At 50.2% G+C, this 139,859-nt stretch overlaps 5 protein-coding genes and 1 non-coding gene across 13 annotated transcripts; 3 read left to right on the top strand and 3 right to left on the bottom strand.

Moving 5' to 3' along the window:
* Positions 1-31,347: 31,347 nt before the first annotated feature.
* CD6 (CD6 molecule) lies at positions 31,348-80,448 on the bottom strand. 3 transcript variants are annotated; one of them, XM_032151832.1, is made up of 13 exons: positions 80,216-80,448; positions 45,466-45,534; positions 44,205-44,549; positions 43,270-43,581; positions 42,254-42,556; positions 40,998-41,063; positions 38,238-38,378; positions 37,792-37,887; positions 35,873-35,995; positions 34,176-34,247; positions 33,713-33,967; positions 33,334-33,438; positions 31,348-32,470 (listed from the first exon to the last, which is right to left on the bottom strand). In XM_032151832.1, the coding sequence occupies exons 1-13, from the start codon at positions 80,262-80,264 to the stop codon at positions 32,406-32,408; spliced, it is 2,001 nt and encodes a 666-aa protein (XP_032007723.1). In that variant the 5' UTR covers positions 80,265-80,448; the 3' UTR covers positions 31,348-32,405. The 3 variants fall into 3 exon arrangements, with proteins under 3 accessions (XP_032007723.1, XP_032007725.1, XP_032007724.1); XM_032151834.1 differs by lacking the exons at positions 33,334-33,438; positions 35,873-35,995; XM_032151833.1 differs by lacking the exons at positions 33,334-33,438; positions 37,792-37,887.
* On the top strand, positions 66,910-67,016 carry LOC116469991 (U6 spliceosomal RNA). Its single transcript, XR_004248437.1, has one exon. It is a non-coding gene; the product is annotated as a U6 spliceosomal RNA (small nuclear RNA).
* A 19,806-nt stretch (positions 80,449-100,254) lies between the features above and the next one.
* Positions 100,255-115,385, top strand: SLC15A3 (solute carrier family 15 member 3). The gene is made up of 8 exons (XM_032153001.1): positions 100,255-101,440; positions 105,654-105,943; positions 108,628-108,775; positions 110,321-110,431; positions 111,191-111,359; positions 112,837-112,995; positions 114,445-114,600; positions 115,096-115,385. Exons 1-8 carry the CDS (start codon positions 100,883-100,885, stop codon positions 115,248-115,250), a joined length of 1,746 nt encoding a protein of 581 aa, XP_032008892.1. The 5' UTR covers positions 100,255-100,882; the 3' UTR covers positions 115,251-115,385.
* On the bottom strand, positions 115,310-127,998 carry TMEM132A (transmembrane protein 132A). 2 transcript variants are annotated; one of them, XM_032152999.2, is made up of 11 exons: positions 127,723-127,998; positions 125,068-125,282; positions 124,628-124,846; positions 123,527-123,858; positions 121,825-121,974; positions 120,605-120,803; positions 120,362-120,505; positions 118,724-118,926; positions 117,702-117,978; positions 117,023-117,214; positions 115,310-116,602 (listed from the first exon to the last, which is right to left on the bottom strand). In XM_032152999.2, the coding sequence occupies exons 1-11, from the start codon at positions 127,820-127,822 to the stop codon at positions 115,562-115,564; spliced, it is 3,072 nt and encodes a 1,023-aa protein (XP_032008890.1). In that variant the 5' UTR covers positions 127,823-127,998; the 3' UTR covers positions 115,310-115,561. The 2 variants fall into 2 exon arrangements, with proteins under 2 accessions (XP_032008890.1, XP_032008891.1); XM_032153000.2 differs by having other exon boundaries at positions 120,605-120,800.
* Positions 127,999-129,008: 1,010 nt separating this feature from the next.
* TMEM109 (transmembrane protein 109) lies at positions 129,009-138,839 on the bottom strand. Of its 2 annotated transcripts, none has more exons than XM_032153002.2 (4): positions 138,173-138,303; positions 132,530-132,774; positions 131,477-131,579; positions 129,009-130,680 (listed from the first exon to the last, which is right to left on the bottom strand). In XM_032153002.2, exons 2-4 carry the CDS (start codon positions 132,764-132,766, stop codon positions 130,289-130,291), a joined length of 732 nt encoding a protein of 243 aa, XP_032008893.1. In that variant the 5' UTR covers positions 132,767-132,774; positions 138,173-138,303; the 3' UTR covers positions 129,009-130,288. The 2 variants fall into 2 exon arrangements, with proteins under 2 accessions (XP_032008893.1, XP_032008894.1); XM_032153003.2 differs by lacking the exon at positions 138,173-138,303 and adding an exon at positions 138,746-138,839 and having other exon boundaries at positions 129,014-130,680.
* Positions 137,775-139,277, top strand: LOC131383485 (uncharacterized). Of its 4 annotated transcripts, none has more exons than XM_058438760.1 (2): positions 137,775-138,547; positions 139,029-139,277. In XM_058438760.1, exons 1-2 carry the CDS (start codon positions 137,799-137,801, stop codon positions 139,126-139,128), a joined length of 849 nt encoding a protein of 282 aa, XP_058294743.1. In that variant the 5' UTR covers positions 137,775-137,798; the 3' UTR covers positions 139,129-139,277. The 4 variants fall into 4 exon arrangements, 3 of the variants coding, with proteins under 3 accessions (XP_058294743.1, XP_058294742.1, XP_058294744.1); XM_058438759.1 differs by having other exon boundaries at positions 139,025-139,277; XM_058438761.1 differs by having other exon boundaries at positions 138,966-139,277.
* Positions 139,278-139,859: the final 582 nt, after the last annotated feature.

Genomic DNA, 139,859 nt, shown 5'->3' with positions numbered 1-139,859 from the left:
TTTCTTTTTTTTTTTTTTGCTCAGGCTGGTCTCAAACTCCTAGCTTCAAGGGATCCTCCTGCCTTGGCCTATATATTTTAATTTGTAATTTATAACTTTACATTTTTAATGTATAAAATGTTAAATATGTCATATTTAAATATATTATAATTCTATTTTATAAAATATCGGTTACTGATATTTCTGTACTAAAATGACAGTTTATATTTAAGTAGTTACCACCCAGTGGGCACTGACCGCATGCCAGGTGTGTAGACAGCCCTTGCTGTGTCTTAGAGTCCTCACAGCAACCTTGTGAGGCAGATCCTCATCTTCTCCCCATTTCACAGATGAGGAAACAAGGCTGAGGAAGGTTCAATGATTGCCCAAGTTTGCATGGCTCGGAGGTGAAGTAGCCAGGGTCTTTGCACCTCCAGGCCCCTGCTCTCTGTGCTGTTCTATCAGCTCACACTTCCTCGTGTCTGTGCAGAAGGGGGTAGGAGGCTAGAAGAAAAGGTGCCTCAGTGGGAACTTCATTTTCTCAGGGGTAGGTAGGTTATTTATGAGTGATTAAAGTTTTTCTTTAGACGTTTGTGGATTTTCTAAAATGTCACATACGACTATGTAGGAGAGATAAAATAACAGCAACAACAATGACTTTTCCTCTACCCTCTTAGGTTCAGTGACTTGGGCCTGAGAATCAAACTGATAAAAGACGATTGAACAGGAGAAAATATTTCACATGCAAGTGAGGGTTTCACAGGCAAGAACTGAAAACCCAAAGAAGGGGTTATATACCATTTTAACAAAAGGCAGTAAATCTTGGAGAAGCAACTAGACTAAGAAAAAAGGAGATTATGACTTCTAAGGGCAGTAAATTGTTGGAAGGTATATGGGGGGAACTAATGGAAGGTTAGGGTTATTTAATAAGGGTTATTTAGTAAGATTTGTTATGCAAACTCAAGCTGCCTAATAAAAGTGGTCCACATCACCTGTGATTAAGAGTTGTCCTCCTCTTCTTGGTATGAGAAGGAGATACCTTCACAAATGGAATTTTATGTTACTTTTACAAAGAAAACTTCTTTCTTTTTTTTAGACAAGGTCTCACTCCATCGCCCAGGCTGGAGTGCAGGGTGTGACCACAGCTCACTCAGCCTCCACCTCTCCACCTCCTAGGCTCAAACCATCCTCCCACCTCAACCTCTTGAGTAGCTGGGACCACAGGCGTGCACCATCAGGCTCGGCTAATTTTTTTAACTTTTTGTATAGATGGGGTCTCCCTGTGTTGCCTGGGCTAGTCTTGAACTCCTAGACTTAAGTGATCCTCTTGCCTCAGCCTCCCAAAGTGCTGGGATTACAGGCATAAGTCACAGATCCCTGCTTTCAGAAAGGGGGAGGGCAGAGAGCTTATTGATTTCAGCCCAAATTAGTCTTTATGCCAAGGTGGCATATTTGGGGATAGCATACTCCAATCTCCTTTCATTGTATATTACATTTAAACCAGGAAAAAAATGTGATTACATTTCTTGTTTTAAATGTCCTAACTTTAAAGACACAATTTAAAGGGGATAGGGTTGTGCGCTTAAAATGTCCACCGTGAACTTATCTGTTGGGGAGAAAACCCATATGCCATCGAAATCATAACTAAGGAAAGGACTGAAAAGCCACTCAGATTAAACAGCCATTAAAAATGACAGACTTTGGGGAGCAGGGGTTGATGGAGCAGCCCAGAAAAGATGGGTGAGCTGGCACAAGACACAACCCTGTGAGGCCACAGGAAAAACGGGAAGGGGAAGGAAATGAGGGGGGGAACAGAGTCACTTGGAGCCAGAGCAGAGGGAGCCAGGGCCAGGACACAGTGGTTTGTGGCAGACAAAGAGTGGGGCTGTAGGCTGTGGACTTCTGTGGTGGACGTTGTTTCATTCGTGCCATTTTAAAATGAGGAGGAGCCAAGGGGGAAATAATCAATCAATTCATTTACTTTAACAAGGAAAACAGGCCTGGTGCAGTGGCTCACACCTGTAATCCCAGCACTTTGGGAGGCCGAGGCAGGCAGATTGCTTGAGCCCCGGAGTTTGAGATCAGCCTGGGCAACATGACAAAACCCCATTTATATATAAAAAAAAAAAATACAAAAAACAGCCAGGTATGGTGGTGCGTGCCTGTACTTCCAGCTCCTCGGGAAGCTGAGGTGAGAGCATCACCTTAACTCAGGAGGCAGAGGTTGTAGTGAGCCATGATCACACCACTAGACTCCAGCCTGGGAGACAGAGTGATGCCCTGTTTCAAAATTAAATTAAATTAAATTAAATTTTAAAAAGGAAAACAAAGAAAAGCAAACTAAACTTATGATGTGCCACCCAAATCATTGTTTCATTACAAAATAAGAAAAGTGTTTGAAGATTGCTGGCCCCATTCTAAGCACTTTTCATGCCTTAGCTCATGTAGACTCACAACAACCCAGTGAGATGAGGAAACTGAAACACAGAGCAGGGAAATAAACAACTACTTAGTAATATGAGCTGGGCACCGTGATTACCTACATTCCACTGGATAAGAAATTGACAGGAGACGAGGTAACTAGAGAGGTAACTTACTCAAGGTCGTGGGGTACAAGCGCAGCAAATGTTGAGACACATTGTATGGAGGGGCGTTTCTTTTGAACTGTTGTTTTGTGATGCTGGGCTGGGTGTTGGAGTTTATCCTAATTTGAACCAACATGCTGCAGCGTGGGGAATTTACCATCACTTCTTGCCTAAGGTCAGGTCTTAATAACAGCTTTGGCTAAACTTTAGTTAAAAAAGAAATGCTGTGTGTTACCCAAGCAGGTAGCTTTCTGTGATCTCATTTGATACCGGGCTGGTGTTTCAAGAACAGGCATCCACGTGGCTTTAGCTGAGGGCAGCCCAGGAGGGTGGGGTGGGGGGACAGGGCAGGATTGGAAGCAGTTACCTGCTGAACTGTGCTGAGCTAGCAATAGGTGGAAACAGAGTGGAGGCCTGAATGGATGGGTCAGGAAGGCTTCCTGGAGGAGGCAGGGTTCACAGCAGCACCAGAGTGGATGGACCAGGAGGGAGGGTGGGCCAGGCAGCAAGGTGATGAGCACCGAAGCTTAATGACCAGAAGGAAGGTGATGATTGTGCAGTTTGGTGCAGACGTGCACTTGATGCCAACTTCTTGCCTGTGCTTTGCAGCAGTGTGGGGGCTTTAGGTGGTAGAGGGCGTTTTGGGTTTTGGTTTTAAATTCAGGCTTCCTTTCAGTCACCTTGGAACCTGAGAGGCTACTAATTCAGAGTTTTGGATCCATAGGAGATAGCCCTTGAAGGGTGATTTTGAATTACTGACTTTGTCACTTTTACCTGGTGGGCAGGGAAGAGATCAGATCTGTTTTGATGGGTAAGAACAAAAGGTGAGGTGGTTGAAGAAGATGTGTAAAGGGCCCATGGTGCACTTTGTTCTGAAATTGCAGTGACTGGGGGTGACTCGGATCAGCCCATCAAAGTGACTCCCCCTCCTCGGGTGGCCCAATCATCAAAGGTGGGGGAAAGGGCTGGGAGCTAGGGGGCCAGTGTTTTGTCCCGTCTCTGACTTGTAACATTTATTTCCCTTCCCATTCACCATGAGTATGAGGCAACAGTACACAAAACGGAGCAGGATGAAAAATAACCCAGAGAACTCTGGGTGATGGGAAAGTATCGATGAAAAGATGAATTGATGAGAAAGTTATCCACATGATGCATCATATCAAAAGGTCTGTTCATGTTATAGGTGGTAGGACACTGGTTTGATTCTGAGCTTCCTGGTGGCCAAAGCAAAGAGGCAAACTCAGAGGCTTGAAGACCCTCTCTACTGTCTCAAAAGACATTCTCATCATCTCTATGAGCAACAAACAGCAAGTTTCATCATGCTCTTTCCTACAAAATCCCTCAATTCCTGAAGGTCTGCCTCAAAGCACAAGTCAGTAAAAGCAGCTCTTCAGGGCCAAAGCAAGTGAATGCTTATGAAAGATATAAGCTGCTAGGTGCGTGTACTGTTGTAGTGAGGATTTATGCATCAGAGGACTGGCTTTTCTAAACCTGCTTTCTAGAGTCAGAGGCACTTTTTAAAGCTGGAATTCTCAACAAGGGTTTTCCCTAACTGCCTTCAGAAACTGGCCAATCTTCAGAAGTGAAGCGATGTACAAAAGTGAAGTGTGCCTGGCACATAGTAGGTGCCCAGTTAAGGTTTGTTGTTGCTGTGGTTGGATAAAGCCAGTCTGCCTGGTTGAATCTCACTCTCATGCTTGCTATGCAACATCAAAAGCTCTTTGCTGGGAAGAGGCCCATTAGGAGCATTTGTCAGGGGCGTGATGCTGATAGCAGGTGGATTATTGAGAGATTTGCTGCAGAGCAAACACGGAGCTCAAGGTATCCTAATATGTATGTATGTTTGAGGTTCAAGGAAAAGCGCAGGTGAAGAAAACAGGCAGAACTCTGAGAGCAGTCTATAGAAAAAGAGAACTCGACCACTGGGATAAAGGCAGATGGCTGCACAGTTGTGCTTCTTTGAACGCTACTGGCCTGACTGAAGACAGAGCTGCATTCCAGCGTGGTTGTAGCCCAAGTTGGCATCAGAAGCCACCTTCCAGTCACCCTGCAGATCAGGAAATATGTACTGTTGAAGTCTGGTGGTAATTCGAGGGCTTCCACAGTATCATTTTAGAGAGGATCACTATTCTTAGCTGTGCAGATTGCTCTAAATTACATTGAGCACTTCATATTCTTGAGAAACCAGCTGCCACTGCAGGAAATCAGAGAATACTACAGCTGGAGGCACCTCAGGAATCGCCATGTCCTTGTCTTACAAAGGACGAAACTGATGCTTTGACCTGAATAGTGAATTCACAGTAGAATATTAACACTACAGCAGAGGCTGACCCCCGCAGTCCAGATAATTTATTGGTATGTTAATGACTAAGTGAAGTGTTGCAAACAACTTCGAGGTGCATCAATAGAGCATTGGTTAAATGAATAATGGTACGTCCATATGACAAGATGTATGGGTGGAAATATTTTAACATGGACCATTAAAAAAGAATGAGGTCGATGGACTTTTATTGCTGTGAAAGGATGTCCATGACATATTGATGAGGAAAAGAAGCAATTTGCAAATAACATGCATGTGTCTCTGCATGTGTGTCTACATATAGGTATATGTATTTATAGAGATGGTTATCTCCAGGTGGTAGGATTTCAGATTATTTTTCCCTTCTTTAGAGATTTCGTGCAGTGTTTAGCCTTTTTTTTTTCTTTTTTCCTTTCTATGAGTGTGGATTTGTTATATTAAAAAGTTATATTAATTTTTTTTTTTGAGATGGAGTCTCGCTCTGTAGCCCAGGCTGGAGTGCAGTGGTGCCATCTCGGCTCACTGCAAGCTCTGCCTCCTGGGTTCACACCATTCTCCTGCCTCAGCCTCCCGAGTAACTGGGACTTACAGGCGCCCGCCACCGTGCCTGGCTAACTTTTTTTTTGTGTGTGTGTATTTTTAGTAGAGACAGGGTTTCACCGTGTTAGTCAGGATGGTCTCAATCTCCTGACCTCGTGATCCGCCTGCCTCAGCCTCCCAAAGTGCTGGGATTACAGGCGTGAGCCACCGCACCTGGCCTATATTAATTTTTAAACATATTAATTGCTCATTTAAAATAGGTTTCAAAAAAAATTATCAAGGAAATACATGTTTATGGCACAAAACTTGGAAAACTATTTTAAAAACTAGAAAGAAAAAAAGAATCCCATCCAAATCTACCATCCAGAGCATCGTGGGCAGCCCTAGGTTTGTTTGCTGTACATCTTGCTGGGATTTTATAAGAAGAATCACTTCTGAAAACTGTGTGAAATTCTCTTAGATCTATATACCGGCATGCACCAGATGGGTTTCCTAGATGTTAGACATCTCATTCTAGTTTTTCCTTATATAGTAGAGGGCATCTTTGTGCGTATATGCTTGTCCACACTGTTTTCTTGGCGGTTTCTAGATGTGGGTCTCCGGGTCAAAAGCGCAGGCATTGTTAAAGCCCTCGGTACCCATTTTCCAGTTGCTTTTAAAAGCAATCTCTCAATTTACATTCCAGCCTGAAGCGCAAGAGAGTGCCTATTTGACCCTGATCTCATGGACGTGATGACTGTCTTTTAAAAATACTTACTAATTAATGAATCATCTTTGAGCACGCCTGGCAAGCTGGAGTCTGTTGCAGAGCTCTGGGGTGCTATGGGCATCATATCATATTGGCTTCCTGACCTTGGCATTCCTTCCAACTGACTCCAGCAAAGATCCCAGGGACATGAGGGACAGAGGCCCCAAGTATCGTAACTTATAGGTTGAAGGCAGTTCTCCCTAAACCCAAATGGTATTTGTATGTGTGTGGTGGGGGGATTTAAGTAATTTTAAGGTTTACCTAAAGGATAAGTTGGAGACAATTACTGAGAATTTTTTGAAAAATGGGAGTGATGAAACAGAGTTTGCCCTTCCAGATAATAAGATTTAAGTATTTTATAAAAATAGAATGAGAAGATAATATAGGCCAAAGTTTATCTGATTTAAGAATGAGGGAAAGACTTACCAGACATAGAATATAAAGGAGCTACAGAAGAAAAATAGAAATAGCATTTTAAATTCTATGTCAAATAAAGAAACAGCATGAGCAAAATTTTAAGCTATTTATTTTGCTAAGAACACATATTTGCAACACATAGAAAAAAATGATTACTATCCCTTGTATATATTCCTTCATTTAACATTTCTTAAGTGCTTATAATGGTTGACGCACTGTTATAAATGCTGGGAATTCAAAAAATATATTAAATACTTTTATATTTCCATAAGAAAAACATAGAATCTAAAGAAAAAATAGATTAAAATGTAGGCAATTTACAAAAGGAAAGATAGAAATGGCCAATAAGCATATGAAAAAAATGCTAAGCTCCCTAATAATCATGAACATGCCAATTAGTTCAACAATGAGACATGACTTTTCACTCTAAAAGTTAAAAAATTTTAGAACGATTGAACTGAATTTTGACCAGTTGAAGGGTAAATTGGTTAAAACGTTTTGGACACAATTTGATCACAGTTGTTTAAGATTATTAATATGATATATAATTTGATCTAGAAATTCTAGCTCTCGGACTCTATCCTAAGCATTGAATTAGAGATGTGGCCAAATTTTACTGACAAAAAATGCTTATCACAGTATTACTACAGACACACACACACACACACACACACACACACACAAATAGACTCGACCAAGAGCTTTAACATTTGAGTAATAGTTTAATAAATTAAGGCACACTTATACAATGGAATAGTATGTAGATATTCAAAACTTTTTTCTAAGAATATTTAATGCCTGTTACTAGTTAAAAATATGATATGAAATGATATAAATTTTAAAATATATGTGTTCAAAAACATATCTTTTATACATGTTTTTATAATGCAATGTTATATAAAATGTTTTATAATGCAGTGCTCATACACATGTATACATATAAAGGACCGAACCCACGTAAAAAATGTCTGGAAGGATGCAGAGCAGGTTGTTAACTTTGGGGAGGAGGCTCTTATTTCAATTTTTAATTTTAAATTATTAATATTTTGTTTTTAAAATTTTGCTACGAGGGAGTACTGCTTTTGTAAATAAGGAGATATTTTAGGAAGTTAATGTGAGATAAAAAATATGATTAATATTAAATACACACGAGCACCTAGCAAAACACATAGGAGAAAATAGCATTATGATGAATAGGAACTATATTTTTCTTCTTATTTGTATTTTCTAAATCTTCTACAACAAATAAATGTAGCTTTTATAGCTGGCAAGTAAACTATCATTATAAAATGCGTAACATATTGAGATGACCCTCCTGTTCGTTTTTCCAGGCTCAGGGTGGCCCAAAATTCAGGAAACATAGGATAAACTTATTTTAAAACATTATATTTGTTATATCTCCAAATTCTGGGCTCAATATGTTTTTCTTTAACTGCTAGACACTTTTTCAGGCATAGTACCTCTACATTTGAAGCAATGGGTCCGGTTGTTAACCTGAACAAAGTGCAATAAATAATCACTATTCGACCCTTGTTTCCAGAATTTCTGGATACTCTGAAATGTGTTTGTTGCACTGGAAGTTGCAGAAAAACATATTGCACATAGTATTCAAAAATGCCCTGTGCTGTTTATCTAAACATGGTCCAAACATTTTGGAAAACAGTTTGGCAGTTTTTTAGGCAATTAAACATACACCTACCATACAACACGATAATTGCCCTCCTAGGTATTTGCCCAAGAGAAGTGAAAGCATATGTTGCTACACAGCTTGTACACAAAAGCTCACACCAGCACTGCTCGTTAACAGCCCCAAACTGGAAACCACCCCGATGTCCACTAATGGAGAAAGAGACAAATGGTGATGTATGTACATCTACATGTATATCCACATTTCTCTGCGATACAAAAGGAGCAAACCACTGCTAACACAGTGTGGACTCCCAGACCATGACTGTGAGGGAGGAAGGCAGAAAGGAGTGCACAGCGTGCAATTTCATTTTTATCGTATTCTGGAAATGACACCGGTAAGCTATAGGGACAGTGTCAGTGACAATGGCTGTGTGGGGTTGGGGCAGGGAGTGTGGTCGCATGGGGCGGGAGGCACTTGATGGGGCGAGGAGAGGTTCTATATCTTAATTTAAGTAGTTGCGTGGGTATTCGTCAAAACTCATCCAACGGTCTATTTTATTGTACGTAAATTATCTCTCATCAAAGTTGATTTTTTTTAAGCGAGCTGATTCCATGCAGGGCCAGCTACAGAATTACAAATTAAGATGGTGGCAGCAGAGTGTTAAACCTAGCTTGGGGCCCTGCACGTGAAGTTGGCCCTGATGCTGTTTCCTGACTTTTCTGATACCAGGGGTGTGTGTGTGTGTGTGTGTGTGTGTGTGTGTGTGTGTGTGTGAGAGAGAGAGAGAGAGTATTTACGTAAATGGCATCTTACTATCAATGCTGTTTTTAAATTTATTTTTTAACTCAATAATAATGTGCTGGGGTCACCTCTCCAAGCCAATAAATTGAGCTCTGCGTCATTCTCTGCAGAGCATCCCGCTGTGGGTGTGTCTAACCGACGAACCCATCTCCCTTTGATAGCCTTTGAGGATGTTTTCCATTTCTCACACTCAGCATCACTCAGCCCCATGCAGTGCAGGGCTCTCTCTGTACAGCAGCCGTTTCTGAGCCCTCTGGCAGCAGCCTGGGCCCCTCCTCCCCAGGCGCGGTCTCTGGGTGCTGCTTGGAGGTTGTTTGCCTTGAGCATTTCCCTTCCCGCCTTCTCTTTGTCTTGAGCTTTAAATAGAATGGTTAGAGCTGTAGAATGATCACTTTCTTAGCTCAGAGGCTGCTGCCACCACACCCCATCCAGGGCCCCTGGAGCCTGAGCCCTGGCACCTGAATTATGCCCTGTCACTCCAGAGGCCTGGAAGCAGTTGCAGGAGGCACAGCCAGGGCTCCTTAGGGGCCAAGAGTCCATGCCCCCAGCATTGTCATCCAACATGCCCTGCATTCCCCTCAGCCCTGCCATGCCCTGTGAAGGGCTCTGAGCCTTGGGATTTCCAGAACCTACCACAAGACAGCTTTATATCCCCATGGGCGAGGGGCACTTCTCTGTTTCAAAAGAGCCTTAACCTGTATTTTCACCATACACAGCTTCACGTTGACTTCCCATGCCCAGAACTATCTTTGGCCTGCTGGCTCTTAGGGTCTGCCCAGGCAAACTGATCGGTGCTGTCAGGGGACTTGGGGTCGCCCTCTGCTGGCCACGTGTCAGGCCATGCAGTGTTTATAGCCATCAGGGCTGTTTGAAGTGGGAGAGGGACAGTGGCCTCTAGCTTCGGTGGCCTTTGGAAAGTCTGCTGCCCCGTCCCCTTCCACTTTTGCTAAATAATGTGATCTGTGTCTTAGGTGGGCTTTATGGAGAAAACTTAACAGTCCAAAATGTCAAGGTCTTGTTTCTTTTTCTTTTTCAAAAAAAACTTTTATTTTGTTTTATTTTTGAGACAGAGTCTTACTCTGTTGCCAAAGCTGGAGTGCAGTGGCACGATCTCAGCTCACTGCAACCTCTGCCTCCCAGGTTCAGGCGATTCTCCTGCCTCAGCCTCTTGAGTAGCTGGGACTACAGGCACCCACCATCACGCTGGGCTAATTTTTATGTTTTTGGTAGAGACAGGGTTTCACCATGTTGGCCAGGCTGGTCTTGAACTCCTGGCCTCAAGTGACCTGCCCGCCTCGGCCTCCCAAAGTCTGGGATTACAGATGTGAGCCGTGAGCCGCTGGGCCCAGCCAAGGTCTTGTTCCTTTTCTTCCACAACAGGAGGCACTTCCCTCAATTTAGAAGGAATTTAGTCTGTCCTGCCAGGGCATCTGACCTGGGCTCCCCACAGCACCAGCAAATAAATCCTCGGTGAAGAGTGCACTGAGGAAGGGGAGAGGCTCCGGTGGGAGGGGGCTCTCGTGGGAGCAGTGGCAGCTTCTGTTTTATCTTGTCTGGATGGGCAGCTCTGTGTCCTCTTGGTCTGGTGGCCTCTGTGATCAGTGTAGCAATCACCATGAGAAAGGATCCTCCAGCCCCATCTGGATTGAAGGTCCCACTGTAATTGATCATCGATCTGCCAGGGAGAGGATATTACATGGTCAAAGATAAACAAAATCGGCCCTCGTTAAAGGTGGTAAACACAGATTCTATTCAGCGATAGCTTCTATAGTAGGGAAGAGGCTCTAGTGTAAGCTGAGCTCAACTTTGATTTGTGCAGAGGTAACTGGGTGATTTGTTTTTCCGTTTGTTTTTTGAGACAGAGTCTTGCTCTGTCACCCAGGCTGGAGTGCAGTGGTGCAATCACAGCTCACTGCAGCCTCAACCTCCTAGGGCCAAACAGTCCTCTTGCCTCAGCCTCCCAAGTAGCTGGGACCATAGGTGCACACCACTACACCTAGCTAATTAAAAAAAAAAATTGTAGAAATGGAAGTCTCCCTATGTTGCCAGGCTGGTCTTGAACTCCTGAGCTCAAGGGATCCTCCCACCTTGGCCTCTCAAAGTGCTGGGATTATAGGTGTGAGCCACCCCACCTGTCTTGGGTGCCCTCTGACTGGCTTCCCTTGGTGCCCTCTGTTTTTAAGGGAGAATGAGGGAGTAGAGAAGAGTGAACCAGGGCTCAAACAACGAGAGAAGTGAAAAATTACACGTCAGCATGATGAGGCCAGCTGCGTAGACTAACTGGCCTTTATCAAAGTTAGGCTCCTGCCCTCCCTCAGAGGCTGGGACAGGCCCTATCCTTGCTGATGATATCATTTCAAAGCAATGGTTCTCAAGTCTTGAGAAAGACACTTCCGGGCTGTAGGAGGCACACATAGGACCCAAATGGAGAGAGAAAGGATTTACAACTGGAAGTTTTTAAATAAATGTCCATCCTCACATGTTGGCTGGAACAAATGGTGAATTCTTTTGGCAGCCCTGAGCTTTTCCACACAGGAGTGCAAAGCGGCGGTGGGTTGTCCCAGGGGTGCGGCCTGAGGCTGCCAGAAGCTTTGCTAGAGCTTGGTTAAGTGTCTTAGAGCAGGGTTTTGATGAAGTTGTCCATGCAGAGAGCTTTTGCGGTTTCCAACACAGAGTATCTGTCTTTCTTCAGCTCTGTTCTAGGCTGGTGATCTTCAGATAGAAAAGGGTATGGGTAGTCTTAAGGGGAGTGGATTTCCAAGTCAGCTTCCTCCTGGACTTCCTTCCTCCTCACCAATGCATCCCATCAGTTTGTCTTTCCCAACTGCCTTTCTTAATTGCTTGACTTAAAATGATGCAGAGCTAACCCATCCTGGATCCTGGTGGGTATAAAAACTTCTGGGGCACCTATAAAGGGACAGTTTGAGGTGTCAGCATTGGAACCGAGACAGGTAATAAATCGTTTTGCAGGTCAGATGGCTTTTAATATTTATCTTTAACATCATTTTATTATTTTCATTATTTTTATTTATTTATTTATTTATTTTGAGACAGAATCTTGGTCTGTTGCCCAGGCTGGAGTGCAGTGACGCAATCTCGGCTCACCGCAACCTCTGCCTCCCGGGTTCAAGCGATTCTTCTGCCTCAGCCCTCCCAAGTAGCTGGGATTACAGGCACGCATCACCAAGCCCAGCTAATTTTTGTATTTTTAGTAGAGACAGTGTTTCACCATGTTGGCCAGGCTGGTCTCGAACTCCTGACCTCAGGTAATCCACCCGCTTCGGCCTTCCAAAGTGCTTGGATTACAGACGTGAGCCACCCCACCTGGCCTTCAACATCATTTTAAAAAGTAAAAAATAATTTGACTCTAGATTACATTGTGACATTTTTGTCCTCCAACTTGGACAGAGTTGAAAAAATTCACTATAACAAATTCCTTCTAGCTCCATGGACTCAGTGGTCATATCTGTAAAAATGAAAACAGGATGCTAATTCCTGTCTTGTTCTAGAAACAAATAATATCCATCTCTGGGTATGTTAACTAAGTGAGAGGGAAAAACCTAAACACCCATTCAGATACCTTTCCAATAACATTTAGCTTTCTCTGGCTAATCATCGTTTATATTGATATAATAAATAGCATCAAAATCTGTAATATCCATATTATTTTGCTTTGTGTGTGAATAATAATCATAATGACAACATAATCTAGAGGAAAATTTTGTTACAGCCTTATGATCACAGGAGATGATAAAGTTTTAGCATTTTAATTTATATACATTTTGTTTCAAAGAATCAAAGGGCATCGGGCGCAGTGGCTCATGCCTGTAATCCCAGCACTTTGGAAGGCTGAGGCAGGCGGATCACCTGAGGTCAGGAATTCGAGACCAGCCTGACCAACATGGTGAAACCCTGTCTCTACTAAAAATACAAAAAAAGTAGCCAGACGTGGTGGCTCGCGCCTGTAATCCCAGCTACTCTGGAGGCTGAGGCAGGAGAATCGCGTGAAGCTGGGAGGCAGAGTTTGCAGTGAGCCGAGATTGCGCCATTGCACTCCAGCCTGGTGGACAGAGCAAGACTGTCTAAAAAAAAAAAAAAAAAAAATCAAAGGATGATTACTGTAGGACTTCAAAGCATGAAAACATATTAGGATAAGAATATGTGAGGCTGGGTGCGATGGCTCACACCTGTAATCCCAGCACTTTGGGAGGCCGAAGCGGATCACCTGAGGTCAGGAGTTCCAGACCAGCCTGACCAACATGAAGAAACCCCATCTCTACTAATAATACAAAATTAGCTGGGCGTGGCGCATGCCTGTAATCCTAGCTACTCTGGGAGGCTGAAGCAGGAGAATCGCTTGAACCCGGGAGGCAGAGGTTGTGGTGAGCTGAGATTGTGCCGTTGCACTCCAGCCTGGGCAACAAGAGAGAAACTCTGTCTCAAAAAAAAAAAAAAAAGAAGTAAAAGAAAAAAACGATCATGTGGAAAGGGTGGAATAAGAACCCAAGGAGAAAAATGGTGTAATGGCACTAGCTGCTCAAGAGAGGCGTACTCATATATTTTTAAAATGGATGATGGTGGGTATCAACACTGTATTCCACTAGGTTTATTTAAAAGGATGACATAAGTTTTAAAATGGCAGTTTTGAAAGTATGACATTGGATATGATATATGAATCACATCCTGCTTCGTCCAAATTAATGCAAACCATTTTAGAAAACAGCCTTGAAATGTGTGAGAGCGTGCAGTGCAGCTTTCTTGAAACCATTCCACCAGACCAGAGGTAAGCTAACGATGGCCCTCGAGCCAGAGCTGGCCCGATGCCCGGTTTTGTCCTGCCCACGAGGCAAGTGTGGCTTTCACATGTTTAAATGGTTGGAAAAAAGGAAAGAGAATAATATTTTGTGACACATACAAATTATATGAAATTCAAATCTTAGCATCCATGGGTAGTTTGATGGGAACCCAGCCGCATTCATTCCTTTTTGTGCTGTCTCTGGCTGCTTTTAAGAGAGTTAATAGCAGAGTTGAGCAGTTGCAACAGAGACTGTGTGGCCAGCGAATCCTGACATATTTATTATCTGACCATTTACTGGAAGAGTTTGCCACCCACTGCCCTAGACCACAGACTTAGGAAAGGCTTCTTGTGGCTTCTGCTCTCCTCCTGACTGTGGATAAATTAGAAAAAAAAAAAATGTGCTGTTTGGACTAAGTGATCTCTGAGTTTTCTGAAAATTTAAGTCTGGGAAAGCAATTCTTACTCGGGCATTAACGGCTGATACTTCCCAGGAGTGCCTGCCTTTAAAAATGAGCCCTGAAGAGACAAGCCCTTTTAACACAAAGGGGTGAGGTGCTAACAGTAGGATATTGTGCACCTGCATGGGTTGTCAGTGGTGATTTCGAACAGGCTTTTCCCAGCATCGGTTGATGGCAGTGTTTGTGATGAACACACAAAGGTTTATACAGACCAATCTGTCCATTTACAGATATCCACCAACGTGTCCCTAGAGGCCAATTCTGGCCCATTCCAAGCCCACAAACTTCCCAGACCCCACAGAAGCCTCAGGGAAGGCCAGGCACAGAGGAACTGGAAGCAGTGCTGTGCTCAGCCAGCCTCACCCGGTGCCAAGCTTGGGGCAGGATCAGGCCAGCACGTCGGCCTTTCATGCCCTCTGTCCTCGTCTATGAAAAGCTCATCTCGGCCGGGCGCAGTGGCTCATGCCTGTAATCCCAGTACTTTGGGAGGCCGAAGCGGGTGGATCACCTGAGGTAGGGAATACGAGACCAGCCTGACCAACATGGAGAAACCCCATCTCTAGCCGGGCGTGGTGGCGCATGCCTGTAATCCCAGCTACTCGGGAGGCTGAGGCAGGAGAATCACTTGAACCCAGGAGGCGGAGGTCGCGGTGAGCCGAGATCACGCCACTTGCACTCCAGCCTGGGCGACACAGCAAGACCTTGTGTAGGCCTTGTAGGGTGCAGTGGGCAGTGCCAGGTGAGTTACAGGCCAACCAGAGACAGGCCACAACTGCAGGCCCTGGCACTCCAGATGCCTGGGAGGACACTGTGCAGCCCCCCAACCCACTCCAATGGGCTGCACAGTGTGGTCTTTGCCAGGGGGAGAGCTGGGCATTCAAGGTCTCCCCCAGCATAGTCAGCCAAGATACCAGCCGGGCTCTGCCTCCTCAAAGGCTAAGTGTCCCTGAGCTGGCTTTTGGGGAGGGAGAGGCCATGAGCAGTGGGGTAGGGGTGAGCAACTCAGTACCAACAGGATCCCAAACCCATCTGGGAGGGCAGCCTCTCCTGCCTCCAGTCCAGCTGATTATAGCTTACTGTTAAGATTTCAGGTCCAGGGTGGCCAGAATTTCCAATTTTTCAAAAGAAACCAAAAATCTGGAATTCGATATGAAATCTCCTGAGTTTCAAATGTTCGCAATTCATTCCAAAGGAAATTCTAAAACATTGAGCTGGCCTCAAAAAGCACATCCGTAGGTTAAATTGGTTCCCCAGGCTGCCAGTCCGAGACCTAAACTTTGAGCTCAAGAGGCGGGACTTGTGTCTCAGCTCTGGCACCGGCCGTGTGGCCTGTGGGCTTATGGCTGAAGCTCTGTGAGCATCAGTTTCCTCCTCTCCAAAGGAGGGTCCTGTACATCGCAGGCATACGTGGAGGCTCGGCTCTGCCTCCAGCGAGAGGATCGTAGGTGGGTGCGTGGAACAGGCCTCATGAATGTTGCTCTTTCCCTGGCTTGGAAACTTGGCAGTGATTTCTGATGACAAGAGAGGTCAAGTTGGGGCCCATTATCTGGTGGACTTGAGGCTCTGCCCACCGAGGCATTTCTCAGTTGTTCTGGAAGGTAGGGCTAGATTACGTGGGTAATGGGCCAATTGGCGACCTCATTTAGCTCTTGTAGGCTCTGCCAAAGGGCCACCTTGCAGTCCTGCCACCCACCCAAGGAAGCCTCTCAGACTGGAGGCGCGCTGTGTCCCATTGATCGAGACCCTGGGGAGGGGGTGGCTGGCGAGATGGCGCCGATAAACTTATCACACGACACTCAAGGCTGCCTTCCGGTTTTCGTGTGGGTGTCTTCCTCTTAGAAAAATCGGTTGTCCTTGAATTGATGTATGAGAGGGATCCATTCTCTCCTCCCTCCTCTAGGGGCCAAGGCCAGTGTGAGAACATCCCCGGAGAAAAGCCTGCGGCCCCTGGTGCCCAGCCCAGCCTAGGCCCGGGGGACCACAGTGTGTAGTGGCAGAGCCCAGGCCTCCGACTCCTCAGATCCGGGTGTGAGTTCTGGTTCTGCTGCTAGCCGTTTGTTGCCTAAGCTGCAGGGATAATAACAGTAACGACCACAGACGGTTGCTAGGATTCAGTGCAATGATGTATGGAAAATGCCTGGCACAGTGCAAGTGTGTGGAAGGGGAGGAAGAGGCGCCTTTGGAGTAGGAGCGGAATAAATGTTTGCAAATTGAATGAAAACAGAAACGAGAGAAGGAGTAACATTCGTTCTAAACAGATCATACAGAAATGGTTTCTTTCTGCCTTTGGAATAACATATTATGATTCCCACCGCCGTGCCCCAACGGCTTGCTTTCTAATATGTCTCGTCTTTTCAACTTACTTAATTAAAAAGTGACGTACCGAGGGAGTTTGTGGTTCAGAGCTGTCGCTCACAGCTGAGGCAAGGCTTTACACTGGAGAGTGGGGTCTCCCACCTCCACAGGCAAGGCCTGGGCTCCTACAGCCTAGGACTCACTGACCGGAGAAGGACAACCCAGGGTCGTGTCTGGGACCTTCAGAAAACCTGTGTCTGACTCAGGGCGTGATGCCTGGGTGGGGGTGGGGTAGAGGGAGCTGATGCTGGGGGCAGGGGGCCCGAGATGGTCAAGGCCGAGCTCTTTCAGTGTTCAGACTGGGGCAGAAATGAGGGATGACAGTGACATTCACTTACAACTTTGTTGTTGTTGTTATTGAGACAGGGTCTTGCTGTGTCACCCACGCTGGAGTGCAGTGATATGAACACGGCTCACTGCAGCCTCGACCTCCCAGGCTCAAGCGATCCTCCCAGCTCAGACCCCTAAGCAGCTGGGATTACAGGCATGTGCCACCATGCCAGGCTAAGTTTTATAAATTTGTTGTAGAGATGGAGTCTCTTGCTTTGTTGCCCAGGCTGGTCTCAAACTCCTGGGTTCAAGTGATGCTCCTGCCTTAGCCTCCCAAAGTGCTGGGATTACCAGCATAAGCCACCATGCCCAGCCCATTTACAACTTTTTAAAAATCTTTTGGGGACACAGATGTGCTGGTTGCAGCATAACCTATTTATAGAAACATACGTCAAAGGAACAGCAAGCCTACTTCTTAAACAAAGAGAGACAATTAACTGGAGACCCTCCTATACTGCGTAAAAGCTGTGGAATCAATTTCTTGAAGGGCGCCTATGCCTGCTGGACCTGACACGAAGCCAATCAGGGCCTCTTCATGCCATCTTTCCCCGCAACAGGGAAAAATCATGCCATAGGGAGGCAAGGCAGACAGTTTCAGGGATTTTCCCGAGAGTTTCCCAGAGCGAGTGGGCCAGATGTTTCTACTTTGCCCTAATGGTATTAGATTAATGAGGTCTAATCCTCTCGCTGGAATTGGCCCTTTATGTCTCCATGTTCCATTCATCTTTGTAGAGTAATACTTTACCAGGTGTCAAAATAACTGCACAAGCAAAGGCATCTAGGAGGGTGGGTGCAGGCAGTGGTAGCCCCAGCGCTCATTTACCTGCAGACGTGGATGGTTCAGATTCTGCATAGATGGGGACATTTAGGGGAGTTTATGTCTGAGGAACAGAACTGCAAGGGGTCTGAAAGGCACTCATGCAAAAATGGAGACCTGCTACTTGCCTTCCTCAAGCATTTATTAAGCATGTATTATGTGCCAGGCCCTCTTCTGGGTGCTGGGGATACATCAGTGACCACAGCAAGCACACATTCCTGCTTGCACAGTGCTGGCATTCCAGTCTGCCTCTCCTTCCTTGTAGTTCTCTATGGGGGATGTACATGACTTGTCATTCCATTGCATTCAGTGTTCAACAAATATTTATTGGCACTGGGATCCACCAGGCAGCTAGTGCCACGTCTTACCCACCTTTGCACCCCTAGAGATGAGCAGGGTGTCTACCCATGTAGACACTCATAAAATATTAAGTCTACTGTTTTAAAGACATTCTGCTGGATGTTGGGTTGCAGGAGTAGGGGCAGAAAGAACAAAACCAAGCCCAGGCCTTGGCTTTGAGCAGCTTATAACCTTGGGGAGAAAGCAGGAAACAAGTAAGATAGAAAAATGACATATGGAATTTAAACATTAAGGAAATGGTTGGCAAGTAATGGGAGTCAGATTCTCACTGTTGGAGTGGGAGGTTATGGATCAACAAGAAAAATCTAGAATAATCCATGTGTAATGGTTTAGATTTGGTGGCATTAGTATGAGCTCATGTTTACCTTTTTTTTTTTTTTCGAGACAGGATCTTGCTCTGTTGCCCAGGCCAGCATGCAGTAGTGTGATCATAGCTCACTGTGACCTCAAACTCTTGGGCTCCAGTGATCCTCCCACTTTGGCTCCCAAGCACCTAGAACTACAGGTCTGTGCCACCATGCCCAGTTAATTTATTTATTATTCTGTAGACAGGGGTCTTGCTATGTTGCCCAGGCTGGTCTCGAACTCCTGGGCTCAAGTGATCCTCCTCTCTTGGCCTCTCAAAGTGTTGGGATTATAGGTATGAGCCACCATGCCTGGCCCATCGTAACCATTTTTAAGTGTACTATTCAGTGGTATTAAATACATACATAATGTTGCACAACCATCACCACCCTCCATCTCCAGAACTTTCTCATCTGGCAAAACTGAAACTCTGTATTCATTAAACACGAATACCCCAAGCCTTGCTCTCCAGCCCCTGGCAACCACCCTTCTACTTTCTGTCTCTATGAATTTAATTATTCTAAGTACCTCCTATAAGTGGAGCCATATAGTATTTGTCTTTTTGGGACTGGCTTATTTCACCTAGCACGATGTCTTCAAGGTTCATCCACATTGTAGCATGTGTCAGAATTTCCTTTCTTTGTAAAGCCTGGAGCATCTTGTAGTGTCAGAAAATCAAGACGTGATCAATGGAACCCACAATGATAGGGGTCTGTGAAACTGTCACAGGAGCCCGCGGAACAAACTCCCAATGGCCAAACCTGGAATAGCTCAAGTCACAAAGTAGTACTGGACTCTAATCCAAAGTAAATATCCGTGAGCCCATACTGATATAAATAGAAGATAGAATAAATAAAGGAAAGTAGGCTGGGTGCAGTGGCTCACGCCTGTAATCCCAGCACTTTGGGAGGCCGAGGCAGGTGGATCACTTGAGCCCAGGAGTTCAAGACCAGCCTGGCCAATGTGGTGAAACCCCGTCTGTACTAAAAATATAAAAATTAGCTGGGCATGGTGGTGCGGGCCTGTAGTCCCAGCTACCAGCTGAGGCAGGACAATCACTTGAACCCAGGAGGAGGAGGTTGCAGTGAGCTGAGATGGCGCCACTGGACTCCAGCCTGGGTGACAGAGTGAGTAAATAAACGAATGAAAGTAGACAAATATGAAGAAAACTTGCAAATAATTTTTGTAGCTGCTCTGCCCTTAAAGAGGTTGGGCATAATTCCTCATTTCTTTCTTTTCTTTATTTTTTGCTTTCTCCCTCCTCCCCAACCCCCCATTCCTTAAGTGTGTGAGCCATGCATAGTGGTCTCCTTCCAGGGGGGCAGTGTGGAAAAGAGTATCTGCACAGTGGAGAAAGCTGACCAACACAGCCTCAGCCAGGCCATCAGGGCCGATGTCCACAGTGACAAGTCATGTTGATGGCAGGTCCCTTGAAATGATGTGATGAGAACAGCACTTGACTTCTGCAGTCTTTCTCCCTCAAACCTGCCACCCAAATCTAAGCATAAGAAAAACAGACAAATCGCAGTTGAGGATCATTTTACAAAACACCTGAGCAAACACTTCTCAAAACTGTCATGGTTATCAAAAACAGAGTCTGAGAAACTGTCACAACAAAAAGGAGCTTAGGGAGACATGATGATTAAATGGGATATGGTCTGTTGGGTTGGGTCCTGGAAACAAAAAGGATATTAGATAAAAACTAAAGCAATCTGGGCTGGCTGGGCACAGTGGCTCATGCCTGTAATCCCAACACTTTGGGAGGCTGAGGTGGGAGGGCTGCTAGAGCCCAGTAGTTCAAGACCAGCCTGGGCAACATAGGAAGACCCCATCTCTACAAAACATAAAAAATTAGCTGGGTGTAGTGGTGCGTGCCTGTAGTCCCACTACTTGGGAGGCTGAGGTGGGAGGAGTTCTTGAACCTGGGAAGTAGGGGCTGCAGTGAGCTATGATTGTGCCACTGCACTCCAGCCTGGGGATCAGAGCGAGACTTTGTCTCTTAAACAAAACAAAACAAAACAACCAACCAACCAGCTGGGCGCGGTGGCTCATGCCTGTAATCCCAGCACTTTGGGAGGCTGAGGCAGGCAGATCACCTGAGGTTAGGAGTTCAAGACCAGCCTGGCCAACGTGGTGAAACCCCATCTCTACTAAAAATACAAAAATTAGCCGGGCGTGGTGGTGCATGCCTGTAATCCCAGCTACTTGGGAGGCTGAGTCAGGAGAATCACTTGAAGCTGGGAAGCGGATGTTGCGGTGAGCCGAGATCGTGCCACTGCACTCCAGCCTGGGAGACAAGAGTGAAACTCCATCTCAAACAAACAAACAAACAATCAAAAAACAACAACAACCAACCAACCAAACCAAACCAAGCCAAACAAAAACCCTGAAGCAATCCCAATAATGTGTGGACTTCAGTGAATAATCATGTATCAATATGGGTTCATTAATTGTGATGAATTTACCATGCTAATGTAAGACGTTAACAATAGGAGAAACTGAGTATGGGGTGTACAAAATGACTCGGCAATTTTTCTGTAAGTCTCTAACGGTTCTAAAATAAAAAGTTAATTAAAAAAATGAAATATGCCCTAAAGAAAGATGGATAGAAAGGCTCCTTGGCGGTCAGAAGGAAGCAGAATGGGAAGCGGGTAGCAGGAAGAATCAGAATAAACACTAAATGGATGAGGGCATCAGGCTGCCCCATGAAAGGCTGTGGGCCCGGGTCCTGCCACCTCACTTCTCGCACACTGATGCTGTTCTTTTGTCTTCGCCAGCTCTGAGCCGCTACTGCTGGGTGTCTCCTCCTGGGGTACCTGCTGGCCCTGAATCACCCCTCTGGATTCCTGGGACTCCAGGAACTTCGGGATCCAGAGAAGCGAGCTCTTCCATCCCAGGACCCATGACTGCCGACGCTGTTGAGCTTCCTGAGGGCAGGGACCCTGTTTTCTCTCTTGAAGCTAGGGCTGCATGTTGGAACTGGCCCTGACAGTGTCTGTTAAACTTTCACGAAACGAATGTTCCTGAACTTGAAGCCATAGGACAGGACTCTGAAGATCACCGAATCACACCGTGAGAAAATAATGCCCTTTTCAGCTCTGCACCAGTCCTTCTCATGACAGCAAGGAGAGTGTCTCGGGTTGGTTCGAGGATGTCTTTAACTCCTCTCATCCTTGCCCGTCTCGACACAGAACCAAGAACAGGCGGGTCCTAGACTCACTCTAGTGGATGAATGTGTCCAGCAAAAGTAACAGCATTACTTTATTTTAGAATTATCTTCAATGTATACCAAGTGATACTGGTTTTCCATTTATAATGGCAATGTAGCTTCCCTTAAGTTTGTTTTAAATTTTAATTCAATTTCAGACGTACAGAAAAGTTGCAAGCATAATAGAGTTCCTGGATACCTTTCACCTGGATTCCCTTAGTGTTAGTATTTTCTCCCTCTCTCTGTCTGTCTCTCCCTCTACCTTCCCCACCAAACTACCTACCTACCTACCTACCTACACACACACACACACACACACACACACACGCACACACATACACACACACTTTTTTCTAAACTATTTAAAAGCATACTGTTCTTTCACTGCCTGTCCTGGTAATGTCCTTTATGGCAAAAGAAAACCCCAGGCTATGCCTTGCATTCAGTTGGGATCCCTCTTTTTTTTCCTTTTTTTGCGATGGAGTTTCATTCTTGTCACCCAGGCTGGAGTGCAATGGCGTGGTCTCGGCTCACTGCAACCTCCGCCTCCCGGGTTCAAGCGATTCTCCTGTCTCAGCCTCCCGAAGTGCTGGGATTACAGGCGCCCACCACCACGCCCGGCTAATTTTTGTATTTTTAGTAGAGACGAGGTTTCACCATGTTGGCCAGGCTGGTCTTGAACTCCTGACCTCAGGTGATCCACCTGCCTTGGTCTCCCAAAGTGCTGGGATTACAGGCGTGAGCCACTGCACCCGGCCTTTTTTTACCTCTAAATGTGTCAGTACTCCAGTGTGTATTTCCTAAAAGCAAGACTATTTTGTTACGTAAGTATAGTACACTTTTCAAAATCAGGGAACTAACAGTGATATAACCCTGTAATCACTAGACCTCCTTCCTGTTTCACTGCCTGTCCCTGTAATGTCCTTTATGGCAAAAGAAAACGTCAGGTCACGCCTTGCCTTCACTCGGGATGCCTCTTTGACTCTTCTCTTCTGAAACAGTTCTTGAGTCTTTGTATTCTATGACATTGGCATTTTTGAAAAGTACCTGCCAGATATTTTTAAAGATGTCTAAAGATTACTTTTTAAATAAATTTAAGTTTTAAATAAGTGAGTCCACTTAAAGAAAAACCGTCAAGTGACCCAAAGAACAAATGGTCTACAGATAAAGCAAAAACTCTGAAGATGTACATGGATTACAGTTTTGAGAAATGTTGCCTTAAATCAACTTCCTTCTGCCCCTGGGGCTTCATCCCACTGGGATGGTCAGGCCTTGGGTCACTGAGTTAAGAACAGTCAATAAAGTGATGACACAAGCCTGTCCCAGCCTATGTGCAGGGAGCTCACTCTCACGGGCAGAGTCAGGGTTCTGGGCTCTCTACCAGATACTAGTGAGTGGCTGGGAGGAAAGCATGCTTTTGGGTGGGTGCAAGGTGCATGCAAATCTCAAATGTGTCTCATGAAAGAACAGGCAGGCCGGGCGCGGTGACTCATGCCTGTAATCCCAGCAGTATGGGAGGCTGAGGTGGGAGGATCGCTTGTGCCCAGGTGTTTGAGAGTAGCCTGGGCAACATGGTGAGACCTTGTGTCAAAAGAAAGAAAAAGAGAGAGAGATAGAGAGAGAGAGAGAGGAGAGGAGGGGAGGGGAGGGGAGGGGGGAGAAAGAGAAAAAGAAAGAAAGAGAGAAAGAGAGGTAAAGGAAGAAAAGAAAGAAAGAATGGAAAGAAAGAAAGAAAGAATTAGCCAGGAGTGGTAGCATGTGACTGTAGTCCCAGGTACTTGGGAGGCTGGGGTAGGAGGATTGATTGAGCTTGGGAGGTCAAGGCTGCAGTGAGCTATGATCGTATCACTGCATTCCAGTCTGGGCAACAGAGCAAGACCCTGGCTCAGAAAAAAAAAGAAAAAGAAAGAAAGAACAAGCCATGAAATCAGGAAAGGAGAAGAGAGCTTGACAAAGCAGTAGGAAGACTTGAGTATGGGCAGAAGGGGTGAGTTTCCTGGAACAGGAAGGGAGGGAGGGGATCTTGGGGTTTTTACTGGGCACAGCTCCAGGGTTAATGCTACTGCAATCACCCCTATACTTCAGAGGGGTTCCCACAGCCAGAGGGGCTTTGACATTAGCAGGAGGACTTGGCTACTTCCAGCCCTGCATTAGCTATCCCCAGGGTAGATGGCCTGGGGACAAAAGGCTGCGGTGGGTGGCCTTGCCTGGCCCTGGACCACAGAAGGGCTCTCTTACAGGATGGGTTGTTCTCACCAGAGGGTGAGCGTGGGCATGAGCTGAGGGGGTCCTGCAGCGACAGCCATGCGTCTGGGGCTGAGCATCTCTAGCATGTACTGAGTCTCTCCTGCTGCACGCAGGATGCACCCACCTACTCTTCAGGTTGCCAAGAAGGTGGGAGGGATGCAGGCGAGGGTAGCAAACACAGAGCAGGCTGCAGGAAGTCACGGCACCGGCCACAGAAGGGGGAAAAGAGGGTGACTATCGGAGTGATGCGATGAAGGGTATTGCTGTGTCTTGGCTATGCAGAAAAGTTGAGGGGGGCTACTGACCCCAGTTATTTTAGTATCTCACCCTCAGATAAGAAACAGCCTTCACCTGCCTTGAAATCAGGGCAAAGAGTGAGGCCTGGAGGGAGGGATGGTCACCCCAGAGGGGAGGCCATGGGAAGGAAGCGGAGCCCCATGGACCCAGTGCAGGTGTTTCTAGGGAGAGCCGTGTGTGTGACCTGGAGGCCATGGAGGGGAATGTGTCTGTGAGTGTCTGGACGAGGATCATTTTATCTCCCCACTGTGTGGAAGAACGGAGAGGAGGCAGTGAGTGTGGGCCTGGTCGGGCTCAGCATAGGGAGGGGAGGCAGGAGACCCCACAGATAAAGGGACTCTTTGTGAGCAGGGGGCTTGAAGGAAAATGAATCTCAGCCACAGTTCATGGCCCTGGGGACCACTCCCTCCCCTCCCCCTCCTCCTGCACTTGGTGGGTGGCTGGGCAGGTGGGAGGAGCTGGGGGAAGGGAGCCAGGGAGGGGGCGCCTGCCCTCAGCCAGGATACGGCCGGGGTCCTCTGCGGAGAGGGTGGGGGATCCTTCCCCAGGACAGAATGTGTCATGGTCTCCCAGCCTCCCACCCACCCTCTCCCTGTCCAGCCGATCACCTTTCCATCTTCTCTCCTCTCCTCCCTCCTGCTTGCCCTGTGGTAGCTGCACTGACTGGCTGTGAACCTGGCTCCCCTGGTCCTAGCTGGGTGACCTTGAACTAGTCCCATGACTTCTCTGGGCTTCACTTTTCTCACGGGGAAGGCAACAGATGTTAGGAGACCTTAAGGCTCTGGGAGGTTTTGAGAATTAAGTGAGGCCACAGTGTAAGGGGTCCAGCAAGTGCGGGGCTCGGGGCCAGGGAAGACAAAGGCTTTGTCTGGCTGCTCCTGCCTTCCACTGTCTGCTCAGACACACCGCTCCCTCCCTCTGTCTTCCTCTTTTCCTCTCTGTCTCATGACTCTCTCCCCCCCACACCCTGCCCCCCTCCTTCGTCTCCCTTTGTTGCTATTTCGGTCCTTCCTCGATGATGTTGGGGAGAGGTGAGCCTCTTTTCATGTCAGGATGCCAGAACTCCGTCAAACTGGTAAACAGCTGAAGGATGTGGTGGGAGATGAACTTTCCACTGAGGCTTCTTTCAACCCATCCCTTCCCTGGGGCTCCCCTGCGCCTCCCCGCTCTGGAGACTCCATCCCATCCTCATGAAGCGAGGACTGCGGGGCCAGGGACGGCGGCCAAGAGAGGTCCACGCTAGGCGGCCACACGGGCTCCAGCCGCTCTGTCCGTTCACCAGAACCGTCAAGAGGGTCTTTGAGAGGGGGGAAGTGGAAACCGCAGATGCGGCGATACGGAGGGGTGGGGGATGGACAGGTGTACGTCGGAGGTGAGGTTTCCAGGGGACAAGGTTAGGGACCAGCAGGTGATGCCCTGCCAAGGGAGGAAAGCCCGTACCTGTGCTCCCTGGGAGCAGCCTCGGAGCCTCGCAGCCACATCCATGTGGGCCCTGGTGAGATAATCCTGCCAGAGCGTGCTCCTGACCTGGTCCCCTTGGGCTCTCTCAGATGTCTGGAGGATGCCAATTAATTGTGGGGCCTGACGAACTGTGTGTGGCACCAGCTGGGCATTGGGAGGCACAGAAGTGAGCCTTTGGTGTGGATTGTACCTTCACATGGAAAGGAGGAGGGCAGGGGCAGTGGCAGCCAGGGCCCGGCCACACCATGTCCAGCTGATAGCCCTGGGAAAAACTCTGAACATTCTTGAACCTGTTTCCTCAGTCATAAGATGGGGATGATGCTGGTTCTTCATGGGGCTGTTGAGAGCATAAATGAGTCAGTACCTGCAGTGTGCTCAGAACAGTGCCCGACACACAGGTTCTGTGCCCTCAGGAATCGAAGCTATCAATATCACCGTCATATTGTCATCACGGCTGGAGGCCGCTGTGTTGGAAAATCATCTCCCATGTCTGTGATCACTCTCCAAGTCCTGAATCCTTCTCCAACTCGTTCCCTCTTCTCCATCTCCCAGTGCTGACCACCCCCCAACTGGCCTCCCTTCCTCCAGGCCCCAGCCCCATCAAACCTCCCTCCGCTTCATAGTGGCAACCTTTCTAGAGCATCCATCTCATCGGATCACTTCCCTGCCTTAGAAACTGCTTGCAACTCCCAGCACTTCTAAGACAATGACAAGGGTCAAGTTACACAAGACCCTTGGAGATGCTCGCCAAGGTCTTTCCCACCTGTGCACCCCCTTTTCCCCTGGCCTTCAGGCGGCATGCACCATACTTGTACATGTTGCTACTGAGAACATCCTTCACTCGTCCATCCATCAAACTCCTACACATCCTTCAATGGCCGACTTGATTTTTCCCTCTTTTGTCATGCTTTTCCCAATAAACCCTGGCAGAGTTAGTGGCTTCTTCCTCTCTATCCACACAGCCTCTGTAGCGGTGTGGTGGAGCCCTACATGAGGCAAAAGTTATCTGCTTGGACAGCATATGGGAGAAAACTCAAATATGGGTAGCATCACTCTTCCCTTAGGAGCGTTCTCTGGGATACCAGAGAAGTAAAAAGAAGCAAGGAGCCCAAGAGGGTGCCTGGACGTTGTTTCTGGATAAGAAGGGGTAGGCAGCAAGAGGGGTTCACATCTGCTTCTTTCTACATCAGAGACACAATTGTGTTTACCTGGGGTGGGCCGGGTGGGGAGGAAGGGGCAGGGTGGAGGGGGCAAGATTTTAATGGTATGAATTCATGTTGTTGGAGTTTTAATAATGTTAAGGTATTTCCCATTTTAAAAAAAGAAAGGGCTGGGCCCGGTGGCTCGTGCCTGTAATCCCACCACTTTGGGAGGCTGAGGCAGGACGATCACTTGAGGTCAGGAGTTCAAGACCAGCCTGGTCAACATGACGAAACCCCATCTCCACTAAAAATACAAAAAAAGAATCGGGCATGGTGATGTGTGCCTGTAATCCCAGCTACTTGGGAGGCTGAGGCAGGAGAATTGCTTGAACCTGGGAGGCGGAAGTTGCAGTGAGATGAGACTGTGCCACTGCACTCCAGCCTGGGTGTCAGAGCAAGACTCCATCTCAAAAAAAAAAAAAAAAAAAAGAAAGAAAAGAAAAAAAAGAAACAAGAGAGAAAGAGAAGGAAGGCAGGAAGGAAGGAAAGAAGAAGGAAGGAAGGGATGGAGGGAGGGAGGGTAGGGAGGGAGGGAGATAAGGAGGGAAGGCGGGAGAAAGGGAGGGAGGAGGGCAGACAGGGAGGGAGGGAGGGAAAGGAAAGAACACTCCCTTAGGAAGACGCCCGTATGTGAGTCTGCCCTGCTCTGGCTCCAAACGAGATGTTTTCCTGCAGCACTAGAGCAGCTCGTTGAAATGGTGGGCTTTGTTTCAGGCCCACCATGTATGAAAAATGAATCCCCAACAGCTAAAATCTCACCCAGCGTGGCAAGGTACCCACAAGATGAACGGCTTCCAGGATCTGAGGGAACGGAGGCTCCACAGCTCCTGTCTGTCTCCTCCTAGGTGTTTGTTCAGCCAAGGGAAATGGTGGGCTGGGTTGCCCCTTGTCTTTCTTTTTGCTGCTGAGCACACACTTAAGTTCATGTGGGTTAAACATGCTCATCATGAGCCCTTGCTGTGCAAGGTGGTGTTTTCACATTGGGGCTTTGGAGTTAGGTGGAAAAGTTGTGCTACCTGCCAAGCTGTGTGGCTTTTGGTTAGTCACCTAACCTCTCTGGGCTTCAGTTGCCCTATTTACAAATTCGGGAGAATAATACCTTCTCAGAGTGCTCTCATGAGGATTGTATGAAACAACACATACCTGGCACATAGTAAATGCTACCCACCGTCATCATCACCATGGTGATGAACGGCAGTTACTGGTTTCTCTCTGCCCCAGGTCCTGTAAAGTCCCCAACGGCAAGGGCCAGGCTCCATTCCTTTCTGTGCCTCCCAGAGCTCAGCACAGAGCTGGCTCTATAAGGGCGCCTGGTAGTGATGATTCTACATTCCCGAACCCCGTATCCCAGAATGCAGCCGGTGCCTGTGTTGTTGGTGGGCAGACAGGCCAGTGTCTCCAGATTCTAGGCTGCGGCTCTGGTAATGCCCAGCCGTGTGGCTGTGGTGGCACAGGGACACTGGAAGAGCCATGATTAACACTCAGACTCTGAAGCTAGGCTGTATTTAAGTCCCAGCACTGTCATTATTTAGCTGTGTGACCTTGGCTTTTTACTTAACCTCTCTGGGCCTCAATTTTCTCACCCATGAAATGGGGTTGGTGTGAGACTTGACCGTCCCCAGCCTCATCTCCTCTCAAGCTGGACCTCCTTTGACCTCGCGAGCTGTGTAGTTTCTTGCTGTGTCTTCGCTCATGTCATTCCCTTGGCCTGGAATGCTTTTCCCTCTCCACGTCCACGGTTCACTCCTATTCATCCTCTCAACCCAGATCAGGCATCAGCTTCCCAGGAATTCCCTGTGCGTCACTCTCTGCCTGAGCTTGCAGAGCTGTCAGTCAAATTGCTGGGTGCTTCGGTTCTGAGACACAGCCCTTCCCCCCATGCCAGTGTTTCTGGAACCACTGGGTTCCCCTGCCAAGTCCATTGAGCCTCTTTGTGTTTCCTGTCCCAGATCCTTGAGGTGTATTATAACGAGGTCTCCCAGGAGTGGAGGGGAAGCCACCTGCTTGTGTTTGTGACTTCCCTGCCAGGCTGGTGCTCCTTCAGATCAGAGCCTGGCTGTCATTCATCTCAGCTTTCCCAGTCCCAGAACAAGCCTGGCCCATGTCGGCTCACTAAGGCACAGGTCCCAGGTCTGAGTCCCTGGGAGACATAGAGACAGGGGCCAGCTGGGATCAGCCCTCCTACTGTGTGTGACGCTGTGTCTCCAGACTGCCCAGGGCTGGGGTAGAGCTTCTTAATTTCTCTGAGACTGTGGGGGGCCCTCGGTGGGAGTGCTGGGGTGAGAGAGGCAGCTCCGGGGAGGTTGGAGAAATGGGGGTGACTCAGAAGGCGTTGCCATCTATCTCCCCGTGTGAGCTGGGGCGGGCACGGGGTGGGGAAGGATTGAATTGTGACTCTGTTACTAACTCTCAGTGACCTTGGACAGGTCCTTTCCCACCCTAGGTCTCAGTGTCCTCACCTGTAAAATGAGAGTGAGACAAGACGTTCTCCATGTTCCCCCAACCCTTGCCCCGTCCCGCCCCCAGCACTAACGCACTGAAGACCCCAGGCACTGCTGAGTGTCTCCTCGCTTCCCCTTTCTCCTTTTAAGGAGCGCTCTCACCTGCAGTGATTAATCTACCAATGACAGGGGCATTTACTGCCCTCACCTGCAGTGATTAATCTACCAATGACAGGGGCATTTACTGCCAACCCTGTAACCCTCACCACCACCTGTGAGTTACCCACTGCTGCCCACACATTCTACAGACCAACTTACAGCAAACAAAGGCTCAGAGATATTGAGTGGTTTGCCTGAGGCCACACAGCCAGGAGGGGTGGAGTGGGGAGTTGAACCCAGGCTTTCACAAGCCCCCTGCCGCTGAGTCCGCCCCACCTACCCCAGAAGTGGCTCCTCCCCTAGGAATCCCCCGCCACCCTGGGGAGGGTTCAGAGGGCCCCGAGGAGGGGGCCCAACACTGCCAACCACATCCTGTGACGGTTGCCCTGGGGAGCGCGGCTTTCTCTCCACCTCTGGGACAGGTGAGTGGAAAGCAGGCCCCGCCCACCCCACAGCCCCACCTCCTTCATGATCCGCCCCTCCCGGGAGGGCTCGGAGAAAACTTGAGCCCCAACCCTCACCCCTCAGGCAGAGCTGGGCACTGGCCATGGCAGCAGGGCTAAAGTCACAGCCCTGAATGGGCAGAGGACTGGAGGCAATGCCGATTCCTCTGTGCGGGTCCCCTCCAGTCCCCTCCAGCTCCACCAGCCTCATCCCCACCTCCTTCTGGGGTGGTGCAATCCTTTTCCAGGCAACTCTAAGCATAAAACTCCCTGGAATTATCCTACCTTTGAAGCTTTTAGGGGCTCAGGTGGGAACCCCTGCCGCTGAGCCCAGGGCTGCTGTGGAGCAGCCCAGGGAGGCAGTGAGGTTGAGTTCCCATAGACCCTGCCTCTGAGTCTGTCAGATTCTGTTTTCCTATCCCCAGTGTTAAAAAAAATGTTTTTGAGATAGAGTCTCACTCTCACCCGGGCTGGAGTGCAGTGATGTGATCGTTCATGGCTCACTGCAGCCTCAAATTCCTGGGCTCAAGCGACCTCCCTGCTTCAGCCTCCCAAGTAGCTGGGACTACAGGTGTGCACCACCATACTTGGATGATTTTCCATTTTTTTTCTGGTAGAGATGGGGTCTCACTATGTTGCCCAGGCTGGTCTTGAACTTCTGGGCTAAAGTGATCCTCCTGCCTTGGCCTCCCAAAATGCTGAGAGTACAGGCGTGAGCCATCGTGCCCAGCCTCCCCAGTGTTTTTTATGGTGCTGAGCCACAGTGGGCTTTCCAGTTCCCTAGCATTTCCTCCTAAACAGACAGAGTGGTCCCCACCATTGCCCCAACCTGACTTCTCCCCGACACGCACACACATACTCGCACACACATGCGCACACACACACACACACACTCTGAACATGGAACAGTTGCTATTGGTGCTTTTCCTGGACCAATGGCAGATGGCTGCTTATAGCCTGTGCCTCTGACCCTCTGCCTGTGTCTTCTCCGGACACAGCGTGTGCCCAGCTCACTCATAGGCAGCTCGGTAGTGCTGGGGCTGGGGGTTAATGTCTCCTCAACCAATGACAGGCAGAGAGGGTGGGTCAATATCCCAGCTCCCTGCCCCCTTGGTGGGACAATTCTGAGGTGTATCTCCCAGAGGTCCCCAGCACCATTGAGCCCTGGCTGCCCATAATAGTAACCTGTTCACGAACATTGTCTTCCTTCCTTCCCCCTCTTTCTTCCTCATTTTCTTACTGCTGCTCCCTGGGATTACTTCCCAAATAAAGGATTTGAGCTCAACTCTTTGTCTCATTTGTATCCAACATATGACACACACACACACACACACACACACACATGCACATACATGCCACACACACGTGCACACACACATGCAGCCTGGGTTCTGTGAGGTTTAAGAAATTGTCATTCCACGCCCTGGTTTCATTCAGCAATTCAGTTTAATCTCAGGATACTCAGAGCAAGACAACAAAGCCTGGTCTGAGCCTGTGGGCCTCTCTCTGGGGGCTGCATGGAGACGTTTGCAGCCCTGGGTACAACACTGCATATTCACGCATCCCTCCCAGGAGCATCCTCATCAATTCAAGGAGACACATGGGGACTCGGGGCCTAGTGCAGCTTCTGAGCCCCTCCCTGGAAAACATCTCTATGCTCCTGCCCCCATGGAGACTGGGCCTCTATCTCTGGGGTCTATGGTGGCGCTGGGCTTGGGCCCTCTTTGTAAACCATAGGAAGCTCAGAATAAACACCCATTGTCCAGGGACAGTCACTGCAGAACTGATCTGTGCCCCTGGCGGACTTGGAGTGTCTCTGGGGCAGGACTGGCCTTGGGCCACAGCTCCTTGGTTGGGGGTACACAGTCAACCTGTCATTGTCAGCTAGTTGTGCCCAGGAAGGCTATATTCCCTGCCCAAGTGCAGTTACTGCCCGGAGCAAAGCCTGGGACAGCTGGTGTGCTACCCCATCCCCCCAGCGCCCACCTATCAGTGACAACAGCCCAGCAGCCCCTAGCACGTGGGCCCTCCTGCAGCAGCACTGGCATGGGGGCCCAGTTCTGCCCCTCCCAGGACCTCTGGGCCCTGAAGTGTCAGAAACTCAGGGAATCAAAGCGCCAGACACTTGAGGTTTGGAAGGGGCCTCCAGAGTCATCCAGTCCAGCTCCCCAACTCCCCTCCACCAGCTGCCGAGAGGTAGCCCAGACTCTGCTTGTTCATCCCCGAGACAGAGGCCTCACACCTCTTGGAGGCAGCATCCTCCCTGGGGCTGCTATCTGGGGCTGGGGTAGGGCTGCGGCAGCAGGTTTGGCTTGATGGATGGAGACTGAGGGGTACAAGGTGTAATGTTTCCTCCCATCTCTCCAAGGGAGGCCTGTCAGCTCCATGGGGAGGTGAGCTGGGAGGCTGGGGAAGGGGAAAGGGAGTAGGTAGAGCAGGAGGCCAGAGGGTCAGAGCCACCCCAAGAGCCTCGGCTGGCCCCGGCCTAGGCTGCGCCGATGTCATCGTAGTCATCGTTGTCGGTGGAGTCAGGCTGAGGGCTGGGGGACCCTGTGGGCAGAGAGGCCCAGATTAGTGGGAGACCCAGTCATTGCCCCTGCTGCCCCACGGGACGGAGCTGAGTGGGTCTGGCTCCACATCACTATCCCTGTGGGATGCTGCATGAAGCCATCTGATCATCTTGCTTCCAGCCATGTCCCTGGCTAGAACATCAGCACTGAGGGTAGAGCCTCGTCTGTCTGGTTCAGGGCTATGGTCTCCACAATGGCACACTGCATGACATGGTGGACGACTGAATGCTGGGAGCCCCTCTGCTACCACAGTCTCCCCCAAGGGGCCAACCAGCTGCTTCTGCTTGGATGCCTCCACTCACAGGGAGCTCACTTCTTATCAAAGCAACCTGTTTGACTATTTCTCCATCCCGTCCACATCCATTTTCCCCACCTCTTCATATTCTTGTTGTGCTTGTGTTTGTTTTCTTGTAGAAAGAGGGTCTCGCTCTGACCCTGCAGGGGCACGATCCACAGTGATACGATCATAGCTCACTGCAGCCTGGATCTCCTGGGCTCACACGATCCTCCCACCTCAGCCTCCTGAGGAGCTGGGACTATAGGCGCGGGCTACTACGCTTGGCTAATATTTAGTTTTTAGTTTTGTAGAGACTGGGTCTTGCTATGTTCCCGGGGCTAGTCTTGAATTCCTAGCCTCAATTAATCCTCCTGCCTTGTGCTGGGATTACAGGCTTGAGCTACCATGCCTGGCCTTGCTTTGTTTTTTAAAGTTATTTTCCCTCTCTTCTTTTACCCTTCCTTTCTCCTTTTCCCCTTGAGCTAATGCATCCAATAGTTCCCCACTCATTTACTCCCCAGTCCCTCTCTGTCCCCCTCCCAAATCCCTTCCCCAGATATTGGCACCTGAACAGCCAAACTGCTCCTCCGAAGGGGGCTGGGGTGGTGGCTGGAAGTTCTGGTACCACTCCCCGGATGAGGTGCTGGAGCTGTCATCAGCCGAGGGCCCTGCTGGAAACCCCCAGAACCAGTCACCCTCTGCCAGCACATAACCACTTCTCAAGTTGCCAGAGCTGGGGGCCCATGTGACTCACCAGAGCCAAGTCCCTAGCTTGACAAATGACAAAGTGAAGGCCCAGAGATGGGAGATGTGTCCAAGGGCACACAGTGAATGGCTGCGGAACTGGGTAGAATCCTGACCTCAGCCGGGCTCAGGGCTCCCAGCTTTATGCCCCCTCCAGCCAGGCTGGCTATGGGATGGGGGTTTGGGGGAGGCACAGCTTACCTGAAAAGGCTGGCTGGGTGCCGGCCAGCTCCAAGTTTGGGGGCTGCTCCAGGAAGGAACTCCTCTCTGAAGGAAACACCTGGGGGTTCCATGGAGACGGCTTGCTTTTGGGACTATTGCAGTAATCCTCCCCCGAAGAGGTGCTCGACTCACTGTTGCTCCTTGGGTGACACTGAGGGCCCAGGGATGGTGGGTCTGTAATGCAGTGTCCAGGGTTGGCAGCTGGGATGTGGGAGGCATGCAACTCTTCAAGTCCTAAGGCAGGAAAGGGAGAATGGTGACGAAAGAAGCAGCGCAGCAAGAGGGCTTTAAGTCAGACTTCAGAAAGCACTTACTGCCTATAGGATTTGTGAAAGTCTGGAAAGACTCACTGAGGGAGGTTCCTGCTGGAAGGTCTCAAGGTGAGCTGAGCTACTCTCTGGAGGTGGGACTGCCATTCACACCCCTCCCCAGCCTGACTCACCTTCCTCCAAGGGTGGCATCTGGAACCTGCTCTGCTGGACCTCCTCATCTGTGACCCGATGCCGCTGGGAATCTGCAAGCAGAGGCGGCGGTGGGGAGGGGTGAAGGCTCAGCCTCATTATTTAGGAGCCTGGAGAAGGGGCTGGATTTACTGGGGCCTGGGGAGGCTGAATAGGGTGGGAGGACAACTCCAGAGGCAGAGAGGGCTTAGCATTTCCCGTCAAATTCCAGGTTCATATCCCATTCCAGCAGACCCTTCGCCTCAATCTAGCCTGGGGCCAGAAACTCTAGTGCCCTACAACCCCCCAGCCCCCAGCCCTAGCTGTCCCTCTTGCTACTTAGAAAGCTATCAAGAGTCTTGGTTCTGTCCTTGTGACCTGGCAGCTCTAGGCAGGAGACGGACAGATGTTTGCTCCTTCAAGAAGCCTTCCTGGAGTGAAACCCAGATGGTCTGGAATCACTGCATCACAGGCTCTGTGGCACCTTCACGTTTCAGAATCAGATTTATAGAGTCTTGAGGATATGAGTGTCTGGGATCTTGGAGTCAGCTCTTTTGAACCTGGTACCACTGACTTTTAATTTCAATGTTATAGCACTGTGGACTCTTAGTCTTGCATCTTATATGCCTGGGCTCAGAATCTCGGGTTCGACAGACACTTCATCCCTGTGGCTCCCAAACACTGGTCCACAGGCCAGAAGGAGTAGAATCATCTGTGTCCCACCCCCAGAAGCCCTGGGTTAGCAGGTGGGGCAGGGACGGCTGTCTGTTCCCCAATATCCATTCTGGCTTTTATCTGGACACAGCTGCCCAGGACAGAGCCTTCGTTTCCCTGCCTCTCTTGTAGCTAGTGGGTTTTCGTTCTGGGTGCTGGGTTGTGAGCGGGAATCTGTGGCCATCTCCAGCATCCCATCGTTCCCTTGCCCTTGCCTGGAATGTGGACATGGAGGTGAGCCATTCTGGACCATGTAGATGAAGGCAACATCTTAGGGACTGCAAAGCAGCAAGAAAGAAGGGGCCTGGGCCCCTGCCAACCTCTCAGGACACTGTCATTTGGAGCTTTCTGTCACACACAGCCAAACTCCCATCCTGACTGATAACATTAGGTGTGGGGAGGGGCTCAGGAATTTTTGACAAGCTCACAAGTGATTCCACAATAGGGTGTGGGACACTCTGGTCTATTCCAACCTCCCAACATTGCCCGGGACCTGCCTTCACCATTATCTTTCCTCTTCCTATCCCCAGAAGGCAAAGAAAAGAGCTGGCTATGAGGCACAAGCTGGCATGAGCGTGGAGGTAAGGAAGTGGGTGGAGCTGATGGGGTCAGACAGGGCAGGATGGGACACGGAGGGATATGGCATGCAAGAACCCCTGCCAACTGTGTCTCTCGTCCACACTCCCCCAGCTCTCACACAGAGAGCCATATTTAGATGAATGTCAAAGGCCTGGTCTTAAGACCTTACATGGCCAGAGACAAACATGGGAGAGACAGAGGTCAGAGTGGAGATGTCCTGAGACATCGAGATGACCCCAGGGTCACAAAGCACTGTGCAAACGTCAATGTAGGACCATTTACAGTCAATCCAGTGGGTAACCAGGGGGGTTCTGTCCACGTCATGCAGGGGTTACTAGGCAGTCCCCTCGGGGCCCCCTCCCTGATTCAGGCAGGTGGGCCCTCGGGAGCCCGGCCAGGCACTCACTGTAGAAGGTGGTCAGGGCCACAGGAGGCTGGGCGCTGAAGTCATAGTGCTCATAGTCTGAGTCCGAGCCAGAGTCTGAGTCCTCAGGGGGCGGGGCCTGGACCTGGATGGGCAGCATGAGAACTGGGGAGAGAACAGAGTCGAGGGCATGGCAAAGTGGTGGGCGGAAAGGCGTAGGGAGAGATGGTAGAGAGTATGAACGGCAGAGGTGAGAGGCAGAGTGGCAAGGGAGCACCAAGTAGTTCTTTTTTCTTTCTTTCTTTCTTTTCTAGGAAAGGGTCTCACTCTGTTGTCCAGGCTGGAGTACAGTGGTGCCATCACAGCTCACTGCAGCACCTCCTGGGCTCAGGTGATCCTCCCACCTCAGCCTGCCGAGTAGCTGGGACCACAGGCATGCATCATCACACCCAGCTAATTTTTGAATTTTTTGTAGAGACAGGTTTTCACCATGTTGCCCAGGCTGGTCTCAAACTCCCGGGCTCAAGCAGTCCATCCCCCTCGGCCTTCCAAAGTGCCAGGACTACAGGCATCCACCAGTGTGCCCGGCCTGGGTAGCCCATCTTGTACAAGCCACCCAGTCTGAAGTTTCTAGACTAGTTCATTTCCAATATGGAGAACTAAACATTTATTTAGCAAACGCTTAACACAGTACTTACTATATGTGAGGCACTATTCTAACACTTACAAGTATTACCTCATTTAATCCTCATGATAACTCTGTGAAGTGGTACATTATTATCCCCATTTTGCCTTGGAGGGAACTGAGGCACAGACAGGTTCTTACCTGGCCCAGAGCTGGCAGTCTGGCTCTAAACCTCTAGACTGTGCTATTCAGTGGGCAACTGCCCTGTGCTAAGCCTTGTGCTAGATGCTGTATTCACATTCTCTTCTCAGATATATGGACTCTCTGTGCAAAGGATATTTATAATATTTGGCTGAGTTTTGTATTGGTTTTTATGTCATTGAACTCTTTCCGATAAAGGTGATTGAAAATATTCATAATGCAAGGTGATTAAGCTCAAATTCCTCTGCAAGAGGTATAAATCCATATATCATAAAGGATGAATGACTGACCCTGTTTTTTTTTTTGAGATGGAGTCTTGCTGTGTCGCCCAGGCTGGAGTGCAGTGGCGTGATCTTGGCTCACTGCAACCTCTGCCTCCCAGGTTCAAGGGATTCGCCTGCCTCAGCTTCCCAAGTAGCTGGGATTACAGGTGCACGCCACCACACCCGGCTAATTTTTGCATTTTTAGTAGAGATGGGGTTTCACCAGGTTGGCCAGGCTGGTCTCCAACTCCTGACCTCAAGTGATCTGCCCACCTCAGGCTCCCAAAGTGCTGGGATTACAGGCGTGAGCCACTGTGCCCAGCCCCAATTTGTTTTTTTGTTTAGAAAATATGAACTATGAAATAAAACCACATTCTAGGAGAATCTTGATGGGGCTTCACAAGGCCAATTGGGCCAATTGGGCAATTGGGTTTCACAAGGCCAATGATGGGGCTTCACAAGGCCAACTGGGCCAACTGGGCCAATTGGGCAATTGGGCAATTGGGCCTTCACAAGGCCAATTGGGCAGGACATTGATAGGGATGATGATATCACAAGCCTACTAGTCAACTAGCAGAGCAAAGCAGAACAGAGCTTTCCTCTGAGAACCAAGATCTAAAACGCGCTTAGCCTGTATTTGTCCAGAACTCAAAACTCTAGAGTCCTAGCGTGACTGAACTGGAAGGTCATCTGCCCTTCAATGTCCAGGGACGACTTGAGCCTGCTCAAGGTCCCAGGGCCGTGAGTGGGCTGGCCCAGATCTTATCTCCAGCTGTGTATACGTCTTGGACCTAAGTGGTGCTGGCCTTCCAGAAAATGCACCCTTCTTGTCCTCCCCAGCCCTCCCACACCCAGGATGGGGGACAGCCTACCTTCTTTGGGGATGGTGATGGGGACCGGTTGATAGCTATTGCTCCCTGCTGGGATGGTGGTAGGTAGGTGCTGGTGGTTCACCATTACGGGGAGGGCTGAAGGAGGGGAGGCAGAAATTCTACAAGTCATTTTTTTGCCCTCTCCCAGTCTACCTGGTTCTGTTCTGTTCTCATTGACATACCACTCTCCTCATTCCCCCAGCACTTGCAGGCACGCACGTGCATGCACACACACACACACGCGCGCGCGCACACACATGCACAGTCTGGTCCTCCCCGCTGGTGGGTCCACACTGCTGGGCATGCTGGGAAAATCCTTTCCACCATGGGGATCTCCCCAGGGCCAGGGCCGGGTGGCCATTGCTGGACCACGCCACTGCTGCTGGGGTTCTGCCAAGGCTCACATCCCCCTGGGATGGCCGTGGCTCCCAGAACCTTGCACTTACCATATTTTCCTTTAATTCTCAAGAGGATGAAGGCTATGAAGATGAGGGAGCCAAGGAGGAGAACTCCCAGAACGATGGAGGGGATGAGGAGCATTAGCTCCCGAGATTCCTTGTTCTCTATTTTCACTGTCACAGAAGATTCTGGAAACAAGAATTCCAATTCAGGAAGAAAGAGGAATGGGCACTCACCCTTCTTCTTGCCTTTCCATTCTCTGTAAAGCTGACCTGCTTCCCTTTTTATGTTATCTTCCTCCTTGCTTCCTTTTTCCAATTTTCCCATTGCTTTTAAGTGTGTGGTGTATGTTAGGCGCTCAATAAATGCATCTTGAATGCATGAGCAATTGATTAAATGAATTACTGCCTGAAATAGAACTCTGGCCACCAGGCTGCAGAGATCTGTCTGCTAGCTCTTCAGTATTTAGTCTTTGTTCAATAGACAACTATTGAGTACCCGCTGTGTGCCTGGCCCTAGACCCTGGGGCTACACATATGACAACAGTATCGCAGGCCTTGAGGGGCTTTGTCTAGTGGAGAGATCAATAAGTAACCCAATCCAGTATGATGAGGCACCTGCTGTGATGGAGGTTTGAACAGCGACACTGGGGGCATGAGGCCCTACAAAAGGCATTTCATTCTCTGTGAGGGAAGACCAACACTGACTTCCCAGAGACAGGGACTCTGAGCCACCTCTGGGAGTGAACAGACCATCAGGAGAGCTGTGCCTGAGTCCCCCCTCCTTCCCACCAGACATCCCCTCCATGAGGACGGGAGTGGGGTCTGGGATTCAGGGTCTCCCACCTCTGCAGCCCCACTCTGGGGTGACTTCTTGCCTTCCCCCTCCCTCAGCCTCCACTCTGCTTAAAAGAATGCAAAACACAAGAATGGCTACAGGGGTCAGTGAGAAGGGTTCCTGGAGTGAGCAGACCACAGGGCTAGATGACTAGTAGTGACAGCAACGGGGAGGGAGATGAGATCATCCAGACCTCTTTGCTGGGGGCAGTGTCTGCTTCCCCCGGGAGAAAACCCTCTCCCTGTCTTCATTTTCTCCTCTCCCCTCTCTGTCTGCAAATGGGGAAATTTGGGCCAGGATGGGAGCTGGATCTGACAGCAGGAAGCCGATGTGAGAGTGAGGCTGGGTGTTGCGGCCATGGGGAGACCCGTGAATGTGGGTCCAGAGGGCCGTGGCTGAGGGAGGGGCTGATGGACCAAGGGCCAGTGTGTGGTCCCTGGATCTCTCTTTGTGCTTCACTCTTTGCGCTTCACTCTTTGCCCTTCCAGGATGGCGTGGGTCCCCACTCCAACCTCAGGAAGAGAAAGCGTGTGCAGGTTGCCTGCGGGGCCTGGCAGGAGCTTGCCCGGCAGCCTGTGCAGTTGTGCATTTCATTTCCTCTCTGTGCTGTCATCTATGGCTAGGGCCTCTGTGCCCTCTCCCCAAACCCCTGTTCACTGCTTCTAGGTGTCTAAGAGAAGATGACAGAGCTAGGAGGCAGAGCAAGGGAATCTGGGCCAGTCCTTGTGGGTATCCCAGGACTGCAAAGGGGCTCAATGCCTGAACTAAATACTCATAGCAACAGCAGACTTTCGGACAGTTCTGTCTTTGAGGCTCTGTTCTAAGTACTTTACAAAAATCAATTCACTGGAGCCTCGCAGCAATGCTAGGAGAAAGGTACTATATGCTTATCACCTCCATTTTATAATTGAGGCGTCTGAGGCTCAGAGAGGTTAAGAGTTGCCCAACAGGGCACAGCTAGCAAGAGGCACAGCTGGGAGTTGAGTCCTGGGAATCTGCTCTGATGCCAGCCAAGCTACACACAGCTGGTGGGTAGACCAAGAATGGATCTGGAATTCAGAGCCTTGGTTGTCAGTTCTGGCCAGCAATCACTAGCTGTGACTTTAGCCTCGGAGCCTCAGCTCCTTTCTTGATGTAAGGGTTATAATAAGACCTCTCCCATTTGGCTACCGACAGGATTAAAGGGTTGGGAAATAATGGCTATAAAGCACTAGGCCCAGTGTCTGGCCTGTTATGAACACAGGGCTGTGTGCCAGCATTCCTGCTACCCAGCTGGGCCAAGATCACCCTCCCCCTGCCGCCCCAACCCTGACCCTGACACCTGCTTGAGGTGGTATCAGCTCTCTCCAGCTCTTTCCTTCTTTTTTTTTTTTTTTTTTTTTTTTTTTTTGAGATGAAGTCTTGCTGTGTCGCCCAGGCTGGAGTGCAGTGGCGCAATCTTGGCTCACTGCAAGCTCCGCCTCCCAGGTTCACGCCACTCTCCTGCCTCAGCCTCTCCGAGTAGCTGGGACTACAGGCGCCCGCCACCGCACCCGGCTAATTTTTTGTATTTTTTAGTAGAGACGGGGTTTCACCGTGGTCTCGATCTCCTGACCTCGTGATCCGCCCGCCTCGGCCTCCCAAAGTGCTGAGATTACAAGCGTGAGCCACCGCGCCCGGCCTCCAGCTCTTTCCTTCTGCCCTCCAGGAGCTCACAGGAAAGTGGGGGAATGGACTTCTCTCCAGGAAGTATCAGGACTCAGTGATCTATGGGCTGACTTCGCAAGGCGGGATGTAGAAAGAGCAGAAAGTGCTGCCCAGAGAGCCCCAGGGAGGCAAGTCCATTGGTTGGAGGTGGAGGATGAGGACCAAACCATCTTCCACCCCAACACAGGTGTGCACAGGAACACACACACACACACACACACACACACACACACACACACACGTCCAAGCTTCTGAGAAACCGCGTAGTATCCAGCAACACTTACCAATAGTGACTGTCTGAACACTTGCAGGGACTTCGGGAGTGGACAGATTGTGCAAACTCCGGGAAGCTGTCAGAAAGCACCGCCCAGTCACTCGATGCATGTTACTGAGCACCTACTGTGTGCCAGGCCTTGGGTTAGAAACTGAACGGGACAGACAAGTGACCCGGAACTAGGGTTGTGCTCCCATCAGGGGCACGTGGCTAAGGAAACTTACCTCCCTCCCCTCCCCCACCCCACAGTAAGGACGAACTCATGGGTTAAATGCTGGGAAGGCTCTTTGGTTAGAATAAAGGGCTAATAGAATTATCCCTTCTTTCTGTGTAAGCTGCTACAGACCACAAATCCCTTTTCCATTCAGTTTCAGTTTGTTCTTAATCAGCCTAGGGAGATGAAGAGCTGACATTGTCTTCATTATCATAATGGGCATTCCCATTGGGCAGGTATGCTCACGAAGAAATGAGCTTAAAAGTCCCTCAGCAGATACTATCAGGTTTCCCAGCCATCCTGCGAAGTGCCTAGTATCAGCATCCACACATGGAGGTTAAGGGACTGTCGGAAGCCTCCTTGCTCGTAAATGGCAGAGCTGGAATTTGTAACCTGGTGTCTGAACGCCGTAAGAAGGCAAATATCATGTTTCTTCAGCTCTAACACTCACATTTTTTCAAACTTTAACACGTCTGAAATTGGGATCATGGCCTCAGTCATTACATTTGGTGGTTTATTTTGGCAGTGTTTGTTCTTCTTTATGGTACATAAAATAATAATGGTGTGACTTATAAACAATGCCATCTTAGATTTGGTGAGATATAGTAGAACCCAACTCATACAGTGGGTATGAGGCTTAGCTGAAATAAGAGCTACTTAGTGCTCAACAATGCCTAGCATATGATCAGGGTTCCAGAAGCTGTCGCCGATATTATTACTAGGACCTGCTAATATTATTTTTACTATCATCACTAGGCCTGGGATGGCAAATTGGTTTCAACTCTTGAGTCCATCCCAGTCAAGAGGAACCATTGCTTAGCATATAATGTCTTCATATATGATTCATCATTCTGGGGCTGAGTGGAGCATCTGAAAATACCTCGATGAATTAGCACTGTCTGCCTGGGCACCGTAAGGACAACGGTCCTTCTTATGCCATATATGCCATTGACGATCTGGTGCCTATTGTGGTCCTTGGACTGTAAGTTTTTAGGACATGGATTCAGGTAGAATTCTGGCTCAAATCTGGGGGGTGGAGTAGGATGGGGTACCTGAGCAGAGGACCCTGGCTGCCAGCGACTGGCTGCAGAGGTTGGAGTTGTTGAACCGCCAGGAGCAGTTGGAGAGGGTGGGCTCCTCCCCGTTGCATGAGTAGTACATCCTGCCGGACAAGGAGTGGGGCAGCCCCTTGGGCCTCTCCACCGCGGTTCCACAGCCCAAGGACTGGCAGAGCACCTTGGCCTCCGATGAGTACCACTCACTGTCACATACTGTGTTCCAGACCCCTCGGAAGTGTACCTCCACCTGCCCCTCGCAGCGGTCAGCGCCCCCTGTCAGGCGCCAGGACTGGTGCTCTGCAGGGAAGGGGCAGGGGACAGAGTCAGGTCAGAATCCTTTGGGCAGAAATTCCCACCAGCCCAGACCCACCAGTGCAGGCACCAATGCAGCCATTTGGTCTCCAGATCTTGTGTCTTCTCCCTCCTGTCTGTCACCTGCCCCATCTGCTCTGGCCAACCCTGCTGTGATAAGTGTGGTCTGTGGAGCAGCAGCATCGGCATTGCCTGGGATCTTGTTAGAAACGCAGACTCTGGAGCTCTGCCTCAGACCTACTGAATCAGAATCTACATTTTAACATCCCCACCTCCCCCATCTCCTGCATATCAAAGAGAGGCACTGGCTGGTCCAGAACCTTCTGGCCTCACCTAGACAGACCAACAGCCTCCTCAGAGGCCTCCCTGCCTTCAGTCTCCCCTTGCTGCTTGAATGTAGGTGACCAACTCCCACTCGGGAAGAGTCTCACTTTTAATGTCACCTCTTCCAGGAGGTGGTCAGCCTTAGCCTACAGCTCCGCATTGCCTGCTGCCTCTAGACTCCACCTGACTGCTTTTCTTGGGGACATTTACCACTTTCTCTCCTGAATTATGTTTGTCTCAGTCTCATCGCCCCTCCTGAACTGCGACCTCTCAAGGGCAGGGACCACCTCTCCGCACTAACTCCAGGCTTGGCGCCCAGTAGGCCTATGGTGAGTGTTGGTGGTGACCGGGCTTCAGCGACTCCGCCCACTGACCTGAGCACACCACGCCCGCGTCCTCTTTGTGGCCGCAGTAGTGCTGTCCTGGCAGCCCCGGGCAGTCCCACAGGTAAGCTTCGGCCCCAGAGCAGTTCACCTGGTCCCGGTGGATAGGACCGCGGCCGGGCGTGAAGTGCAAGCCGGGCAGGGCCTGGACTGCCCAGCCGCAGCCCAGTTGCCTGCACACCACGTGGGCGTCCTCCAGGTCCCAAGTGTCATCGCACACCGATCCCCACTCGCCATGCTCCAGCATCTCCACGCGGCCGGCGCAGGCGCCGCCACCGTCCACCAGGCGCAGCGCGCGGTTCTCTAGGGGTGGGAGGGGGTTGTGGACGCTGGGGCATCCGGCCAGGAAGGGAGGGTTGGGGTGATGGTTGGACTGGCCAGAGAGTTGTGAGCTTGTTGTGGACCCAGTGAGAGGGCTGTAGCCGGGTAGACAAGACTGGGAATCCTCCCAGGACTGCAGATGGGTCAGGTAGAGCCGCAGGCTGGTGGGAGGGACCAGAGACCTGGTGGGCGGGGCCTGGAGGGCAGGTTTGGGAGCCTGGGAGCCACAGCGCTAAGGGACCCTGTGAACCTGGGCATGTTTATGTATATGGAGAAAAGGGAGGAGAGACCCACAGCGGGCGGGGACGGGGAAGCGGCGGGCCCAGTAAGGGGGTTAGAGACCGGGTTAGCTTTGGGAACCCAGGGGTGGGACTAGGGACCAAGTGTAGGGGTGGAGTCTGGAGGCCAGATCCGAGGAAACGCTCAGATCTGGAAATGACTCGAGGTCGTCCTCTGGTGTGGGAACCCGGTGCGTTTGCACTGGTAGGCGGTGGGGGTGGAGGTCTGGAGGGCGAGGCTTGGGTCCGGGGGCTGGAGCCAGGGGCAGTGGCTGAAGGCCTGGGGAGTGGGGCAGGTGGGAGCCCGTGTAGGGGGTGCGCTCGTACCTGCGCAGGTGACACGGGCCCGCCTCCCGTCGCTGCGGCACCCGTGCTCCACCACCTCGCAGAGCCGCCACTCGGCGCCGCTGCACAGGAGGGCGGGCGCCCCGGCCAGAGTGGCATTAGCAGCTGCGCTGGTGTTCCCGGCTGCCGACGGCAGCTCGGGGGTCGGCGGGGCGAGCTGGGAGGCGGCCTCCGCCCCGCCGCAGCCCAGTGCTCGGCACACGGCCTCTGAGGCGCGGCTGTCCCAGAGCGACCCGCACGCAGGCTCCCAGGACGCCTCGAGCCGGACCTCCACCGTCCCGCTGCAGCTGCTGCTCCCGTTCGTCAGACGGACCTGAAGACGCTCCCCTGGAAGTGTCAGACCAGAGAGCTGAGACCGGTGGGGCCTGGGCCGGGGGTTGCCCAGGCTCTGCCACTGACTCTGTGCGTGACCTTTGACAACGCCCTGCCTGGCTCTGGGTCTCAGCTTTCCAATCTGCAAAATGGAGCCGGGCTGGCTCATCCCTGAGCCCACCTTGAGGCCTGACCCTGTGGTTCTCCTTAGAGTCAGCCGAAGGTGGGGCTCGGGAGTGACTCTAGAGGTTAAGATGGGTGACAGACAACCAGGGGTCCAGCCCCCCAGAAACCCTCCTCACTTGCTCCTGTCTCCAGGGGCACCTGTTTGTGAAAGAAAGGCAGAGTTGTGAGTTCAGGGGCCCTGGTCCAGTGGGCGCATGCTTCCCCTGAAGGCCCCTCTGCTCCTCTGAGGGTACTGTCCTAGAGGCTGTCACAGTGACTAGGGAATCTTGGAGGATTGCGAAGGGGCTGGCCATGGGGTTGATGTGGGCTCCTTCAGCTGATGGTGGTCCTCACTTCCCGAGAACCCCTTCTTTGGGAACCACCTGCCCCTTTTAGCCCAGGATTGTACCCCCAGTGCTAGCATGCAGCTTTGCATACAGTAGGTCCTTAATAAATGTCTGTTGAGTAAATCAAGGACCCTGCCTCCCCCACCAACAACTCTAGCCTGTTCTTAACAAATCCCCTTAAAATGCTCCAGACATACCTGCCCACCTGTATGTGACTTATCAGTGTCCTCTCAAAAATGGTAGTTCTACGATCTCAAAGTGAATTGATAGTGGAACTTCAGGTGATGGGTCAGGAAGAAGTGTTGTCTGAAGTCAGGAAGCCTCCCTGGTATCCTAAATGTCCATTTCCCTTCTTTATTACCCTGGGGGACCACCTACAGAACGCTGATCATGGACCCCCAGAGGGAATGTTTGCTCACCTGGCTCCCAGAGCTCACTCTCTGCACTGCTGGTGTTGAGCTGGTCAGATGGGGCTGGAGACGGATGACCTGAAATGAACCAGCAGCAGCATGGTGGGTGAGTGAGCTCAGGCCTGGAGGCCACAGAGGCACCCTGATGAGCAGGGGGCACTTCCTGGAGCCTGTGGTGGCTACATGAGGCCTTTGGAAAAGACATGGTCCTCAACTTTGGGTGCATTTGCATTTGCCTCCCTTCAAAGTAGGGAAAGTTCTCAAACATTGGCATTTCAGGATCCTCCGCTTTACCTATTCATTGCACACACATCTTCAGAAATTGGAGTAGAACAGGGAGGAAAGGCAGTGGGCATTGGGGCCAGACACACAAAGTGGCTTCGTGACCATGAATGGGTGACTTCATCTTTCTGTGCCAGTCCCAATTTTTCAGCAATGATTCTTAGGAAAATATCGTGAGACTGAAATGAGACAGACTATGAAATACTTGACATATAGAAAAAGCTCGAAAATGGGAGTGACTTAGAAAAAGAAAATTTTGTTTGTAGAATTTGTTTGAGAATTTCATATCAGACTTTAGAATAATTGGCACATCCTGGACTGGGAACCACTGGATTGCAAAGTGCTTTCAGACACTAAGAAACTAGCATTCACTAAGGTCAGGTATTTGCATATTTGCATATATTATTCCATTTACTTTCTTTCTTTCTTTCTTTTTTGAGACAGAATTTCGCTCTTGTTGCCCAGACTGGAGTGCAATGGCTTGATCTCGGCTCACCACAACCTCCGCCTCCCGGATTCAAGCAATTCTCCTGTCTCAGCCTCCTGAGTAGCTGGGATTACAGGCATGCGCCACCACGCCTGGCTAATTTTGTATTTTTAGTAGAGACGGGGTTTCTCCATGTTGGTCAGGCTGGTCTCAAACTCCCAACCTCAGGTGATCTGCCTGCCTCAGCCTCCCAAAGTGCTGGGATTACAGGCGTGAGCCACTGCATCCGGCCTATTCCATTTACTTTCAACAACACAATGGGGCAGGTGTTAGCATTCTTATTTTACAGATTAGGAAAAGGAGGCTCCAAAAGCAAAAATCAGTTGTCTCTGCCAGATAGGGTCCATTTATTCCACCAGAGCTACTATCCATTCTGCCCTGGGAGGCTGACCTGTTTGGATTTACCCCTGTCTTCCTGGGCCTCATGGCTTCTGTCAGATTCAGCCAATGGGGAGCCTTAGCAGAGATAGGCAGAAGTGAGGAGAGCGAAGATGTGACGCTTATTCCTCTGGCCCCTCCCTGTGAGGTCCCTCGGGTAGGCTGTGTCCCTCATGTGAAGGACATTGCTTATTCAAGGTGACCTCTCCTTGACTGTCTCCTACTCGGACTCACTGACCACTCCCTGGTTGTGTCTCCTTTGGCCAGAAGTTGCTCTTAGATTCTACTTACTGCATTACCCTTTGTAAACAGTTCTTCTGTAAATGAGTCCCCTTTAAATTGCTATTCTAGGTTTCCTGCTGGGACCTCGACTGATGCGTGGCCTGAGGCCACCCAGTGAGCAAGCTGCAGAGCCTGGATTTAAACTGTCTCCAAGGACTTGCCTCCCCTCTGGGCTGGGATGTTTGCGCTTGAAAAGCACAAAGGGAGGCTCTGGGGCAGGGACTGTTGTGGTTGCCTATGAACTCCTCTGCATTTCCTGGTTTCTCTTGCACTTAGGTTGGGCTGGTTGAAGCCTAGGCAGAAGACGTCTGCCCACTTTTGAGCCAAAGCAGGGAAGAGGCAGTGAGCCTTTTCCATTTACGTCTTCCCTGTTGAGGGATATTAGAGGCCCTGGGTTGCGGAGGAACTGCAAGAGGGAAGGGAATGTTGACCCAGCTTGGATTTTGTGTAAGGAGTAAGCCCTTGTCATGTTAAACCATGAAGATTTGGGGGTGTCCTTGTTGCTACAGCCTTGCCTAGCCTGGCCTGACTGATACAGTGGCTGAAGACTCGGACATGACCGCTACACATTCCTGGAGCTTCACCTGAGCAGATTCCATGGACACACCCCCTGAGCCTGAGCTTCTGCGTGTGCACGTGCACACCCTGGCAGACAGCCCTCTCCAGGAAACGGTGTGGGCCTCTCCATCATCAGGCAGAAAGTCATCAGCCCTCTAATTGCTGTCCTCGCTAACTGCCTGGCTGTCTGCCCAGCCTGAGCCCCTGGAGGGGAAATGACTCCAAATTCAGAGCACAAACTCTGTGGCTGATGTATTAGAATGTTCAGCGCAAGAATTCAGATGCCCGCAAGTTAGGATTTCAGAATCCCGGTTCCCACAGCAACGGTCCCAGTGCTCCAGCGTAGTTTTCAATGTTACTACATGGGGTGGGGGAGGGGGGATTGAACGATGGCTGCAGTGTGTATGACTGTGAGCTGTGTGCATGTGAGTGTGTGTGAGGGACTGTGTGCATATGTGATTATGACCGTGTGTGAATGTGATGTGTGTGGGGCGAGGGGGCTTTAGCTCTGCTCTGTATCATCTCTCTCTCTGGGTCTGGAAAACCACTTTCTCATGCATAAAGACAAAAATGTGTTCTCCTAGATCAGAAAACCCTAGAGGGCAGGGCCCACGGCTGGGTCAGCCCTGTGTCCCCCCACAGTGTCCAAGGCAGTGTTTGTTGATTGACTGAATGAATGAGTGAGCAGCAGCTGCCAGCTCCAAGGCAGCTGGTTGAAAGCAGATAACCTCGAGGGCTTTATTTTTGTGTCAAGCATCCTCCCATCCCCTATCCCAAGAAGGGAACTTGGCTTCTCTGTTCTCTGACTTCTGTGCTACAGGAACAAAAGCAGAAATTACCTGGAACCGTCTTTCCATTCAGGCCTCATTTCACAGAGGGCCGAATGCAAGATCAGCATTTCTGAGACATCATTATCACCTTTTTTGTTTTGAGATAGAGTCTCGCTCTGTCGCCCAGGCTGGAGTGCAGTGGCACAATCTCAGCTCACTGCAACCTCCACCTCCTGGGTTCAAGTGATTCTCGTGCCTCAGTCTCCCGAGTAGCTGGGACTACAGTCGCTCGCCACAATGCTGGCTAATTTTTGTATATTTTTGTAGAGACGGGGTTTTCCCATGTTTCCCAGGCTGGTCTCGAATTCCTGAGCTCAAGTGATCTGCCTACCTCAGCCTCCCAAATTGCTGGGTTTACAGGCGTGAGCCACCGCGCCCTGCCCATTGCTACCACTTTTGCCTGGCCCTGTGCCTCACACTTTTCTTTACATTGGTTCACTTTTTTGCTGCAATAAATTTATTTGAAAAGGAGCCTGCTATGGTTTGAATGTGTTCCAAAGTTCATGTGTTGGAAACTTAATCCCCCAATGACCTGTGCTGAGAAGTTGGATGTTTAAGAATTGATTTCGGCTGGGCATGGTGGCTCACGCCTGTAAGCCCAGCACTTTGGGAGGCCAAGGCGGGCGGATTACCTGAGGTCAGGAGTTCGAGACCTGGCCAACATGGTGAAACCCTGTCTTTACTACAAATACAAAAATTAGTCAAGTGTGGTGGCATACGCCTGTAATTCCAGCTACTCAGGAGGCTGAGGCAGGAGAATTGCTTGAGCCTGGAGGCAGAGGTTGCAGTGAGCTGAGATTGCGCCACTGCCCTCCAGCCTGTCCAACAGAGCGAGACTGTGTCTCAAAGAAAAAGAAAAGAAAAGAGTTGATTAGGTCATGAGGATTCTGCCTTCATGAACGGATTAATGCTGTTATCACAGGGGTGTGTTGGTTATTGCAGAAGTGGTTTTGTTGTAAAAGTGAGAGTTCAGCCGTCCCGCGCTCTGTCTCTCGTGCACTCTCTGGCCATGTGACGCCTTCCATTGTGTTATGACGCAGAGAGAAGGCCCTCATCAGATGTGGCCCCTAGATCTTGGGCTTCCCAGCCTGCAGAACTATAAGAAATAAATTTCTTTTTGTTTTAAATTACTCACTTTGTGGTACTTTGTTACAGCAACACAAAACAGAGTAAGAGCAAACCTTTACCCTTCCCTGTGAATTTGCTTTTTTACATCATTAAAGACACCTGAACATAAAAATGTTCACTGCAGATTTTTTTTTTTTTTTGAGACAGTGTCTCACTCTGTCACCCAGGCTGGAGTACAGTGGCGTGATCTTGGCTCACTGCAACCTCCACCTCCTGGGTTCAAGCAATTCTCCTGTCTCAGCCTCCCAAGTTGCTGGGATTACAGGCGCCCACCACCACACCCTGCTAATTTTTTTGTATTTTTGGTAGAGATGGGGTTTCTCCATGTTGGCCAGGTTGGGTCTTGAACACCTGACCTCAAGTGATCTGCCTGCCTCGGCCTCCCAAACTGCTGGGAGTACAGGCATGAGCCACCGCACCCAGTCCACTGCAGATTTTTGAATGGCAAAAAGTTAGAAACAGAGTGAATGCCCATTCACAGGGGAAACGGCTGAATCAATTACGGTCCATTTACAGGGTGGCATCTTATGCAGCCTTTATAAAGAATGAAATAGACCCAGATGGGTTGGCAGGATTTCCAAGCTGTGTTGAGTAGGAAAAGCAAGATGCAGAGAATAAAATGTAATATGATACAATTTTTCTGAAACAAGGCCAAAAAAACCCCTCTGTGAACTGGTATGATTACAGGAACATGAAGATAAGTGTGGGAGAACACACAGCAGATGATCAAAATGGAAAAATGAAAAGAGTGGGCTTCAGGGGAAGGGGCCAAGCAGGGCCAGCTCCACAGGCTGGTGGACTGTGCACAGGGCCCAGTGATTAGAAGGAACTGGCCCTTGCTTGAATCCTCTGCTGTTGCCATCTTGAAATTCCTCATAATTTGTTGAACCAAAGACCCTGCATCTCCATTTTGCACCAGGCCCTGCAAATTATGCAGCTGGTCGTGGGACACAGTCACAGCCATGGAAGATAGGGGGAGGAAAAGCAAGCAATGAAGGTAAAAGGCTGTACTTTAAAAATCATGTATGATATGATTCTATGTATGTAAAATTAGGTATGTATATTGATATGAAAAAATTAGAAGCTATTAAAACCTAAAGGGACGATGTATATGACTTGCCTAAAATAGAAGGTAATTGTAAAAACAAGCATACTAAAAATAAAGCCATGTTAGAGATGTTAAAAGACACATCATTGGCCAGGCAGGGTGGCTCACGCCTGTAATCCCAGCACTTTGGGAGGCCGAGGTGGGTGGATCACAAGGTCCGGAGTTCGAGACCAACCTGGCCAATAAGGTGAAACCCTGTCTCTACTAAAAATACAAAAGTTAGCCAGGTAGGTGCCTGTAGTTGCAGCTACTCGGGAGGCTGAGGCAGAGAATCGCTTGAACCCAGGAGGCAGAGGTTGCAGTGAGCCGAGATCACGCCACTACTACACTCTAGCCTGGGCGACAGAGCGAGACTCCGTCTCAAAAAAAAAAAAAAAAAAAGACACGTCATCATCAGACTATCTGATAGAATCAGAAGGAATGACAGAACATTGCAAAATAATAATTATTTAAACTTTTATTGCCACGTGATTCAGTGTTATTTAATGCTAAGTTTATTCACCACCTGAAATTATACTGTGTGCCCCTGAAAATCATCTCTAGTTGTGCCCCAAATTCTGGAAAGTGATGGAACAAGACAGGGAAGGGATGGAGGGGAGCGGCTGGTTTGAGACTAGGAGAAGAAGGAGGTTGGGAGTGCCGACCCCAGCCCAGGAAGCAGGCGGCTTTTTCAGGCCAGTTCCATGCAGAAGTCCCCGAGTGGGACAGGACCTCCGATGGGGTAGTCGGAAGAAGACTCCAGTGGAATGGGCTGCGGAGGAGACTGTAAGCACAGGAAGAATGAAGGCACGAAAGAGCCTCGTTGCCTGGAATCTGAGAAAACGGGACACTGAGACTCCTGTTGTGTCACCCAGGCCCCTGAGATGTCCCACGGGCATCTGAGAGGTGAGGGACTTGTGGAGAAAGGAGGCATAGACATCGAGGGAAAGCTGAGCCTCCCACTGGCCAGCCCAGTGTCAGAGCAAGCCTGGTGGGAAACTTTTAGGAACAACGAGGCACTCCCCAGAATGCCGCCCTGGCCGTGCCCAGTGACCAGTGTCAGGTCAACGCCAGCTACACCTGAGGTTACTCTCTGTCCTCCGGCACTGTCAGAGGTGCTGAGGAAAACACGGTTGCATCCTGAATGCTAGTGGAGTGGATGATGGAGAAAGAGAGGCTGTACAGAGCCAGAGGCAGGGTGGAAAGGGACGACGGAAACATGGAGGCGGAATCTACGAGTGGTGCAGCCAGGTGCATGTGTCACCTGCTAGAAGTATAGTTTTAAAAAAAAGCCCAACAGAAAGTGTTTGCAAACACAGATGCCAACAGCCTTAACAACAACAGCAAACCAAGCTCTTTCAATCCAGTAATTCCACATCTGGGAACCTATCCTAAAGAAAACTATCTCAAGTACCATACTGCCTGGAGACTAAAGTCCATGCTTTGGAACTAGATGGTTCTAGATTTCCTTTTCCATCCATTGGAGCCCCAGAATGCTGTGATGTGCTGGTTTTTTATTTTTATTTTTATTTTGCCATAGAGTCTCACTCTCCCTCTGTTGCCCAAGCTGGAGTGCAGTGGCACGATCTCGGTTCACTGCCACCTCCACCCTCCTGATTCAAGTGATTCTCCTGCCGCAGCTACTGAGTAGCTGGGGTTACAGGCGCCCGCCACTACGCCTGGCTAATTTTTTTCTTTATATTTTTAGTAGAGATGGGGTTTCACTATGTTGGCCATGCTGATCTCGAACGCCTGGCTTCAAGTGATCCGCCCACCTCAGGCTCCCAAAGTGCTGGGATTACAGGAGTGAGCCACGGAGCCCGACCCTGTGCTCTTTCTGATAGCATAATAAACACAAACAATTAAAAACCCACCAAAAAAAATTCAAATTGGAGACAACTGGATTGTCTAAAAGTGCTTGGGGGGTTGGTTAGAAAAATATAGCACATTAAAAACATTTGCCAAAAAAGAATTTACAGGGAGTATTTAATGATGTGGGGGTAAGTTTATGCCATAATGTTAAGTGGCAGAAGCAGAATACAGGGTTATGTTATAAATATGGTTGTGCTCTCCCCTTCAGTCCCTGTCCTCACCCCCCGCCAGGTTTTAAGCTTCTGAAGATTTTCCAGGACCCAGAGAGAGCCCGAGTTCAATCTCCCATTCTGTCCTCTCACTGCATCCTCAGATTTTTTTTCATGTGAGCCCAGCCACATTTAATTACATAGCTATCCTGGTCATGAACTGTTTGACATCCATCGACTCACTAGATTCTAAGCATCACCCCCATATATCCAGCACCTTGCACAGTGCCTTGCCCAGGAGAGATGCTAAAAGAATATCAATAAATTAAATATAATCTCTACTATAGGAAAAGAAAACACATGCCCACATGATATTAATAAGTTTTCCTTTCTTCTTTCCTTCCTTCCTTCTTGCTCTTTCTTTCCTTTCTTTCTATCTTGCTCTGTCACCCAGGCTGGAGTGCAGTGGTGCCACCTCAACTCACTGCAACCTCTGCCTCTCGAGTTCAAGCAATTCTCCTGCCTCGGCCTCCCAAGTAGCTGGGACTACAGGCATGTGCCACCATGCCCGCCTAATTTATATATATTAGTAGAGACTGGGTTTCACCATGTTGTCCAGGCTGGTCGTGAACTCCTGACCTCAGATGATCCGCTCGCCTTGGCCTCCCAAAGTGCTAGGATTACAGGCGTGAGCCACTGTGCCTGGCCTGCTTTCCTGTTTTCTTTCTGCCTTGTGTTGTTCTAATGTTTTCAAATGTTCTATATCAAATAAAAATTAAAGGTCCCCAAATAAATACACAGGGCTTTTTTCCCTGGGGGGACATGTGGGTTAGCTTGAAGTACTAATACAATGAGCTTTAATACTGGCTACCCAGTCACCCTGCTCCACTGAGCCTGCAGAGAGCACCTGGGCAGACAGTGTGGCCACGTCAGCTAAAGCCATACTCATTCCCAGGGAAGAATTGAAGAGCTCATGCGGCTGGCAGGTCAGGGTGTTTCTTCTCCGGAAAATGTCAGCATTGTTGGGGGCACAGTGGAGGGGTCACTGGGTTAGGCGTCAGGAGATGACGGTTGATTTCTATCATTAACTTGCTACATGACCTTGGACGAGTTCTTTCACTTTCTGGCCCCGTTTTCTCACTTGCGTAATGACAGATTGATGAGATTTTGATCTCGTCCAGTCCTTACATTCTTTGATTATAATTAGATAAAATATGTAATGAAAGGCAACATCTCTTGAGCACTTTCTGTATGCCTCATAGACGATAGCTGTTATCTGTGTGCATTACATGTACTAGCAAATCCTTACAACTACCCTGTGAGGTGCATACTATTAATATCATCATCCCAGTGTCATCACTGAGAAAACTGGGACATAGAGAGCTTAAGTAAATCACCCAAGGTCACCCAGCTGGTCAGTAATCAAAGCAAAATTTGAACCTGGACAGTCTGGCTCTAGAAATCACCCTTTTAACTACTACAGTGTACTGTTTTCAGTATGCTGTCAATATAGATGGGAAATCTGTCCTACACCGTCCGTTTATCATCACGGAAGTGGGCCCATGGTACACAAAGCACTCATCTGTATAAACGCAGGGGAGGAACATACATTTGAAGGGCTTAGAGATCACTCAGTCCCGCTCGGAGGGAAAATCGTATGGTGCTGTGCTGTCCAGTACAATAGCCACCAGCCACGTGTGGCTACTGAGCACTTGAAACAGGGTTCGTGCCAATGAGAAACTCAAAATTTCATTTTATTTAATTCAATTCATTTCTATTTAATTTACAAAACGTTTTCCCTTTAATTTTAAAGACATAATCAATTCAATCATTGGAAAACCTTTTCAAATGGCTGGAGTAAGTTAGATATGTGATTCTCTTTTTTCAGTTGTAACTAGTATGAAATCTAAATACAGATTGAAAGTTTCTGGTGAAACTTGAGTGTCCAAATTGAGACGTGCTTTAAGTGTGAAGTACAGGTTGTGTTTCAAAGACTTGGTAAGAATAAAGAATGTAAAGTATCTTATTAAGAATTTTTTTATTGATGTCATGTAGAAATGATATTTTGGATATATTCAGTTAAATCACATATATTATTAAAGTAATTTCATCTGTTTCTTTTTACGTTTTCAAAAAAATGCAGCTGCTAAAAATTTATTTATTATTTTTATTTTATTTTATTTTATTTTATTTATTTATTTTTGAGACGGAGTCTCGCTCTATCGCCCAGGCTGGAGGGCAGTGGTACGATCTTGGGCTCACTGCAACCTCCATCTCCCGGGTTCAAGCGATTCTCCTGCCTCAGTCCCCTGAGTAGCTGGGACTGTAAGCACACACCACCATGCCTGGCTACTTTTCTTATATTTTTAGTAGAGATGGGGTTTCACCATGTTGGCCAGGCTGGTCTTGAACTTCTGACCTCAGGTGATCCACCTGCTTTGGCCTCCCAAAGTGCTGGGATTACAGGCATAAGCCACCATGCCCAGCAAAAAATTTAAAATTATAAATGTGGCTCACATACTGACATCAGACAGTGCTGCATGGGGGGAAGGTACCTATGTACCTTGCAAGGCCTTGCATTCAAAGGCTTGGGCTGGAGTCCAGCTCTGTTCTTTATTAGTGAAGTGACCTTTGGCCAGTCACTTTGCCAGTCTGAACCTTAGACTGTCATCGAGGAACTGGAGTTAATAATGCTTCTCTCAGAAGGCTTTTTGTCAGCAAGTATTTTGTCAGAAATATTGCAAAATCTGAGGCCCAAGGGAAGAGTATCCCCAAGGCCCACAGGGAGGTCAGGCCCCCAGTGCAGCGCCGTGATCTCCCGGATAGCCCAGCTGCTGCTCCGGAGCACTGCCAGGACAGGGCAGGGTGTGCCCCTCTGCAAGACTGGCACCAGGCCCTTGTGACCAGTGTCCCCGAACCTTGGGAGAGGCATGCTCCCTGCTGACCTGCAGACCACTGTGCATCTTGTGTATGAAGACTGGCCTTTTGTCCCCAGCAGTGATGACAAATGCTCCGTGAACCCTGATTGGCCCACCTCCCGAGGCCCTGGCTCAGACTCCAGGTGTTCAAGTGGAGCAGGACTGGTTCAGGGAGCTATCCAGAAACACTCACCTGCCCCTCACCCAGTGGCCGGGCAGCTGGACTGGGATTCCTGGGTTGCAGGTTTGAGAAGCAGCCAGATGGACTCCTAGTTTTCTACTCCCAACCCACACTGATGGGAGCAGCTACCTATCTCGGGCATCTGGGGTCCAGAGTGCAGGGGGATAAGGGAAGGATGTTGTGATGCTTCCCACTGCTCTGATAGGGAAAGGGGAAGCCCCAAGGCACGTCGAGCACCCTTCACAAATCTGGCACAGCTCAGCAGTAATGGCTGACATTTATTCAGTATGATTTAATTATCAAAGCAAGACCACGAGATGGGGAAACTGAGGCACAGAGAGGTTTAGTAACTTGCCTAAGATTACACGGCTAGAAAATGGCCAAGCTGGGAATCGAACCCAGGCTGTCTGCTTGCAGAGACCACGTTCTTAACCACGCCACTCCCCAAGGTTGGAATCCAACATTCTGATTTCTGCTTTGGTGATCATGCCAAGGGCGAGAGGCAGGAAGTTTTGACAACCCTGGAGGCTTTCCAAATTTCTTTCTCCTCTGCAAGTGTCAACAAGCACTGAGTTTAGCAATGATAACCCACCCTTCCCCCGCAGTGGTGACACAACTCAGAACCCAAGATCCAGGAACTCACTTCCCAAAAGACCCCGACTCCAAAGATAAGCAACAACTAGGAAACCTTCCTTCTCCAGGGCAGCGGATCCTGGGTGGCTTGCGTCATCCCATAGCCCTCACAGCAGGGAAAAGATGAGACTTAATAGTCTCACCTCGCACTGCCCCCACCCCTTCCCCACTGGCTCTCAAATATGGGGCTCGCTTCAGCACTGTCTAGGGCCTGAGGATGCATCGGCCAATTGGAAGAGGAGGGCCAATGAATTTAGGGGAGGAACCTCTGAGTGAGGGTGCTGGAACTGTCCTAACTATTTTCTTTTTAGAAATGCCCTTGGTATTGTTAATGGTGAGCAATTAATAAAACAACTAGAAAGAAGGGAATGCCTGTAATTCCATTAAAATTAGAAAGATGCCGGCTGGGCCTGGTGGCTTACGTCCGTAATCCCAGCACTTTGGGAGGCTGAGGTGGGTGGACTAGCTGAGGTCAGGAGTTCGAGATCAGCCTGGCCAACATGGCGAAATCCAGTCTCTACTAAAAATACAAAAATTAGCTGGGTGTGGTGGTGCATGCCTGTAGTCCCAGCTACTCCAGAGGCTGAGGTAGGAGAATCGCTTGAACCTGGGAGGGGGAGGTTGCAGTGTGCCGAGATTGCAGCACTGCATTCTAGCCTGGGTGACAGAGCAAGACTTCATTTCAAAAAAAAAAAAGAAAAGAAAGAAAGAAAAAAAAAGACACATGCGCTGGCTCATACAAGTGATATAATTCAATTGGGAGGGGATAAATGTGTTCAACCTTTGAGGGGACTTGGACTTGGAGAGGCTGTGACACCTGGTTGGGCTGAGTTTACTTTGTCAAGAAACTGAAGCTGTCACGGGCTCAGTCACACAGTGCTGTCCTAGCCTGCAGAGGTGACTGACTGCAGTGACTAGACCAGCTTATACCCACTTGGCTCTCCAAGGCCAGGAAGGCTAGAGTGACTTCTCTCCCCTGGCAACCAAAGGAAAGTCAGCAGTTTGGTGCTTTGGTATTATTTTACACGTACACTTATCTCCCGAATACCTGTCCCAGTTCCTAGCACGTGGATCCAAGTTCAGCAAATGTTAATGAAATGGAACATAGATCGGTAATAAACTCATTTCTCAGCTTTCAGGAGAACATGGCTCATGTGCTTTCATTTTCTTGAGAAAGAGAAAGAGAGTGAGTATCATTTGGTATTATGTTACAGGATTTTGGTTTGTTTTCACACTCCCCGGTTATACCACAGCAGGGCTTGGGGACACAAATAAAACAATTTGCTCACTTGACAGAGACAGATGGAAGTAAAGGCTCAAAGAGTCCCAGCCCCAGAGGACTGCAGCCACTCAGGTCAAAGAAATTCAGCCTTTTTTTTTTTGGCAAGGGGGTTGGGGAGGGGACGAGTCTCACTCTGTTGCCCAGGCTGGACTGCAGTGGCACTATCTCGGCTTACTGCAACCTCCGCCTCCCAGGTTCAAGCAATTCTCCTGCCTCAGCCTCCTGAGTAGCTGGGACTACAGGTGCACGCCACCATGCCTGGCTAATTTTTTGTATTTTACTAGAGACGGGGTTTCACCGTGTTGCCCAGGCTGGTCGCAAACTCCTGAGCTCAAGCAATCCGCCTGCCTCGGCCTCCCAAAGTGCTGGGATTACAGGCATGAGCCACCGCGCCCGGCCAGAAATTCAGCCTTTTTACCTTTCTTTTGCCCCCATGTCACAGGACAGATGATGTTCACCTGCGTGATACCTTCCATGCATGCCCAGGTTTCATCTCCCCTCCTCTCTGTCACCAAATCCAAGGGGAAGTAAAAGACAACGCTTCCTACTCTCCTCTGTAAAAAACTTAAAGATAAGATCAACACGACTTAACAGGCTTTGAGGTATGTTCAATCGCTGGGACTCCCCCTCATCTCCCAAGAAAGTGAGAGGGCGTGAGCCATGTTCTCCTGAAAGCTGAGAAATGAGTCTGTTGCCAGCCTGCATTCAGTTCCATGAACATCTGCTGAACTTGTTGCATATGCTGGGAACTGGGGCAGCTATGATACGAGGGAGATGAGTGTGAGCGGGATGATCGAGGGAGCAGGAGATCCCAGGCACCAATTCATCTGGGTAACAGCCTCCATTCTCAGGAAATTCGTCTTTCATGACTTAGACAGGGACTCTGGGGACAGATAGAACAGTGATCTAAACCCATCTCTGCTGATCACTGGCTGTGTGACCTAGGGAAAGTCGCTGAGCCCAGCTAGGTTTCATCTTTAACCTGGCACTGGGCATGATAAATGAGCCAAACAGAAGAAGGGTGCACGGGTGGGTGATCTACGTAAAACGCGCAGGATGCGGTATATGGCAGCTGTTGCTGCTATTATCCTCCATCCTGAGGCTTTCATCCCTTTTCTCTCATTTGGCCCTTGGTAGCTATGAGATGGCAGATGGTTATTGATTCTACATTCCATCCCAGGCAGAAAGATAACTCTGACAGCTACTTAGCCTTCTTTTCTGCAGGGGGGTGATTCTGGTTCTCTGAAGGCTGCATTCTCTCCACCTCACTCCTCGCCTTTCTTGTGAACCTTATCTGAGCTGCTGCAGACTCACAACTTGGCTGCATCCTTCCCCGGCTCTGCAAACATCCAGTGTTCCTAGAGAGGAGATGTGGGCTGTAGTTGCTGTGGTAACAGGAGTTCCTCTAAAAGAAAAGGTTCCTGGGGTCCTGGCTCCAAGGCTGGCTCAGGCTCCCATGCCAGACCGTGCCTTCTTTCCAGGTACCAGGTGGTAAAATGAGAAGGTCTCATGGAGGGTTGCAAGCAGCTCAGTAAAATCCCAAGGGATAAGAGTAGGGATTTGGCTCCAAGAGAGCACAGCAGGCCAGAAACACTGGCATGTCACCAGCCCCATCTTCTTGATCCCCCGCCAGACTTTAGACCACTGAGAGGAGGAGCAGAATGGTCAGGTGCCTCTTTTATTTATTTATTTACTTTAATTTTAATTTTAATTTGTTTTAATTTTTTTATTTTTGGAGACGGAGTCTCACTCTGTCGCCGAGGCTGGAGTGTAGTGGCGCGATCTTGGTTCACTGCAACTTCTGCCTCCCAAGTTCTAGCGATTCTCTGGCCTCGATCCCCCTAATAGCTGGGATTACAGGTGCACGTCACCTTGCCGAGCTAATTTTTGTATTTTTAGTAGAGACATGTTGGCCAGGCTGGTCTTGAACTCCTGACCTCAGGTGGTCTGCTCGCCTTGGCCTCCCAAAGTGCTGGGATTACAGGTGTGAGCCATGGCGCCCGGCCCTCAGGTCTGTCTTTTAGAATTCCCGTTCAGTAGGTCTTGAGTGGGAAAAAACCACCTACCACATCATAGGCATCAGAAAGAACACTGGATTGAAATTAAACATGCCTGGGTTAGAAACCCAGCTTCCTCCTTACTATAGCGTGACCTTGGGTGAATCTCTTCATATGCCCCACTTGCCTCCCTCACCTCATAGTTATAAAAAAAAGAAAAAAGCCTTACAAGCTGGGCACAGTGGTTCACGCTTGTAATCCCAGCACTTTCAATGGCTGAGGCAGGAGGATCACTTGAGGCCAGGAGTTTGAGAACAGCCTGGGCAACATAGTGAGACCCTATCTCTACAAAACAAATTTAAAAATAAGAAATGAGGCTGGGTGCTGTGGCTCACGCTGTAATCCCAGCACTTTGGGAGGCCAAGGTGGATGGATTGCTTGAGCACAGGAATTTGACACCAGCTTAGGCAACAAGGCAAAACCTTGTCTCTACCAAAATGCAAAAAATTAGCTGGGCATGGTGGTGCGCACCTGTGGTCCCAGCTAGTCGAGAGGCTGAGGTTGGATCACTTGGGCCGAGGAGTTTGAGGCTGCAGTGAGGCAAGATGGTGCCACTGCACTCCAGCCTGGGCGACAGAGTGAGACCCTTTCTCTCTCTTTCTCTCATATATATATATATATATATATGAATAAATAAATAAATAAATTAGCTGGACACACGCTTGTAATTCTAGTTACTGAGGAGGCTGAGGCAGGAGGATCACTTGAGCCCGGGAGTTTGAAGTTGCAGTGAGCTATGATCATCACTGCACTCCAGCCTGGGCAACAGGGTGAGATTCCACCTCTAAAATGAAAACAAAATGAAACGAAAATCTCACAGGGCTAAGGAAAGATTACCAAAAAAACCCCCAATACCTGGCCCACGGCAAATGCCCAAGATCTTGTGGAATCAATGACTATACCTGCAAATACGTGAAAGATGAATATGTGTGCATATATGTATCATAGATGGAAAAAACAGATGAAAAACAACATATTCAGGATGATCATAGCCTTATGGATATAGTGCATAGAAAAATGGCTGATGAGGCCAAACGTGGGGCTCACACCTGTAATCCCAGTACTTTGGGAGGCCGAGGCGGGCGCATCACCTGAGGTGGGGAGTTCAAGACCAGCCTGACCAACATGGAGAAGCCCTGTCTCTACTAAAAATACAAAACAATTAGCCAGGCATGGTGGCGCATGCCTGCAATCCCAGCTACTCGAGAGTCTGAGGCAGGAGAATGGCTTGAACCCAGGAGGTGGAGGTTGTGGTGAGCCGAGATTGAGCCATTGCACTCCAGCCTGGGCAACAAGAGCGAAACTCTGTCTCAAAAATAAAAATAAAATAAAATAAAAAAAGAAAAAGAAAAGAAAAGAAAGAAAGAAAGAAAAGGAAATGGCTGATGATACCTCATAGATTTCAGGAGGCTCATACCTTGATCTGAAAGCTATACCCTTTTGTATAAATTATAGAAAAAATTGTTCACATGCAGATGTGTGCAGGGATATTTTCTGCAGAACTGTTTGTAACAGAAGAAAATTAGAAGTAATCTAACCATCCATCAGCTAGAAATAAACAGACTGTATTGTATCATAGGCTGGATTATTCTGTTGAAGGAATGAACTAGATGCATATCTATCCACTTGGTTAGATTTTGAAAACAAGGAGAAAAGTATAAGTTGCAGAACAATATGTCCAGTAGGGTACAATTTATATAAAATATAGTACATGTCTCAACACCATCCATTGTGTATGGAGACATTTTTTGTGTAATAGGAGTATAAAAATGTGGGAGAAAAGGGTACACACACCACACTTTGGAGTGTGTGTTCTAGGGAGGAAAGGATAAGAATTATTTCAACAGTATCTGTATGCTTTTCTTTCTTATTAATATAGATCTGAGCAAATATGGCAAAAGTGTAAAGATTTTCTAAGTCTGGGTGGTGAGGACGCATTGGGTTCATTAAAACATTCTCAGTCCAGGTGTGGTGGCTCACGCCTGTAATCCCAGCACTTTGGAAGGCCAAGGCAAGTGGATCCCTTGAGGTCAGGAGTTCAAGACCAGCGTGACCAACATGGTGAAACCCCGTGTGTACTGAAAATATAAAAATTAGCTGGGTGTGGTGGTGTGTGCCTGTAGTCCCAGCTACTCGGGAGGCTGAGGCAGGAGAATCACTTGAACCCAGGAGGAAGAGGTCGCAGTGAGCCAAGATTGCACCACTGCACTCCAGCCTGGGTGACAGAGCGAGACTCCATCTCAAAAACAAACAAACAAATAAACAAACCTCATTCTCAGTGCATTTCTGTGTGTTTGCAATATTCCTCTCTAACAAAATGTCTGGAAGATTCTACAAGAGGCTAGTAACAACAGTTATCTTTGAAGGTAGCTATTGGTAAATTTTTAAATTTTTCTTTTTTTTTTGTATTTTCTAAATTCTGTACTATTTTTACTAAATACAGTTTTAGTAAAATAAAATAAAACAAAAAAGTTTAAAATAAAAGCATATATGAAAAACCTTTGTAAATTGTCCGAGTCATATCAATGCACACTGCCAGTGATTCTCGTGCCCTTCTCTGGGTAAGAAAGCCATGGGTTTTTATAGTTTTAAATTATTGAATCTCCTTAACAATGCTCTGAAGTAAGCACTGTTATTATCACTACCGTGCAGGTGGGGAAATGTAGGATTCAAGAGACAAGGAACTTTCTGGGACAATAGAGCCCCTAAGAGGCAGAGCAGGGATTTGAACCCAGAAAGAGGGTCTCCTGGGCTCGGATAAACACCTCAGGGTGTGCTGGGAATGCTCAACAAATTCTAGTTACTCTTATTATTAATGGAAGTCCCTAGAGCTCACTTCACCTCCCCCAGCATTTCTTGAGCCATGCTGTGCTCTGCCGTGGAAAGTAAAGGTAATAGAGCCCGTGGTCCAGCCTGGAGGCCAGGTATTAAGAGCTGACTTGAATCTTGTCTCTTTGAGGTAGGTGCAGAGGCAGGAGACATGCTCGAGGAAACTGGAGGAGGGACAGGGCTGCTCTGCAAGTGGTGGGGCTGGTGAGTGAGTCCAGGAAGGTATTGCCGGGGAGGTGCCCTTTGGGCCAGGACTTGAAGGTCAAGGAGCATTTCGCTGAGGCAAGGGGAGCAGATCCACATTTCTCGAGGACTTCCTCTGTGCTGAGTGCTTTACACACATTGCCTCATGGCTACCTTGTGAGGAGATGCTGTTATGAAACCCATTTTACAGACAAAGAGGCTCAGAGAAATTAAGTTCCTAGCCCACGGTCACATAGCCTGGCATTGATAGAGCCAGAATTCAAATCCAAATTTGAATTTGTTCCCCAGATTCAGTCTTTCTACTCTTCAGGTGCCCTCAACAAGTAGCAAGAGTTAAGAAGGCATTCTAGGGAGAGGGCACAGCTCCAGCAAACTCCTGGAGGTGGGACAGAAGCTGGTGGGCCAGGCTAGACACTCAAGGTATGAAATTCAAGAATAGAATTCCCCAGAGCATGGCCCTCTGTGCAAAGGCTGGGCTAGGTTTCTGCAGGCTGGAGGAGGGGAGTGAAGGCTGAAACTGCTGAGCTCTCAGCGATTTTCCAGGGGGCCTGCCCCCACCCACTGGCTTTCAGGAGGGGCCCTGGTTCTAGGTCTCCCAGAGCTGCAGCAGAAGCAGTTTTAGGGTGAATAAAGCTTGTGTGTGGGCAAGGGGTGAAAATCTTCCCGGCTCTGGGGGGTGATGCTGAGACCTTTCCAGGGTGGCCTAAAGCCCCCTAAGAGAAGGCCCCCTTGAGATCAGACATCCAGAAGCCATCAGACATCATCGGCATCCATCCTTGGAAGGAAACACAGCCTCTCCCGAGCAGGTGGGAGTGTAGGCTGGGCTGGGACCAGAAAGTCTCCTTGGGGCGTCGGGGACTGGCCCTGGCAGCTACGCTCACCAGACACATGTCCTGTGCCCATCCATGTCCTAACAACAGCCCCCTCCTCACCTACCACTCACCTCCTCTCTTTAAATAAATCCAGGTTCAAAGAGAAGCTGGGGGAGGCACCGGGGATGTTCAGACTGATGCTTTGTGGCCACCTTGTGTCCTTAACAGCTGGGGGCTGACAGTGGCCAATGGCCATGTGGATCTATGTGGCTCAGAGTCCCACTGGATTCAGGAATTCAAATTCAGGAAAAAAATATGGGTTCCCTGGAAGGAAGGTAACATCTGAATGCCCACTGTGTGCCCCAGCTTTATGTACACAGTATGCACTCTCTTATTCATCTCCATGAGGAGCCTGTGAAGGCTTAGTTTTCCAGATGAGAAAACTGAGGCTCCGCAGCATGAAATGACTTGCCCAAGGCCACAGTTACTAAGAGGTGGAGCCAGACTTCCGGTCTCTCTACATCTGATCTCATACTCTCAGCTATCAGCCCATACGATTGTCCCCTACTCCTCTCCACAAGTCACTTATAGGATGCTTCTGAGGTGGCTCAAAGTCCTTCTGCGTTCCCATCTATCTTAACCCTTAGTCAGGGAGATGCCACTCATTCATTCCATTCTCTCAGCGAGGCTCTGGGCCAGGCCCCATGCCCTGATGGAGGATACAGATGCACTCGTAGTTGATTATGATCAGTTATAAATGCTATCCTCGGGCTTGGAACAAAGTACTCTGGAAAAAAAACAGAGTTAGGAGGGAATAACTGACTCCAAGGAACAGGGGACAATTGGAAAGGGTTTTAGAGGATGAGTAGGAGTTCTCAGGGGTAAGAAATCGATGGAAAGATACCTCTTTCCAGGCCTTTGCCAAATAACCTGAGAGATCTAACTTGCATCTCTCCAGAGGATGAGTGGGCTAGGAGGAGAGATTAAGTAGGGCAGTGACCCACCTCTTTCTCCATACCCCCCCACACTATACACACACACCACACACACATACATACATGTACACACACATGCCCTACACACACTACATACATTGCTATGAGTTGTTGAATTGTTCTTCTCCTCTTAAAACAGTCCTAATTTCCAGTACCCCAGAATGTGACCTTATTTGGAAATAGGGTCTTTATAGAGGCAATCAAGTTAGCATGAGGCCATCAGGGCAGGCCCCAATTCAATATGACTGTTGTCCTCACAGAAGGGGGAAATTTGGACACAGGCACATGCACATAAGGAGAACACCATTTTAAGATAAGGTGGAGATTGGGGCAATGTTTCTATAAGTCAAGAAATGCCCAAGATTGCCAGCAAGCCACCAGCAGCTCAGAAGAGAACAGTTTCTCTCTTCCAGCCCTCAGAAGGAACCAGTCCCACTGACTCCTTGGTCTTGGACTTTGAGCCTCCAGAACTGTGAGACAATACATTTCTGGGTTTTTTTGTTTTGTTTTGTTTTGTTTTGTTTTGAGATGAAGTCTCGCACTGTTGCCCAGGCTGGAGCGCAGTGGTGACATCTCAGCTCACTGCAACCTCTGCCTCCCAGGTTCAAGCGATTCCCCTGCCTAAGCCTCCTGAGTAGCTGGGATTACAGGCACATGCCACCTCACCTGACTAATTTTTGTATTTTTAGTAGAGACAGGATTTCACCATGTTGGCCAGGCTGGTCTTGAACTCCTGACATCAGGTGATCTGCCCGCTTCAGCCTCCCAAAGTGCAGGGATTACAGGTGTTCGCCACGGCGCCAGGGAGAGACAATACATTTCTGTTGCCCTGGCCACTCAGTTTGTTGCAGCAATTCTAGTAAACTAAACCACAGGTGTACCTGCAATAAAAGCTGCCTCCAGGGCAGAAGGTGGGAGCTGAGAAGAGCTTCTAGGGCATTCTGGATTAGGGGCCTTGAGAGCGGGGGAAGGAACCCGTGAGAGGGAGAGATGTGTCCCTCTTTCACTTCCAGATGCCGTAGAGTCTACAAACCCACAAGTGTTTCTCGGAACTGAATTTCAACACTATGTTGACACGGTTAGGGCTGAGGCAGCCCCCACATATGCAGGTGACTAAAAGTTCCATAGAGACCTTCAGGAAAGGCTTTAGCATCTACCTAGAGCGCAAAAGCTGAAGAGTGACATGGCCACACCCATTTTACCTCAGAGAGCTTTGGGAACTTGCCCAAGGTCATGATGGAAATGGTGGAGCCTGGAGTCGAGGCTGGTCTCTGAGCCACCTGACAAGTGTGGATCAACACCAGCCCGGCGCCCATCAGCACACCCACCTTCCTGCTGGTGAGACTGAAGGCCCGTGACGCTCCACAGACTCAAAAACTTCCTCCTTCAAGAACGAACAGTCGTGTTGTGAGAAGGTGCTGGCTGAGACTTCTTTTCTCTCTTTGCATTCCTTCTAATGTGGTTGTTATAACGTTTTTACAATAAGGATGACTAATGTTTACATCACATCTGAATTTTCAGCTAGCATTGGGTGGGAGTGATACCAAGGGTGAGTAGAATGGAGAGCAGCCATTATCAGGACCTTGGGTAAGTCCTTGCCCCGTTCCAAGGCTTCAGTTTCTCCATGGTTAAATGGGTGGGCTGGGCCTGTCAAATCCTTCCACCAGTTAGCAAAATACTTCTCAAATCAGGTCTGAGTCAGAAAGACAACTTAACATATAAGATTAAATGGAATTGAATCATGCAGTAAACAAATTATTCCTTTTCCAATTTTTCTGTCCTGACTGCATTAAGGAGAAAGTCTCATTGTGCTGCTACTCAGTCTTTAACACCTAACACTTTTTTTAAAATTTTATTTTTGCAGAGATGGGGACTTGCAATGTTGCCCAGGATGCTCTTGAACTCCTGGGCTCAAGCAAACTGCCTGTCTTGGCCTCCCAAAGTGCCGGCATGACAGGCATCAGCCACTGTGCCTAGCCACCTAACACTTTTTAACGAATGGAGAGACAGCTCAGGCTTGGACGGCAGGCTATTTAATGACACTTTTGTTTTCAGTGTTTTATTTGTTTATATAGATATATTCTGTTTACTTAAGTAGTATTGGTTTGAGATACGTGATAGTGATAGAAGATTTCTAAGTTCAAATAAACTTAAGTTTAAAAAAGGAGAGGGTGGCCGGGTGCGGTGGCTCATACCTGTAATCCCAACACTCTGGGAGGCCGAGACGGGCGAATCACCTGAGGCCAGGAGTTCCAGACCAGCCTGGCTAACATGGTGAAACCCCGTCTCTACTAAAAATACAAAAATTAGCCAGGCAATAGTGGTGTATGCCTGTAATCCCAGCTACTTGGGAGGCTGAGGCAGGAGAATCACTTGAACCCGGGAGGCAGAGGTTGCAGTAAGCCAAGATGGCACCATTGCACTCCAGCCCGAGCAATAAGAGCGAAACTCAGTCTCAAAAAAAAAAAAAAAAAAAAAAAAAGGAGTGGGTGCAAGCTTTGGCAGTACATACACTAAAACTGTAATGATACAGAGAAGATTAGAATGACCCCTGTACGGGTATGACACGTGAATTCGTGAAGCGTTCCATATCCTTGTTTAAAAAAAGAAGAAAAAAAGGAGTTGATGTAAAGAATTCTTAAGTAATTGTATATGCATGAAGGGCAAATTAAATCACATCCTTCTACACCTAAAACTCTCTGATGAGCTCCCATTTCCCTTGGATTAATTCCAAACCCTACGATCTATGCCCTCAAGCCCTGCCAGCCTCTCCAACTCCATCTCCTTCACTCTCCCATCAGTCTGAAATCAATCTCATTCCTGCCTCAGGGCCTCCGCCCCTGCTCCTCCCCCTGCCAGGAATGTCCTCTCCCTGATCTCAGCATTCCCAGCTCATCTCATCACTCAGGTCTATATCCCCTCCGAGGTTCTGCCTGTGTCTCCATTGCAACCATTCTCAGTCCCCTTACTTTGCCTGATTTCCCTTGGTGCACATATCCCTCTCTGAAATACTATTTTAAAAATGTGTTTATGTTTTTGGTCTATTTTCCCTATTAGAATAGAAGCTTCTTGAAGACCGGGACTTTGTCTGTATCCTCAGTGGCTGAAAAAAAGTGCCTAACACATAATAGTAGCTCAACAAATGAATGGCAAAATTGTAAAGACGGAGGGAGAACTGGCCCTAAGGTGGAGAGGTGCTGACCCAGACTCCAATATCCGAGGCGGGGCAAGACAGCAGCCACCAGAGGCACAGTGTAAAGCGAGCTCAAACCTTGGCCTCATTAGTACCAGCCTGCCATGCACTGAGCCACCTGCCTCCCTCCCACTGAGGCAGCAAAGAGAGCCGAGTCAGCAACTATTAATGAAGAAGGAATGGTGGAATTATAATATCACCACCAGGTAACCATCCTTATAATAACTGATTCCGGCAAGAATCAACAATAATGTTACAACTAGTGGGCAAAGTTTTGAGGAAGATTAAGATATTTACGTATTCTCAAAGAATCTACCCACAAGATACACGTTAATTACAAAGGAGGAAATTATCTTTACAGCAGAGGAATCTAGCAGACAACACCTTAGCCAAGTAAGTTAGACCACCGGAGAGGGGACATGGAGAGCCCACGTGCCTCCTGATATGATTCACTGGGAAGGACAAGACTTGCTTCTGTGATATTCCTGCCAAACAGGCATGACTTAAATCGAACCATGAAGAACCATCAAACAACCCAGATGAGGGCCATTTTACAGAATGACTGCTTCCATGCTTCAAAAAGATCAATGTCATGAAAGAGAAAGAAAATCTGAGAAATCATTCCAGATTCAAGGAAAATAGAGAGACGAGAATTAAACGCGGCATATTGAACAAAATTTTCTTTTGTCTTAGAAGATATTATTGGAACCATTGGCAAAATCTGAATAAATTCTGTCAATTATCCAATAGAATTGTATCAGTATTAATTGTCTGGTTTTGATATGTGTACTGTGGTTATGTAAGAAAATGTCCGTATGTAAAACAAACAAACAAACAAACAAAAAACACACATTGGGGTATTTAGGAGAAAGGGACGTTACAACCTTCTCTCAAACAGTTTGCGGGGAAAGCAATAGAAAAACAGACACATTGAGAGGAAATAATAAAGCAAATGTGGAAAATTGTTAGCAGTTGGAGAGTCTGGGGGAAAAGCATGTGGAAATTCTTTGTATTGTTCTTGCAACTTCTCAGTAAGTCTGAAATTAGGCTGAAATTAAAAGTTAAGTGAAAAAACAGGCCAGGTGCAGTGGCTTGCGTCTGTAATCCCAGCATTTTGGGAGGCTGAGGCAGGAGGATCACTTGAGATCAGGAGCTCAAGACCAGCCTGACCAACATGATGAAACCCTGTCTCTATTAAAAATACAAAAACTAGCCTGGTGGTGTGGGACTGTAGTCCCAGCTACTCGGGAGGCTGAGGCCTGAGAATCGCTGGAACGTGGGAGCTGGAGGTTGCAGTGAGCCAAGATCACACCACTGCATTCCAACCTGGGCAACAAGAGTGAGACTCCGTCAAAAAACAAACAAACAAAAAAGTTAAGTAAAAAAACAAAAAGCAGGCAGAGCCTAAGGACTGGAGGAGCCATTGGAGGGGCTGGGCAGAGTGGCTGCATGAAGCCAGCATGTCACTGCCCAGGGTCGCCTGTGTTCATGTCAGACCATGTCAGGCCACATTGGGCCATAGCAGTCCCCTGCATTCTCTCTAGGGGTGGGGGTGGGGAGTTAAGCCTGTGCCTGGTTCACACAGGCCCCACCATGCCCTGCTGGGCAGCGTGGGAAGAGGCCCTGGAAAGAGTCCCTGCAGACTGGGCTTCTCAGCCTTGCTCCAAGACCCTGGGGCATGTCCTTCCCTACTTCGCACCCCGCTTTCCTCCTCTGACAAACAGGAGATGGCTGGCAGCTTGCTGGGGTTTCTTCCAGCTCAGACACTGTCATATTACTAGAATCCCATCCCGGCAAAGCAACATATTTCTCCAAGGAGCTGAATCCATTTGGCAACTGTGCATCCTTTAGTTTGGTTGAAGGAGGGAGGGAGGGAAAACGAGAGCACACCAAGTGGAGTGGGGAACGGGCCTCCTCCAGGCCTGGGGGGCTTCCTCAGCTCTGTCTCCCCCCGCCCGCCTGCTCCCAGGCACCCCTCCTGAAAGAGGGGAACACGCTAGCAGAAAGGGTACTGAAGTGCAGATAAAAATCCTCCCTCCAAACCCCAGTGACCAGAAGTGACTCTGCTCCCAGCTCTGTCAGCCACTGGCGGCGGTACTTAAGCTCTCTGGGCGTCAGTCTGTCCTGTAAAATGAACAGAGTCATGCTTGGCTTTGCATCTGACTCTGAGGACACAGTGACTTCATCTCTGCGTTCTCCCTGCCACAGGGCTCAGTACATGACTCCAAGTCAGAAGTGGGGTCCTCAGATGGGACCCCCAAGACACCCCAAGGAGCCCCTAGCCCCAAGGCCCGTCGTCACTCTTACAGCCTGTGTCCCCACATGACCCTGGTCCCCAGCCCCATGCACAGACCACCCCCCCAACCCAGGCATCTGCTGTCCCCAGCCCCATGCACAGACCTCCCCCCCAACCCGGGCATCTGCTGGCACCTCCTGGAGACCTCAGCCCAGCTCAGGGTCCTGATGGAGATTGGGGGTGGCCTGGACACTTATTGGCCGGACTTTTGAGTGTGCCCCCACCCCGTAGCACACGGTGGAGACCCAGGGGCACCCTCCCATACAAGGGAAAACAGGGGACCACATTCCCATGACAGGGCCATCTCCCTATCTCTCAGCATCTCCCAGGGACCAGAGACCCAGCCCCGGAGCTTCCTCCTCAGCCCTGCCTCCTGCCTCCTGGCCTCTCTCAGCTGCCATTTTCAGGCAGAAGGCATGCGGGCTGCAGGAGCCCACAAAATGGAGGGTGGGAACCTGGGCTTCCCTCTGCCTCCCTCTGTTGTCCCTGGCAGCGCCTGTCCAGCCCAAGTCGGAGCAGCAACTGTGGCCACAGGTCTCTCCTAACACCCTAAGGAGCCTGGCATTTCTCCAAGCATGTCACCGCCAACATCTAGGGAGCCCCACACAGCCCTGAGCTCCCGTTGGCCCTGCTTTACAGCCAGGGAAACGAAGGCTGGGCATGGCCACTCAGCCTGAAGGAGGAGAGCTCAGGCTCCATTAAGTTCCATGACAGCCCAGCTGATGGTGGGTGAGGTGAAAAGTCCCTGGGGGAAGGGCGGACCTTTCCTGCAGGAGTCTTGAGGTGGGGAGGGATCCCCGGGGAGGGGTCCCCGGCCCAAACCTTACCCAATTCCCGGGCTGGGAAAAAAGCACCGGATTTGGAGTCATGAGGTCAAACCAAGTATCTGTCATCTATTAGTGGTGCGATCTAGGAAAAGTCACTTTATCTCTCTGAGCCTGTCACTTACTCAGTAAAATGGAAGTATCAAATAGTAGCGCATACCTCCTAGGGCTGTGATGAGGAAAAGGCAGGTTTACGTATTTGCAGAGTGCAGCCCTGGAGGACGTGATCTTGTACTGCCTGCCTAACACTTGGAAATGTACATTTTGTGGCGCACCTTCCGTGGGCCAGTCCCTGTGCTTGGCGCTCATCGAATCCTCATGGCACACCAGTCTGGGTCAGGAGGCAGAAAAGAGCCTGGACCTCAGCTCCTTTGGGAATTTCAGTCCTGCCCACCCAACATGACCAACAGGACCAGCAGGACTGGCTGGTCAGCACCTCCCCTCAGCCGGCCCCTCGTAAGCTGTCCCAACTCCAGGTTTCTGCTCAAATGGGTCTTTCTTTCTTTTAATTTGATTAATTAATTATTTTGAAACAGAGTCTCACTCTGTTGCACAGGCTGACGTGCAGTGGTGCAATCTCGGCTCACTGTAACCTCCGCCTCCCGGGTTCAGGCGATTCTCTTCCCTCAGCCTTCCAAGTAGCTGGGATTACAGGTGCCCCCCATCCCCCGAACCACACTCGGCTAATTTTTGTATTTCTTTACTAGAGACGGGGTTTCGCCATGTTGGCCAGGCTGGTCTAGGACTCCTGACCTCAAGTGATCCGCCCTCCTTGACCTCCCAAAGTGTTGGGATTACAGGCGTGACCCACTGCACCCGGCCTTCAAATGGGTCCTTCTTTCTGAAATACTTTTTTTTTTTTTTTTTTTGAGACAAGGTCTTGCTCTGTTGTCCAGGCTGGTGTGCAGTGGTGAGATCATGGCTCACTGCAGCCTCAACCTCCTGGGCTCAAGTCATTCTCTGCCTCAGCCTCCCGAGTAGCTGAGACTACAGGCATGAATCTCACACCCAGCTAACTTTTTAATTTTTTATAAACATGGGGGTCACACTATGTTGCCTAGGCTGGTCTGGAACTCTTGGACTCAAGCGATCCTCTCACTTTGGCCTCCCAACGTGCTGGGATTACAGGTGTGAGCCACCAGAAAGAGCTGAAATCTTTTTTTTCCCCCTTAACTTCTTATTTTCAAACTATGGACTCATAAGAAGTTGCCAAAGTAGCGAAGAGAAATCCTGTGTACCCATCAGCCAGCTTCCCCCAGTGATGACATATCATGACCTGGATTTAAATTCAGCATTAGCCACCAACCTGGGACAAAATACATAACTTTCTGAGCCTCAGTTTCCCCACCCATAAAAAAGGGGTGATTGTCCTCATGATGTCAAGGTGGAACAGCATACGCATAGCTGGTGCTTGGAGAACATTAAGTCCCCGGTAATGGGTAGTGGTTGCAGCTGTCACTGGATTGCACCTGTTGCCACACCTATCCCAGGTTGGTGCTGGTGTGTCTTACCACAACACTATAAACTGTTCAAGGGCAAACCTTCATGTCCTATGGCAGTGCCAGCACAGGGCCTGGTACTCAGCAGGTACTGAATGAATATGAAAATATGGAGCCTAGGCCGGGCACAGTGGCTCACGCCTGTAATCCCAGCACTTTGGGAGGCTGAGGCGGGCGAGTGGATCACCTGAGGTCAGGAATTCGAGACCAGCCTTGCCAAAATGGTGAAACCCCGTCTCTATTAAAAATACAAAAAAATTAGCTGGGCATGGTGGTGGGTGCCTGTGGTCCCCTTACTCGAGAGGCTGAGGCAGGAGAATCGCTTGAACCTGGGAGGCAGAGGTTGCAGTGAGCCGAGATCGCACCATTGCACTCCAGCTTGGGTAACAGACCGAGACTCCATCTCAAAAAGAAAAAAAAAAAAAAGAAAAGAAAACAAAATATGGAGCCTCCTGCCCAGCAAACTCTCCCCTGGCTCATGGTGTCTCTTTAATTTTGCCTTCCTCCTGGCCCCAAGGTGCAGGGCAACCCCCAGGCAAACCCCATGAGGATGTGCCATGATGAGGGAGGCAGCCACACTTGATCCCATCTGTTGCTAAGAAGACTTCCAGGGTCCATAGGACTTCAGAGCTCCCTCAGGGCTGTTCCTAGATCAGTGGTGAGGCTGCAAGGCTAGGAGTTGGCATCTAGGGGAGAAACCCTATATTAGAATACAGCCAGCCCACAGGACAGCCGGCTAGAAACAAGCCAGGCAACTCCCACACAATGGAAAAAGCACCGGCCTGCTGGCTGGGAGACCCAAGCTCCAGTCCTGACAGGTCTCTTAGCCTCGCTAAACCTCAGTTTCCTCACCTATAAAATGAAGTCGCCATGTGGGTGACGGAGCTCATTGTGCAAACAGCACTATGTTAACCACCAAGTCCTGTATTCACATAGGCAAGGGATTATCTTTGGTTGTGCTGTAGAGCATTTATAAGCTAACATTTCTGAGCACTGCATTTTGTTAGGCTATTTTCAGATGCATCATCTACGTTAACTTGTACACTTTGGTGAGTCGGGGATTTTTATCTCTAGCATGCAGGCAAAGAAACCACCCTGGGGCCATGCAGAGATGCAATTCAGAACCCGCGTCTGCCTGACTCCAGGGTCCATGATTCTATACGACAGGATGCCGGCTGGGGTTGATACAGTGCCCTTCCTAGGGCTAAGTGTCTAGTGGCTGGATCTCTGCCCCATACCGCCAGATGCCCTGCTCCATAACCTGTAAAGCCTCAAGGAACATACATAAAGTACAAGCATGTTTAGGCTGGGTCCTTAGTGTTCCATTTACCCAGTTTTCCAGGAAGGAAACTAGGGCCAGAGAAAGGAAGGAACTTGACCAAGACTCCCCAGCAAGTTAGGACCAGAGCTAGTTCTCAAAGTCCACACCCACCTCACCCCTCCTCAAGGTTCCTTCTCCTCCCCAGGCTGCAGGGGCCCAGTTTCCCAGAGCAGAATCGAGGGACGTGAGCTCGGGTGCCCCCCAATCTCAGGGCTCACTGGGAAAATCCAGGGACTTCCCAGCGTACTGGGGAGCCCCTGAAATGGGGGTCTTGTGTCTAGGACGTAACCCCAGGCTGCTGAGCAGTCACCGTCCCCAGGCTTGGTCTTGTCAGGGGACACAGTGCCCACCCCCTTTGTCCTTTCTCTGGATCAGTGTTTCCAAAGTCCGGGGCACATACACGAAACTATGCAAAATTGATTTAGGTGGTCATTGACTTGGCATTATATACCACTATATTACATGATGAGGAAGTTGTGCATACTCTATTTCCCTTTCAGCCTTTCTAATTACAGACTTGGAGGAGGAAATCTCCCATGGGGTTAGTCTTTAAAGTCTCTCTGACATCTACGATCCTCCCTTTTGAGGAAAGGGAAAGCAGCAAATGCATCTGGTTAGAATTTAATAACATTGTTTTTTTCCATTATGTTTATTTTCACCATTATAATCATGATGGTGATTTATAATGAATGGCTTTCCATTTAAGGGAGTGATATATAAAGTTTCTTCTCAAAATAAATGTATTTACATTTTAAAACATCAATTAAGAAAGAGTAGCCAGGCATGGTGTCAGGCACCTGTAATCCTAGCTATTTGGGAGGCTGAGGTGGGAGGATCCCTTGAGCTCAGGAGTTTGAAGCTGTGGTGAGCTGCACCACTGCATTCTAGCCTGGGTGACAGAGTGAGACTCCATCTAAAAAAAAAAAAAAAAAAAAAGGAGGGAAATTACGTTAAGTAAATTGCCAGGTGGATGACACTTTGGCCAACACTGGAAAGGTGGGCTGGAATAAAGTGCTCTGGGAAGAGCTACTCTGGATAACTTACCATGCCCTGAGTCTGGAGAGGGACCAGTGCTGAGGACAGGATGGAGGGCCTGGCAGCCTTGGTAGCTGAGGAAGTAGATGCAGCCTGCGGATCCCAGCCCCACCAGGGGCTGCTCAGGGCAGACTGAGCACATGGCATGAATGTTAAAGCTCGTGGTGTCCCATCTGTGGTCCAGGCAGGGAGAGGATGGCCACGCACCTAGGAGGTCTACCCTCCAAGCTCCTGTCCCAAAGGACAGTGGGGCCACCTGTTTATTCCTCCTTGCCCCGGGGAGAAGTCTGATTCCTTAGCTCAGAATCTGACAGCTGGGTGCTGAATTTAATTCTTGAGTGTTCTATAAATATAATAAATAAAGCCTTAATAAATGTGGTCTGAATGAGGAGGGCCATGGGCAGCGTTTCTCACTCATTCTAGATCCCTCTGTAAAGTTCGAGCTGCAGCACCCTAGGAGCTACCCCGTTCCATGGCCCCAATACAGTGAAGGCCATGCTAACTGTCATCAGTCATTGACTTGTGGCCAGACAGCCAAGCTAAGCCATGAGAAAGATGCAGAAGCCTGTCATAAATTATTAATGTATCTATGAGATGAAGTCTTGCCAGGCAGGAAGAGTGTGAAAAGAGGTCAGAATAGAAAAGTAAACACGTGTGTTTAATTCAGTCCAATCAAACGATAAGGCCAGATGCAGGGCAGATGTAGGGGATTAGGTTTGTATAACTTGGATTCAGAGGTCATAGGTCAAGGAGCCAGTCTAGTTGGAGGGCACGGAATATCAAAAAGGGCACAAGCGCATCCATCAGCAACACAGGGGAACAGTATCTTATGTTTTGGCAAAACAACAAAAACGCCGACCTCAACTCAGTCCACTGAGATGGAAAAACTTCAACCTGCTTGGCATAACCCAAGTTACCTGCAATGGCACCACTGTTTCCTCCTTAGTAAGTGGCTTTTAAACCCAGGAAGATTAGAATTTAGAAAATAGAGATGATTAAATAAACAAACACTCGTAGTGTATATCCATTGGTGTTAAATGTAAGTTGGGTCAAGTTCCGTGAGTTGTATAAAGTCCCGTATTTGTGATATTTAAAAATATTTGGCCGTTGAGTTCTTCATGAATGTGAGCAGGTAATTGACTTTGGTTCAATTTTGAAGTAGAAAATTTAAGAGAATTTGACAATGTCTGTAAACATTACAATATTAAAGAGAACTTGATATTCGCTTTAATAACTCAGAAACAGAAAGTCAAACACCACGTTCTCACTTGTAAGTAGGAGCCAAACAACGTGTACACACGGACATACAGAATGGAGTAATAGATATCAGAGACTCCAAAAGGTGGGAAGATGGAAGGGGAGTGAGGAATGAAAATTACTTATTGGGTACAATGTACAATATTCCAGTGCTGGGTACACTACAATCCCAGACTTCACCACTACATAATATATCCATGTAACAAAACTGCACTTCTACCCTCATATCTATAAAAATTTTAAAAATAACTTAATATTCACTTCACTTATGCTAGTTTTTTAGTTCTGAAAGCGTTTTCTAAAATTCTTGGGAACATTTTGTTTCTTGCTCTATAAAATATGGAATTCATTATATTTGTAAATGTGCTTTAGAATATCAAAGGCAGTGCTATCCAATATAAATATAATGCAAGTTACGTATGTAATTTTGAATATTCCAGGACAACCCTCCCCCTACTTTTTTATTGAGACAGGGTCTCCTTCATCGCCCAGACTGGAGTGCAGTGGCATAATAATGGCTCATTCATTGCAGCCTCAAACTCCCGGGCTCAAACCATCCTCCCACCTCAGCCTCCCAAATAGCTGGGACAACAGGCTTGCAACACCACTCCAGGCTAATTTTTGTATTTTTTGGAAATACGGGGTTTTGCCATGTTTCCCCAGCTGGTCTTGAACTCCTGGGTTCAAGTGATCTTCCTGCCTTGGCCTCCCAAAGTGCTGGGATTACAGGTGTGAACTACCACACCAGACCAGGAACCCCATTTTTAAAAAGTAAAAAGGAATATGTAAACTTAACTGTGATAATAGAATTCATTTAGCCCATCATATCAAAAATATTATAATTTCGAAATATAAATCACATAAAATTTGTTGAAATATTTGACATTCTTTGTTGAAACTCATCTTCAAAACCTGTTGTATATTTTACACTTTACACATCTCAATTTGGACTATCGCATTTTAAATGCATGATTGTAGGGGCTACCCTATGGAACAGCACAGAACCAAGTGAGTTTGATTAGCTATATTTGTAAGGGTATTTATTATTTAAGGATGCTAGGTCTGTTCAACTTCATTTGCTCAAATATTAAAGGCGTATCGAAAATCATTGATCAAAATTACAGGGCTTATAAAATAAGATATGATTAGTATGTTGAACTCACAAGTTAAGAAAAAACAAATTCTTAAAAAATTGTTAATTAAAGAATTACTATTTTTTTTTAAAGTAGCCACAAACAGCCTTTTCATACCCAAAAGCAGCCCTCAAGGACCTCACCAGCCAGAGCACAGATGGCATTAGAGTCACGGAGCTCAGCACTGCCCTGGCGGGAAAGGCCTGGGTCTTTGTTACTGCGTCATAATGTCAGATCTGGAAAAAGCTTTCTTATAGATTGTCTGAACAGAGCACCCCCCCTTCCGCTGACGAGAAAACATGGCTGGAGAAGAAAAGAAGCATAGTCAATGGTGAATTAGAGGCAGGACTAGGGCAGAACCTGGGGTCTCATGATGCCACCCCAACCTCCCCTGTCAAGGGCTCCTAATTCATTCTCTCTGTTCCTTCATCCTTAGTTGGCTGATCAGGAAGCTGAGGCAGAGAACTGGAGGCTTGAATCTCTAAGCAACAGAAACCAACAACACAAACCAAGCCAGGCCCAGAACCCGGGCCACCTGGGCAGAGGCCCAGGAGATAGGGCCTCGTGCTAGGGTTAGAAAGGGAAGAAGGAGGCTGGGGACAGTGGCTCACTCCTGTAATCCCAGCACTTTGGGAGGCTGAGGTGGGTGGATCACGAGGTCAGGAGATTGAGACCATCCTGGCCAACACGGCGAAACCCCGTCTCTACTAAAAATACAAAAATTAGCTGGGTGTGGTGGCACGTGCCTGTCATCCCAGCTACTCAAGCCTGGCAACAGAGTGAGACTTCGTCTTAAAAAAAAAAAAAAAAAAGGGAAGAAGGAGAGGGGAGGTCTGCCCAAGCACAGCAAGGTTTCAGCCAGGTCTGCCAGGACAAAGGAGAGCAGGATTCCACCTGCCTGTGGTCCCAGGGCAGAGCCAGGCGGCCCCACCCTGAAATAGTTCTTGGGGTAAAGGCCTGAAACTTCCACACGCACTTCATTCTCCCAGCTCCCTTTCCTCCCTCTTTGCCATCATTTTTCTTTCTCCTTCTTTTTCTCCTTGGAGGTCCTAGTCTCCTTTCCCCAATATGGTCGGCCCAACACAAACTCCCCACAAGCAGATGTGGGTCAACCTTGCCCTCTGAGGTCAGGTTCTGCTAGCGTTTGGGCCTGCTGAGCCAGACACAGAGGAAGAAAAGCTCAGGGAGGCCCGGGGTGTAGCAGCTCAGCGTCCCTTGCATCAGCCCCGGAGAGGGGCAAGGGGCTGCTTGAAGGTGCAGTCTTCCTCCTGCCTGGAGAGGCCATATTTTTCAGCAGTAGGACATATACCCCTGGCAACCGTCAGGAGAGTTTACAGAAGCCGCGTTTAATGCTCTGAAATCGCAGAGTGAGGAAATTATTCCCTGCTCACGGTGTTTTCAGTCCTTCTGCAAAGTCAATAAGAAAATAGCTACTAGAGCTAGAAGGCCATCTCCCCTCCCCTCCTCATCACCCCTTTCACAGAGAGGATGAGCTCTGTGTCTTCACGATCTTTTCACTTTTTGCTAAAGCGTAATAGAAATTGGGTTTTGCCACCATTTGTTTTTATGTTTCCCTTTACCTTTCACTTATGGCAAATGATATTGATTTTCCACTTATAATAATGATGTAAAGTTTCCTTTCAAAACTGAGCTTGCATTGTTAACAACAAGTGAGTCAAGTAAATATCAACACAGTTTCAAAACCATAAGGTGGATGACAGTACTGGGAAGGAGCAGGTCGGGCAAGAGCTGCCAGGGTGGGACAGACTGAATCGAAGGAGCTTGGAGGCTCCAGGACTACTTTGTTTGACCTCTCTGAGCTCTGCCCAGGTCTCTGGGTTCCCACCTCTCCTGTGGGCACCATTCAAATCCAGTTCTCCTGGCTGGCTGCTGGGCCAGCTGCCACGGCTCGGACGCCAAGGGCACCAATGCCTAGCTCAGTCCCTGGCCCTCATTCCTGCTGGGAAGCTGAGAAGGAGCTGGTCTGAAGCCCTGGGTTGGGGAAAATCTTTTGGACCCGACTTTACTCCTGAGCCTGTGGCTGGGCTTCATGGGGAAGAGGAAAGGGGGCCACTCTCGGACAGTCTGTTTCAGCTCAGGGGCAGAAGGCAGCCGAAATCCCAGAGCTACTGCATTGGAAACTCCTGGTAGAGGTAGCAGGGCAAAGCTACATGCACAGAGCTGAAGGCACACAAACTCCAGCTCCCAGAGCCGAATGGCTTTCCCTGAACCAGTATGAGGCCACGGGCTTGGAACACATGCCTGGAGATCAAGGCAGAGAGGAGAGCACCCCCTGCCCAGAGACTCCCGACATGTACCCAGTCCTCCAAGCCAGCTCGATGCCCCCTCCTGACTGGGTCTTCCTGGGTCTTCCTGGGTATCCTCCATCACAAAATGAAAGCACTTGGCTCCCTGGCTTCAGGGTGGACCCAGACTCCCCTGGCCCAGAATTCTGTTTCCACACCAGTCTCCCCAAACCTCAAAATGTGAGTGTTCAATGGGGTCAGGATCTCTTGCATCTCCAGGCCCCTGCCCAGCTCCGGCCAGCTTGGACCCTGCACTCAACAGGGGCCAGCAAGTATCTGGGGAGCACAGTCTAGTGCCCCAAACCTTCTGGCTATCTGATTCCCTGGCCCAGGTGGCCAGGTGCCTTGCCACTTGGGGGCAGCTTGAGACGTGGGGGTGGCCTTCATGCTCGCTTATGCCCTAGACTACCCCAGCTGGTTGTGCTGAAGCCATCAGCGCCTGGCTGTCCAGAGCTCTCCCTGGCTTCCCTGAGTCCTGTTTTGGGCGGTGCTCTCCTGTGATTGGCCTAAGCCTGCTGGACCCCAAGCCTCAGCTTCAGCGTTGAAAGTACCACCATCAATGGTCCTGCCTCTCTGGAAGGTGAACGGTTCGTTCTTAAGAGTTGGCAAGACATAGGAAATGGGGCAGTTCCTGAGTTTAAGGATGGGAGGGGCACCTCCCTCCTCACACCCTGGGGACCCATTGGTAAGGCACAAAGCATGCTTCCCACATTCTCTCACTCCAGCAGGCTTCCAGGCACAGCCCCGGCGCCTCGAGGGGCTCCTATGTCCTCTCCTAGCCCCAGATGCTGGAGCTCCGTGGTACCTGAGTATAGTCTTGGCTAAAAGATCTTAGAAAAGTGACCACAAGGAAACAACCAGAAAGGCAACTGAGAGGGCCAGACCCAGCTCCTCCAGCACCAGTGGCAGGAGATGAGGGAAGGGGGCCTACCTGAGAGGGCTGCCGTCAGCAATCCAGCGATCCCGAAGAAGAGCCACATGTCTGGAGCTGTCTCTGGCTGCTATGTGTGGCTGCCTGTGGGAAGCACCATCTTGTGGCCGGGAGGTGGACACGGCCGTTTTGCGCCCCTGGCGCAGGTCTGCTCTGCCCTTTGCTGTTCCTGTTCCTGTGTCTCTCTGCTGTCTCCTCTCCTTCACGCATGTGATCAAACCCAACCTGTGAGTGGCTCACGCCTGCCTGTTCTGCTTGTGGTTTTGGTCTGTAGGAAGCTGGGCTGCTGTTACAGGGGCTGGTGGGGAGAGCCCCAGCTGCCTGTGCTGGGAGCCCACCCATCCAGGCTGCGCCCCAAGAGTCACGGAGCCAGACACATGCATGCACACGCATCCATGCAGACACACTTCCCTGAGGAAGAAGAGGGGAAGTGGAGGGGCCATGCCTCATTTCTGGTGACCCAGAAGAAAACATTGATAACGTAGTAGCTGCTCAATCAATACATATTGGAAGAGGGAGTGAATGACCCATTGCCTGTCCCAGTCCTTGTAATTTGGCTCTCTTGGATTAAATCCTGAGTTTTATCTTAATCTTAGGTGCAATGGTGGTTGGGAAGGAGGGTGTGGTCTTGATGCACTTTTGGAGATAAGAGCCTAAGTCTCCCCTCAGAGAAATAGAAATTGGGAAGGGCCTGAGCGATGGCCATCCCACAAGTCCTTCTACAGGGAAGGGTGCCAAGGCCTTGTGGGAGCCGCCCCCTCAGATGGCACAGTGGGGCCAGCTATCCCATCTCCAGGTACCAGACTGGGCATGCCTCTGTGGGAGTCAGGCGTGGGAGCTGGGTCTACAAGGCTGAGCAGGATTTTGACAAGCAGCAATCATGGGAGGCCTCTGGGCCAGAAGGAACAGCAGGAGCGAAGGGCTGAAGGAAGGAAGCCCAGGGCTGCCTGAGAAACCCCGAGTTGCCCCATTGCACTGCAGCAGACTGACGCTATAGGAAGAAGGCAGGGACCAAGCGTGTTTAATTCCCATGGTACTCCCTGTGGAGCATACGCTAGGAGGTGAATAAATGTTTCTTGAACGAAAAAAGGAATAGATAATTTGGTTGTCCAAGCAGGACCCTGGAAGTGGTCAAATCCAGAAGGGGTTTGGTTCCAAATCCTGGCGCTGCCCCAGTTGGTCCCATCCCAGGTCCACCTCTCCTGGCCCTCCACTTCCTGCATCCTTGCTTGTCTTCATTTCCCCAACATGTGGAATGGGGAGGGGTCCTCCTTCATTGGGTTCGGTCCTAAAGGTGGGTGTATGCATTTGATGCGGCAAGTATTAGAGCCATGGGGGGCCAGGCGCCCCCAGAGTGAGACCCCTCCCAGTCCTGCCCCAGTGCTGGCACCTGCTGCTGCTGCCCTCTGGTGGAAGTCACTGGCAGCACAGGTTTGCATGGGCACCTGGAGCTCCCAGATGCAATTCCATTCATTTATAGAGACTTGGTGTGCAGAACTCTGGACAGGACTCTGTGGAAGCGAAAGAGAGGAAACCATATTCCTGCCCTCAAGGAGGATGGAGTTCACACACACACAAGCGACCAAACCACAGGCCAAGGTAGGACACACATAATGTGAGGTCTCCTGTCCTAAGAGAAACCGGTTTGAAATGGGCTGGGAAGGATGGCTAGACTCCATTTCTGACAATATGGTAGACAGCAGATGCTGAAGAATTCTCCTAATACAAAACACCACAAAAATATTGTAAACCATCCTCTAAAATGTGTAGCTGAGGTGGTGAGAAATGAAGAAAATCATCAGAGATCAAAAACGACAATAAGCCTGGGCAACATGGTGAAACCCTCTCTCTGCAAAAGGTGCAAAAAATTAGCCAGGCGTGGTGGCACACACCTGTGGTCTCAGCTACTCAGGAGGCTGAGGTGGGAGGATCGCTTGAGCCCAGGGGGTCAAGGCTGCAATGAGCCAAGATTGCGCCGCTGTACTCCAGCCTGGGCAACAGAGTGAGACCCTGTATATGTTAATATATAAAGACAACAAAAATCCAAAGAGATCACAGCCAGCAGAGAAGTATCTGTTGATCCAGTTGACCAAGAGCTTCAGTCTCATGAACATGGACAAAAGTTAAAGCTGAGGGACAAAAGTTAAAGCTGAGAAACAAAATCGAAGTGAAAAATAAAATCCAAAATCTCTGCCTTAAACAAAGAGCACTGAAATACAACATCCACGTGGAGAACTCGGAGAGAAAAATTCCTTAAAGCGTGCTGACACAGAGCTTGCCCAACTCAGCATGGACTCTGAGTGGGAGAAAAATAAATGTCAACCCTGAATGCCCCTTACCACAAGTCTACCCACTAATAGGCCTGGAGGTGAAATTCATGGTGACTTTGTGGCAAAAACAACCACACGAAAAACAAACAAACAAAAAGATAACATAAGAATTTAAAGTAAGGTAAATAATAGCTCCTTAGGCACTTGGCAGAAAGAAGTGATAAAAATCTTCTCTGGAGTAACTCATCCTGTATTCATGACTCAAAGAAATCCCACAGAAAAACTTCCATGGAACATGAGTTCACGTTTGTAAAACAGAAAAATCATAAAACACAGGACACAAGGTGCTTTAGGTGAGAGGGGCACCAAGCAATAAACTAAACATGCAGACCTTCGAACACATCTTAGATGTTGGAATTACAGTATATATAATGTAAAATAACGATATTTCATATGCTTCAAGAATTAAAAGTTGGTAACTGAAAGTGTAGATAAGGAACAAGAGATTATTTAAAGTGACCAGGAAGATTGAGGAAAAAAAAGCAAGCAGTTATGTAAAAACATAATTTTTGAAAATAGAAGCCCAGTGTACAGATTAAACAGTAGATTAAGGCTCAGCAGTCTGGGAGGCTAAGACAGGCTGATGGCTTGAGGCCAGGAGCTCAAAACTAGCCTGGCTAACACAGTGAAAACCTGTCTCTACTAAAAATACAAAAATTAGCCAGGGAGGGTGGCACATGCCTGTAATACCAGCTACTCAGAAGGCTATAGCATGAGAATTGCCTGGACCCAGGAGGCAGAGATTGCAGTGAGCCGAGATTGTGCCACTGCACTCCAGCCTGGGTGAGAGAGTCAGACTCTGTCTCAAATAAATAAATACATACATACATACATACATACATACATAAAAATAAACAGCAGATTAATATGGCTGAAGAGACAGCTACTGGGGTGAACATAGATTTGAAGAATTTACCCAGGATGGAGGACAGGAGGACAAAGTGATGGAAAATATGAAAGAGGCTAAGAGACATAGACAAGGAACAAGGATTTAAATATGTCTAATTAGAGTTCTAGAAGAAAATGGAAAATTTCTAGACTTGATGAAAGACACAATCCTCAGATTCTGGAAGCTCCCCCAATCCAAGCATGATAAATAAAAAGAAATCTACACCAAACATTTTTGGTAGCAAAACTGTTGATCACTAGATAGAAGATGGATGAACGATGAAGTAGATGGGCAGCTAATATCTCAATACCAACAATTAAAGCCATGAGGCAATGGAACAACATCTCAAAGTACTAATAAAAAATAACTGTCAACCTTGACTATATTTCAAGTATAATGTTTAAAAGACATATTTGCAGATGAAAATTGAGAGCATTTATAGCTAACAGACTCTCACCTAAGGGAATTCTAAAGGATGTTCTTCAAAAACAAGAAAAATAATCTCAGACAAAAAAGTCTAAGACTCAAGTAAGAATGGTGAGCAAAGAAATATGTAAACACAGAAGTGGATTAAATAAGCACTGATTGCATAAAATAATTACAAAAATGTCCCATTTGTGGAGTTAGAAAAAAATGAAATAGGCTGGACATGGTGGCTCATGCCTATAATCCCAGCACTTTGGGAGGCTGAGGTGGTTGGATCACTTGAGGTCATGAGTTTGAGAACAGCTTGGCCAACATGGCTAAACCCCATCTCTACTAAAAATACAAAAATTAGCCAGGCATGGTGGCTCGCACCTGTAGTTCCAGCTACGCAGGAGGCTGAGGAGCAGAATTGCCTGAAACTGGGAGATGGAGGTTGCAGCGAGCCGAGACTGCACCACTGCACTCCAGCATGGGCGACAGAGCGAGACTCTGTCTCAAAAAAAAAAAAAAGAAAAAAAAATGAGATAAAACTAAAGAACCATAAAACAATAACAAATTGGTGAGGAGTGATCAGAGTGGGAAAGGTCTATTATTTGGTATGAGGGCAAAATATTGACTAGCGTTTGACCTTGTTCAATTAAACATGGATGTTAAACTAGTTGAACAATAAAATGGAAGTTTTTGGGGAGAGAACCCTGCTGTAAAGCCAAAGAGGGCAGGAAAGGAAAAGAAAGAAATGAAAGGGAGAATAGGACAAACTGAAGGGTTGGTAGGTTTCAGCAGGTAGCTCAGGTGTAGGGTGGTGGGAAGGGTGCTTTTGACAGGGCACAGGGTAAGTAGAGGCAAGACAGCATGATGTGAGTGTTGCTGGGGCTGGATTGACATGATACACCCTAAGCAGCCCATGTTTCACAGACTCGAAGCTTCAAAAATGAAGCTGAAAGGTGCACCCAGCTGGGTGTCCAAATCAATGAGCTCATTTTTATTTAGAACTCTTGGAGCAGGACCTTGTGAACTCAATTTGCAAGGGACATCCAGTGGCTCTGCACCCTGTGGAGAACTCAGGAGTTTTTCATTCAGACTATCTCTCTCCTGACCTTGACCCAGCAAACTGGAATAAGCAACATTATTGAGGGAAGCCTGACTCTCCCACCAGAAGGAAGACAGGACCTAGAATTGAAAGGCCGCCATCCTCACCACGTGGCACATGGGAAAGTTTAATGCTGATGGGTACTTAGTGAGCACTTCCTATTGTGCCAGACACTTTACATGGAACCTTAACCCTCAGCTCTCACTACAACTCAACCAAGTAGATTGTGTCCTTAGCACAACCTTGCAGATAATGACACTGAAGTTAGAGAGGTAGTTAGCTCAAGATCCCACAACTAAGAAGTAGTAGGGGTAGGCTCTGAACTCAGGTCTGTTTGGATGAAGACCCTGGGCTCTTAACCACAGGGGTGGGTTGTGGTACAAGCATAAAGGCTTTGGCTGAAACATGGCACCGTGGGCAGGAAAGGCTCTGGTTCTATCAGACTCTAAATTTTGGACCAGCCCTGCTCCTGGGCCAAGACAAACCCACTCGTTAGTCTCTTGAATCCTGAAATTTCTCAGTCCTGACCACAGTCTCCAAACCAGCTACAGCCAAACCTTGTGTTTCCTGAGGCCCAGAATTTTCTACCCTGTTCTAAATATTTAGCATCTAAATGTACATACATTAGCTCTAATCACTTAGTCACTCATTCAACACAACTTTATCATGTGTTCTAGGTGCTGGGGACACTACACGGACCAAAACAGACAAATATCCCTTTTTTTTACAGAGCTTACATTTTAGTGGGAGAGAAACATAAGCAACAATAGACATAATAAATAGGTTATATGCATAAAAAGAAACAGCTGTGTAAGAGAGGCCAGGAGTGCTGAACAGGGGTTACAATTGTAAATGGGTAATAGCTTAGCTTAGCCTCTTCCCCCTCAAACGGAGCCTGGAACAAGGGCTCGTTTGCGACAGGTTATTTGGGAATGTGATCCAAGGGAACAGGTTGAGGAACAAAGAGAAGAGAAATAGGAAAAGAAGGAAAGTCAATAAAAGGATGCTTCATTGAGTTGGCCACACTATGGACAACTAGTACTAGATCTCAGACTTCTGAAATGGTTCTCGTAACTATCTGCTCATGTGTGGTCTCCATTCCTACCACCCACTGCACCAGCACTGATGTGGCCAATGGAGAGAAGCTGGCTAATGTCCTCTTGATAGTCGTAGGCCTCCCTGTGGTAGAGCTTCTCTACTGGACATTAACACACATCGTGTCCATCCACATGCCTCTACCCTAGATATCCTTGCTTCTGATTTTCCAGTCTTGTTCCTTCCAGGCCTCTGCCCAGGAGTCCACGTATATCCATACCTCCACTTGTTTCCATATACAGTGAATGACCAAAGGTACTATCCCATCTCTGCCCACTGCCAGTATTTCCCTTTACCATTGTCCTTCAGAGCCACCTCTGAGTGAGGCTATAGTATAGCTTCTATCCATTTCTGGCTAGTAATAACCTATTGTGCTGCCCCATTTGTGAACCAGGTCTGAAGTTTTCCACTTCTATCAGAAGGAGCTTTCTCAAGGCCATAGATGTGAGTTAAAAGAGAAATATGGGGCCGGGCATGGGGGCTCACACCTGTCATCCCAGCATTTTGGGAGGCTGAGGTGGGTGGATCACGAGGTCAGGAGTTCGAGACCAGCCTGGGCAAGATGGTGAAACCCCCGTCTCTACTAAAAATACAAAAAAAAAAAAAATTAGCCAGGTGTGGTGGCAGGCGCCTGTAATCCCAGCTACTTGGGAGGCTGAGGCAGAGAATTGCTTGAACCCGGGAGGCAGAGGTTGCAGTGAGCCAAGATCACGCCACTGCACTCCAACCTGGGCAACAGAATGAGACTCAGCCTCAGAAAAAAAAAAGAGAGAGAGAGAGAGAGAAATATGGATGCAAAAGAGGCAGGTGCCATCTGTCCATGTAACTTACTTGTACCTTCTGGTTCTGTTTGGGTTTGAAGCGATTGTGCAGCTGCTGCCCCTCTCCCCAGATCTTATAGCCTGGTGTGTATGGCAATACCCAGCTTGTGATGGGGTCTTGTGGTCCCCTAGTTGTTGGTGACCCATCATCAGGCACAAGTCTCTATCAGGGCCCAGTAGCACCCTAGGATATGATTTTCAAGTGACAAGCATTTCTCTGCTGCAGGAGCCATGGCTTTGGTTTGGCACCCTAGAGGTCTGTGCTGCAAAATTCTCTTTTTTGGAGCCTTCCGGAGACTCCACACGGCACCCTTATCCATGTGGTATCTCAGATATGACTGAATACGATTGTTGTAGGGCGGCACAGCAGCTTGCACCATTGCCTGGACCTCCCACAGAGTCTTCTCTTGTGCTGGGCCCCCCTCGGCACTACTAGACCCCCAAGTCACATGATAAATGGTCCGACAGAATTCTCCAGGATGCTTTAAAATCCAGAAGGACCTACCCTGTGCCGTGCCTTGTTCTTACTGATGGGGGATGCAAGTTACAAAGGCTTATTCTTTACCCTAGAGATAATGTCCCAGCATGCCCCAGACCTTGAGACCCTTAAAATCTTTCCCAATGTGGCAGCCACCAGAATCTTTTTGGAGCTTATTTCTCACCTTTTAGCATACAGAGGGCAGCAGTTCTCAAATTTTTTGGTCAGAAGAACCCTTTATATTCTTAAAAATTATGGAGGACCCCATAGAACTTTTGTTCATGTGGGTCATATCTACTGATATTTATTGTATTAAAAGTTAAAACTGAGAACTCCGGAAGATGGAGAGTACAATCACGGGTACCAGAGGCTGGGAAGCGTAGTGGGGGTGGGGGAGTGGGGATGGTTAATGGGTACAAAAATATATAGAATGAATAAGATCTAGTATTTGATAGCACAACAGGATAACTACAGTCTACAATAATTTATTGTACATTTAAAAGTAGCTAAAAGCTTATAACTGGATAGTTTCTAACACAAAGAAAGGATAAATGCTTGAGGTGATGGACACCCCATTTACCCTGATGTGATTATTACACATTATATACTTGTATCAAAATATCTCATGTAGGCCAGGCGCAGTGGCTCATGCCTGTAATCCCAGCACTTTGGGAGGCTGAGGTGGGTGGATTGCCCAAGCTCAGGGGTTCGAGACAAGCCTGACCAACATGGCGAAACCCCATCTCTACTAAAAATACAAAACAAAATTAGCCAGGCGTGATAGTGCGCACCTGTAATTCCAGCTACTCAGGAGGCTGAGGCAGAAGAATCACTTGAACCTGGGAGGCAGAGGTTGCAGTGAGCCAAGATAGTGCCACTGCACTCCAGCCCGGGTGACAGTGAGACTCTGTCTCAAAAAAAAAAAAAAAAAACTCACGTACTCCATAAACATATATATACATACACACACCTACTGTGTACCCATAAAAATTAAAAATTAAAAAAGTTTAAACAAAAAACTGAGACATTTAAAATATTTATTTAATACATTTTAAAATATAAACAACAAACTCATTACATATCAATATAAATAACACTTTCTGTGAAAAATTACTATATATCCCAAATCCCACAAAATTACTGGGGGCCGGGCATGGTGGCTCACTCCTGTAATCCCAACACTTTGGGAGGTCTAGGGGAGCCGATCACCTGAGGTCAGGAGTTCAAGACCAGCCTAGCCAACATGGTGAAACCCCGTCCCTACTAAAAATACAAAAATTAGCCAGGTATAGTGGTGGGTGCCTGTAATCCCACCTACTTGGGAGGCTGAGGCAGGAGAAAAGCTTGAACCCAAGCTGCAGAGGTTGCGGTGAACCGAGATGGTGCCAGTGCACTCTAGCCTGGGTGACAGAGCGATACTCCGTCTAAAAAAAAAATAAAATTATTGGGATATTATTGTTTTATATTTTTGAAAATGTCTTGAACATCCAGCTTTGTAGAAGCTACCTGGATTTTCATATCTGCTTCTTCATTTAATTTGTGGAGATATGTTATTTAGATTGAAGTATATGGGAAAAAATCTGGTCTCACAATATGGAGCAGATAAAAGGAGGGGTATTTTAATAGGCTTTTAAAAATAATTGTAGATATTCTTATCTGATATTGAAAAGAAAAGTTGGCAAGTGATAGTTTCCAAAGGTTAGCTCCAGTGTGAAATCTGAAATCGTATCAAAGACCTTTTATATATTTTTAAAGTCCATTGTTCTATCTTGTACTTTGAATGCATCTCTTATCCAGGCATGATTTTGTAATAACATGTCTCAGTCATTGTGGAACATACTGTTCTACAGTCCATTTTTAAAGTCCGTTGTTCTATCTTGTACTTTGAATGGATCTCTTATCCAAGCATGATTTTGTAATAACATGCCTCAGTTATTGTAGAACATACTGGTTCACAGATGCAGAAGTTATTCCGATCTTCCAAATGTTGACATATTTCGTTACACAGTATCGAAAATCACATTCATTGATATCATCTCTGATCCCATCAGAAAACTTTGAGTATTGGGAAGATGTCAAGATCATGACACGGGTTTTCTAACATTTGAATTTTTACTTAAAAGCTCTGATTTCATCAATGGCAACAAATACTGTCTTTTTCTTTCAAGTGACAGGCTCACTTTGTTCATTTTCAAACAATTGTCTGCCAAATCTGTAAGTCTGAATAACCATAGTTTCAAGTAAAAATGGTGTTCCACGGGGGAAAACGTTTAGTTCAGCTGGCAAATCCAAAGATAGCACAAGTGCTTTTTTTCCCAGAGCAACCTTCATACTGTAGTACTCAGCAGGAGTGCTTTTTGCTTACTTCTCATTTGTCACATAGAATAAAGATTGTGCTTTAATAATATTAATAACAATTGTAACTGCTTCATTGAGGACATTCTTAAATAAAAGAACGCATCCTCTGAATGCATGAGGATGAAAAAATCCAACAGCTACTACTGCAGCTGGATGCCACTGCTTTTTTTTTTTTTTTTTGGCAAGGTGTCACTCTGTAGCCCAGTCTGGAGTGCAGTGGCGTGATCTTGGCTCACTTAAACCTCCATCTCCCAGGTTTTAATGATTATCCTGCCTCAGCTTTCTGAGAAGCTGGGACTACAGGCACGTGCCACCATGCCTGGCTAATTTCTGTATATTTAGTAGAGACAGGGTTTAGCCATGTTGGCCAGACTGATCTCGAACTCCTGGCCTCAAGTGATCCACCCGCCACAGCCTCCCGAAGTGTTGGGATTACAGGCGTGAGCCACTGCGCCCAGCCTGGCGCCAAGGCTTTGATTCGTGTGAAGGCACAAGTGGTTTTACTCATCATTGCTTTTGCTCCAGGCAAATTATGTCAGTGAAAAAGGCAAATTGTATCTTTATGTTTACATGCAAATAATTTTGAACTCATGGACCACTGAAAGGGTTCCAGGGATCCTTAGGGGTTCATGAAGCTCCCTTTGAGAAGGGAGAGAAGAACCATGGTGCTCAGAGCTGAAACTTAGCATCTTGAATATCCGACCTAGTTCTTCTCCTAAGCATTACTTGAGACACGTAAGCTCTCTTCAAGGGGCAGCCCAGCTGTCTGTTCCCCCTTATGTATAGGATTCCAAGGTGCCTGATCAGTTTCCATTGAAGTGTGGTGTCCACTGAACCCAACACTCTATGAAGGAACTAATCAGCCTGGGGTCTAGCAGAGTGAGGTCTCTGATACCAAATTTAACCTTTATTATAACAATCAAAGCCTCCGAACTACATTAGAGGAACTCTGGAAAATTAGGAAAAGAAAAAAGTCACCTATAGTCACACTACCTTGACAACCACTGTCATGCTATAGCCTAGGGTGGCCTAAAGGTTGACTCATCCTGAACTTACTGTTGTTGAAAAAAATCCCAAGGGTATTTTTTTGTCTTGATGCTGCTAAGCCACATCATTCTGGCCCTTTCCAGTTGGGTCTTAGCTTCCCAAGAGGGGGACCTGATATTCAGATCTGTCTGCTTCATTCATATAGAGCTCCCCTGTCAGTGGTCTAGAATCCATTGTCCAATTGGACTAACCCTTCTAGCTTCATGTGATCTGCACATAGAATGCATCCATGTCAATGACTCTTTCCTAAATTCCCTGTTGGGGCTTAGGAAATGATACCCCAAATAAAGTCCTCCACAGTAGCCTCAGAAGCAACCGTTTTTCTCTAACCTTCTGCCCTCTTGTCTCTCGGTCCCATTCTCCCCCAAGATTAGCCATAGAAACTGGAATCCCTCTTCCCCAAGGCAGGTCATAGACACAGACCCCTCTTCCCCCAAAGTCAGCCATAAGACCTAATTATATTACTCTACTCTAAGTTTCCCTCCACCTTTCTTTATAAAAACTGGCCATAAAGAAATTATCTTGGTTTGGCTTTGTTTGACTGTATGTAGGTTGTAAGACACCCATTCCAGAGAGAGCCCCGTCCTACCCCTAGAAGGAAGGAATGCAGCACAGAGAGGCCAAGAAGAATCTAGAACCCGGGATACCTAGAAGAATCTAGTCAGACAGGTCTTGTTTGACTGTATGTAGGTCGTAAGACTCTCATTCCAGAGAGAGTCCCGTCTTACACCCAGAAGGAAGGAATGCAGCACAGAGAGGCCAAGAAGAATCTAGACAGACGGGCCTTGCTAGGTTTCCCCACTCAGTCCGTTAGTATTAGATCATACCCTTAGGGAGCCTGGGTAGCTCAGTCGGTAGAGCATTAGATCATACCCTTTTTGTTCAATTCTGTATCTACACAGCTGTCCATACTTTGCTGAACCTAAGCATCAAAGTGGACAAGTTCCCCCTCTCTTTGGGTCTTCACTCTGTAGCCTCCTGTGTACACAGGTTAAATACATCTGTATGCTTTTTCTCCTATTTATCTGCCTCTTTGCCGAGATTTTTCAGTGAACCTTCAGAGGGCAAAAGGGAAGTTTCCCCTTGGTGCCCCCACACCCCATGGGAATCTTGGATTACAGTTCTTGATGGTGAAACCACCCACATTGATGATGCATCCCTTCTGTATTAGTTTTGTAGGCTGCTGTAACAAATTACCACAAACATGGTGGTTTAAAACATCAGAAATGTCTTCTCTCACAGTTCTGGAGGCTGGAAGTCTGAAATGAAGGTGCTGACAGGGCTGCCTCAAGGGTCGCTAGGGGAGAATCTGTTCCTGGCCTCTTTTACCTCCTGGTGGCAGTGGGAGTTCCTCAGCATCCCTTGGCTTGCAGTCTCTCTTCTGTGAGGGTCTATCCAATCTCACTCTGCCTTTCTCTTGTTCGGGCACTTGATATTTTAATTTTTTCCCAAAGCTCTTCTGTCACTTCATAGGGCATTTCTGACAGCTGTTAGGGTCCATCCCAATAGTCAAGAATAAGCTCCCTTCTTCAAGATCTTTAATTTAAGCAAATATTTCACCCTACGAGGTAATATTCACAGGTTCCAGGGATTAGGATGTGGACATATACTTTTGTGGGGGAGGCACCATACAGCAGACATTAATTTGTAGCAGCAGTTTTCAGCCAGGAATAATTTTGCCCCCAGGGGATGTTTGGTAATGTCTAAGACATTTTTCGGTTGTCACAACTGGGGGGGATGGAGTGCAGCAAGCATCTGTGAATAGAGGCCAGGAACGCTGTTGAACACGCTACTGTCCACAGGACAGCTCCCCACAGCAAAGAAGTATCTAGTCCAGAGTGCCAGTGGTGTCAAGGTTGAGAAATTCTGAATTACTGTAAATTAGTATTATAGTATACTCTATCTGAAAAGCAACTGCTGTCATCCCTGTCTCTCTTTTTCATTATCGCCTTTATTACGTGTGACATTAAATCTATTCTATCCTATATTTATTTGCTGTTGTCTCTTTCCCATAACCACAGGGCGGAGATTTTTGTCTGTTTCATTCACTGTTGTGTCCTCAGCATCTTGAACAGCACTCAGCACATTGTGAGCACTCTCAATATTTACTCAATTTATTAGTTAATAACAGTGCAGATATTTCCTCCCTCTCTCTCTCTGTCTCTGCCTCTCTGTCTCTCTCTCTCTCTCTGTCTGTCTCCAGGGTCTTGCTGTGTCGCCCAGGCTGAAATGCAATGGCGCAATCACGGCTCAATGCAGCCTTGACCACCTGGGCTCAAGGGATCCTCCCACCTCAGCCTCCTGCCTGGCTAATTTTTAAATCTTTTGTAGAGACAGAGTTTTTATTTTATCTTGTTTTTTGAGATGGAGTAGATGGAATTTTTATTTTATCTTATTTTTTGAGACGGAGTATCGTTCTGTCGCCCAGGCTGGAGTGCAGTGGTACAATCTCAGCTCACTGCAACCTCCACCTCCTGGGTTCAAGCAATTCTGTCTCAGCCTCCCCAGTAGCTGGGATTATAGATACACATCACCACACCTGGCTAATTTTTGTGTTTTTAGTAGAGACAGGGTTTCACCATATTTGTCAGACTGGTCTCGAACTCCTGACCTCAGGTGATCCACCCTCTTCGGCCTCCCAAAGTGCTGGGATTACAGGCGTGAGCCACCGCACCAGGCCTGAGGTGGAGTTTTACCACGTTGCCCAGGCCGATCTCAATCTCCTGGGCTCAAGCGATCCTCCCGCCTTGATATCCCAAAGATCTGGGGTTACAGGCATGAGCCACCACGCCTGGCAGGTACAGACATTTCTTGAGCCCTTACTCTACGCCAGTCACCATGCTGGGTTATTATCTCTTTTTGATACTCACCAAAACCCCTCTAAGTATCATTTTTCTCCTCCATTTCTCAGATAAAGAAACTGAAGAGGTTGGCCGGGCGCGGTGGCTCACGCTTATAATCCCAGCACTTTGGGAGGCTGAGGCGGGCGGATCACGAGGTCGGGAGATTGAGACCACGGTGAAACCCCATCTCTACTAAAAATACAAAAAATTAGCCGGGCGTGGTGGCGGGCACCTGTTGTCCCAGCTACTCGGAGAGGCTGAGGCAGGAGAATGGCGTGAACCCGGGAGGTGGAGCTGGCAGTGAGCCGAGATTGCGCCACTGCAATCCAGCCTGGGCAACAGAGTGAGACTCTTTCTCACAAAAAAAAAAAAGAAAAAAAAAGAAACTGAAGAGGTTAAGTTATTGCTGAAGATCACACAGCTCTTAAGAGGTCAAACCAGGGCCCTTTCTCTGGTGACCCAACTCCAGAGTATTCCCTTGGAGAGGATGTGACTTCTAGGTACCAGGCATGGTGCCAGGCACTGAAACACAGAGGAAGAAAACACGAGCCCTGTCCTCAAAAAGTCATTAGTCCAGTGGGAGAAACAGGCCCGTGTGACATGAGTTGCCGCGAGGAATGATGAGGGAGAACTGATATAGGCTGGATGTCTGTCCCCCCAATCTTATGCTGAAATGTAATCCCTAGTTTTGGAGGTGGGGTCTGACAGGAGGTGACTGGATCATTGTGGCAGATCCTTATGAATGGCTTATCACCATCTCCATCCCTTATGGTAATAGGGAGTTCTTGCTCTGTTAATTTATGGGAGATCTGGTTGTTTAAAAGACTCTGGGCTCTGGGGTCTCTCCCTTCTCTCTCTTGTTCTCTTTCTCGCCATGTGACATGCTGGCTCCCCTTTGCCTTCCATCATGATTGCAAGCTTCCTGAGGCCTCATCAGAAGCAGATGCTGGCACTATGCTTCTTGTGCAGCCTGCAGAACCATGAGCCAATTAAACCTCTTTTCTTTTTCTTCTTCTTCTTCTTTTTTTTTTTTTTTTTTTCTGAGACAGAGTTTTGCTCTGTCTCCCAGGCTGGAGTGCAGTAGCACAATCTTGGCTCACTCTAACCTCCACCTCCCAGGTTCAAGCAGGTCTCCTGCCTCAGCCTCCTGAGTAGCTGGGATTACAGGTGCCTGCCACCACACCCGGCTAGTTTTTGTATTTTTAGTAGAGATGGGGTTTCACCATGTTGGCCAGGCTGGTTGTGAACTCCTGACCTTGTGATCTACCCACTTCGGCCTCCCAAAGTGCTGAGATCACAGGCATGAGCCACCACGCCTGGCACCTCTTTTCTTTATGATTACTCAGCCTCAAGTATTTCTTTATAGCCATGCAAGAACAGACTAACACAAGATCCCAGCCTTGAAAAATCAAGGGAGACTACTCAGAAGAGGTGACACCTGGGTCAAGTCCTGAGGGATCAGTATTCATGAGTCATGGAAAGTTCTAGGCTAGAGGAGCAGCATGTGCCAAGTTCCAGATGAAAGGCAGCAGGAAGCTGACCGTGGCTGAAGGCAGGGTGGGAGCAGGAGACATGGAGAGAGCGGTCAGAGATGAACTTGGGAGTTGGTCTGGAAGGGGTTAATCCTGGAGGGCCTGCAAAGTTGGACAAAGAAGTTGAGACTTTGTCCCGGAGAATCCAGAACCAGAGGGCGCCCTTTCAGGGTTTCAAGCACGCTGGCTTCAGTGCTGAATGTGAACCGAAAGGTCCTACTGCAGTGGTCCAGGAAGGGAATGCTGGCTGCCCAAACAGGGGCAGTGTTGTTGTGGGGGTGAGAGAGAGATGGGTGGACACAAAAGAGAGTTGCCAGGCAACATCAATGGAACTTAGGGGCAGGACCCTTGGGGATATCTGCAACAGGGGGCAGGCATGACTGCAATCCGTTTTCTAAAAGGTTGATGAGAACAAACACTTAATAAAATTATGTAAGAAGAAAAAACTATCTTTGGCAAAATGTTGCCTCCCCCTCCAGATCCCAGTCTGTGGATGGCCTCACTCCTCCTGGGTGCTAAGGGACAGGCAAGACAATATGAGGATGTATCCTCTACTGTCATCCTCCCCACTGGGGGCCATGGCCTTCCGCAAGCCAGTCCACAGTCTTTGTCTCATCCTCAGCTGTGGCCCTGGGAATGTCCTGCTGATTCATTCTGGCCCCATAGGCTTGGAAAGGTGTCTGCTCAGTCCTACTCCTTTCAAGACACCTGGCTGTCCTTGTAGTCATGGGGATGGGGCCAAACAGCAGTTCTCAACCTTGTCCTGCCACACCACAAGTAAATGATGTTCCACGGGCAGCCACATGTCTCCATTGGGAATGGGAATGATGTGTGGACAATTCAGCGGTAGGTTACCTGCAATTCCTGGTGCACCTGCTACACACCGGGGCATGCTGGGACTAATCACCCTGGCGTGAGCAGGATGTTGGGATTGGCCACTGCAGCATAAGAAGCTGCTGTGGATGAATTCCTGCATAGCAGTCCAAAAATTCCCCAGACTGTCACCATCCTTCCCTCTGCTTTGCCTCTCCTCATTCTGTGGCTATTATGCTTTTATCCAGGTGGCTCGATTTTTTAATTTCCACCTATTGTCAAGCCCAGGATCACCCTATAGGTGTAAAGAGTAGGTTGGCCAGGTATAAGAGAAATACAAATTGTTCTGCAGGTGTGAGGCAGACCTTGGCTAGATCTGGGGGATAACCTTGCCTCAACTGCAGGGGCACCTCTCGGTCCTCCTTGCAGAGTCTTGATGAGGCTGTGTGTATTTGATGCTCACCTGTGAACTATAAAACCTGTGGGCAACGTAGCAGGATGGTGCCAGGGCATTACTAAGAAAGTGTACCTGGAAAGTGAAAGTTGGATCAAGGTTTCATTGCTTTATTTTTTTCAACCACATAAAGTAATTGTGCTGGGTTTTAAAAGGTAGAGCTGGGGGCCTAAGTGGTTAGTGAAGTCTTGCTTTTGAACTTCCTAAAATCTGAAGTCTCTCACCCTGCCCTGGCAGAGTGCCATCAGGAGAACCTAGGAGACTCAAGAAGCCACTGCACCTAACATCCTCATTGTGATCATTGTGATCTCTCTAAGAACGCTCGCTGATGACGCAGCCCCTGCACTTCTCACACTCAACAGTAGCTGTGTTAGATGCACAGGTAAAAAGGCTCATTTTCACCAGCCTCCAACCAAGGCTTTGGCGGGGACACTTCAGCATGCCACCACACCAGACAGCGTTGCTGCCCTTGGCTGTCTGTGGGCATGCAGGCCCAGAAACGCCAGACCCTCTGCAATTTCAGGAGTAGCCAAAAGTCTGGATCTTCATGCTAATACTTCTGATTTTTTTTTTTTTTTTTTTGAGATAGAGTTTCACTCTTGTCGTCCAGGCTGGAGTGCAACGGCGCAATCTTGGCTCACTGCAACCTCCGCCTCCTGGGTTCAAGCGATTCTCTTGCCTTAGCCTCCCGAGTAGCTGGGATTACAGGCATGTGCCACCACGCCCGGCTAATTTTGTATTTTTAGTAGAGATGGGGTTTCTCCATGTTGGTCAGGTTGGTCTCGAACTCCCGACCTCAGGCGATCCACCCGCCTCGGCCTCCCAAAGTGCTGAGATTACAGGCATGAGCCACCGCTCCCGGCCAATACTTCTGAATTTTTAAGGAGATAACTAAAACTTCAAAAATGTTTTAAAATTAAAAAACAATATGGCCGGGCACGGTGGCTCATGCCTGTAATCCCAGCACCCTGGGAGGGCGAGGTAGGTAGATCACTTGAGGTCAGGAGTTTGAGACCAGCCTGGCCACCATGGCGAAAGCCTGTCTCTACTAAAAATACAAAAATTAGCTGGGCGTGGTGGCGGGCACCTGTAGTCCCAGCTACTCGGCAGGCTGAGGCACGAGAATCTCCTGAACCCAGGATGCGGAGGTTGCAGTGAGCTGAGGTCACTCCACTGCACTCCAGCCTCCAGCCTGGGTGACACAGTGAGACTCCATCTCAAAAAAAAAAAAAAAAAAAAAAAGAGAAACAATAACAAAAGCTACAACAAAACTCAATACCATGTGACTAAACACTATCAGAGCCAAACCACATAGGCCTGTGGGTCACAGCCATGGCCCACCAGCTCTGGGGCTCCTCAGTTCTAAGATTCTGCTTTCCAGCTCCCTCCCACTGGTCATCAATGTTGTAACTCATGCCCTGGGTGACAGTCATGTCCGCTTTTGGAACATTACTTCTCCTATCTGCAAGAGGCAAGTCACCCCCACCTTCTCCCCAGCTAAATGTGTCCCCGGGACTTTCCCCAGTGAACCAGCCCTAGACCTGGCCCCCTGGTACCTTGGAGATGGAGGCTGGGCAGTAAGAAAGACGCTGGGCTGAATGCGGTAGCTCATGCCTGTAATCCCAGCACTTTGGAAGGCCAAGGCGGGCGGATTACCTGAAGTCAGGCATTCGAGACCAGCCTGGCCAACATGGTGAAACCCCATCTCTACTAAAAAATACAAAAATTAGCTGGGTGTGGTGGCACACACCTGTAATCCCAGCTACTCAGGAGGCTGAGACAGGAGAATTGCTTGAGCCTGGGAGGCAGAGGTCGCAGTGAGCTGAGATCGTGCCACTTCACTCCAGGCTGGCCGACAGAGTGTGACTCTGTCTCAAAAAAAAAAAAAAAAAAAAGATGCTGCACTCCTCTTTTCTTTGCTACTTTCCTCTCCTGGGTTTTTCTCTGCAGGCCACACTGCTTTTAGAAGCCTTTCCCTTCATCTACCACCCACTGAACATCACTGACGGCAGGCCAGCACTCTCTCAGCTCTCTGGGTTAGACTCAGCTCTCTGGGCTGAGTCTGAGCTCATCTGCCGGCCTAGTGATCTCGCCAAGGGAGGAAGGAGCTGGGTGTGATGTGATCTGAACTTCGCCACCATACCGTCACAGCTGGTGACCTAAGCTTCCTCCAAGTCGAGGGGTGGCGCAGCTCCATTGAAGCCTCCTCTTCTCTTCTCCAGGCTCTGCCCACCTCACGAGAGCACGTGGTCCTGACTGCAGTGACCGAAGGAGACCCGGGATGGAGGGCTCTGCTTTCTCACCATCCTCTTGGCCTGGCTTCTCTAACATGTTAAAAACTTAGGGTGGCTCACAACTGTAATCCCAGGACTTTGGGAGGCCAAAGCGGGTGGATCACGAGGTCAGGAGTTTGAGACTAGCCTGACCAACATGGTGAAATCCCATCTCTACTGAAAATACAAAAGTTAGCCAGGCGTGATGGCATGCGCTTGTAATCCCAGCTACTCAGGAGGCTGAGGCAGGAGAATTGCTTGAACTCAGGAAGCGGGGGTTGCAGTGAGCCGAGATTGTGCCACTGCACTGCAGCCTGGGCAACAGAGCAAGACTTGGTCTCAAAACAAACATACAAACAAACGACAAAAAAAAAACCCTCACTTTTTTGCTGGTATCTACAGTGCTTTTTTTGCTGGTATTTATAGCTTTTGTGAGACTCAGTTTATTTGGCTTTTAGCTTTCCTGATATTATTCTTACAAATTTTGCCTTGGGACACTCTTTCCATTCATTGATTCAGGCAATGCTTATTGAGCACCTACTATTTGCCAAGTACTGGGAAGCCATTGAAAATAAAACAGTGAAGAGTTAGAAAAGTTCTCTGATCTGATGGAGGGCCTATTCTACTGGTGCTAACTGAACAAGTAACATGTGCTCTGAAGACATTAAAACAAGACAAAGTGATGGAGGATGCTGAGAATCCAGTAGGCAACTACTTAGATGGGAAAATCAGGGAAGGTCCCTACAAAGGAGACATATCTGCTGAAACCTCAATAAAGAGAAGCAGCCAGCCATGCAAGGATCTGGAGGGAGAGCAGTTATGGCAGAGGGGTCAGCAAAGACAAAGGCCCTGAGGCAGGGAGGAGCTTAGCATGGGAGGGGAACCTGGGAGGCCGGCTGGCTGGACTTGAGTGAACATGGGGCTGAGATGAGGTCAGAGGAGAGCAGAGGCCAGATCCTCCTGGGCTCCTAGGTCAGGGTGGGGCTGGTGCTTAGGAGTGCTGAGGCTGACTCTGATTTAGTCTGAGGTCGGTGTCCTTCTCAATCCCGACTCACTTGTGGTCCTCTATGGCCCGCAGGCTTGTTGAAAGTGCCCCACTTCCTTCCTCACAGCAGCCTCTGTGCAATCCGAATTGCACTGTGAATTTCCCTGCCACTCAGGAGCCCGGGCAGGGCTTCACCCCTAGTTCAGTTACCAGGAAGCAGTCTTTCTCCACCTTCTTGCCCTAGCCCCACTGGGTCTCAGTCTCTGCATCTGTGAAATGGCTGAGTGTGACCAAATGATGCAGGTAGCCTTTCCACTTCTTTCTACCCGTGGCGCCTTGGAGTTTGATTGGAAGAGGATAAAGCAAAAGTGAAATCCTGGCGAGAAATGAAACTGAAAGAAAAAATTCCTCCTGGCTCTAAGGAGGCCAGCAGAGGGGGTTTGGGGTAGGAGGCAGAGGTAGAGAAGGAGGGAGGTTTTTAGAAAGCTGACCGGGCAGGAGCCCTGTGACCCAGGCTTTCACTTCTCCTAAACACCCAGTTGTGCCATGTGATGCAGGCAGGGGACTGCGGATAGGGCCAGTGAAAGGGGAAGCGAGGGGAGCCCAGAGTTTCTCAAGAAGCCGAGAGAGGAACAGAGGCTGAGCCTGGGGGGAGGGCTACAGGAGACTGAGAGGGGAGTGGAGGCAGTGGGGGTGAGGGGGACAGGGAGGAGGTGGAGAAGAAGGCAGGGGCAGCAGGGTGACTGGGGCAGAGGGAGCCCCCACCCCACCCCCAGGGCAGGCCAGGAGTCATAAGGAGAGGAGACAACAGGAAGGGGCGACAAACGGGGAGGGGAAAAGGGAGGCGGAGGGGCAGCGAAGTGAAGCAGGGAGGGTCGCAGTGTGAACAAGAGGAGTGGGAGGAAGGGTCAAGGTGGAGGGAGGAGAGGGGAGAGTTAGGGAGAAACAGCTGCAGGGGAGGCACGGGGAGGAAGCCTTAGGGGTGGGGGAAGGGAGAGGGGAGTTGAGAATTAGGGAGGAGGTTGCAGAGTCCGGGTAGTGAGCGGAGGGACAGGAAGGGTAGGGCAAGAAAAGGAGAGGGGACAGGAGGGAAGGGTGGGCCAAAGCGGTGAGAAAGGAGGGCCAGCCAGTTGGGTGGGGGAGAGGGCCGAGGCCCGGGGGCAGGAGCGCAGGGCTCTGAGGCGGGGAGAGGAGAAGAGAGGAGGGCCGCGGGGGGCCCAGCCCGGAGCCAGGATGCCCGCGCCGCGCGCCCGGGAGCAGCCCCGCGTGCCCGGGGAGCACCGGCCGCTGCTGCCTCGCGGCGCGCGGGGCCCTCGACGGTGGCGGCGGGCGGCGGGTGCGGCCGTGCTGCTGGTGGAGATGCTGGAGCGCGCCGCCTTCTTCGGCGTCACCGCCAACCTGGTGCTCTACCTCAACAGCACCAACTTCAACTGGGCCGGCGAGCAGGCGTCGCGCGCCGCGCTGGTATTCTTGGGCGCCTCCTACCTGCTGGCGCCAGTGGGCGGCTGGCTGGCCGACGTGTACCTGGGCCGCTACCGCGCGGTCGCGCTCAGCCTGCTGCTCTACCTGGCCGCCTCGGGCCTGCTGCCCGCCACCGCCTTCCCCGACGGCCGCAGCTCCTTCTGCGGAGAGATGCCCGCGTCGCCGCTGGGACCTGCCTGCCCCTCGCCCGGCTGCCCGCGCTCCTCGCCCAGCCCCTACTGCGCGCCCGTGCTCTACGCGGGGCTGCTGCTCCTCGGCCTGGCCGTCAGCTCCGTCCGGAGCAACCTCACCTCATTTGGTGCCGACCAGGTGAGTGGCAGGAGGCCTGCCCCGGCCGACTCCGGCGGGTGTGGAGGGAAGGAGGGCGGGCCTCCAGCGTGACCTAGGACAAACCATGTCCCCTGACTGAGCCTAGTTTCCTGATTTGAAAGAAGAGGGGGGCTAGCCCTTGCAAAACCGATGGCAACCGCAATGGGAATAACCATGGTTGCTTTTTTGTTTATTTTTTGAGACGGAGTTTCGCTCTGTAGCCCAGGCTGCAGTGCAATGGCGCGATCTCAGCTCACAGCAACCTCAGCCTCCCGGGTTCAAGCGATTCTCCCGCCTCAGCCTCCAGAGTAGCTGGGATTACAGGGGCCTGCCACCACGCCCAACTAATTTTTGTATTTTTTTTTTTTTTTTAGTAGAGGTGGGGTTTCACCATGTTGGTCTTGAACTCCTGACCTCAGGTGATCCACTTGCCTTGGCCTCCCATAGTGCTGGGATTACAGGCGTGAGCCACCAAGCCCAGCAGGTTGGTCTTCTTTGAGCTACTTGTAGGCCCTATGCTAAGCACTTTCACTGTTTAACTAATTTAATACTCTTCACCACCCAGGAAGCAGGAATTATTATGCCCATTTTACAGAGAAAGACACTGAGAGGTTTCATGGCATTAATCAACTTGTCCAAGGTGACATGGAGGGTCGAGGAGCCGAGCAAAGGCAGCTGGACTCCAGGTCCCACCATGAGCCTCCTCTCTGTGTGTTATGGGGATGTGCGGGCAGGGCAGGAGCAAGCCAGCCTCTTCCTACCAGCAGTGCTAGAGGCTGTCAGGCCGACTTGCTTAGATCCCAGCTCTGCCCTTCACTAGCTGGAGGCACATGGGCAAGAACTCATTTATATCCTGAATGGGCTGCCTGGTCTTCTCCCTTAGCTCAACCTCTGAGCCTTGCTCCATTCCCCCTTGAACACAGCATGGCATGTAGAAGAAATTTAATAAATATTTGCTAAATGAATGAGCAAATGCCCAACAACACGGCTATATTTTGATAGCTGTTCCCAGTGGGATATTAGACAATAATTTAGACTAAAATGTAATATTATTAAAATAACCACATACGGTGTAAATGAGCAAAAGCAGGATGCAGGACTGCATACAGATAGGACTGCAGCCATGTGGAAAGACGAGGTGTCAACGAAAGGAAACTGGAGAAAGATTGTCACAGTGGTATGATCAGGCCACTGGACTAATTGCACTTTCTTCTTAATTGTCTCAGTTTATCAAATGTTCTTTGATTGCACATATTATACTCATAAAGGGGACATTTTTCAAAAGGATCGTTTCATCCAATTGGCACCCACAATTCAGCACCTGGCAGTTTCCAATGTCCTTGACAAGGACTCACTTGTCCAGCTTGTTTAGGATCCTTCGATGATGACTTCATGCCCCCAGGACAGCCCTGGCCATTTATTTATTTATTTATTTATTTATTTATTTATTTCTTTCTTTCTTTCTTTCTTTCTTCTTTCTTTCTTTCTTTCTTTCTTTCTTTCTTTCTTTCTTTCTTTTCTTCCTTCCTTCCTTCCTTCCTTCCTTCCTTCCTTCCTTCCTTCCTTCCTTCCTTCCTTCCTTCGTCCCTTCCTCCCTTCCTCCCTTCCTCCCTTCCTCCTTTCCTTCCTTTCTTTTTCTTTCTGTCTTTCTTCCCTTCTTTCCTTTCTTTCTTCCTTTCTTCCTTTCTTTTGACGGAGTCTCGCTCTGTTGCCTAGGCTGGACTACAGAGGTGCGATCTCAGATCATTGCAACCTCTGCCTCCTGGGCTCAAGCAATTCTCCCTGCCTCAGCCTCTCAAGTAGCTGGGATTATAGGTGCCTGCTACCATGCTGGCTAATTTTTGTATTTTTTTTGGTAGAGATGTGGTTTCGCCATGTTGGCCAGGCTGGTCTTGACTCCTGACCTCAGGTGATCCACCTGCCTCAGCCTCCCAAAGTGCTGGGATTACAGGCATGAGCCACTGCGACTGGCCAACCCTGACCATTTCTTACTTGTTGTTGACATTCTTTCAGACCTAGAGACCCCCAATATTTGTCAATGGGAATCTCTCATCTTCCTTTAATCCTATTATTTCATTGACATCCCACTAGCACCCCCAACCCAGTACCCTTAACCTGTGTCATTGACCCTATTGACCTCCAGAGAGCCTCACCCATCCAGTACCCCCTGTGGCAGAACTGATCTTCTGGAGGCCAGGCCACTGAGCAGAGCCTCCCGTGGCACCAACAGTGACAGAAGCTCCTGTATGTTCTCCCCTTGGCTGGGCAAGAACTTTGGGTGGAGCAAAGGCAGGCCACAAGGCCTCATGAAGTCAGGACCTGATCCCTAGGACAGTGCAGAAACACCAAAATGATTTGAGGCAGGAATGGACATCACTGTATATGAGCTCTTCAAAAATGGCTCTGGCTGCAGTGAAGACAGCATATGGGTTAACTAGAGTGGGTACTTCACAGCAGGCAGGAAGCGGCTGCAGAATTCAGGGGGGCAGTCAGATGGGGGATGTGGGGGTGGGTGAGACTGGAACCATCTGGCAACAGCTATACCCCAGGAGCTGCGTGTTTCACACACTTGCTGATTTCAGAAAGGGCCATCCATCACTCTCGACAAAGTGTCCGCTCATTCTAAAAGAACTCATTTATATCCTGAATGGGCTGCCTGGTCTTCCCCCTTAGAGTTACAATAGTCATATTCATTTACTTCCAATTAATAAATGGAAGTGGCTGCTTCTAATGGGACCTATTCAATTTTCTGCTTGAAAGTCTAGAGCAAGAATCATCAGTGAGCTGGCATGCCCCTCTCTCCCCATTTCCGGAAGGACCCCTCAGAATCTGCAGTGGAATGTGGGTTTAAGTGCATCTGTGTGGACTACAATTCTACTTTTGAAAAAGGAAAAATAAATACTTGTCTTTTCCCCAATGCAACTACAGAAAGTAAAGTTTGACAAAATCGCCCTAGCTAATAGAAATATAAATCTCTAGGTGAAAGGCAGTAATGTATCCTGAGATTTGCAGGGGTATGGAAAGGGTGACTGGTTTAGCAAAGTAGAGAAGCATTTATTCTCTCCATTGAAATGGCCCCTAGTCCTCACTGCTTTTTTTAAATGCAGATTCCCAGGTCCTGCCCTAGACCTGCTGAGTCAGAATGTGGGACCTGGGTCTGGGAGATTTGGAAGCAGCCAGTGCAGCTGACTGGGGCCAACAGACCAGAAGGGGCCTGGGGCCTGGCTGTTGCTGATTGATCCAAATCCTGGGTAAAGATTTTCAGCCCATCTGCCCTTGCTGGGAGGCCTGAAAAAAAATGTTTTTTTCACCAGGCCAGAACTCACTCTTGGGGCTGTGCCTGGGACCACCTCTGCCATATATCAGAGGGAAAAAAGTTGGGTGAAAGGATGGGTCACAATAGGCTTCTCTGCTTGCCTCTCCGAACTGCAGAGGAAATTCTCGCTCAGACTTCTGTTCTTTCGGTAATATGCATACAACATTTTTAATAACGTGCAATAAAACTGAGATCTTATTGGCTTTTTTCTGATTATAAAAGTAATGAATAGGCCGGGTGCGATGGCTCAGGCCTGTAATCCCAGAACTTTGGGAGGCCGAGGTGGGCGGATCACGAGGTCAGGAGATCGAGACCATCCTGGCTAACAAGGTGAAACCCCGTCTCTACTAAAAATACAAAGAATTAGCCGGGTGTTTTGGCGGATGCCTGTAGTCCCAGCTACTCAGGAGGCTGAGGCAGGAGAATGGCGTGAACCCGGGAGTGGAGCTTGCAGTGAGCCAAGATCGTGCCACTGCACTCCAGCCTGAGCAACAGAGCAAGACTCTGTCTCAAAAAAAAAAAAAAAAAAAAAAAGAATAGTGTAGGTTGCTCAGTGAAAGACAAAGGGATAAATCAACCAGAAATGAACAAGTGGCATCCGAGACATCCGTTGTATGTGTTCCTCTGTGACAATAAAAAAGCAGTGTGTGTCATGGGTATGCAAAAGCAGCTGGGCCAAATGTCCTGATCTTTAGCAAGTGACTCCCAAGAGAAGGATTCATTCATTCATTCAGCAAATATTTACTGAGCGTCTGTTTAGTGATCAGAGACTAGGAAAATGTCAGAACGCCCACCACCCACTGACCCAAGAAGTGTCTCTGTAGGAGGGAGGGGTGCGGGTACAGAGAGTGCCCCAGACCCCTTTGGCCCTCACTGTCACTGCTTCCTGAATGGCAGGTGATGGATCTCGGCCGTGACGCCACCCGCCGCTTCTTCAACTGGTTTTACTGGAGCATCAACCTGGGTGCTGTGCTGTCGCTGCTGGTGGTGGCTTTTATTCAGCAGAACATCAGCTTCCTGCTGGGCTACAGCATCCCTGTGGGCTGTGTGGGCCTGGCATTTTTCATCTTCCTCTTTGCCACCCCCGTCTTCATCACCAAGCCCCCGATGGGCAGCCAAGTGTCCTCCATGCTTAAGCTTGCTCTCCAAAACTGCTGCCCCCAGCTGTGGCAACGACACTTGGCCAGGTAAGGAGGGGCTCTGGGTGCAGGGAGCCTCCAAGCCTGGAGAAGCGCTGGATTGCTCCTGGGGAGGCATGGTCCAGGTTGCAGACATTCTGGTTCAGCTACAGTGATAGTTTTTTATAATGATCTGCTCTCCAGTGGGCCAGAGCTGCCCACTGTGACTGAAGATGGAGGTCAAGGTAGTGATGGTGGTGGTGGTGGTGGTGGTATTATTGGTGGCCATCTATGTATAGAATGTGTGAGGATGGGGCTGGGAGCAGTAGCTATCCCTCTAATTCCAGCACGTTGGGAGGCTGAAGCTGGTGGCTTGCTTGAGCCCGGGAGTTCAAGGCCAGCCTGGGCAACATGGTGAAATCTCATTTCTACAAAGAAAATACAAAAATTAGCGGGGTGTGGTGGCGTGTGCCTGTGGCCTCAGCTACTCGGGAGGCTGACATAGAAGGATCAATCAAGTCCAGGAGGTTGAGGCTGGAGTGAGCTATGATGGTGTCACTGCACTCCAGCCTGGGTGACAGAACAGGAAAAAAAGAAAAAAGAAAAAAGAAGGAAGTGTGAGGATGATCAGGGTCTTGACAGTGAAGATGGTAGTAAGGATAAGGATGATGGCGTTGGTATCTACATTGAAGACACAAACATTGGCAATGCGGATGACAGTGGCATTAAAGGAGAGGATGATGGGGATGATGTTTCCAGTGAAGGCTGTTGGGATACAATGTAAATAATTCCACATTACCCTGTTACTAACCATCACAATGTCTTAGGAAATAGGCCAAACTCGCTCCCTCTTCATTAGCTGACAACCAAGGGAGGAAGGTTCTGAATGACCTTGCATAGGTCCCATGGCTTCCTTGTGCCCCTCACCTTCCTAAATTAACTGTCTACTTATGCTAAGCAAATCTGTCTCCAGACCTTGCAGCCAGTTACAGCTCCTGTCAATAGGATCTAAATGAAAAAGGTGAAGAACATGCTTTCCCCAGTCTGGCATATTGCTAGAGGTTTGTAAGTTGTCAGGAGCCGAAAAGTGTGGTGCTTTTCGTTATCTATCGCTGCCTAACAAACCACACCAGAGCTTAGTGATTTAAATGACCTTTTTATCTCCTCTCCCAGTTCTGAGTGACTGGGCTCAGTCGGGCTGTTCTGCTTCTCATGATGGCACGGGGGTTGCGTCATTTGGGACCTGGAAAGGGCTAGAACTTCTGAGTCTGCTCACTTACATGGCTGGCACTCAATGTGGGCTGTTGGCTGGGAGCTCAGCTGGGACTGTGTGGACCAGAGCACCTTGGTTCCCCTTCATGTGGTCTTACCATGTGGCTTGAACTTCTCACAGCATCATGTAAGGGTTGCAAGAAGAGGGAGCATTCCAAGAATGAATGTTCCGGCGGGGAAGAAAGCAGAAGTTATGGGTCTTTTTAAGGCCCTTAAGAGGCGTTGAAGTCCCAGACCACCACTTCTGCTTCATTCTAAAGGTCAAAGCCGTCACAAGGCCAGCAGGGAAACAATGGCAGGGAAAGTAAACTCTGCCTGTTGGTGGCAAAATGGCAGCACACGCTAGGAAGGGTGGAGTTGACAGTGGCTGTCTTTGGAGATGACCACACTAGTATTGTCCCTTTTGGAATCTCAAAGGACAATGCAAGGCTCTTGGACAAAAAGAGATCGGAAAGCTCTCAGGACAAAGGGCAAAGGATAAAGGTTGCAGTGGTGATTGATCAATCCTTTCGCCTACTGATGTTCCCTCTACCCCCACCTCTCCACTCTCTACGCCTTGTCATGGAGGGAGAGGGTTGTCATGTTGACTGTTGAGGAGGATGGACTTGAGACAGCAAGTAGGGGGAATTTTGGTGTATCAAATCTGTGACAGCGTCTCTCTCTGAGTCAGGCTTGGACTGGGACTCCCCTGGTTCCCATGGCAAATTGATGCTACGAGCCAAAAAATCCCTTCAGACTGTTTTCCACAGTCTCTGGTCTTACTTCCCTCAGGACTCAGAGGGGCCACAGCTCTAGAGCAGAATGAGTCTTGGCTAGGCACCTTTGCAGCAAAAGAGGATAGAATAATATTGGCAGTAGTGGTGCCAACATTGAAAAAGAGTGATGGTGATGGGAATGGAAACTCCGTGGAGGAGATGATTTTGCTGACAGCAGTCACCTTACTAAAGGTGATGATAGTAAGGATGTTGGCCTTGGCGATGGTGGCGATGGTGGCGAAGATGGTGCTAACAGTGGGTGGAGGAGATGAGGGTACTGATTTCAGAGATGTGCTGATACTGGGAGGAGGATTAAATTAGGGGGTGATGGCGGAAGTGAAAATGGTGGCCGAGGTGGTGGGGAAGATTATGGCTGCTGTGTTTGTTGTGTTTGCCTGTTTTTTGAGATGGAGTCTGGCTCTGTTGCCCAGGCTGGGGCACAGTGGCACAATCTTGGCTCACTGCAATGTCCGTCTCCCAGGTTCAACCAATTCTCCTGTCTCAGCCTCCCAAATAATTGGGACTACAGGTGCACGCCAAAACAGCCTGGCTAATTTTTGTATTTTTAGTAGAGATGGGGTTTCACCATGTTGGCCAGGCTGGTCTTGAACTCCTGACCTCAGGTGATCTGCCCGCCTCAGCATCCCAAAGTGCTGGGATTACAGGCATAAGCCACCAAGCCCAGCCTTGACTGCTGTTTTATCTGCTGCCTCTGGGGTCCCACAGAGACCGTCAAGGTGCCCGCCTGCTGGCCGACCAGAGGTCTCTCCAGCCAGGGGCTTCCCCGCAAGAGGACATCGCCAACTTCCAGGTGTTGGTGAAGATCTTGCCCGTCATGGTGACCCTGGTGCCCTACTGGATGGTCTACTTCCAGGTGAGCACCCCTGCCCTTTTTCTCTGGGGGCCTGCCTCCCCATTCACCACCTGAATGGCCTCAGTTCTCATCATAGAGGCCCAGGGCATGCGGAAAGGGGGAAAGCCTGAGAATAAAGCGAGGTGCTGCCCCGTACCAGCTAGCATGGGGCCTGGCACAAAGCCATCTCAGCAATCCAACTCCCTCGGGTGGTACGGCAAGAGGAACTCTGGAGACGGCTTCCTCCTGCTATACCACCTGCGGGAGTTGAATTACTGGGATGGCTTTGTGCCAGGCTAGGTCCTTGAATAAGTCACCTCATCTCTCTGGGCCTGTTTCCTCATGTGTGCAACGGGTGGCTTAAACGAGACACTTTTCCAGCTCTGCTGCATTCAGATTGTCCGACTTGGTAGCTGAGGCCTAGAGAGGGTGTGTCAGTTGCCCAAGGCCCCACGGGCAGGCAGCTCAGGGGCAAGCTCACAAAAGTGAGTACTTTGCAACAGTGGTTCCCCAGCCTGGCTGTGCTTCAGAATCACTGGCAGAGCTTTTAAAAATATGCTGTCTGTTTTAAAAACAGATTCCAAGTCCAACCCCAGGCTATTGAATCAGAATTACTGGGGAAGTTTCTAGTTTAAGAAACTTTTCAGATGATACTGATACTCAGAGTTGAGAACTATTGCCTCCCACTCACCATATTACTCCTCAGTGGGGAGGTTAGTGATGTGTGTGTGTGTGTGTGTGTGTGTGTGTGTGTGTGTGTGTGTGATTGTTAGGAGGGTGGGCAGCAGCTTAATGCTAGCCCCCAGGCCATAAGGTCATTGCCTTCCATACCCCCTTCACAGGAACATTTGTTGGAGCTCCCAGCCTGCTACTTAGGGGCACACAAGAGTATGTCTATGATGAGACAGCGGCATGTGATAGGAGGGAGTCCATGGCTGATTCTCAGTCATACAAATCAGATACCGACTTCCTTCCATACCAGTTGGTAAATGGCTGCTGCCCTGAGCAGTCCACATGCTCTCCCCTGCCCCGGCCCTTCCTGTGGGAGTCTCCTGGATCCTACTCCATTATAGAGCAACTAAAGGGGCAATGCCTGGTATGGGAGGTGGCCCCTGGGCCCTGCTCCTGCAGCTGTGTCCAGAGCCAATTCTGGCAAGTCCATGTCTATGCAGTGCTTGTGTCAACCTGTGGGACTCAGCTTGGCTTCAGTGTCAGACGAGAACTCCCTGTGGGGGCAGCCATTATCTTTCCCATTCAGCGAACATTTATCCATGCTTACTCTGTGCTGGGCCCTGGGGACACAAATACTAGTCAGACCAGCTGTGCCTGGGCTCTGGGATAAGGCTGCACGCACTGCCTACAGGCCTGAGAGCAGAGCGCAGGAAGCTCCCTGCCCAGCCCAGCTACCTAGGAGAAAGGAGGGTGGGAAGGTGACTATCTCCCTGAGACTGAGAGAGGGGACAGCTGCCCAGCTGCCCTGTGCTACGGCACTGAGGAATGCCACCTGGGAGTTGGGAGGGGGCACGACCGGTTCTGTTCCAGCCTCACCCCCGTCTCTCTTGGCAGATGCAGTCCACCTATGTCCTGCAGGGTCTTCACCTCCACATCCCAAACATTTTCCCAGCCAACCCGGCCAACATCTCCATGGCTCTGAGAGCCCAGGGCAGCAGCTACACGGTGAGAGATAAAGCATGTGTTCGGCACCCAGTTCAGCCAGATAGTGGCTTCCTCTGAGAAGAGGAGGAAACGAAACTGCCTTCACACTCCCCTTTCCTAGCTGCAAGGCAACATCAGGATACAGGAGAAGCACCTGGAGGGTGGGAGGACTTGTGTCACAGCACAGGGATCCTGCCAAGATGCTCAATGCTTGAAAGAATTCAGGCCAGCTGCACACCCCCATGCTGCTGCTGTGAAGCAGGTCTCGCTGCCTAATTTGCACCCTCAGATCCAGCATACTCAGGTCCCTTTTCAGCTCTTCCTTGTCCACTCTTTCTCTGGGACCCTTAGATACCTAGATCTCTGCCTTTCCCAGAACTTTCTAAAGCAGTTCCTTGGCATTTCAGAGACTCATGAAATGAATGATCTGCAGAGCTGGCAGATAAATGAGAAATTTGCCATTGTACTCCATTTCCTTGCCCATGGCAGACATCACTAGTCAATCACTTTTTTTGATGAGTGACTTTTTTTATGCTGAGCCCATAAATGTTCCATAATCAGCCACTACCAATTGATAAAAGTTAGAATACAAGAGGAACCTATTTGCCATCTCTATATAATCCCACTCCCTGGTTACACAGCTGAGGAGCATGAGTTCCAGAGAGAGGAAGGAGCTGGACCCCAGGGTCACCCAGGGCCAGTCTAGAGTCCAGGTCTCCTGACTGCAGCCAGGCTCCTTGCACTCTGCTAGCCTGCCTCTCTTGACTTCCTCCTGCCCAGATCCCGGAAGCCTGGCTCCTCCTGGCCAATGTCGTGGTGGTGCTGATTCTGGTCCCTCTGAAGGACCACTTGATCGACCCTTTACTGCTGCGGTGCAAGCTGCTTCCCTCTGCTCTGCAGAAGATGGCGCTGGGGATGTTCTTTGGTTTTACCTCCGTCATCGTGGCAGGTGTGCAGAGGGGTGTGGGGCAGGGGGCTGAACTTTGGGCTTGGGGAAGTCTGCTTCCACCATGGGCTGATGCTGAAGTGGTAGCCTGGGCCAAGTTCAGCCTCTCCCAGTGGGCGTCAGTGTTGGCTTCCCAGAGGTGCAAGCTGAAAGAGACCCTCCTATCTAAACCAGCTGCCCCTCATTTTGACAGAAGAGGAAACTCAGGCCGAGAGAGGAATAAATATTTTCCCCAGTGAATTATAAGCTCCTTGAAGGCAGAAATTGTTTTTCTTTTTTATTCACTGCTATGAACATGCACGTGGGCCCTCCATAAATGCGTTGAATGAATTTTCCACTTAGTGGCAAATGAAGACTTAAAAAAAAATTATCTTCCTTCTTCCATTTCAAAAGGATCTGAAGCCATTTGTTACAAAATGGGGGTTGGTGGGGTGGGGGGGATCCAGCTAAAGAAGTCTTTCACACTGTTGCACAAACCTGAACCCTTTTTACTTAGTAATTTTATGACCCTGAAGTTCCTTAGAGTCTCTGAGCTGCATCTTTAAAATGGGGACAGGTGTCATTCGGACTCTGAGCAGGGCTCTGCCCTCGTGGAGCTCAGTCTGATGGGGGGTGTTGTGAGGATTAAAGGAGATGAAGTCTGTAAAGCACTCAGTAGTGTGCCTAGATCACCAGTACGAGCTGGAGAGATGAAAGCTCCATAAACGGTATTGTGTTGAAAATGTGAAAACCCAACTAGATTTTATTCCAGCTATATCCTTAAAGTAGTTTGTCCTATTTTATCCTCACAACAATCCTGGGAATGTTATTCCTGCTTCTTGCATAAGGGAACTGAGTCTAGAGAGGTTAAGTGATTTGCCCAAGGTCACACAGCCGGCCAGGCTGGGAACCCAGGTCCCCCAACTCCATGTCCAATGTTCATTCCACTAGAACACAGCTATCTCCCAAGCAATGCAGGAGAAGGAGATAACATTGTTAAACTTGAAAGCCAGGTTAGAAACACTACAGCAATACTTGATGTTGCAGTAGAGAAGTCATGTGATATCATGGAAAGTAGGCCAGCTTTGAAACCAGACATACCAGAGCTCAAATCCAGCCTGACTACTTATCAGCTGTGTGACTGTGGGCTAGTTCCTTAACTTTCTAGTTAAGCACTTGAAAGTGCTAGTTATTTCACTCTCTTCACCAGCAAGGATGCATAGTAAATGCCTAGCACATAACAGTTTCTCCACTAATGAGAGTTGTTACCGTTATTGAGTGCAAAAGTCAGCTCGGAGCTTCTAGCAGCCAAGACCAAAAGGGAGGAGTTGGTCACATCTTGGCCCCCTCCTCCACCCCCCAGTCCAGTATTCTTTTCCTTGCCTGCTGCTCAATCTTTGGCTACTTCATGAGTACCCCATTCCCACCAGGTACAAGCTCTTCTGTGGGCTAATCTGCCTGGGGTGGGCCTGACTATAATCCCCCTCTGCTTCTCCACCAGGGGTCCTGGAGATGGAGCGCTTACACTACATCCACCACAACGAGACCGTGTCCCAGCAGATTGGGGAGGTCCTGTACAACGCGGCACCACTGTCCATCTGGTGGCAAATCCCTCAGTACCTGCTCATCGGGATCAGTGAGATCTTTGCCAGCATCCCAGGTACCCTGGATCCCCTACCCTACTCCTGCACCAGTGATGGGCTCTGCCCGGTGGCACCTCAAAGTCAGGTGCCCCAGGGATGCAGCCTCCAGGGCCCATCTGCATGGAGGAAGGCAGTGTTTTCTGACCAGGGCTCATTCACCCAATGGGGGTCTATTATTAGCACCTGGTTCAAGTCAGCCACTATGTGATAGGCACTGGGGATTTGGAGGCGAGCAAGGCACTTCCCACACCAGCTCTCCACGTATTCCCCTGGTGCCAGGTTCTCCACCCTCTGTGTCTTTGAAGTTGCTATTCCCTCTACCTTAGATTGAAGGTGAACTCCAATTTCCCCTTCAATTCTGAGCCTAAATACCAAGGTCCTTGGGCAGAAGGGGTCCTCCCTTCCCGCCCCGTGTTCATCTCTCTACCATAGCACACAGTACTCTGGGTCACAGTAATGGATTTCTATGTCCTTCGCTCCCCACACTCCCAACCCCCTTCCCCGGGCTGGGAGCTAGAGCTGCAAGGCTAGGGCAGGCCCTTCAGGCAGCAAAAAAGCAAGGGCTTCCTCAGCTGCAGGCCCAGGGCTAGGCTGGATCAGACATAAAGGAAAAACTGACCCTGGGAGCTCACTCAGATGGGGAGAGAGTCAGGCAGTGAGCCAGTGGATGCTGTGGAAGTCAGGGCAGAGTGCGGTGGGAGCCCTTAAGCATGGAGGGGAGGCGGGCAGGTGAGTGGGTAGGAGGAGGGGTCTTACAGGCAGAGGGAACAGCATAAGCAAAGACCCAAGCCTTCGGGAAGCGTGGGGGATAGGGCTGGAAAGGCATGGGAGGTGCAGGGAGCCGAAGTGTCGAAGGGCTTTGTGCGCTGAGCCTGCACCTTGGGAGTTCTCCTGAAGGCAACAGCGCCCCTCCCCTCCAGGGGATTTTGGCCGGGAAAGGACCCCATCTGAGGTGCTTTAGACAGATGCTCCTGGCTGTGTGAGGAGGACAGGAGTCAGGGGAGTTTAAGAGGCATTTGCAGAAAGTGACCAGGGCTGGGGTTGGACCCAGGGCAGAGGGAACAGAGAGAAGGACATATATTTAGAATAGATTTCAGAGGTTGTATCAAAACAATTTGATGATGACGTTGAAGGTGGGCAGAGAGGGTGGAGAGAGAGAGGAGGTAAAGATGGTGCTGTCACTGAAATGATAGACCTAGCAGGAAGGGGAGCGGGGGAGACAGAGCTATTGGGGCAGCGCATGGAGCACCCCGGTGCAGGGGTTCAGCCAGGAGGCAGGTGAGTAGGGCAGAGGGGAAGGCGGCATGGATGCATGGGTGCTGACATTGCCACTGAGTGGACAGGCATCCAGGGGAAGCCTGGAGGGTGGCTTGGCGGAGGCAGGGTCGGGGGCAGCAGGCAGGGGCCTGGGCCTGTTCTCTGAACCTGCACCAGCCCCTGAGATCGTCTCTGCTCCCTCTCTGCAGGCCTGGAGTTTGCCTACTCAGAGGCCCCGCGCTCCATGCAGGGCGCCATCATGGGCATCTTCTTCTGCCTGTCGGGCGTGGGCTCACTGTTGGGCTCCAGCCTAGTGGCACTGCTGTCCTTGCCCGGGGGCTGGCTGCACTGCCCCGAAGACTTTGGTGAGTATGGGGCCTCCCCAGGAGTGGGACATGGGTGGAGGGAGGCTTGGAAAGGAGGTGGCAACTGCTAAGTGCTTTGACTCTGGGCAGAAGCAAGTAGAAGGCTAGACCTGGGAGAATGGGGTTCTAGCCCGGGCTTGGCCAGTCACCCACAGTGTGGCCTCCCTCCTTGGGCCTTTGTTTCCCCAAGTGTTGAACTTAGTGGACCTCCAAGGCTCCTTTCTGCTTCTGGAACTCTGTCATTTCTGGCTGAAGGGTTACCTTTCTCATGGTGTTTGTATTTCACGCCCCCTTCTGAATAGCTGAAGAGGAATTGTAGACACCCCTGGAGATCTTCAGGAAGTCAAGCATTAGCGGGTGTCTGTCCAGTGTCTTCAGATCCCACCACTGCCCACATGGCCTCAGTTGCCAGCCCCAGGGCTGGGACACGGCAGGCACAGGGCGCAAGACAGAGGATCCCAGTCCTGACCCAAATCTAACCCCTCCTTTCCCCAGGGAACATCAACAATTGCCGGATGGACCTCTACTTCTTCCTGCTGGCTGGCATTCAGGCCGTCACAGCTCTCCTATTTGTCTGGATCGCTGGACGCTATGAGAGGGCGTCCCAGGGCCCAGCCTCCCACAGCTGTTTCAGCAGGGACAGGGGCTGAACAGGCCCTATTCCAGCCCCCTTGCTTCACTTCACCGGACAGACAGCAGCAGTCCCAGCTCTGGTTTCCTTCTCGGTTTATTCTGTTAGAATGAAATCGTTCCCATAAATAAGGGGCATGAGCCCTTCCTCACGACCATGGTCCATGACAAGGGGCAGGGCAGAGGGGGCCTGGGTGGGAGTCCTTGCGGGGGACCAGGCAGGGGACTTGGATCAACAAGCACCAGACGAGCGGCGGGGGCAGGCGAGAGGCTCGGTGGGACCTCCACCCTCGTTGCCCCAGCTGGTGGCTGACCAGGTGGCTGTGGAGGGTCAGGAGCTGCCCCGGATCCTCTCCATGTAGTTGCGAAGCTCCTCAGGGTCCTTCAGCCCCATGTCCTCACACACCCAGCGGATGTCCTCCTCGCCTGCCACAAGGATGGACTGCACAGCAGGGGCCCCTACAGGCTCCTCAGGTGGCTGGGCTGGAGGGGCTGGTGCAAATGTCACGAACTCTACTCGCTTCCGCCGCCCCCCGGCCTCCTTTCGGGTCAGGGTGCTCGAGGAGCTGGTGGTGCCCCCAGGAGGGCCAGGGGCCAGGGTAGGGGCCTCCCCTCCTCCCCCACTCTCACAGGGGCAGCCCCCCTCCCCCTTGGGCGGGCCAGGGGACTGCCGGTCCAGCTGGCGGCTCAGTTCCTCCTGGTCAGTGCCCAGCCAGACCCAGTTGTGGGGCTGGGGGGAAGTGGGGTCAGTGGCATTGTCGGGGGGTTCTTTGCGCTGATAGCGCAGGACGAAGACCACACCATTGACCAAGAAGATGAAGATGGCCACGCAAAAGATTCCCAGCAGGGCATACATGCCCAGCTCTAGGTCGGTGACATGCTGAGGGGCAGGGACCATCTCCTCCTCCTCTTCCTCCTCCTCCTCCCTGGCTTCGGTCTCCTTCCTGGCCTCCTCCTCTGCCCGCTCAAACTTGCCCCTCACACCTATGTTGCCCCCGACACTGCCTGCCGCCTGCCGTTCACCACCCATGGTGGCTTCTGTGGCTGGTAGGCTCCAAGCAGGGCTGGATGGGAGAGCAGGGGCTGGAGTGGAGGCAGGGGGCAGCCCCAGCCAGGCGGTGCCAGAGGCCAGAGGCACACGGTGGCGGCCCCGGCGGCAGGGCTCGGGCGGGTGCAGAGCCACATGCAGTGGCAGCCCCTCGGCGCCTGCCCCACTCACCACCACCCCGAGCTGGGCGCCCTGCTCCTCAGCTGGCAGGATGGCACCAGGCTCCTCGGCTGAGACGGACAGTCCCAGGTCACGGCGGTCGTAGAGCTCAGCCGGGACCACAGTGTGATCAGAGAAGGACAGCCATAGGGAGAGGGCCACCTCCTGTGGGGCACACAGACACAGGCAGAGACATGCGAGGGCACGCACGCATGCACAGAGAAACCACTCCCACAGAGACAGGCCACATGGAGGAGAGACCAGAGAGAAAACAGAGACACAGGCAGATAGACAAAACACAGGGAGAGAGGGGACGCATGTCAATCACCTGTCTGCCACTCAGCCCTAGGGTCTGAGTTATTGGGAGGGTCCTCAGTTAGAGCCTCTAACCAACCTCCCACTGCCATACTCCAGCCACTGCTTGATCACCTCCAGCTGCAGAGAGCTCACTACCTCACAGAGTCAGTCCTCACTCTGAAAACCCTAAGGGGTGGAGGTACCAGGGTCCCCTTCCTCCCATCCCCCTCTACCATAAGCCCCCATCTGGAGATGTTGACCTCAACCCCCTGACCCCCCAGCTGTCACCTGCTTTGGGGCGGGAAGGGCTGACTGTGCCCAGCACGTGGCTGTGACCTCCCCGGGGTGGGCAGTGCCCCGGCTCAAGGTCAGCGAGATGCCCATCACTGGCTGCACCCTCAGCTCCAGCACTGAGACCTTGTCGTCCGTCACAGCCAGCGCCTGCTCCCCCAGGATGGAGTCAGACAGTGGGGAACGCACCTGAGGGTGGAAAGGAGATGGAGGTGGGGGGGCCTTCCATACGGACAGCCCCCACCCAGAGGGAATCGGGTGCTCCCAGCACCCTCACGGGCTGCCCTCTGGAGGTGGGGGGGTCTTTGCCATGGACAGCCCCCACTCAGAGGGAACTGGGTGCTCCCAGCAGCCTCATGGGCTACTCTCCCTCTACTTTTTGCACCCCAGTGCATACCTGGACCCCAATCCCACACCTAGGGGGCAGTTCCCTTTTCTCTCAAGACCTGGTCCCCACATTACACACACCTCAGCCCTTCATAGCTAGAGGGCTTCCCCCCTTATGCAGCCATCACATTCTGAGCCTATCCCCAATCCCACTGCACTCAGACCTAGACCGCACAACTCCCCCACACACTCTGGGCTCTTGGCACACTCTTCACTACCACCCGCGAACATTTTGGGGGCCCCTCCACCCTTCTTAGGGGGTCTGCTCTCCTGGTCCCCGGCTGCTTACCTCAATGGAGGTGACACCGGGCTCCCGGCCCACCAGGACACGGCCGCCCTCCAGAGAGGCTACACGCGGGTCCAGCACGCGGGCGTGTGGCGCCACAAGGTGGGACACGTCTAGCAGCCAGTCGGGGCCAAGTAGGTGCGTGAGGCGGCGGCCGCCGTCCAGCGGGTGGGCCGCGAAGGGGGCGAGGAAGCGCACACCGGCGCGCTGATACTGCAGGTGGCAGCCGCGGGCGCGCCGCTCGGCCTCATCTGACGCCTCTGCAGCGGGTTCCGCAGGCCTGCAGGGTGGGGAGGCCAGGACTGGCGGCCATCAGCGCTGCACAGCCCCAGCCTGCCCGGGGCCCAGTGCTGGAGACCCCCCAGCTCCTCCCCGGCGGCTCCTAATCGCCAGCAGCTCCTGTTTCTCAAACGCAGAGATCCGCCCCTCTTGGGGTCAGGCCCTTCCACCCGCAGGCCAGCCGCCCCAGCCCACTCCCGACTGGCGCTGTGCCTCGATCACCGCTCTTGCTCCCAAGTGGACCCCAGGGGAGACGGTCTCTTAAGGGGACCCTGGGGGCGCTCACTCTCTGAAGGGCCTGGAAGCTAGATTCCAGAGGCGTGGGCCACCTCCCCTGGGTTTTGGGGAGCCCCCTCCGAGGGTGTTCACTTCCTGAGCTCTGTGTCATCTTAGGCTCTGAGGGTACGACCAGCACAGACAGACCCCGGCTTCAAGGGGCTGACATTCTCGGGGGAGGAGCGTGGAAAGGATGGACAGGCAACATTAACCAGTACTGATGTAAATTAGGAAGTGGAAGGTGCTACCGGAGAAGTGAGGCAGGGAAGGAGGAGAGGGATGCAGAGGTCAGCAATTTCACAGAAAGCGGTCATTGGTTGGGCGGTCTAGGGTGGAGGTGGACAGAAAGAACCGCAAGCAACAGGGCAGTTTTTCTGACCCCGACTTGGGCCCATGGCTGTGTCCCCTGAGCCCTCTCCGTCCCAGTGTGACTCGTCAAGGCCTGCCAGCTTCCTCAGGCCTCCACTCACCCTTCGGCAGGGCCAGGTACCCTCCAGCCGCGGACCTGCTCGAGGGTGGTGTCGGTGAGCTCGATGCGCAGTGGTAGCAGCGGGGCCCACACGGTCAGCCGCAGCGAGGCGCGGAGCCGGCGCCACCAGAAGTCCACCCGCACCCCCCGGGCGCCCCGGCTCTCCTTGCCAGCCACGAACACGGCATCACAGGCCTCAGACACCTGTGGAAGGGCAGAGGGCAGGCGGGCGGGCTAAGCCACTAAAGACAGGTGTGAGGCTGGGCCCAGTGGGTGGCTCATGCCTGTAGTCCCAGCACTCTGAGAGGCCGAGGTGGGTGGATCGCTTGAGTCCAGGAGTTTGAGACCAGCCTGGGCAACATGGCAAAACTCCCTCTCTACAAAAAATACAATAAATCAGCCGGGTGTGGTGGCACGTGCCTGTAGTCCGGTGGCACGTGCCTGTAGTCCTAGCTACTGGGGAGGCTGAGGTGGGAGGATCCCTTGAGCCTGGGAAGCTGAGACTGCAGTGAGCCAGACTGTACCATTGCACTCCAGCCTGGGGACAGAGTGAGACTCTGTTTCAAAATAAATAAATAAATAGATTAAAAAAAAAAAAAAAAAAGGCATGGGCCAGAAGAGAGCAGCCCTAACCTCAGGCCATAGGACGGGTTCCCCCTGAGTTCAGCTCTGTGTGTCACTGGAATGCATGTTGCAGCAGGATTGTTGGTTAAGCCCCTGTTCTTTGTTTAAGATTTTACTGTAGGGGCCATTCCTTGAGGTTCCCTGGGGCTCAGTCAGGGGAACTGGCCATTGCATACCAGTCTTCCTCCTAGCAGAGCAGGGGTGTGAACCCAAAACTTTGGCTCTTTATTCATGCTGGCCTTTGACATTGCTCTTGGAGCCACCTGGCAACCAGCTACAGCCAGGTAGGCAGAGGTGGGGCAAAGCAGATCTCCCCACCAAGGCCCTCCAGCAGGAACCACACACATTTGAGCAAAGGGCGCCACAAGTGGGGAAAGGCACCTTCTCCCTTCAGGTGGCTGGGATTTGCATACATGCAGGCTCCATGCTTCCCCACTTAGAACTGAAGTTGCTCTACCACCCACCTTTTTTTTTGCTTCACAATCACCAGTAATAATAATAATAATTTTTACCATTGTATAATTATTACATCATATTATAACAGCAATAGCTGCCATTGTTTCAGCCCCTGCTATCTGCCCAATACTGTCCTAAGGTGTTTTTAATTCTTATAGCAACCCAAAGATACGTTCCCATTTTAAAGTTTAGGTAATGAGGCTCAGAGAGGTTAAGAGATCAGCCCATGATCACACAGCTGGTTGACAACAAAGATGTGTTTCAAACTAAAACTTTCTGATCCCAAAGTACGTGCTCTCAATTCTCTCAGGCCAGCTCACTTGCCAGTGCAATAATGAGCATGAAAGTGTCTAAGGTGGGGGAGCTGTTAGGGTTACTTGACTCGGGAGAGAGGTGGCTGGAACAAAAGAAGTTGAAGCTGTGGTTCCTCCCATGAGGTTTCTGGTCTCAGGAAGAAGCTGTTCTCTTGGGGACCCACATGAGGAAGGAGGAAAGGTTTGCGTGTGTAACTGTGCCCACACAAATGCAGACTCACATGAGCTGGGCACCTGCCACTCACCTGCAGGACCTGTGTGTTGGCCGACTCGCAGCCGACATGCTCTGTCACCTCCACCAAGGCCCCCCCACCATCCACAGTGACAAGGCGCACGGGGACACGCTGGGGCACTCCAGTCAGTGGTGCTGTATTCACCAGCTCCTCAGCCTGGGGGTGGAGAAGGGGTGCAGCCCCAGACCCCTCAGCTCATGGGGCTCCTGGGACTTGGCCTCCAGCCTTCCTGGGCAGAGATGGAGGTCTCCTTACCTTGGCCAGTGGGATAAGGGCTCTGATGTCCCGCTCAGACACCAGGATTTCCCACACCATTTTGTCCTTCTCTGCTTCAGGGGCCTGGCCTGGGTACTCCAGCTGCCATGTGACAGGGCGAGTGACCGCTACACCCCCACCAGTGCTATTCTCCACCACAAAGTCCACCCATAGGAACTCAGACAGTTCAAGGGGACTGCTGGCCAAAAGAGACAGAGAAGCCAAATGCTTGCTAGCTGCCAAGCATGGCCTCAGCACTTCCTGCATTCATGATTACCCCCATTTTACACAGGAGGAAACTGAGGCACAGAGGTTATGTAGCTCACTTAAGACCACACAGCAAAAAGTAGCGGGGCTGGGATCTAAACCCAAGCATCCTCGCTCCAGACCCCAAACTCTGATCCACTCTTGGCCTAAGATCCATGAAGCCACTTAACCACCTCCCACCCGGCAAGGTGGCTCACTCCCCTGCCTTCCCCGGGCCCACTTGCCCCAGGCTTCCACTTTCCATAGCCACTGAGGTGGCATGCGGGAGATTCACTTCCAGGTCCCAGGACCAGACTCAACCCTCTGAATGATAAGCTTCCTTTGATCAAACAAAAACCTATGTGCTGGGAACCGTCCTGGGTTCTTGATATGCAGCACTTTATTTTATTTTCAAAAATGCTAAGGGATGCATTATTATTCCTATTTCACAAGTGAAGAAACTGAGGCTTGGGTAGGGGAATGTTAACTGGCTTGCCCAAGGTTTTGCCCATCCCAAAAGCATCAGAACCAGAATTCAAACTGGGGCTACCGAGTCCATGGCCTTGACCCAGGCTCAGGGCATGAATAAGAAGAGTTCACGACTGCAGAACTGCAGCTGGGCTTTTTGGGGGAATGTGAATGGCCCAGGGAAAGGACCATTTGGTGGAAGCAGGGGGATGGAGTAGTGGCTATGAGGGCTCTACCTGGGGCACAGGATTGGTTGGCATCACTTAGAATAAGACTCACAGACACTTGCTATGCCTGGCACATGGCTGGGGCTGGGAAGATAGTGGCTGAATGAATAAATGAAGGAATGGATTATGCCTGCTTTGTGCTACTTCCTTGAAAAAGTCTGTCCTTCAGTCTGCTCACCTGGGGATCTAGAGGCAGCATGGCAGCCCCCACATCTGCCCAACTGAATTCTATAACCAACCCTCCCTCCCTTGCCCCCTGGGTGGAGGGAAATTGCCCACCTGGAATTTGGCTCTGTGAGCCCAGCACGGTGGCAGGTGATGAGGGTGGTGTGGTGCTTGGAGCCCTTGAGGCGGTCCAGCTTGGCAGTCCACAGTGTGGGCTGGGCAGGGCGGGCGGCTGTAACATGCAGCCCCTTCTTCACCTTGATCCTAGGGAAGAGGGTATAGGCTCAGTTTGGCAAGGTGGATGCTGAACTGTGGGCTGGATTGAAGGGGAAAGACAAGGGGCCAAAGCCATATGACCTCCCTAGCTCCAGTCTGAATCTCCTCTTCACCATCCTTCAACCCAGAAAGACCCTGCCTCAGTGCGGCTCACTCCTTACAGCTCTCCCCAACCCAAAGGCCACTTACGACTCCCCACTGCCCATAAGGTCAAAGCTTAGCCTGGCATTCGGGGGCCCTCCAGGGTCTGGTCCAGCCTTACCTTCGGCTGTGACATCTCTCCATGCACTCTCTGCTTCAGCTACACACAAGTTCCCCCAACACACGGCACCCACTGATGACTCCAAGCCTTTGCCCAGTCTGTGCCTTCAGCCTGCTCTGCCCTTTCTTACTTTACCTGCTGATGCTTTAAGCCTCCAACAACTCACAGACCATTTCCTTTAGAAAGCTTTTCCAGTGGTGGGATGAATTTCCCCCTTACTGCACCCACTGACCCAAGCTCCCACTGCACTTTGAACCTCCCTCGGCGCTTACACACCCACATGCCTTCTAATCCAATTCATGCCCATCCAGCCCCCTTCCCTACCACTGGGGGCCCCTTGGTGCCTGATAGGGACTGGGCCTAGCTCGTGTTTGGATCTGCAGAGTGAAGACACAGGGCTTGGCAGGCTGTAAGTGTCTAGGAAAGATCTGCTTAAAAAGAGTGAGCATAGGAGGGCGTAGGAGATGGGGAGACACAGAGATGGGACATGCACAAACCCAGGCAGGGCTTGAAACCAGGTCTAGGTTTCAAAGCATGTCCGCAGACAGCTCTTCAATCCTCAGGAAAGGTCTCATTACAAAGTGAGCCAGTCCCAGTGCCTCACCCTAACCAAGCCCAGGACTATCCTGCCTAGAACTCAGGCTTCTCAGAATCCTAAAGCCTAAGAGATGTCTCTCCCATGGATTCCTGCGCTAGACTCCAGAAGCAAGTCATACTCTGCAAGCCCTTGCCGGGTGAACTGGGTAGGTGGGTGGGGACTGCTTTGGGGGAACTTATTACAGGAAAGGACACAAAGAATCAGGGCCTTCCTATGGGGAAGAGCAGGCTCTGTCCAAAGGCTAGAGACCTATGGCAAGGGTGGCAAGGAGGGAGAGCATGTAGGTGAACGTGATTGGGGCAAATATCCCTCTCTGCAGCACTGGAGCAAGAGCCCACGCTGAGGTACTGCATTTTCCAGTCTCTAAGCCCTTTGTGGGTTCCCCTCCCTGGAGCCTTGCAGCTGCCCTGAAGGTGGACCATGTTAGCCCCACTGGACAAAGGAATCTCAGGGAGGTGCCAGGGGGAGGGGCAGCTTCCTACTTCTGACTCTAATTCCAGGGCTGTGCCCATGGTGGGCTCCTACCAGCACAATCATGGCTTTTTACCTGGAAGGAGCTTGGTGGACACGTTTTGCAGAGGTCAAGGATTCCAGCAAGGACCCCAAGAGAAGCAGGTACCTGTCCCCAGTCTTCCCGCAGAGGTCCCCACCCTCACCCATCCCCATGGCCTGGTGCTCACCGCAGGGTCAGGAGGCTGGCTGTGAAGTTGTGCCGAAGTAGGAGGGTAGCACTAAAGAGCTGGCCGGGCCGCACTGGCACGTCAGGCACCCGCAGAGTCACAGCCTCATCCAGAGGTACCTCCTGGTACTGCGGGGGGTCTGCTGGGCGCAGCTCCACACCCCCCACTGGGAGGGCCTGCTCCCCAGGGTCGTTCTCCTCGCCGGAGCCACAGCCCCCTGGGCCCTCGGCCGCAGGCTCAAGCGTGTAGGCCAGCTCAGCCCGTGTGGTGGAGGCCTGGGAGAACCAGTGAGAGGGAAGCTCCAGCTCCACCACGCAGGCGCCCAGGGATGGCTGTAAAGACATGACAGCAGTAATTGGCATGGGGGTGGGCGCAGGGTGAGGAACAGGACTCTCAGCACCCATGGCAGGAAACCCAGAGCTGGAGGGGCTCATGAAAGGGAGGCCCAGCATGGGCCAGAGACATGGCCTGGGTGACACAGCAAACCAGCGACATGGCTGGGGCTTCAAACCAGGTCTAGGTTTCAGAGCATGTCTGCAAACCACTCTTCAGCCCTTGGGATAGGTCTCATTACAAAGTAAGCCAATCCCAGTACTTTACCCTAACCAGGCCCAGGACTGTCCTGCCTAGAATCCAGTCTTCTTCTCAGAATCCTAAAGCTCAAGAGACGCCTCTCCCATGGATTCCTGTGCTAGACTCCAAAATAGTGGAAATAGCAATTATAAAAGTAATACTACTAATAATGCAAACACACTGGCTGAATGATTACTCTGCCATAAGCTATCCTTACATTCATCTCACTTATTCCTTACTCCAACTTCAGATGAGGTAGGAATTGTTATCACCCCATTCTTCAAATGAGGAAACTGAATCTCAGAGAGATTAAGTTACTTACTCAAAGTCACACACCAAGGACTGAACTCCCTCTGGGGCCCTAAATAACCTTTTCACAGCACTGAAAGCTAGTGGGGGCAGAAATGGAGTCGGGTGGTCCACAACCTCCACAATTCCCAGGAGTGGGGGTTTCCTCTCTGCCACGGGCCCACCACCCGGCTGACACAGCTGCAGCAGGACCAGCCTAGGTGGGGCCTGTCTACTCACCTGGAAGCGGCAGGCTTGGTGAGCAGTGCCTGCAGGGTGTGTGGCATGGAGCCGGGCACAGGGCAGGCTGCCAGACCCTGGTGGCCAATCCTGCCCTTTGAGGTGGAAGAGAACCCGGGCGTGGGGCTCCGCTGGAGTCACAGCCGCTTCCACTGAAACAGCCCGCACGTCCCATGGGACTGGCCGTTGGTGGGGCTCAGTGACTCGAGGGGGGACCACCTGGAGGGAGAATGAGAGGGCTTAACAAAAGAGGAGGTTGCGGGGGAAGATCTAGGAAGATGGGATCCCAGCTTGGCAGAAGAGAACCTTTATGGAACTCAGTTTCCCCCTCTGGAATATGGGGAGCACAGCCGGGGCTGGGGAAGGTTCCCAAGCCATACCCAGCAGACCTCAGGCCCTGAGTCCTGTTAGCCTGAGAGTCCCCAGTGCCCCCTCCTTACCTGCTGAGTGGCAAAAGGTGGGTAGGAGGCCCGGAGAAGTGGCTGGGCCCTGGGCCAGGGCTGTAGGAGCAGAAAGGTCTCAGATCGGGAGCTCAGAGAGGAGTTGGCAGGTGGGTAGTGGCCCACCTGCTGCACACGGAAGTGCTCAGGGGCGTCTAGGAGCTCCAGGGCTGCCGGCAGGTAGACAGGGTCCAGGGGAGACTGGCCACAGTCCACTGAAGAGGCATAAGAGGGAGAGATGATGACAGCTCCAGAGCTGGCAGGGGCTGACCTAAGCGCCATGCTGGAGCACAGTAGTTGTGGGCAGGGGAGGGAGAAAAGGGCTGTAAATGTCCCTTCCCCTCTCACCACCATTTCACAGATGAGGTCACTGAGGCTTAAAGAGCCTCACATAGGTAGTATGTAGCAAAGCCAGGATCCGAATCTGAGTCCAGGACTAGATGCTTCCCAGCCATTCCTTCTACTTTCCACAGACCTTGGCCTTCTTCTCTCCAACAGCCTTCTTAATGTCTCCTTTTCCCCAACTCCTGCCCTCCATCTACTCGCCTCTGATACCAAGGCACTTCTGGGGTGCAACCGTCAATAGACCGGGCCAGTGTAGTAAAAGATGGTAATGAAGTGAGCTTTCTCTGCCCTGAATCCTTGGCCAGGCTTTGCTGGGCATCCACCCCTCCTCCCCCTTGATTGTCATGGCAACCTGTACCATCTTTCCAAGCTTGCTCCCTTCTTCCCTGAACCGACTGGTATCGAGTGCAAGTATGGGACGGGCGGGTGCGGAAGGTGCTGAAGAGGTCTGTGAAGGCACTTGCTTGCCCTGGGGGTGGGGTGGGGACCAGGATCCTAGGGAAGACAGTCAAAATAGTCAATCATCCGAAGGACAAAAGACCACTAAGGCCATACTGGTTTGCTCTAACTATGAGCACTAACAATAATAATTAGCATTTTGTGAATGCTATATGCAGGTGAGAATTTAAATACTGTACGTGTATGAACTCTTTGAGTCTTTCTAATAATTCTGTGAACCAGTTTCTATTATGATGAATCCCATTTGGTGGACGTAGAAAATGAGGCGGAGAGGTTAAGGTATTTGCCTGTGGTTCCACAGCTGGAGAGTGAAGGAGCTGGGAGTCCATCCCAGGTATTAGCCACTAGACCATCCGGCGTCTCCACCTGCCACCTCTCTCTCCACTCTCCACTGCCACGGTGCACCCTGCAGGCTTCATGCCCTGGAGCGCACCTCCCTCCTCATTCAGGGCCATAAGTGAATACTGCTTCCTTATGAAGGAAGCCCTCCTTGGTTACTCGCCTTCCCACCAGTCTCCTGTCTTTGGCAACCCTGGGTGCCTCCTCTGAATTAGTAATCTTCCTACCAACAAGGGACCCTGTCTTGCTCATCCTGGAATTCCCCCAAACTAGGAAGCGCTCCCTAGAGAGGATTTACTGGGAGACTGGAGACCTGAATTTAAATTGATGAAACTTGGGTCAGGCATTAACATTTTGAAGCCTGTTTCCTCACTTGTAAAAGGGGCAGGAGCATTAGGTGGCACTGTGGACTGGACAGGGCTGTGTAAACTGTGGAGTGCTGTCTGGAGGGAGGAGGCATTATTGCTGCTGCATAATGGATTTGACAAGGTTTTCCTCCTCTCCCCACCGGGTCCCTCGGGGCGGGGAGCAGGTGGCTGAAAGCAACCCCACAGCTAGCTCCCTCTCAGCCCCACAGCTGGACTGTGGATGGGGGTGGGGGAATTGGTTTCAACCTCCTTCCTGGCCCTCCCCACCAAGGAGCATATGACTGAGAGGCTCTCCCTGCCCCCTGCCCCAAGCGTAACAAGTGACCACTGCTCCCTGGGGTCAGCCACTGGCTTCAGGTTCGCCTCCTACTCCATTGCCTCCATAATTACAAGATGCTCTTAGCCCGACTCCCACGGACTCCCATCACCCAGCGCTCGGCTCTCTCGGTGGGGAGGAGGGCAGAGAATGTTTCACTGTCCCCCTGTCTTCTGTGGCATCCTTTGCCTTGCAACCACAGCCCACCTAGCCCAGGCCAAGGGAGTCCGACCCCCACCCCGAAGCACAGGGAAGTTGCTGCCCTTTCCCGCAGTGACAGAAATCCTCTCAAGGGCTCTGGAAGACAAGGATGCGGCCATCCCTGGAGACGCCAAGGTCAGGGAGTCCTGGGGGAAGGGGGAGGGAGGGCTTGCGTCTCTTGCAGGTCCCAGGCAAAGGGGCTGCTTTCCACTCCCGAGGGGGGTGGGTTGGTGGCGGCGGAAGGAGGCTAGGAGGGTGCAGCGCTACAGACCACAGATGAGGGAGTGGGGATGACGCTAGTGCGCCCGGGACCGGGGCCGCCGGGTTCGATGCCCGGGCTGAGGGGCTCCTCGCAGAAGGTGCGGGACGGGGAAGCCCCTGCGCCGGACTGCCCCGGGTCAGGAAGGAGTTGCCGGGTCGTGCAAGGTGAAGGAAGCCTTAGGAGCGAGTAGCTGGGGGCAGGTTCCCGAGGGCAAGACCTCTCCGACCATTCAGGGCGCTGCGGGGCGACCCCGCTCAGGGTTCAGTCCCTGAACCCAAAGGTTGGTGGCTCCCGGGCATCACTCGCTCCCACACGGCCAGGCCTGGCCGCCCCTCGCCCCGGCCCTCTCCTCCCCTCCCGCTGACCTCTCACGACGTCCAGGGCGAGGGCCATCAGGAGGGAGAGCCAGGGGCCGTAGGGCCCCCGAGGGGCCGATGCCGCGCGCCCGGCCATCCGCGCGCACATCCTTCCCACAGAAGGCGGCGACGAGGCGGTCGGCTCAGGTAGCCCCGGTCCCGCCCGGCATCTCCCGCACCCGCTCCGTGCCGGCCCCACCTGGCCCGCTGGGTCCCGGCCGCCGCCGCCGCCGCCCGCCCGCCCGCCCGGCGGCTGCAGTTCCCAGACAATGGAGCGGGAGCAGTGGGGTGGGAGGGAGCGAATCGCAGCACATGGGCTGCCCCCTCCGCCCCGCCGGGTCCTAGTGCCCTACGGATCCCCAACCCCTGCGCGCTCAGGCGACCGAGGTCGGGAAGAGGGCCACATCCCTGGAAGCAACAGAGGACGGCCGCCTCTGCCAGGAGGGACGCGGTGAGTTCTGTGTGGCTGCCTCACGGAAGCTTCTGACCAGGGAAGAAAAAGCCACTTTCTCTGCCTCACCCACCCCCACAAGCAGCTCACCTGTGAAGGCATCTGACACCTGAATCAGAACCAGAATTCAGGGACATATGGGATGGGAGCTGCAGGGACAGGAAAGGAGGGAGGGGGTCAAACGGGGCCAGATGCCAACCACCTGAGCTGCCCTGACAGAGCCAGGCCACCGCCGTGGAGGAAAGGCTCTAGGTACAAGCAGCTCTAGTCTCTTGACCAGCTCCACCTGGGGAGCGTCCGGCAGAGCTTAGGAGGGTTGAGGGTTGCCCAGCACTCCAAGGCCGGCCTCAAGGGTCCTGACCCAGCGTTGCCTACCAGCCAGTTTGGGGACAGGCCCAGAGCAGGGGCCCCAGCTGCACACTCTCATGCCCTGGGCAACCTACAAAGAAAAACGTTATGTCTGAGGCCCTCTGCAAAATTGGTCCAGCCTGTGGGCCAACTGGAAACCTTGGCACAGGAAAGTCCTCAAGTGGGTGGTGAAGGGGAGGGCAGGCAAGTCTTCTCCAGGCCGCCCACCCACCTCAGCACACCGCAGAGAAGGGGTGTCCCCTCTGCCCAGCAAGCACGCACATTTCCAGCAGTGCCGGTCGTTCCTATGTTTTGTAATGGAGGCACGCCTTCCTCATTCCTTGTGCCCCTGGAGGGAGGGGTACCTGGTACTAGCCTGCCTTTTCAGCTCTCCCTTCTGCCAGCCTCACACTGCCCCCACAGGGAGAAGTCAGGAGGCGGAGCTGCACTACAGAAATGGGTTTAGCAGTAGAGGAGACATGGAAGCAATCTAGACTTGGAGTAAATACATTTTATTCAGAACAAGATAATAAAATAGCGTGCACTTTATTTTAAACCAACCAAGCACTGATAAAAAATATGTATCACTGCAGCTTTGATTCCACATCAAACCTGAACAGTAAGAATCGGGCATTTATTCTTCACATCATGTGCCAGGCCTGGCAGAGAAGGACATCCACCTCCACCAGAGCCTCCAAGGAAAAGTGGCCCGTAACCACCAAGACGGGGCACCCTGGTGGAGAGGGGCAGCTGGCAGCTCACCCTGCTCTCTGCAGACCACATGAAGGGAAAGGAGCTGCCTGTGTTCCTCCTGGGCTGCCAGGGTGGGTGCTGGACAGCAACTCCTTCTTGGCTTCAGGTTGTGGAGCGATGGGGAGAGAAGTGCATGCAGTTGTGCAGACAAGGAGGTGGGTCCTCCTTCCTCCTTCAGGGTCTCTGAAACCCCCACAGGGCATATAATGCCCAGCAAGGCCTCACTTGCAGGCACATGCCTACAAAGCAGCAGCCATCTTTTGCTTTGGCTGATGGGGAATCAAGATTCTGAGAGTGACTGCTCTTTTCTTGACACAAAGCAGCCACAGAGCACTTTCCTACATACAGTATGGCAACGGGCAAGCAGGGGGCCCTGCTGGCTCGGATTAAGGCACTTAAAAGAGACACAAGGTACATCCTCCTCCCCTCCAGCCCCCACAGGCCTCAGGGGACCCTGTTTCCCCACCCTTTATCCTCAGGTCCCATTACCCCTGCCCCTCCCCACTGCTGGGCAATGAAGAGGATAGGAGCGTGCCTTAAAGGACCATGGTTTGGTGGGAGTACAGGGTAGGAGGATGAGGAAAACAAGAAGGGAGCTGGAGATTTGGCCAAGGAGCAACTTCAGAAGGACAGGAGAGCACGAGCATTAGGAGGAGGCCAAGGCAGCAGCAGAGGGAAGCCAGTTAAGTCATGAGAGACCAATGGCAGTGATATGTTTGCTGGCGCAGATGCAGAAGCCAGAGGGAGGCCCCTCCAACCTTCCCTGGTGAGGCAGGCTGGGAGCAGAGAAAGGGTTAAGAGAGCCAACCCCAGACAGAGAACCTCAGAAGACAGGGCCGCAAGGACTGGCAGGGGGAATGGCCTTTCTCTGTTTCTCCTGGCTAGTGGGGCTGGGGCAGGGATCAAGGTTCTGAAGGTTCAGAGGCAGGGCAAGAAAAGGGCAGGGGGCTGGCAGGAGGGCTGCATGGCCCTGAAGCAGCTCAGCTCTTTGGTATGACACTGGCGGTGTGTGGGGAATCTGGCTCACTCCTCCTCCACACTGCGGGCCCCCTTGCCCGCTCGCCTCTGGCGCCAGCGCAGCTCCTCCACCTGGCGTTCCAGCCCTCGCACCTTCGCCTCGAGTTGGGCCCCAGAGGCTCGGGAGCCAGTGAGCCGGCTCAGCAGGGCGTAGAGGATCAGCAAGGCCAGGAGTAGCAGGGCCCGGGTGGAAGGGTCAGGCACCGACCTCATCAGGGCCACAAAGCCAGCCAGGAAGATGACAAGCTTCAGGCCCCACAGGATCCGTCCCAGCAAGGCCAAGACCAAGCCGAGGAGTAGAGACAGCAGCCAGTAGACGACCAGGGCCCCTGCTCCCCACAGCAGGAAGGTCTGGACCTGGCCAGGGCTGAGCTTCAGGCCCTGGGCGAGGTAATCACCTGGAAGCCAAGAGAGTCACAGAGTCAGCCAACCTGGAGAAGTGGTGAGGCGAGAGCGGGGCGAGAGCGCGGCAAGAGCTAAAAGGGTGGGAGGTGCTAGGCACATTCCAAAGGAATAAGCTGTTCTTGCAGACTCAGAGTGATATGGGTTGGAATCTCAGCTCTGTTTCTTGCTAGCTGTGAGGCCTGGAGTAGATTACTTGCTTCTGTTGAGCTGCAGTTTCATTTACTAAATGGAAACAATTCTACTGCCTCCCTGTACTGTGGCTGGCAATTAAATGAGATACTACAGCTCAGCACGATGCCTGATAGGAAGTGAACAACTGGCACGTGGTGGTGGAAGTTCTTTTTTAGGGGATCTGGGTGGGACAGGGTCTTGCTCTGTCGCCCAGGCTGGAGTGCAGTGGCGTGATCCCAGCTCACTGCAATCTCCACCTCCTGGGCTCAAGTGATCCTCCCACCTCAGCTCCCAAGTTGCTGGGACAACAGACACACGCCACCATGCTTGGCTAATTTTTTATAGAGACGAGGTCTCATTATACTGCCCAGGCTGGTCTCAAACTTCTGGCCTCAAGTGACCCTCCTGCCTTGACCTCCCAAAGTGCTGGGATTACAGGCGGGAGCCACCACATCTGGCCATGGTAGTTCTTGGCTTGCTCTTTGGCCATGTCTCTGCAGAATCCTGGGAAGGGTTAAGCAGCTTGGGGAAAAGGCTAGACCCTGACAAAGATGAACTCCCACAAGTAGGAAAGTACAGGCAAAGCTCTGGCTGACTACCCAGCACTCGAACACTCACCAGCTAGCCCCAAGGCATTCAGCAGCTGTGCGGTGATCCCAGACAGAGCAAAGAAGGCCACAGAAATGGCTGATGAGATGGCCCACAACACTTGGGACGAAGACTGTGGAAAGAGCACGGAGTGAGATGAGTTCATAATGAACAACGGTCCTCGCCTTCACGCCTGATCACCACTGTCCAGGCAAGAACTGCAGGAATGTCTCAGACCTGTTTCTCACCTAGTGGTGACAGGCCTGGGTCAGAGGGTAGGGGCCTTGGGCCTGGCTGAGGGGTCCCTTCCACATCCACCTTCTAGTGTACAGGGATGGCCAACAGGCTGTCTCTCCTTCCTGAACCGGAAACCAGGGCATCTGGGACATAATTTAACTGCTTTGCTGGGATACTTTGGAGGGAGTAGTAGGTGTACTTGTGTGTGAATGACGGAGACAATCAAATACTTTTAGTCGTCATCCTATAAAACTGGAGGCCTGCTAGCCGTCCAGGGAGTCAGGAAGGTGCGTGGAGAACATCTGTAAAGGGATAGGATGTTCCAGTGAAAAAGGAGTCTATCAGCTATACTATATTATGGATTTAATAAATGATTGTCTCAGCCCTTCAGTCCAGCCTATCAAAAGTATGTGATACCACGCTTGGGATGCCACTAGGTAAAAAAGATAACCCTGCCTTAGGCTCCCAATAAGCTCAGCCCACTTCTACAGGTGAAGGAATGGATTCAGGACTAGATATTTTGCCATTTCGAGATTCTAGGTCAGATTTAGACCAAAGTGAGACTCTACAGTCACCCAGTAACATGGGTGTATAAAGATGGCTCATTTCCCAGCCTTTCTGGCAAGGAAAGGGCAGGAGCCAGGAAAGGATAGGGGTGGAGCTAAAAGGCCCTAGGACAGGAATCAAATAACGAGGAATTCAAAGACAGTTGCTGTATGGCTTCTTTTTGTGGAATGTGGGGCTGTCTGCAGCAGAGAGGATGTGGAACTAAGATGAGGTGGCCATTACCAACCTCTTTTTATTTTTCCTTAATGTATGTAGTCACACAGGGACTACCTTCCTTACCTCTGACACCAGGTGCATGGTCTCTGGCCCAATCCAGGCATCCAGTGTCCCTCGCACAGATCGACCTATCTGGGTCAAGACATCAACTGGGGCCTCTCTCTTCTGTTGGCCTGGTGGTGCAAAGTCTCGATGGGACTGGGCCAATGCTGAGTGGAGGAGGATGAGGGCCACTAGGACCATCAGGATGGCTTTGAACAGATGCTTTCCCCATGGTGAACTGATGCTGGAGGCTGCCATGACTGGGTCTGCCAGGAGAAAAGCACAGCGTGAGCTGAATGCCATGGCAGACACACTCACCGTCTCAGCTCTGATTATCCCAGCATCCTTCTCCACCCCTACCCCAAGCAAGCACCAAACTAACCCTGGAAAGAAAGTGCTGTTAGCTGGGAGAGGAAGGACTGGGACTTCCAATTGAAGCTGGGCACAACCATCTGACTCACAGGTTCCTCTTTCACATTCTTTACCACTTGCATGTTAATTAACCAGCAAGTATTACTCAACACTTTAGAGTTGGCGAGAAGATCTCTCTAAGGTTTGTGCCAGTTCTAAAAATCTGAAGGCCTGTCCCTGTATCTTAGGTGCTATAGGCATAGAAGAATTATAAGACTCTATAAAGTCTCTGTCCCAAGGAGCTTATAATCTACTTAAGATACAGCTGGTATAAAAAACAACTTAAAAATAGCACACAAGTAGGATTACTGCCATATAATGGTATAAAGAAAAGTGCTCAGTTATGTGCTCAAACAAGAATAACTGCACATATGTCATCTTCTCTGCAGGACCATCATGTGAGGTGGCTTTTATCCTCCTCGCCCCTACTGGTACAGATGAGAAGAAACTGCGACTCAGAAGTTAAGCATTTTCCCATGGTCACTGGGCTACACAGAAAGGCCAGGATTTGAACCCAAGCTTCTGCTTCCACCCATCTTCATTAGGAGTCAAGTTATATTGTGGGTCTCAACCATGGCTGCTCACTGGAATTACCTGGAAGCTTCACAAGTACTGATGTCTGTGTCCCCAGCCCAGAGGTTCTGGTGTCATTGTCTGGGTGTGGCCTAGCCTTAGTTCTGCAAAAGCTCCCTAGGCAGTTCCACTGTATGAAGTTGAGAACCACTGATACAGAGTGACCTCACCTCCCCACCCTCCATGGAGGTGCTATGGTTTGAAGAGCAAAACTCATGTTGAAATTTAACTGTTCTTGCACCTCCTGCAGAGCCTGGGATCTCCCAGTCCAGCCAAGGATGTTAGATCTCATGGTCCTAAGTACTTCGTTGACACCCCATTCCCCTCAGTAAAATAGTTTGACCCCTTCTCTGCCAAAAAAAAAAAAAAAAGAAATTTAATTGCCATGATGATGGTATTAAAAGGTGGGACCTTTAAGAGGTGATCAGGTTATGAGTGTTCAGCCCTCATGAATGGATTAATGCCATTATCTTGGGAGTGGATTAGTTATCCCAGGAATGGAGTTCCTGATAAAAAGGATGACTTTGGCCTGATTTCCTGTCTCTGTCTCATGTGCTGGGTTCTGCCTTCTGCCATAGGATGACCCTTGCCAGATGCCAGCGCCATGTCCTTAGACTTCCCAGCCTCTGGAACTGTGACCCTAATGAATTACTGTTCATTATAAACTACGCAGTCAGTGGTATTCTGTTATAGCAAGCAGAAAATGGGTGAGGACAGTGGGCAAGGGTATAATGAACAACCTTTAAAGAAAGATACTATTAATAAAAAGCTAACATTCAGCTAGGTCTTGCCATGCACCACCTCACTCATTTAATTGTCACAACAGCCCATCAGGTAGGTGCTGCTATCATCCCCAATTTTACTGAAGTAATTGAGGCAGGTTAAGTAGTAACTGGGGAAATCAGCATTTGAATTCAGGTACTTCTGACATTGGATCCCTCACACACAACAACTCTGCTGTACTGTCTCCAACTAAGTCTCAGAAGTGATTTAGAAAGTCATACAGGTCAGGCACAGTGGCTCACTCCTGTAATCCCAACACTTTGGGAGGCCGAGGTGGGAGGATTGCTCGAGCCCAGGAGTTTGGGAGCAGCCTGGGCAACATAGGGAGACCCTGTCTCTACAAAATAAATAAATAAATAAATTAGTCAGGTGTGGTGGTATGTGCCTGTACTCCCAGCTATTTGGGAGGCTGAGGGGGGAGGATCACTTGAGCCCAGGAGGTCATGGCTGCAGTGAGCTATGATCATGCCACTGTACCCTATCCTGGGTGAAAGAGCAAGACGCTTAAAAAAAAAAGTCACACAACAGATTATTCATGAGTTAAAATAAACTTGGCATCTACCAATCATCTCAGTGAATTACTGGTGAAAATTACCTAACAACTTTGTGCTTTGTGCTCTGGTCTTGTAACACAATGCCACAGACAAGTTAAGACCCAACAAGTGCCAACTCATTGAAGCAGGTAAGGATCAGCCAAGAAAAAGTACGCAAGTTCAACTTCTACTTGCCACTGTGCTTGAGAAATGTCAGACAGTGCCGGCAAATTCCCTGTTCCCCTCCAGGCTCAGAAATGAACCTGTAGCTCCAGGAGTTTTCATGATTCAGATCTGATGATCAGAGGCTAAGCCATGCCCCTGAGGTAGGGGCAGTCAGCTTTTTGAAGTTTTTGCAGTTACACAGGCACTCAGGGAGTTGACCATAAATCCAGAGCCATGAGGGAGGGATGAGACGGAAGAGAAGGATGTCCTAGTCTTGCTTAGGGGGAAGGAGGAGAGTCTAGGAAAGGGTTCTAAAAATACTACATTTAGGGCACTTTTTGGCCCAGAAACAGTTGCTCTAAGCCCTTCCAGAAGCCTGGAGGGTCAAGCGACGCTGAAAAACATGCAATTCATGTAGAAGGCTCTCAGGCTGGGAAAGCCTTCTACTCTGTTTGGCACAAATCAAGAACCAGATGGTTCCTGCCTGCCAGTGGTCGCAGATGAGGAAAGCACAGGTCAGTTCCTGAGCTATCTGGGTCATAACCATGTTGGGGACTTAAAGAGCAGGGTTGCTATCTTGGGTTGGATCCTTTATCCAAGGACCTCCACCAGCAGGGATCAAATGTCATTTCCTCAGCCCTAGGAGGTCAGAGTGCCATGAGCTGCTCCTCCCACGGCAGCCTGCCTTGTTCTCTCCAGTGCCTGTCTGCCCCAGTTAAGGGGAGCTAGGAGACCTTGAAATAAGCCCTCTACAGTGAGGCTGGCATCGTCATGCGGACCGATGTTCTGAAGTGCAGCAGAAACCAAATCTAACAGGATTGTGTAGTGTATCCTTTGGAAATAATGAGTGCAGAGACTGGCTGGCTGGTCTGCTTTTTCAAACTGTTTTCTTTAACAGGATTCCTTCTCGTTTTTTTCCAGGTGAATCTCAGGCAGTATGGACTCACTGCTATTAAGCCTCCTCACTTCGGCCTAATCAAATAGTTTTACTAAAGGCATGGAAACAGTCTCAGCCTCTAAGATGAGGAAGCATGTCTTAAAACTTCTTCACCTTCTGCAATGCCTGGCTTCAGACAAATAATAGGCACTCAGTAACAACTCATAATAATACAAATTTTATACATATCTATACGTATACATGTTATAATAATTTTTGTGTGGTGCTTTATAATTCACAAAGTGCTTATTGTTTCATCACTTCGTTTAATTCTAACAACAATCTTTTAAGGTATTATTACCCTCTTCATCTTACTCAGAAAAGTATGGCTTAGAGAGGTTGAGTGACTTATCCAAGATCACACAGCAGAGCTGGGACTTGACTCCAGTACCCAGGATCTCAATCTTGCCTTTTTGCTTGTCCCATACCCGCACGCTGCCTTGATAGGACATAGTCCCTGCCCTCATGGAGCTGAAGTTCACCAACAAGCTCAAAGTGGACGGACATCCAGACTCCTCCGAGGGAACACATACCAGGAGATCATCTGCCTTCTGGGCTTACAGGCCATGGTTTTGTACCAAGAGGTATGAGAGGACAGCAAAAGGTGAGAGACAAAACCTGCCACTTCTGTTCGGCAGCTGCAATATGGCTCAGGTGGGTGTGGAGAGCCCAGCCTGGCTGGGGAAACAGCTTTACTTACTGTGTTGGTGAGAAGGCGCCACTGCTTATGTTTAGCTGTGGTTTGCTACAAGGGTTAGGATGGGGCATTTCGCGCCCCGCTCCCAATCAAGGCTCCTTCCTCCTCTTCTCTTTCCTTTTGTTACTTTCATTTCATGCTATGAATCACCAGGTGGCAGGAGGGGCGGCAAAAAGTGCCCTCTACCGGCTCTGACTGTCCCGCCGCTGCTCATAGCTGCCCCTAAGGAGCGGCGGTTCTCAACTTTGGCTGCCCATCGGAACTGCCTGTGCAGCCTGTTAAACAAGGACGTCTGCCCCACCCAGGGCTACTCACTCAGACTCTTCCAGAGAGGGACTCAGCCCTTTGTTTTGCAAAGCTCCCTAGGAATTTCTAATGCATAGCCAGCAGCTCAGGGAAAAGTCTAAGCAAAGCTTCAAAAGTGCAGCAGCGTACAAAGGACCCCTGACTTCCGTCCCAGGCTCAAGTGTGCCACGGACTAGAAGCTACTGCCTTTACGCCTGTTACTTAACCTGCCTGAGTTGCAGTCTCCTCAAACGTAAAAGGGAGTGAAGCCAGGTGAAGAGTTGCTGTAAGGAGTTAAGATATTTCTGCAGCAAGAGCTTTGTAAACTAAACATCTATAGAAATGTTGCAGCACACACATTACCACTGACTATATATCGTAGCATAATTTAGCAGTTTATCAACCTGCCTTCCCCATTAGACCGAGCGACTCCCGGTTAGACTTGACATCTTGGAATCCCCAGCGCCTAGTAAGAAAGATGACTAATAAATGCTTGTTAAATGAGTATTAGCAACCTGCCAAGAAACCGTGAGGGTAGAACGAGAAAGCCACGGAGAGGTGAGGAGGGAGGTTATTTTAATAGTAGATCCAAATATACAGCAGCCACACGAGAAGCACAGCTGAGTCTAAAGGAAGGTCCTAAACAGGGTGACGCCGCCACTGCAGAGAATGAAGACAGCGCCCTGGCAGGTTGGGGGCAGCTCCCACTAAACCCCTGACAGCTGCTGCCCAGCAACTGTTTGGGGGCAGGGCGACGGCGAAGGGGCAGCTTCCCTGCCGCTCCGCGCCCTAACCAGGGCGCAGCCTCCCGGAGACAAGGTGTCAGTGGCATGTGCTATTTCGAACGGCGCGTCCTCTGCCAAGCGCTGAGGAGCAGCGTCGCTGGCAAGGAACGTGGCGCGACCCATGAGTTCGGGGCCCCCCGAAGGGCTCGAGCCGAGGCTGCAGGAGGCTGGGCCATGGGTCGGGGCTCGGGGACTCGGGCTTGGCGCTGGCCTGGTCCCCATGCCCGGGAGCCGCTCCACCTCCGCGGGACCTCGGAACCTCGCTGCAACCCTCTTCTCCCCGGAAACGTGCGCCTCCCGGGTTGCCTGGAAACGATGCCCCCGGTTGCATAGCAACGAGGATCCGGGTCCCGGGTTTGTTTCGCCCGCTGGGCGCGCAGACCCCTCCCCACTCGGACTCTCCAGGCCTCGCGGCTCTGCCTGGTGGCGCCTGCAGCGGCTGCTGTCTCCCCTTCCCGTGCGCTGCCCCGCATTCCGACCTCGGCCCGCACTCACCTTTCTCAGGCCACTGCTATCCTTCACTTGCGACTTCGCTGAAACGCGCCACCAAACCCGCGCCTCAACTCGGGGCGTTGGTTTACCTTCTCCGCATGCGCAAGGCGGGATGAGCTCGGAGACTAGCCGGCCTTCCTCACAATCGAAGCCTGTGCCGGGAGCGCATGCGCCCCGCTTTATCTATTGCGTTTCTTTTTCCCCCCCACAAGCATTCCCACCGAGAGAAGAATGGGATCGGAAGTTCCAGCAGGGAACGGAAGTCTCTGGCTGGAAAGGGGAAATAAGTAACTATATCTGGGCTGTAGAGTGGGTAAACTGGATCTTTGAAATCGGAGTGGAAGCTAATCCCCCTCTTGCCACCGCTCGGCATTTTGGGTAATGTAGTTCTCGAGCTACAAATGTTCCCTGGGGCATTGTGGGCAATGTAGTTCTAACCGAGCCGCTAACGAGCACCTGGTCTTCCCATACACTTTTCGCGCGAAAAAGGCACAAAAGAGAAAGGTATTAAAGGAGCAATTAAGAGCACACTGCGCTAGGAAAACGATTGCGCTCCCCCAGAGAGAAAATTCATACCTGAATACTGTAGACGGCTCCCAAATGTTAGCTCAGAATTTTAGAGAAAGAGAGGAATCAACTCCCACTCTCCTTTTTCTGCCACAAAGGCAGTGCACAGGGACAGGGGGCAGATAAATGCTAGGTAGAAAAGGGCGGGTCCCCGGTGAAACCCCACCCCTCAAGCCAAAAAGCCTGAAACCATGGCCCAAAGTGAGAACTTCTATCCATGTTTTTCCAGTTGAATGTTGCCTTTTCCTAAGCCACCCATGGCTCTGCCCTGTCTCATCCTGTGCCTAGAAAGACCCCAGAGTCATCTGGCAGAGAGGAGAAGCAGCTGGATGAGGGGACGACCATGGCCGGATGTCAGAGAGAAGCAGCTTGTCTTCAGAGGGACAGCTTGAGGCATAACTTCTGAGACGAATCTGGCTGGAGATAGCTGGACTTCAGGGGAAGACTACATACCCGCCTGTCCCACCTCCCTCTTTTCAGCTCCCCTTCCCTCTGAAATCCATTTTGATCAGCAATAAAATCTCAGGCATTTGTCCTTTAATTTGTTCGTGCAACTTTATTTTTCTTGGACGCTGGACAAGAGCTCGGGAGCCACGAGTGCGGATACAAAGGCTGTCACGCTGGCCCTTTGCCCTCGCTGGTGGAGGGCAACCGCGGGCCCACGGAGCTGTTAACACTTAAGCTGTCCACGGACGGCAGAGCCAAAAGAGCACTGTAACATGCCTCTGGGGCTTTAGGAGCCTCAGGCACCCTGCCTGGACACTGCCACGGGGCCTGCACGGAGTTTGCTCCTGCTGGTGCCCAAAAGCGCACATTCTGGCTCCTGCACCCACTCACCTGCATGCTCCCTCCTATGAGAGGTGGAACACGGTGAACCTTGAGTGAGTGGAGTGTGATCCCACTGGTGCCGTAAAACGGCTGGCTTGTTCCAGCGCTTGTGCACTCCAGTTCCCGCCTTGTTCACTTGCGTACTCCCTCCCACGAGGAGTTGAGAGCAGCGGGCTGAGTAAACGGGGCATCCCTGTTGTGAGTCCTGTGAAGGGTCAGGGCAATATCCTGCTTCAGCAGCACCGTGAAGGAGAACGAACAGGGCTTCAGAATGAGGTGATCCCTTGCCTGTCGT

The sequence above is a fragment of the Hylobates moloch genome, unplaced genomic scaffold, assembly GCF_009828535.3.
Source record: "Hylobates moloch isolate HMO894 unplaced genomic scaffold, HMol_V3 SCAFFOLD_5, whole genome shotgun sequence".
In the NCBI taxonomy this organism is placed as follows: Eukaryota; Metazoa; Chordata; class Mammalia; order Primates; family Hylobatidae; genus Hylobates; species Hylobates moloch.
The sequence above is the reverse complement of the archived record's forward strand: the minus strand, read 5'-3'. Positions and strand labels throughout refer to the sequence as shown.

Coding starts and splice junctions, on each gene's coding strand:
- CD6 (XM_032151832.1), bottom strand. CDS start 80,264: ATGTGGCTCTTCTTCGGGATCGCTGGATTGCTGACGGCAGCCCTCTCA. Junction 43,582..44,204: donor GGCCCGTGTCACCTGCGCAG/GTACGAGCGCAC, acceptor TCCCACCCCTAG/AGAACCGCGCGCTGCGCCTG. Junction 38,379..40,997: donor TGTTCAGACAGTCACTATTG/GTAAGTGTTGCT, acceptor TCTTGTTTCCAG/AATCTTCTGTGACAGTGAAA.
- SLC15A3 (XM_032153001.1), top strand. CDS start 100,883: ATGCCCGCGCCGCGCGCCCGGGAGCAGCCCCGCGTGCCCGGGGAGCAC. Junction 108,776..110,320: donor ACTGGATGGTCTACTTCCAG/GTGAGCACCCCT, acceptor CTCTCTTGGCAG/ATGCAGTCCACCTATGTCCT. Junction 114,601..115,095: donor GCACTGCCCCGAAGACTTTG/GTGAGTATGGGG, acceptor TCCTTTCCCCAG/GGAACATCAACAATTGCCGG.
- TMEM132A (XM_032152999.2), bottom strand. CDS start 127,822: ATGTGCGCGCGGATGGCCGGGCGCGCGGCATCGGCCCCTCGGGGGCCC. Junction 125,283..127,722: donor CGCCCTGGACGTCGTGAGAG/GTCAGCGGGAGG, acceptor ATGCCTCTTCAG/TGGACTGTGGCCAGTCTCCC. Junction 117,979..118,723: donor GTACCTGGCCCTGCCGAAGG/GTGAGTGGAGGC, acceptor CCCACCCTGCAG/GCCTGCGGAACCCGCTGCAG.
- TMEM109 (XM_032153003.2), bottom strand. CDS start 132,766: ATGGCAGCCTCCAGCATCAGTTCACCATGGGGAAAGCATCTGTTCAAA. Junction 131,580..132,529: donor CCATGCACCTGGTGTCAGAG/GTAAGGAAGGTA, acceptor CTCTTTCCACAG/TCTTCGTCCCAAGTGTTGTG. Junction 130,681..131,476: donor GAATGCCTTGGGGCTAGCTG/GTGAGTGTTCGA, acceptor CTTGGCTTCCAG/GTGATTACCTCGCCCAGGGC.
- LOC131383485 (XM_058438759.1), top strand. CDS start 137,799: ATGAGTTCGGGGCCCCCCGAAGGGCTCGAGCCGAGGCTGCAGGAGGCT. Junction 138,548..139,024: donor GCCACCGCTCGGCATTTTGG/GTAATGTAGTTC, acceptor TCCTGTGCCTAG/AAAGACCCCAGAGTCATCTG.